The sequence below is a fragment of the Amblyomma americanum genome, chromosome 3 (assembly GCF_052857255.1).
Source record: "Amblyomma americanum isolate KBUSLIRL-KWMA chromosome 3, ASM5285725v1, whole genome shotgun sequence".
Lineage (NCBI taxonomy): Eukaryota > Metazoa > Arthropoda > Arachnida > Ixodida > Ixodidae > Amblyomma > Amblyomma americanum.
The window spans coordinates 206,083,149-206,227,327 of NC_135499.1; the positions used below are offsets into that span (position 1 = coordinate 206,083,149).

The 144,179-nt window shown below is 45.0% G+C and overlaps 3 protein-coding genes across 4 annotated transcripts in view; 2 read left to right on the plus strand and 1 right to left on the minus strand.

Annotated features, from left to right (window-relative positions):
- Nucleotides 1-12,932: 12,932 nt before the first annotated feature.
- LOC144125923 (proton-coupled zinc antiporter SLC30A5-like) lies at nt 12,933-33,326 on the minus strand. The gene is made up of 16 exons (XM_077659739.1): nt 33,188-33,326; nt 32,755-32,855; nt 32,541-32,663; nt 32,075-32,141; nt 30,797-30,967; nt 29,496-29,583; nt 28,720-28,796; nt 28,420-28,593; nt 26,517-26,796; nt 25,403-25,614; nt 22,384-22,541; nt 20,001-20,130; nt 18,211-18,373; nt 16,881-17,110; nt 14,803-14,931; nt 12,933-13,271 (listed from the first exon to the last, which is right to left on the minus strand). Exons 2-16 carry the CDS (start codon nt 32,823-32,825, stop codon nt 13,086-13,088), a joined length of 2,259 nt encoding a protein of 752 aa, XP_077515865.1. The 5' UTR covers nt 32,826-32,855; nt 33,188-33,326; the 3' UTR covers nt 12,933-13,085.
- Nucleotides 33,327-33,364: 38 nt separating this feature from the next.
- Impbeta11 (importin beta11) lies at nt 33,365-92,240 on the plus strand. 2 transcript variants are annotated; one of them, XM_077659738.1, is made up of 26 exons: nt 33,365-33,604; nt 36,541-36,641; nt 39,434-39,506; nt 40,163-40,366; nt 44,826-44,955; nt 46,040-46,147; nt 49,159-49,232; nt 49,324-49,423; nt 49,914-50,006; nt 53,974-54,129; nt 55,498-55,538; nt 56,013-56,151; nt 57,506-57,611; nt 57,687-57,850; nt 59,864-59,904; nt 63,387-63,452; nt 63,838-63,993; nt 69,845-70,046; nt 72,041-72,120; nt 72,657-72,737; nt 75,355-75,450; nt 82,615-82,725; nt 82,874-82,995; nt 87,011-87,103; nt 89,147-89,222; nt 90,293-92,240. In XM_077659738.1, the coding sequence occupies exons 1-26, from the start codon at nt 33,470-33,472 to the stop codon at nt 90,545-90,547; spliced, it is 3,003 nt and encodes a 1,000-aa protein (XP_077515864.1). In that variant the 5' UTR covers nt 33,365-33,469; the 3' UTR covers nt 90,548-92,240. The 2 variants fall into 2 exon arrangements, with proteins under 2 accessions (XP_077515864.1, XP_077515863.1); XM_077659737.1 differs by having other exon boundaries at nt 33,367-33,604; nt 82,612-82,725.
- A 25,616-nt stretch (nt 92,241-117,856) lies between these two features.
- The window catches only part of LOC144123601 (uncharacterized), a 142,180-nt gene continuing 115,857 nt past the window's right edge, over nt 117,857-144,179 (plus strand). The window contains exon 1 of the mRNA XM_077656407.1: nt 117,857-118,307. Coding sequence (XP_077512533.1) covers nt 118,250-118,307 — 58 coding nt within the window. The 5' untranslated portion in view covers nt 117,857-118,249. The remainder of the gene's footprint in view (nt 118,308-144,179) is intronic.

Genomic DNA, 144,179 nt, shown 5'->3' on the forward strand with positions numbered 1-144,179 from the left:
TTTTCAACATCGCCGACAGATCGCACCGTGGAGCTTTACCACGAGACTTTTATCGTTCGTTGAAGGCCTCGATTATCCGAATCCAAATTCCTCCCTACAACTATTTTCCGCGGAGGTATTCTGTATGGCCGCAATGCCCACTCTGACGGGCCTGAGTTTCTGCTTAACACAGTGGATCCGAGCCGCCCTGAAGGAAGTCCATGACGTGCCCACCACTGGCCGTCTTGGCCTGTCGAGCATTTACGACCGGGTGAGCAACCGTTTTTTTCGGGGGGATCAGTTTGTTCCTCACCGTAATCATATAGGTTGACTCCTGTAATCTGCGTCACCGTCTGAAAAAAATCTACGTATGCCTGTTCATTCCCATTAGAGTACTGAAATTCCCCTGAAGCTTTTCATCGTCCTGGTCTCGATCTCCTTTCATTCACTGATCATGCTTTGAAAATAATTCCCTGAGTCACTTAGCAAGGCAACGCCATCAGCGAATCGCTGATTACTAATTTACTCTCCATTAACATTTATCCCCAACTGTTCCCAGTCCAGGCCTGAATACCTTATGTAAACAGGTGATGAATAGCATTGGCGAGATCGTGTCTCCCTTCCTGACACCCTTTACCTTGTTGAAATTTTATTGTTGGCTTTATGGAGGTATGGGGGCTGTGCAACCGTTACAGATATAACCCGGTATTTTTACACAGGCTCTTCTACACCCTGATGCTTCAGTGCCTGCATGACTGCTAAGATTTTGACAGAGTAAACTGCTTTCCTGTAATCTATGAAGGCTGTACAATTAAGCAGATGCAGACAAATTAAAGGACCCTGAAATAATTTTAATGGGCATATTCTTGTGAAACAGATCTAAAGAGGTGGTCTTTGTGGGTATTCGAGTCAAATTTGAAAGCTCAGCGTGGACCCTATAATTAAGATTCTTTTTTAAATCGCTCCTCGTGGAGCTTGCAACTGATTAGGGCGATACATTAATATCACTGCGCGTCCGCTACCCCGATGATGTCAGTGGACATACGGGGTGATCTTGCCCACTGACGTCGTCGGGGTAGGGGACGCACGGCGAGGTGTGTCGCTTTAATCGGTAGTGAGCTACTGCAAGGAGAGTTTTGTAAAAGTTAATTCTAAATTATAGGGTCCACACAGAGCTTTCAAATTTGACGCTAACACCCACAAAAACCTCCTCTACAGAACGTGTTGCATTAGAATGTACCCACTGAAATTATTTCAGGGTCCCTTTAAGCATTAAACATTACGACATACATGGTTAACCATGTGGTATTCGCCCTAGGGACTCTAAATTTAAATTTATAATGAACTTTTTTATGATGCTGTTTCAGTTTTATCAACCGAACAAAATGGCTGTGATGCATTCCGGGTATTCTTAGGCCACTCGAGGCACGAGAGAACTGCAGAACCGTCGATACGATGTATGTTATCGTTCCAGCCCTTGAAGCAGGCTGGTATAAGTGTTGTAATGAATTAAAACTACGTATTAGGAGTTATATTGGAGTTATCGTGCGTCATCGCCGTGTGTTCGGTTCATACAACCTTTGTCCCTAAAGTTTCGAGACTCATTTATTTTCTTCTCTAGATATTCCCCAAAACAAATTTTGGTCCGTATGTGTACCGCAATCTTTCCGAGCTAACCTGGGCTATGTATGTTAATTACTGTGGCAGCCGCTAGATGGCATTACATGTAGAAAAATACGTTGTCACTAGTCTGCGCATTCTACTGTGAGTGAATGTGCTGCAGAGATGGACGTCCACCTCGAACAGCGTGCAAACACCTCGAACAGCGTGTAAACATAAAATTCTGTGTGAAGTTTGGCAAGACTGCCACGCAGACGTATGAGCTCCCTCGTGACGCTTACGGCAACGACACATTATCGCGGGCGCGAGTTTTTGAGTGGCACAAGAGGTTCGTTTCGGGGAGAACGTCGGTGGAAGACGACACAGGGCAGAGGCGCCCTTCAACCTCACGGATTGAAAACAACGTGGCTTGGGTCAGGAAAGTCGTACAGCAAGACCGCACCATTACGGTCCGCACGCTACCAGATGCTTTCGACATTAGTAAGACAACATGCCACCAAATTTTGCGTGAGAACTTGGGGAAACGAAAGCTGAATGCCAGACTTATGCCGCACTCCCTCACACAGGACCAGAAGGATGCTGCGTTCGTTGACAGCCTCATTGCTGAAGACGAAACAGGGTGTTTTCAAACAAAGAGGCAGAGCGCCGAATGGCGGTCCACAAGCTCTCGGGCGTCGAGAAAGGTGTGGCGGCAGAAGACCAAAACAAAGACAATGATGATAGTTTTTTTCGATGCCAGAGGTGTCGTACACCACGAGTTTATCCTGCAAGGGCAGACGCTGAATAAGGAGTTTTATATCCGCGTGCTCCAACACAAGCGTGAAGCACTGCAACGCCATCGCCCTGACTTATGGGCATCTGGACAATGGAGTCTTCTCCACGATAATGCAAGGCCGCACGCTGCTCTCAGCTTGACAAAATTTCTCGCCAAGCACAGCATTACTGTACTTCCCCATCCACCATACTCGCCTCACCTCTCCCCATGTGATTTTTTCCTGTTTCCTCGTTTGAAGAGAGCCCTAAAAGCTGGCTGGATGGGGAGCGTGGAGGCCATTCGAGATGCCACGACAAAGGAGCTGTTAGAGACGAGGGGTCCTTGAGTGAGCTGACTCTTTCAGCGCCGCAGGTCCCTTCTCCGAATGACGTTGTCGGACTTGGTTATGAAGGAAACTGTACAGGGGGTTTATTTTACATTATTTACTAGATTTTGGAACAAATTGGAGGGTGATGGGGGAAGGTCGGAGGATCTGAGAAGATCTGAGGATGATCGAGGATTCTCTTCTCACGGCACTCGTCGTCCGGTTTAAAAAGGGTCCGGTCCCTAGGATTCCCCAGGTGCGAGGAGGTCTTCGCCAGGTTGGGCGTGGCCTAACTTGCGTTGTCGTACACACACACCACTTCACATAGGGACACGCCCCCGTCACATGCCTCGCCGGAGAAAGAGGGTGCCGCTGGACAATCGCCCCCACCAGAGAGAGCGTTGTCTTCGCGTCCGAACGACAGTTCTCACGCTCCAGCCGGACACGTCTTCCGGGAAGTCCGAATGGGCGAGGCGCCGGCGAGCAGGCACAGTTGAAGGGGTGAGTCACCCCTGCTCGGTTCTGGCGGTCGCTAACTGCCTCCGTGCCGCACGGTCGATCTTCCGGGAACAATGTTGTTTTCAAACGGCAGTGGAATCCTCCGTCTCGAATCCAATAAACCACGCGAGGACCGGCCGTGGGAACCAAGATGCCTATCGCCGTGCAGGGACCCCGGCGGCAGGTGTCCTGGCCGAATACGCAGCAGAATCAGACCACCGGCTGTCGCCAGAAACCTTACAGCTCCTCCGCGGCCCGAAAAATCTCGAATGTCCAGCGTTGACGACCGCTGGGCAGGAAGAGATGAGATGGCGTCCGTGTTGGTCCCCTGGATTGCAATATCATCGCCCCCAAGGCAGAACCCAAAGCACCACCAACAAAGGAAAGCGCAGGTGGGACGTTCCAAACAGCAAAGCACTGCCCCACCCGCAAGCGCTCGGACTTCGCCAAAGAATCACCAGGCTTCCTCCATTGACAACAATACACTTTTAAAAAAAATTGTGTTCAAATTTGGGTTAATGTTGTGCCGACTGAGCGCGAAACATCTCCTTTTGAAACTGCCACAGCCGGATTGCTCGGAACAAAGTAAAAAAAAAAAAAACACTCACACAGGAGGAGATTCCTCTTAGTTCTCCCGCTTACATCAGTCTGCTCAAGCCATCAGCATTTCCGTGCAGTTTCCCCTTCTTATAACGCATCGAGAAATTGTACTGTTGGAGAGCCAGACTCCATCTGAGCAAGCGACCATTTTTGGGGGACATCTGTCGCAGCCACGTTAAAGGACAATGGTCAGTCTCAAATACAAACTTTGCTCCGTACAGGTAACACGACAACTTCTGCGCTGCCCAAACTAAACACGCGCATTCTTTTTCGGAAGCGCTGTACGCTTCCTCTCTACTGGTCAGTTTGCGGCTGATGTACAGAACTCGGTGTTCTTCATGGTCGTAGCCAACTTGGCTTAAGACAGCACCCAGCCCTCTATCACTGGCATCACACTGGACTATGAACTCTTTCCCATAGTCAGGGGTCCTGAGCAAGGGTCGGGACACGAGTGCTTCCTTCAGGCTTTTGAAGGCGTTTTCTTTTTGGTTATCCACACTTACTTTAGTAGGTGCTCCCTTTCGCAAGGCGTCAGTTAAGTGACTAGCCCGCTGTGAGTAATTAGGAATATATCGCTGGTAGTACCCAACTAATCCCAAAAATGAGCGAATGGCCGTTTTCGTCCGTGGTTGCGGAAATGTTGCGATCGTGGCAATCTTTAACTCGGATGGGCTCCTAGTTCCCTGGCCTACAACGTGGCCCAAGTACGTCACCTGTGCGCAACCAAATCTACACTTTTCTGCCTTCAGTGTCAGTCCAGCCTGTCGTAAACTGGAAAATACCGTCTTTAGGTGTTCTAGATGCTCTTGCCAGGTTTCCGAAAAAATTGCCACATCGTCTAAATAAGGGAGTGCAAAGCACTGCATGTCCTTCAGTACGATGTCCATGAGTTTCGAGAAGCTGTAGGGGGCATTCTTCAACCCAAAACTAAGCATTAAGGGTCGAAAGGTGCCCGCTGGGGAGATGAAAGCGGCATACCTGCTCGCGCTTTCTGAGAGGGGAACTTGCCAATATCCCCGTACGAGATCGAGGGTGGAAATGAATTTCGCGCCGCTCACCCTTTCTATCCTTTCCTCTATGTTGGGAATCGGGTATAGCTGATCCCTGGTAATTGCATTAAGCTTTCTATAATCCACGCAGGGACGAGGATCTTTCCCTGGGGCCTCAACAAGAATTAGCGGTGAGGTATAGTCACTTTCCGCTGGCTCTACAACCCCTAACTCCAACATGCGCTGAATTTCCGCGTCCATTATTTCTTTTTGCCGCGGTGATACCCTGTAGGGTTTCGACAATACCGGCTCATCAGAGGTGAGCTCGATTTCGTGTGTCAGGAGGTGTGTCTTTCCCGGGCGACTGCTAAATAGGTCAGCGAATTCGCTCAACAACTGCTTTAGCGTGTCGACCTGTGTCCCGCTTAGGAAATCTGCATTCACGGAGTGAGCCAGAATGTTTTCCACGTTGTCACTAGCGTCCGCACCTCCCTTCCAACCCTGACTCTCGCTGTCCAGCTCTTCTGGTTCATTTAGAGTCAGATTGACGATCCCGCTGCGTTCCACGAACGGCTTCATCAGATTGCAATGATAGATTCTCACCTGTTTTCCCCTGCCTGGAACCCTTAGCGCGTAATTCGTCTCCGAAAGTTTTTGCAACACTTCTACTGGACCATCCCAGTGAACTTCCAGCTTGTTTTTTCTCGATGGCCGGAAGATCATCACGCGATCGCCCGCGGTGAAACCTCGAAGGCGAGCGTTTCTGTCATAATAGACCTTGGCGGCCTCCTGGGCAGCTTTCATATTTCGATTTACTAATTCCCTCGTGTTGTTAAGGCGGTCCAGTAGCTTAAGCACGTACTCAACCACTGTCTGGTTCTCTCCTGTCCCTTCCCACATTTCTCTCAGCATTCGGAGGGGAGAGCGGAGGGCTCTTCCGTACACGAGTTCTGCTGGCGTAAACCCCGTAGCTTCGTGGGGGACTGTTCGTAAAGCGAAAAGTGTGGCCGGCAGACAATCCTCCCAGTCTGCTTTATGCTCATAACAAAGAGCGCGTAGCACCCGCTTCAGCACCGAATGCCATTTCTCTACACTGTTGGACTGCGGATGATACACCGAGCTGTGCAACAGTTTTATTCCGCATCTTTCTAGGAATGTGGTCGTCAAGGCGCTTGTAAAGACCGTCGCCTGATCGGCTTAGATTTCGGCCGAAAATCATATTCTCGCGAACACTAACAAAAGGGCATCAACTATTTCTGTGGAGCTCAAGTCCTTCAATGGAATTGCTTCGGGAAATTTTGTGGCGGGACATAGCATAGTAAGCAAGTACTTATAGCCTGATTTCGTGTTAGGCAAAGGGCCTACTGTGTCTATTACAAGCCGGCGGAAAGGTTCCGAGATCAATGGAACAATTTTCAGTGGAGCCTTCCATGTCTCTCCCGGCTTGCCCACGCGCTGGCACGCATCGCATGATTTTACGTAGCGTTCTGCATCTTTGAAACAACCCGGCCAATAATATTCCATTAATAGGCGCTCCTTTGTTTTATTGATTCCCAGATGTCCTGCCCAGCCATTTCCGTGGCAGAGACTCAGAATGTCCGCTCTGTATTTTCGGGCACGACCAGTTGATCAAATGTTTTGCCTTTTCTGTCCTGGTAGTGTCGGTATAGTAAGCCTCCCTTCTCATGCATCGTTATGTTGCGTCTCGCGATGCCCTCTTTAGCTGTAAGGTGCGGTCTTTCCAAAGTGGGATCCTGCTTCTGTTCTTTTGTTAGGGACTCCCTGTTCATCTGCAGAAGGCGATCAAAACTACGCGATGTTGGAGATAAAACGGATCCTTCAGCGTTTTCTGATTCCTCTACCGACTTAGTGGTTGAAGTCCCTCGTCGCTCATTTGCTCGGTCAGCTGTCTGGCTTTCATTCCTCGTTGGTTCACTTCCCTCCTCATTTGATTGCAACGATATGCTGGCTGGTGCGTCTCTGGCTACCTGAGGTTCGGGAATCTGACTTAGTTAAGATGCGAGCTGACGAGTTTTCGATCTTGTCAAAGCTTGTATCACCCCGCTTCCGAGTTTCTGGCCTCTCTCGCGTAGCAATTGGTCTGATCGATTCGAGAAGAGGTAAGGATATTGAAGTGGCACGGCCTTCGAAACTGCGGCCTCAGTGATTAGCTCTCCAAACGGTCCACAAATTATCACTCTAGCTATGGGAAGTCATACACTGTGTTCTTCTACTGCCTGTTTTATCCACGACACTTCTCCCGTAAAATCGTCCACTGACACGTAAGACGGGTGGACAACGTCCATCGTCGCGGCGCTATCACGAAGCACCCTGCACGGTTTCCCGTTAACGTGCAGCTCGTGTAGGTATGGCTTAAGGAGCTCTAGATTCTCGGCGTTATCCTCGACGCGCGAGAACACCAAACGTTGCTTTGTACACTTGGCTGCAAAGTGCCCGACACCATTGCAGTTGTAGCAACGAAATGGCCTACTAGCCTCAAACTCTTTTTTCGCGGCTTTGTCTGCTCCCTGTCTCTTCGCCTGTTCTTCACGCTTTTCTGGCGCTACCTTCGTTGCCTCTGATTGCTCCGAACTTCTAGCACTTCGCGTCTTTCTGCTAGGCCCTTTATCTCGCATCGCGTTTCGAGCGTGTGACGCACCCTCTTCAGTGCTCAACCTTCTGCGCGAAACGTACTCCTCTGCTAGCTCAGCGGCCCTTTCAACTGTGTCGACTTTTTCCCTGTCTTGAACCCACAGTTTCACCACTTGGGGAATGCTTCGGTAAAATTGCTCAAGGCAAAAACACTCAATGATTTTGTCTCGGCTTTCATAAACCTCGGCTCCTTTTAGCCACTCTAGCAGATTCGTCTTTAGTCCATACGCGAAATCCGGATAGCCCTCGCTATAGTTTTTCATTGCGTTCCTGAAGCGCTGTCGGAAAGCTTCGGCTGACAGCCGGTACCTTTTTAGCAGGCTGGCTTTGACTTTTTCGTAGTCAGCTGCGTCTTGTGTGCTAAGTCTCGCTATGACTTCAGCTACTTCACATGGCAAGAGTGTCAGAAGCCGTTGCGGCCATGTACTGCGAGCAAAGTTCTCCCTTTCACAAGTTCTCTCAGTTTCCCAGGTACAATCCTATGTCCCTTCCACTTTCATAGGGCTGCATGAATCTGTTCATTCTATATGATTGTACATCGCTTGTTGCTCTTTCAGGAGACCCGGCTCTCGAACTGTCGCCTTTTTTTCGATTTTCGCTTTCAAGCTGCAATCGCTTTAGATTTCTTTCTTCTTTTTCAGCTTCCCACTTTTGCCGTTCTTTCTATTTTTCCCATTCCGCTTCCCTTTTTCTTTTTTCTTCCTGTACCAAATTCCACGTATCTACCAGCTGATCGTCATCTACGTGCTTTTCAATTGTCTTGCATATTCCAAGTTTTGTAATTTTTCCCTGCACTTCTATTGACAGTTCCTCGCATAACAACAGCAAGTCCGACTTTGACAATTTCATAAGGTCCATGACAATGCCTTCTCCGCTTTGGCAATGCTATCTTCAAAATGTCGTGAGATTACCCTTTCTCAATTGACATACGTACACTTCCCAGTGATTCTAGATTATTCTCTAAAAATCTGAAGCCTGGCGAATCCTATAGCAAAATGCCGAAACGCTTACCAGTTGAGAAATCACGATGTCGCACGGTCCATCCCAGCTGCTGCCAACCAGTTGTTGGGGACGAGGGGTCCTTGAGTGAGCTGACTCTTTCAGCGCCGCAGGTCCCTTCTCCGAATGACGTTGTCGGACTTGGTTATGAAGGAAACTGTACAGGGGGTTTATTTCACATTATTTACAAGATTTTGGAACCCATTGGAGGGTGATGGGGGAAGGTCGGAGGATCTGAGATGATCTGAGGATGATCGAGGATTCTCTTCTCACGGCACTCGTCGTCCGGTTTAAAAAGGGTCCGGTCCCTAGGATTCCCCAGGTGCGAGGAGGCCTTCGCCAGGTTGGGCGTGGCCTAACTTGCGTTGTCGTACACACACCACTTCACATAGGGACACGCCCCCGTCACATGCCTCGCCGGAGAAAGAGGGTGCCGCTGGACAATCGCCCCCACCAGAGAGAGCGTTGTCTTCGCGTCCGAACGACAGTTCTCACGCTCCAGCCGGACACGTCTTCCGGGAAGTCCGAATGGGCGAGGCGCCGGCGAGCAGGCACAGTTGAAGGGGTGAGTCACCCCTGCTCGGTTCTGGCGGTCGCTAACTGCCTCCGTGCCGCACGGTCGATCTTCCGGGAACAATGTTGTTTTCAAACGGCAGTGGAATCCTCCGTCTCGAATCCAATAAACCACGCGAGGACCGGCCGTGAGAACCAAGATGCCTATCGCCATGCAGGGACCCCGGCTGCAGGTGTCCTGGCAGAATACGCAGCAGAATCAGACCACCGGCTGTCGCCAGAAACCTTACAGAGCTGACAGCCCTGCCAAAAGAAACGTTTTCTAACTGTTTCCAAGACCTCAAGAAGTGTTGGAAGCTGTCCATTGACTGCACTGATCTCCACAAGGGGGCCACCTAGTGGAGATCAGTGATTGACTGTAATGGAGACTACTTCAAAGGGGTGCTGCACAAATGATTTCAATGTAAAACGCATTTTTTTAATTGACTCAGTCTCGGAACTTTGAGGACAAAGGTTGCAGATAAACCTGAAACCGATAGAGCATATCACGAAAAAATTCAATTATAAATATATTTATTATAGTGGTCGTAGGCGAATACTACGTGATGAACCATGTATTCTAATGTCTAATGCATCTTTTGAAAAAGAAAACGTAGAGCTAAAAAGTCTATGGTCCTTTAATATGCCCTGCATGTATTTTGTTCTCCAAATAACATTTTTATGTTCTTTTTGGCAGTAGGTTCTTGCTGTTCGGGTTGTCGTAGATGGTACGTGCATACATTAATATATGTCACGTCATGCAGCCTACTTACTACTTGCTGCCTATATCAGGCTATAATGAATGAAAGCCTGGGGAACGAGTTTGTGTTGAAAGAGGGCTCAATTCTCGGTCCTCGTCGAGACGTTCCCAATTGTTGCACTTTCCTGGTTGCTACGTCCCAGTGCTTAAAAAGGAGTTAGACACCTAAATTTTTGGGTGCGTGTTTTCTTCTTTGTAATGATGCGCAAGGCATTATTATACATGGATTACCATATAGTATTCTCTACGACCGCTAAATAATTTATAATCGGGTTTCTTTCTCACGCTGTTTTTGTTTCAACAGCCGAACAATGACTGTGACATCAAAGTGTGGTTATAGGTCACGTGTGTCATGAAAAAGTTGCTATATAATCGGTGCTTCTACATTCGTTGTCATTTCGGCTCTTGAGAAAGGCTGGCTTCAGCACTGTATTGAATTAAAATGATGAAGCAGCGATTTTAGCGCAGTTGTTCCATGCCTCATGTGACATATAACCACACTTTGACTTCATAGCAATCATTCGGCTATTGAAACCAAAACAGCATGAAAGAAAAATTCGATAAATTATTTAGCAGTCGTAGATGAATATCATATGGCAATTCATGCATTGCAGTGTCTTCCGCATCATTGTAGAGAAGAAAAAATGCCACCAAAATAGGCTGTCTATACTCTATTAATTTTGGCGTTTTTTCTACTTTCTCTGATGTTACTAAAATTTTCATGCTACGCTCTCCGCTGTTTTCTGGTTCTTTGTGGAAAATTTCGCAGCAAGGTGGTATTTTGTTGCTGTGCAAAATTTCCCTTTTTGTGGAGTCAGGGAGATTTCTACGGGCAACCTTGGGTGCGTGATGTCAGAGGACTCACTGCCGTCGGTATATAGTGTACTAAGTCGGTATTCGCTCTCCGTTTGCCGAAGGACAAAATTTCGAGCTGGATTTTGTTCATTTCAGAGAAATAATGACCAAGCTCTCAGTTACAGTCGCCAGTCTGGCCAATCGGCGTGCGCATGAAAGGTCTTGCGACAGTAACCGTGATGTCATAAGACGGTCCGTCACGACATCATCGTTTGGTCGAAACCCAGTTTCGGTTTCCTGGTTTTTACCCTTTTTAAATAGTTCTACGAGGTATTTTGAAAAATGGTTTTGTACCAGACTGAGGGGAATCTGTAGAAATGTGATATGATTATCAACTCAAAATGTTCAAAAATCCTTAGAGCCGTGCCCCGTCATCCTGATGTGAATCCCATAAACACACGTCTAATGGCTTTCCATTCGCATTTCTTGCATCTAAGGTTGCATTTTGGCCGTGGCAAACTACATAGACCATTTACAGAGAGCAGTTCGCTGTCTGTAACAGGTGGCACCACTAGGACGGCCACCATTCTCAGCCTTCGTTAGTGCGCAATGCGAACCTCTTCTGTGCAGCTTTGATATGAATGCCAATTGATTTGGCTGTGGTATGGATATCGTGCGTATTGTTGAATTATTATGTACAGCTAATAACCCTGGGGTCAAGGGGGTGAAAAACAGCTGTGTTTATTACATAAGGGGCACTTCACGGCACAAGCCGCCAGTTTTCAAGGAGATGTCTTGCAAGTTCATGCTGCTTTTTCAGAGAACAAAACGCCAATGTGCAGGCATGTCACTTGGCACACACAATTTTTACTTAGAGAACTTTCAATGCAAATTTCACTGACATCTATGAGCATCGAAAAATTGCCCAAGTAGCCCTTTAAAGGAACAGTGAGGAACGCTCAAATTGTTGCTCTCAGCAATCTTTTCTATGGCTCTTCCTGCTGCAGAACACTGATGCCTATTCTGCAGCGAGACTAAGAAAACTGATTTTAAAAATTCTCCTGCCACTTGATAACTTGTGGTGGTGGTGGTGAAAAACTTTATTTTGATAACTTGTTGACACTGAAAAGGATTGCATGATCATCACTTGAAGTGAATGGCGGCATTAGAGCAGCGCAGACCTGAGATGAGAAAAAAAAAAATGTTGATGCACTGCGGTTTATTTTAGAAATCTGCAAGAGATAGCAACACCTGCTTTTCATTTTCTGGGCTTTTTTAGGTTACAAAAACTCCATTTAAAGTAAAAGCAACATCTCTTTCATTAGACAGCAGTAGTCTATTGTGTACGGGTCAACTTCAATTTGTACTCAGTAAACCTAAAAAAAGGTGACAGGAGGACAAAGTTTTCTACCCCCGTGCCAATGGAATGGCCTCCAACAATGTTTTAGGATTCGCAGTACACACTTCATTGATAGCAAGTTGTCGAAAGATGCGACGTTACTGTAATATGCCCCCAACAACCATCCAACAAAGAAATTGGGCCTGCAAACGCTTGAGGATGAAAGGCGCCCGCCTTACCAAAAACCTACGCATTTAATGCTAAGTATGCAGCGACCGTTAAGAATTCATGGTATGTATCTTTGCAATGCAACATTTCTCCACAGGGCAAAAAGTGAGCAGCCACCGCGGTGGCTGAGTGGTTATGGCGCTCGGCTGCTGGCCCGAAAGACGGGGGTTCGATCCTGGCCGCGGCGGTCGAATTGCGATGAAGACGAAATTCTAGAGGCCCGTGTACTCTGCGATGTCAGTGCACGTTAAATAACCCCAGGTGGTCGAAATTTCCGGAGCCCTTCACTACGGCGTCTCTCATAGCCTGAGTCGCTTCGGGATGTTAAACCCATATAAACCAAACCTAAAAAAGCAAAAAGTGAGGAAGGTTTAACCATGCTCTTATATGTTTCCAGAGTACAATAGCACATTTTAGTTCTCTGCTTAGCCGTGATGCAGCAACCTTATCCTCCAACTATAAAGAAGTCTGTTTCCTGAACTATTTTTCTTTCTAAAAAGAAAAAGTAATAAGTAACATGATAAACACCTGGTACTTTCCTTACAGCAACCATCTCTGTTATCTGAATCGTTCATTACTTCACTTTGGGACCTGTTTGTTTCATCACATCCCCTAAAATTTGCCACTATTGAAGCATACCAATGAATTTCAATTGGACATACCTTAAAATCTTTTAATCTTTGAAGAAATAAAGAAACTGCACTAGAAGTGATACCGGCATATTTGGAAGGTATTATTTAGATATTTTCAGGTCTTGGACCCAGTGGAATGCTGAGAAATATGAATGTTTAAAACTCGTAACTGTGTTTCTGATAATGCTGTTCACTCAAGCAGCATACAACTTCAACTGGCACTTGGGAATTGGCCATTTTATTACAACCTAACTTTATTTGGGTACACTATGCACAAATCGCGCTGTACAAAACAGTAGAGTCCATCAGGCGCACACATACACATACATACAGTAGAGTTGCTGCGAAGGTCCTTCGCTGGAATCATACTGATTTCACAATACACAGAGACAAGGCACCATTAGAGGCCTGATGCGACGCTGACCTCAGCAACGCATTGTTATAATAGTTTGTACTAGCACGAAGGCCCGACATATGTTGGAAGAACTCTTCCTTTTCCACTTGAACTGTGAAGTGCTGCATGCCCAGTTCCTTGAACAGGGATGAAACCTGCAGAAAATGTGTTACATATATGAGCTTTTGTAATTGAAAGGCTGTGAGCCTTGAACTGGCTGCAAGAGCTGCGACAGAAAATGCAAGTCTTACCCAGCACATATTTTCCCAGAAGATTACAAGCACGCAATAAGCAGAGGTATGCAAAAATCAATTCTTAGCTGCAGAGTTAATAAGAATAATGTTAATTGGTTGTGAATTGAACTGAATAGTTTTAAATAGTTTGGAAAACAACAGACATACTAGTTGAAATTAAAAAAAAAGGTTTCTTCACAAAACAAAGTGATGAAAGGAAAAGAGATATAGTGGACAAATTTTATCTCGCTCACTATCATCACAATTTATTACACCTAAAAGGCCTACCAGGCATGAAATAAGGGCGGAGGAGAGGGAATCATGCATTGGTAATATGTAGTAACACGCTTTATTTTGCTGACTATTAACTTGGATACAATTCACTTAACATAACTGTGTTCAGTGAAAAAAGTTTAATATAAAAGTCTGACTTAATGCTTACATGACAAATAAGCTTATTGAATACTTTCATGAAGTAATGTAAGGAGGCCAGTTATCTCTTTACTGGTGTAGTAGCATCGAAGGTTGCTAACTGAGGGGCGTGGCTCATTAAATGGATGCGGATGAACTGTGGCAGCCTGAGCTACAGCGTAATCAGGACCAACCTTTCCAAGCTCTCTCGTGACGCAGTTTGAACACACCCTGATGCTGCAGAATGCTGCAGCAAATGTAGCATTATCAACGAGATGTAGCCTGGTTAGCCCTTGTGTATCGGTTTCGCAGCAATGCAAGCACTAAGAAATTTTAAATGTGGTAGTTCGGAAATCACGTTATCCGGGAACATATTAACCGGGAAAAAAATAGTGTAACTCCAAGGGACATCTTTAACACCCACGATTTTGAGCACATGTGCTGAAAACATATCAATGAGGTTTTACTGTACTATTTGCAAACTATTTCAAATATTTGCACAGCCCGAATCCAATAGGCTGTAGGCTGTCTGTGAAAAACCTCAAGCCACTGATATTTAACAAGCAGTCTCTATGTTGTATTGCGCACTTGTTGGTTTAACTGTGCACCTTAATACTGAGGAGCTGAGTTCTGATGCAGTTCATTAGCCATGTGGATATGCTTGTGAAATTTCCCACAGTGGCTGCAACAATCTCCACAATAGCCAAGTTTCCTGAGTCTGAAAGTGTGCTAGGTGACAAATGTAATAAATTAATCACCGGTGCTAGGTTCCATCACCACAGTGCTAGAGACTGGATTTGGCTTTTTTAAAAAAACATGATGGAGGTTTGTAGGAGCATTTTACAGGATGCCGCCTGCCTAATGCGACATCAAAAGCAAGTGCAAGTACCGGTCTAGAGCAGTTACTCGGCTAGACTGTACATGTCATTTGTACAGCACTGCGCTTCAACAAAACAGTGGTCTTGGATGAACTCTGCTACACTACTGCAGTGAAAGCTACAAGATAAAAGTAATACTAGTATTTAGGCAGATTATTTACTACCTGACTAAGCACTTTCTGGGAGTTGGCTTCCTTGGCGATCTGGACGTGGAGGGACCCAGCCAGCACATCACTAGTGTGGTACCAGAAATGCTCATTTCGATATGACAGCACGCCTTCTATTTTCAAGACCTGGGGAATAAAAAATGCACACAAACTCTCAGAGTTTGTCAACTACCTTCAGAAGGGCACCACAGGTGCAAAGAGCAGAATTAAGTTACAGAGTCGACATCGAGTGTCAACTTATTCCACCCTTCCTGTTCAGCACAGCAAGCAAGGACCAATGTGCTCCGAACCAGTTTTGAACTACCTTTATAAGACACAAGCCTGTAATGGTTAATTACGATGATCATCAAATGTGAGCAAGCAACATAGAGAGCACCACAGTAAAGGTATATAAAACAGGACAATTAGCAGGACAAGGTAAAAATAATAGAAATCAGAGGAAAACATAAAAATTACTGAAAAAAATAAAAGCATTACAGCTAAACATTGCTAGCAGGCTAAAGGTAACAGTAAACATTGGTTGAAGGCAGATGCTGAAAAGGCAAAAATAAGGCTCCAACTCTACTGATTTTGCTCACAACATACTTTCACTATGAGCACACAATTTTCCCCAAACCTGCACGCATTGGGAATTGCACATTATACAGGATTGAAATGGTGAAAATGACATTAAAATCAGGCTAGAACAGACATTACATATGGTCCAACTCACCACTGAAGCAATTAAACAAAAACATGTTTGCTCTCCAAACAAAATGCACGTAAGCTCCTGTCACAGCAGATTATTTTAAATCAGAATAAAGGTAAATACCTTATTTACTCGCGTAATGAACGCCCCCCACTTTTGTCGGTCAGAATTTATTATTTTTTTTTCAGCCTTTAGCTTTTTGTAGCTGGCTACTCAGTTTTCGCACCGTCCGCAGCGCACAGACCTTGGCAGCACGCCAAGATGCTGCTAGCCGCGATAACATCACTTGTTTGTTTATCTTTTGAGGAGAGCTCCTGCCAGAAGAGGGGGGATCGCACCACAGCGCACTCCTTGACAGCGCGCCCCAAGATGCTGCCCGCCACCAATAACACCACCACTTGTTTATCTTTTGAGGAGAGCTCCTGCAGAGGGGTGAAGGGAAGGGGGTACAGGTGAGCGCGAGAGCTTTGGTGGGGCGCCTGACCTTCAGGGCTGGTGTTCAGCCGCATGCTCATGTTATCCTGACGCGAATGCGGTAGCCTGGCGCTTCTGGCTACCGCAAAATTGCCCATTTTGCCTGGGCTACCGCAAAATTGCCCGATCGCATCAGAGTGAACGATGCTAAGCACCAGCAGCCCGAACGCATCTGATCACGCACGTTTAATGATGACGGAAGGACGGACGGAGGTATGATATGAAATATTGACACTTCAAAAAAAATCTGTTGAAAATTTTTTTTTCTGCATAATGAACCCTTCCCGCAAACTGATGTCAACTTTTCTGGAAAAAAAGTGGGTTCATTACGCGAGTAAATACGGTATATACGCGCATAAAGTTCAAAATAGTGCTCCGCATGCAAAGCTAGCCAGCAAGAGACATCAAGAAAATTTCTACAACGGCTTTGTAACAACAGCTACCAGTGCGTGTCAGCTCTTGTCAGGCCTGTTTGCCTACTTCCTTTGCTAACTCAAGGCACCAATCACAGTCAGGAGTAATACGTGGCAGATGGTCCCAAATAACCAATTGCTACAGCTACAGCGTGAAGCAAGCTAGGCCTAGCAAGCCCAGTGAATGGCATGCTGCAACATGTGAGCATCTGCAGCATTCCCTCTGCTAAATGAAAGTGTAGCTTTGGTGACCCTCTGTGGGCTCATGTGGCCACAATCCTCTATCTAAAACCTATCCAGTGTGTGAAGGCCAAGGCAGCCCAAGCGGCCAGTTTAACCAGAGTGCTTTAAACATTTTCCAAGCACAACGATCAGAGGTCCAGCAAGAGACGGATTTTGAGTTTAAATTGGAGGCTGGCATCTATTTCAATGAGTTTGACTATCAGGACTCATGCTCAATGTGTAGCATGACATCAAAACACACGCTGCTTCTTCCCTACCTTGCCAAGAACCGATGACAGCCTCTTGCCTTCAATTTGACAGGGCGTCCTGAGCACCAAGATCATGGAGGAATGCTTGAGTAGAGGAAGCACGCTCACAAAGATCAGCACAGCAATAAACACAGAGCACAGGGGGTCTGCCACAAGCAGTCCAAATTGGTCAATCAGTAAGGATGACACAATCACACCAACACTGCCTAATGTGTCTGCCAGGATGTGGAGGAACACACCTGAAGAGAGAGAGAGAAACAATGTGTGGATATCAGGCACACGGCTCTTGTACTCTTGGCTTTTGCATGCAAGCTGATCTGCTCTGCATTATAAGTGTGCGCACGTTTAACGCAGAGCACAGCAAGTGTGTTAGATCTAGCAAAGACCTTCAAAAAAAAAAAAGCTTCCAGATCCTCACCCTTCTCCCAAACGTTATAAAAGCATTAAAAAATTAATGCTATGGAAGAAAAGTTCAGATTGAAAAAAGAAAAATTCTGGCACATACTTTACATTATTTGCAATTTCAGCAAACATCAAACGGAGATCTTGCTTTGTTGCTCAGCTCAAAGCATGAGCAGAGCATGTGCTTGAAACTGGGACAATACAGCCAATGTGAGAGAATTGCAAATGGGGTTTAATGTTCTGAAACGACATGTCGGCTATGAGGGATGCCATAGTGAAGGGCTGCAGATTAATTTAGACTGCTTGGGGTCCTTTAGCAAGTTCAATGCGTTATGAGTCCCTGATGGGTAACATTGTGTATTTCTGCTGTGCAGCACTAATACTGAGTGGCGTTATGAAGCTGTGGGACAGCTCACACTTTTCAAAGGTCCTGTAAAAAACAGACATGCCAGGTTGGTATTGCCATCTGCTGTCAGTTCAAATAGTTGACTTGCTTAACATTCATTGGAGGATCACACCGCACCGAAGAAAATCTAAGGGTCGCCCACCGGAGGGCCACAACGTACAGGGATTAGGGCCCCGAAAATTACTGCCACACTGAACGTGTTAGTGTGCGTTAGCATCGCACAGCAGGAGTGTGTCTCTATTTCACGCCCATCAAAATATGGCCGCCGCAGCCGGGATCGAATCTGCGACCTTGCGGTCGACAGCTAAATGCCAAAGCAACTGAGCCATTGTGGAAAGTTCAATGTAGGAGAATGCTACTATGTATTAGTATATAAATACCTTCCATGGTTCCTCCCAAGTGCCATTATGAAGTTCATAAGGCATGGCATGCAATGACAGCCAATGCTTTATGCATTGCAAACGGTTGCCTGAACTCAAGCTAATTTGTAGACATGAAAATTTCAAACTTCCATGACCCAACACTGCTCACCTTGCAGATTTGCATTGGCAGCTGTGTGACTGTGTCCATGATTGTGCGCATGACTGTGGCTGTGATGGCTGTGGCCGTGGCCGGCCCCATGGCTGTGCGAATGAGTATGACGAAAAGCGAAGATTCCTACAAGGTTCACAAGGAGGCCGATGACGGAGACAGTCTGGAAAACAAAATTCCCGATGCAGTTTCTTCCTTTTGACTAACAAAAAATGCATATTAGCCATTGTCACAGAAATGCCGGACATCCCTTCTGCATATACATGGGCGCCAAAATTCGTTGAGTGACTATGATAGTCACTATGGTCCCTGATTGTAAGCAGGCCATATTCACTATGTGGCTGCAGGACTTTTAAGAAACAATTGCTCTGACAGCAAGGCTATGTGCAAGCAACATGCATATAAACAATGGTCATGTATTTAATGTTTCATATTACATAGAATAACATTTTATTAAAAACATTCATGGCCGTTTACATTGAGATAAGCTCTTAACAAGAAAGCTTCAACACTGTAGATGCAGCAGATTCTCGGCGACATGACTATGGTTGACCCGACTTTCACGGTGATATGAATTTTAAAAATGTCTCGGCCATAGTGCATCGTATACATTACATTACGGTTCGGGATGAAGTGAACAGTTTCTCATGCCGTGGCAGATGATATGAACTTGTGAACCGCTGGGCACAAGGCAGCGGGCGCCTGACGATGATGATGCCATTCAAAAAGAGACTACTTGGCAATATATTGAGAGAAGAAAAAGGTCTAATGGAGCACTGTACACTTTTTTGGCCGAAAACAACCATGCCAAAAAAAAAAAAAAATATACCATAAGTGAACCCCCTAGTGCCAAGCAGTGCCCGGTCAGATGGTAGGCAGCAGGCTTTGCCGTACTGCACAGGTGGTTGCACAGCTGAAGTGCATTTTGTACAATGTGCAGAAATTGGAATGTCTCAAACATTCTCTTGTGCCACTACGGATGATACAAACGCGGGAGCCATAATCAAGCCAGCAAGCACTAAGCGGTACCCCCGCTAGTCATGCAGTGTGCACCGTGAGCACTGACATGTGGTGTGCACATTGCCGACGCTGCGATCGCCAGTGATGCAATATGCATTGTGAGCACTGAGCAGTGGTCTGTGGCCCCCACAAGTCGACGCTGCGATTGCCAGTTAGGCAGTATGCACAATGAGCACTGAGTGATGGCATGCAGCTGTTAATAAATTGTATGTAATTGTTGTGTGCTGTTGGGAACAGATTTGTTCCATTTCTCTCTTCAAAAAGCAGATTTTGCTCTTTTTTTTTTACAACACGGATACATTTTGTAACCCTTTGAGATTTGTATCATTGAGATTTTAATGTAAAATGCAAAAGGCCTTTGTCCAGCAGTGGGCATAGCTGCGCTGATGATGAGAATGAATATCATCATCATGAAGAAAATGTTTTCTGTTGTACTACTTACTGTTCCAGCTGTACCTGGTTATCACTTTTTTTGCATCACTGCATTTGGCTTTACCGACTTTTTATATTTTAAGTTATTGCATTCAAATGTTATTATTACTGTCTTTTACTTCTTTCTTGGATCAACTTCATGCTCCTTTCGTATAAATGCCTTGTACCACGTCTGTTGTACCTTTAGTAAGATTTCTAATTTTTATGCACTCCTTTTCTGTTATGCCAACCTCACCCAATACTCTTCGGGGCCTGTGCGGCACAAATAAACAAACAAATAAATAAACAAACGAATATGTGCCAGAAAGTAATTAAAGGTAGCGGACTAGGTAGCATACCAGCAGACGCTCTGTCTTGACTTGTGGAGGGTCAAACAGCCTAGTGACAGCTTCACTGAAGACCATGAAGGCAATGACAACAAGAAAGAGGCCATTCATGAAACCTGACAGAACCTCCACGCGGCCATATCTGAAAGTGTAAATTGAAAACATATTAAAACACCACTTGGACCCAAATGTTTGCAAGAAACATTAGTGCTAAAATTGGCAACATAAGGCACATCAGGTCAGCCTCAATACAAGTGCTTTACAGGCAAGAGTCATGAAAATGAAGCCAATTAGTGACACAAGACAACAGTCTTCTTTTCTTTCTCCAGCAAAGCTGAGAAGACTGCATTTACTGTGACTCCGGGTTGCCACTGGCAGCACATAGCACTGTGTGTGTTGAAGCTATTCTATTTGCTCATTTTAAGCAAGCTCTGATGCCCGCAGGCATGGAAGCGACTCAATTATAGAGACTGCCTGTAAAAAAGATGGGCGAGGGCGGCAAAAAGTGGGTGATCCACGGTGCAAGCTTTCACGCCCGTGCAACATTGCAGATCCTAAGGCTGTGTTTGGCAGGGATGAAGCTTAAAAGTGAGGCTCAGTTTGACTCAGGGCACCATGAGCTTAAAGGCCTGTGTAGTTTACTTGCGATCGTGTAATCGTAAACACATACCTGTCCGGCAAATTCTGAGCTTGAATGAGGTGAGAAGAATAAATGCTTTGTGGAGTGGTACTGTATGGCATGACATGGACAAGGCCCATTTCAAGCATGCAGCTAGCACCATCTACAGTTGGTCCCGGATATATCGAACTCGAATATTTCGAATTATATTGGATATACCGAACACATAAATTATCGCCTTGAAAATCCTGCGTAAAAGTCACGCAGTATATCGAGCTACCATTCGCAGGTCAATCACTATATTGCGCACCACACTCCTGCATGTGGTGCTTCGCCTAATGGTGCTCTTTGATCACTTTCTGAGTAGAGACGTGTCAGCTGTGTGGCCTTGGGCACCTGCTACAAAGCTAGCATTATGAAACAGTGTGAGGAGACAAACGTGGGGTGCGCTTGCGGGTAGTCTTTGGTCACTTGTACTCAATTTTGGTGCCATATTCTATCATGCGGTGAAGCCAATCTAACTAACTAAAGACTAACCATAGCCCTCGCATAGCATGCTTCACTCGCTTCACTGCCGAAGACATTGCAGCAACTAGCTGAAGTTTAATTTTAATAAGCAATTATTCTATTTATAGTGCACTGGTATCTTATGATAGGGAGTGGCTAGTTCCAAAACACATCCACTGTGACATAGATGCAAAGGGGGTTAGGCCCGGCAACACCAAATGCTCTGCCGACACACTGATGGGCAGCATGTCGCTGCAACAAGTGTTTCACTAGGGTGAGTGCAATCTGTTCTTGCTAGGTTATAAATAAGCTTATCTACTGCCATTTTGTACATATAAAATTATTGATACATATTGAGTTATGAACATAACAGCACTAAGGCTCCCTCCTGTTCAGCAGAAAATCCAGTGCCGTGGGTGGTGGCGGTGTTAATGAGTGGAAAAGGTGGCCCACCTGCCATCTCAGTCACATGACCTTTTGACTTTATCACAATCTGCCCACAGCGGCAAGTGGCAACCTGCTCATCAGATTATGAGCAAACTGCCCACCATAGCAGGTGGCAGTTAAATTAATGATTCATTGCGAGAGGTTGCTCGGGAAGAGTGACCTGGGTCTCACAAGTCCCACTGGCGGTTGTGTTTGAAACAGCCGCCTGCCGGGGAAGTGGCACATCGCTTAAATGCTGCAACACTGTGCCAGGAATGGTATGAGGACTGCACGCAATCTATGGATGTAAAGTAGAGAATGGCCAATTCCGCGTACATGGGCACGCAAGATGAACCTAGGTGACAGAGAAGGAGCATTAAGTAGGTGGGATCTCTCTATCTCATTGTACTTTTAGGGGCAGGTTAAGCGTTATGTGATGAAGAAAGAGAAAACAGCATCCGTAATTGCGAAGCGGTGCACAAAGAACACCAGCAGGCCACTGAAGCAACCTATTAACAACTGTCAAACCCCTAAAGCAGAGCTTAAGTGCCTCTTCAAGTTTTTCTTTGCAATCTCCTTCGAGTTCGATATACTTTGGTTTGACTGTACAACCCATCCCAGAGACTGCCATGCAAGCACTGAAAATCATTTCATGCTTACATCTCCTCTACCTGACGAGAAAGACTGCGATTTCTACATCCCATTTGGATGGAAAAGCATTTTATGAGCATCGATCCTTCCACAACAGTAAGAGGGTGTTCACATTTAGAGCTTAACACGAGGCCGAAAGGTGTGGGGAGGAAAGCAGACAAAACCACTGAGTGAGTGCCAAGAAATCCTCACCCAAAAGGGAAAGTCCGCGTAGCACTGCGCCTTGCCAGCAGGGCAGCAGCGAGACCCATAACTAGAGCAGAGCAGTCAAAAAGCATGTGGAATCCATCTGAGATGAGACCTAGAGAGTTTGTCCACATGCCATAGAGCAGCTCAACACCTGTGAACATCTAGAATGAGATGGAAACATAAGAAAAAAAAAAGAAAAAAAATGCAGTTAATAAAACGCAATGGCAAAAGATAGGGGCACACAGATAAATGACATGCACCAGCCCCGCACACTTGAGATGACTTTGCACAACAGTCACCTTAAATTATCAGGAGACGAAAGATGACATACAGCGTATGTATGTATACTCCGTTTCATATATTCAAGCGTACCACCGCCAAAGCTAGCACTCTTGTTTGTGCTGCCTACATCCGCTATCAAAAAGTAGCACATTCTTTTTGATGAGTGAAAAATAGTAAATGTTTTGTATGCAGGCTTGTTACATGGTACGTTTGTCGCGAACTTGATTAAATATGCTCTTACTGCTGATGACACGTTACCGCTTTCTCATGCCTACACCACCCGACCACAAACCAAGCCATGGAGTAACATGCCTCCCTTTATTCTTTCTTGCGGACTACTTCCGTACCTTTCACAGCATTGCATCTGACGTATGATATGGAGTATAGACGAGAACAGTGCATTGCAATAATCACTACATGCTCTGTGTCTGCTTACTCCAAGTGTAAAGCAACTATCTTTTGACTGGAGTTCGATTAGCGGAGGTATAAAATGTAGCCTCACATATAAAAATTGAGCTAGCACCTTGCTGTAGCCTCAGCATGAATGGCAAGACTTAAAAAAGCTAATGTTCTGCTATATACTACCATTTGCAGCTATCTTTTAGTTTTTTTTTACAAAGAGAGATTTCTTTCACATTGATTTCCACTCTAGGGCATATTGTGTTGCTGAGAGAGAGGTTCCATGTGCACAGGGCATTCTAATAACACTATGGAAGTTCATGCAAAGAAATGTGGAGTGTACTAGGTTACAGCTGCAGTATTAAATGAAAGTAAATTAGTATGCAAAAAACAAATATCTGTGAACATAGGGATGCAAAGCAAAAGAACTATAAAAGTTCTATAAAAATGCAGAGGATGCCAAGTTATGCCAGACAGCATGAGCAACCAGCGGACAATATTATGTTGCTGCGTATTCATTTCTTTATGCCTCTAAGTTTCTGAGCTTCTAAGTTGTGTTTTCATTCACTCTAACTTTAGTTCTACTACATCTAAAGATGTGGGCCCCATTGCTAGAGCATTTAGTAAGTGCACCGAAGTACCAATTAATTATTTTAATTGACCAATCCAGTAATTAATTCATCAATCTGACTGGCTTACAGATGTGTGAATTAATGCACTAATTGAATTAATTCAATAGGTCCATTGATTAAGCAGTTTGGCAACAAAATTGAATGTATTTGAAATCATTGCTTATATAAGTATTTCCTTAAAGGGGCCCCGAAACACATTTTCAGTGCATTGTTTTGCCTGTTGGTTTCATAGAATGAGTTATAGTGATGCTATTAGCATCAGTCGTACCGCGTATACTAAGGTTTTTAATATTTTAATTAGCTCGCAAAAACAAATCCGTGATGCTGACGGTGTCACCATAAAGTGGCGGTTTTTAGCAGTGGATATGACATCACTTGGTGCAAGCTTGATGATTGGACAAAGAGTAAATATATTGCAAATTGTGTTAATAACTAGAAATACGTTTTGTCAAGTTCGTGTGTTTTATATCACATTAACAAAACCAACTTGTTTGCCCTAGATAAAAGCACTGTAAATAAAGTAATACAAAAATACACCAACAGAGGCTCTGGCTACTTTTTGCATCGAAGGACTTTGCGCCTCTCTGTAAACACCCTACGATCTAGCACTCATCACTTATGGCTACTCTCTATTCTCTATGTATCCGAGAGTGGCTTTGCGAAATCGATCCGATCGAGCCATTGCACTCTATAAGCGTTCGTTTCGGTTCCAAGGAAGGAAGCGTTCGTTTCACATTTAGCAGGCAGTGCGCATAGTCAGCTTGTGGAGGATCACCGGGCGGCGGCGCCAGATGGCGCCACGTTCCCGTCAACAGCGCGCGGTCCTTGCTCGTCGTGACCAACCAGCGTGCTAGGAGCGAAAAGAGATGGTTGGTGCTAAGCAGTAGCGGTACGCGCTATGCTAAATGTGTCTGATATTTTGCGCAGGCTGTCACACCGTCGCAATATCTTGCGCTCGAGTTCGGATCCATAAGTAAGGGAACGTCACAGATCAGTGTTCTCTTCTGCGCCGTCAACGTGACGGTGAAGCACCAATGGGTCAGCTGGGCGTTCACATGGTTGCTGTAACCATGCAAACGACGCTGCCAGCCTTGGCATGAACGAGTTACGGAGAACAGGCAACCATGGAGTACAAACTTCCGCCACGTGCTCAGATAGGCTGTTTTGATTGGTCTCTCCGAGTGTCGTCACAGGGAGAGTGAAATGGGAATGGGAAGCTGCACGAAAATCGAGTTGAGGGCAGCATTTTGTTCACTTGTATTTTGAAACTTCTTCATTGAATAACTCCCATTCCTATGCATCCATTCTCGTAATTCTTTTTGAGTCAGCATCTGTTTGACATAAAGAATCCGTCTGAAGTGTAATCGGCATCCGTTCAAGCGGCGTTTCGCAGCCCCTTTAATGAACTAATTCAACAATTCAATTAAATTACCAATCAATTTGGAACTAATGGACCAATTCAAGTAATTAACTATACATACAATTCACCCAATTAATTAATGACCCATTCAATTATTCATTCTGGCAAATTAATCATTCATTCATTCATGCTAATCATATAAATATTTAACCAACTAGTCTATTAATTACCCCTATAAACGATGATTTGTACGAACACGCTCTGATGACAGGTCCTGTCCATACCACTCACGAGACAAGAAGTGCTTTCGCATTAGTAAGGTTAGCAAGAAGCAAAAACTGAAGCCCACCAGATTGATGCAGAGGAAGTAGAATATCCGCCTTGAATCAGACTCCTTCATTATCTGCGTCAGGCCCGACCTGAGCACGGACAGCACAGAGTAGCCTGATCCCAGGTGAAACGCATCTCCATTGAAGTGGTAGAGAGGGTCACCGCCACTGGAGTAGCCCACCAGGGTACCCTTGGTGCCTTTCATATCAGGTGCACTCAAAATCAAAGTGGCTGTTGAGAAACCAAAGCATGGAATTGGTTTCCTGACGATATGTGGGTAGTTACAGAGTACACAACATACAAGCATGAAGACTGCATAACGAATAGGTGAATACCTGCTACTATGATTTTATAAGATTAAATATTATTCAAACTGAACAATAGGATAGGTGCTTTTTCATGATGGCTAACATATTTAATGCACAGTGCCTTACAGGTAAGCTTTGATCTGGTCACTCCATCTATAACAGACACCGCAGCAGAGGAATGGGTTTCTTTAGCAGCCAGTGAACTAATTTGGAGGAAGTTTGCTGTATTCAAAAGGTCTCTTAACTGACAAAAGCATAATATTGAGTTAGGTCTTCAATTTTTGATAACAAATCACTTAAAACTGCAGAAGCTGAAAATATTGAAATTTCCATTTCTACAAGCTCTGCAGCACCATAATAGAATCAAATTTACCAGAATGCTAAAAACGTCACCAGCTAAGCCATTCAATGCAGCAAAAACTGTTCAGGAATAAGATGGCTTGAGATAAAATACTAAGTTTACTTATTTAATTGCACACAGTATGTGCTTTCACAGTATTTTGTCAGCCAACATCGAGACCATAAATGGTTTTACAATTAGATATAGCTAATGCGCCACAAGTTTGTCAGCTACTGATTGAAGGTCACCCTTTTTGTTCCGTAATATATCAGAGTAAAAAATCTCAGAGTATCAGGAAGCAGAGTTACAAAGCGATAGTTCCTAAACCCAGTACACCAATCATGAAACACGAGGCAACTAGTACTCACTGCTAAGTATCTCATGCATTCTTTTTCTCGTGAAGATTCAACCGATTGGCCCCCCCGTAGTTCTTTACTTGCCACCAATTTTAAGAAATGCCCTGTGGTCATCTGTGAAGCACTCACCAAATATAAACATGACCCATGCGAAGATGAGGCCACCCGAGAGAGAATGCTGCCCCGAGGCCAAACTTGTCCATGAGCTGCCTGCTTGTATGCTCATGCCCCAAGAGCAGGCCAGAAACAGGGAAGCCACGAACACTGTTAGTGAACCCAGTCTGGCTGTGATGCAGGAGTCGAGACGAAGGGTGCACACAGATTCGACGTAATAGTCCAGCACAAAGATGGCCAGACCGGAAAAGAACAGGGGCAACAGAAAAAAGGGCATCTGCGAAAATTCTTCCTTCTGCAACAGACCAGGGGAAATGCACAGAAAGGCATCAAACTCAGGTGACGACTAGTAAAGTATCTTCAGTAATACGTCTTCACCACAAAAATGAACAATGCTTCTCTAACCTACTGTTTTTTCTACCTCATAAATGCACAGAAAGGTCACAGTACTGCTATGAAACCAGAACTTTATGCAATGCAAGAAAGCATAGCACTTAACCTTAAGAAATCTGGTGAGGTGCATCGTTGGGCTAGCTTGTACACATGCAGTCGCCGACCGATTTTTTCAGACTCGAAGGGACCCGAAAAATGGCCCGAATAATCGAACAGTCCGAAAAATCCGTGAAGTACAAAAAAATCACTTTATTGAGATGAAATCGGCTTAAAAATGTCACTGATTTTACCTTGCGACACATTTCGCTTGCTGGCGACGATTTGCGCCTGTATTTGTGCCAAAGTTGTGCTTTCACTGTACACGCTAGACAACAAGGTCACCGCGTTTAGTTGGAATGCTTCTCACGCTTCTTTGACGGACCCGGCGGGCAATGTTGTCCACAACCCGAGTACGCACAACACCGCTCGTCAAACACACGCAAAGATAAGTCACTTTTCGTTCAAAGCGGCGGAACAACTTTTCGTTCAAAGCGGCGGAACCGCCGGACGCAATCACAAAACGGCGAACGGATGTAACTTCGTGAAGACCGAGCGCCACTCGGTCAACGCGGTCGGAGAAACCCAAGTGACGAAATGGCGAATGGCGAACGTATGACACCCGCCGCGGTGGCTCGGTGGTTAGGGCGCTCGGCTACTGATCCGGTGTACCCGGGTTGGAACCCGACCGCGGTGGTCACATTTCGATGGACGCAAAGGCGCCCGTGTGCTGTGCGATGTCAGTGCACGTTAAGGATCCCCGGGTGGTCGAAATTATTCCGGAGCCCTCCATTACGGCACCTCTTTCTTCTTTTCTTCCCTTAGTCCCTCCTTTATCCCTTCCCGCCGAGATTTCCTTCCCCCAACAACCAATTTTAAATGTATAGGACAAGCGATAACTGCCCGCGACAGCGACAAAAGCAAGTTGACGGCGATGACAATCCGGCTGCCACCTCGAAGTGTCAGAGATTGCAGGGACCTCTACTGGCAACAATTAGGTATCGAAAGTATGTCAAGCCGATCTAACTGCAGCGTAAATCCACCTCAATACAAGATGCCGCCTTTTGCGCCGGCGTAAAGCCGATAAGATGGCCGATTTTAGCCCGCAGGCGACTGAAATTAGTCTGAAAAATCGAACTTTCGGACTTTTGAAGTCCAAAATATCCGTCGCGAATATGTATGCGCATCAATTGGGTGACTGACAGTGCCTCATCGAGGTCTGAAATATCCTACAAGTTCGAATTATTGGAGTCCAAATTAACCGTCGGATACTGTATAAGCTCATATCAACCAAAGAAGAGTCAGGGAGACAAGAACCATAGCAACATCCGTGTCATTTCTGTGCACTGTGTCTGCACTGTTTGATAAGCTAAATATCTGCCAATGTGAAGCTAATGCAGTGTGGTAAAGGGTTTTGCATTAACGTTACCGACGCTGGCGATGTGCAGTGTAAGGACTGAAGCACTATGCCAAAAATGGATGCACTCACCATGGGAGTTGGTACCTTCACAAAGAGCAGCAGTGGGGTTAGAAGTGCAACGGACATAATGCTCGACAGGGCGTTGAGACGCTTGGCTCCACCAATGTCGACAGCTAATGTGCGAGAGAGGGTTCTAAATCCCGCCTGAAGGCACAACGTCAACACAAGCAGCAGCACACCACCCTGAAAGGCAAAATATGTTGCTGTCACCATCTAATTAGTCTAGAGTATTACTCAAGATAATAGTTTCTCTCCAACCTGCAGGGAAAGATAACATTACAACTAAACGACAAGAGGAGGTCATCCCACCTTGTGATCTGGAAGTCCAAGGAATGAAACCAAGTAGTAGAAGATGTGGCTCAACCCATGATGCTGGTATCCTTCAGCTGAGTGTCGGTTAAGAAACGACAAAGTCTTTGCTGTTGGCATAAGCCACATGTTCAGAGTCGGTACAGGCTTCATCAAACAATGAAATGATGACATGCTTGACACAAGTTTAGCAAGATTAAAAAATGTACACATTAAAGCAGTCACACAGGATCCATGATCAGGCTTCTGCACTGAATTAACAAGATACAATGAGTGCCTTACAACAAGCCGGAAAAATAAAACATACTAAGTATTGCAATGATAGACAAAGTACAACAACAACTTGAATATAATATGGACCTTGATGATTAAGCGAGCCATGAATTCAAAAGAACTTTGAGGCACCTTTTGTTGATTCCTTGTTTTCTCAAGGAAAAAGAAGACTAACACTTCAAGCTGCCATGAAAAAAAAATATATAGTTTTCAAAGGGGAAGTTAACTTTACGATTACATCAAGAGCCTTTTATGCTGTGCAAGCTAGCAACAGCCCCAGTAGTTTTAATGTAGAGTACCTTCTGGAACCATCTGGTTATAATGCTCAGAAAATGTTTAAAGGTCCTTAAAGAGGTCACTAAGTTCCATTCTCAGTTGTCTTCCTTCAACCACAGGTGTCAAGCCCTACACTAAATCTCTACCCGATGAAAAAGTTCAACTGCGTTTGCATTTGAAGTTGCACTTGATTATGGAGTGAAATTATGAATGCAACATGAGGATACGGTGTTCTGTTGGCAAGGCTTCTTTGTCGTCAAAGTCGAGAAACAGCAGTGACAGCACGGCCAGTATAAAACAAACTGCTCCTCTGAACTGCAATGAACAAGAGAAAGGCATAATGAGCAGTCAGTGTAAAAACAGGGTTAATCTCTCACAACTATAACATCAGTGAAGTGATTCAGCACAATAGAAAAAAAAGCGTTGTGACGTTTAGTCACAACTAAATGCTTATGGATAAGGCAACTAAGAGGACACTAAAGGCAACATCACCTATCTGCCTCCAGAAACTAAAGGTCAGGGTTTCTAGACTATGCTTATTTGCTTTTATGTGTGTTTGAGTGCATTTCAATCCCGAAAAAAAAATTTTGTGCCTCAAAAGCAGTGATATCTGCCCCCCAAGCTCAAACTCCACAAAGGCCATGATTATAAAAGCTACAAAAGGGGAGCTTTAGGTGGCATTCAAGACGATGGAAGCATCCTGCATTGATGATCCTGATGGCTTAATTAATAGGATGGGCTGCTGGTTGAGCATGGCTAGGTATTCCTGTTCTCAAGTCTGGAAAACACAGAAGACAGGAACAAAAATTTGAGCAAACTGCAAGCGACATGCTCATAACGAACTGCAAGCCAAATCCTTAGGTTGGCATGAAGACTGCCAGGCATTTGAAGCCCCACTCTCAACCACACCAGCAACTGACAGCAACTGCACTAATGTTCCAACCTCATTGTAACTTAGCACAACACTAAGAGCACCAAATTGGAATGATGTGGAACCTGTCATTTGCTTTTCCAGGCATACATTTGCACATTCAGTGTGATGCCATGGAATACGAGATACTGACATAATATTCCCTCAAAAACAAAAGTTAAATAATTTTACAAGAAAAGTTTGTTCCAGCAGTGCCCTCCATCTATACATCTGCTTCTCAGGTCAGTCACATTCAGGGTATCAGGGTGTCAGGGGTGCCTTAATACCAGCAGTCAAGACATGAATCCTTTACGAAGCAATGACGGCACATCCATCTGACACGACAACCTTGCTGCTTAAGAACAGAAGTAAGCACTACCTCTATCTACTTGCTCTTCGTATGACAGCTAAAGCACGTGCTTCTAAATTTTTTGAAGACACAACAGAAATGAACTGCTTTTGCAGTTTCATTTTTTTTAGTTTAACTGCAACTATAAATTTCAGATCTTACGTTGGCATCTAGCAGTTTTACAGATATTTCAGCGTGACATGAAGTAAAATTGGCTGCATGGCACTTCATGTGTAAAAGACCTTAGTAACAAGCATGACTCCACTTACTTTGGAGTGTCCGCCAGCGCTCGTAAAGAGCGCCTTTATGCCAACTACGACCACAAGGTCCTTGTGTTGGGTGAGCAGGACTGTTCGCAGTGGCCCGCATAGGGTGAGGCCAAAGAGCTCCAAAAGAGTGAGGCAACAACTGATCACAGAATGGCGAAGGACCCGCAACCACTGCAAAACAAGCCAACATAAAGAAAAATGTAAAAAAAAAAGGGGGACGGAGTCAGAATTCTGTACACTATATTATAACATGAGAAGTTATGGAAACAAATGAAAACATAAGCTCTCAGTTATTAAAAACATAGAGCTAGAGAAAACAAGGCAGTTAATTAATTGATACCTGCTTGTGTAGGCATATGCAATAAAGCTTTCACTGCCACTACTTTGCCTCAGGGAAGAGCAGGAAGTCTCGGAGTTCTCTTTTTCGCCAAATAAATCACGGGGACAGGGCAAATGCAGTGAAAAGTTTTTCACATCTGCCTTTATTAGGCAGTTTTGAATGTACGATCAGCTTCAAATGGAAAGTGAACAAGTTAACTAAATATAACAGCTATTGGAAAGAAAATAAAAGCTGGGTCTGTTAACACTTCCACACATGGGTCTTCGCACGAAGGAAGCGAATATCAAGTGAGCTAGCAAGTTGGCTGTTCTTGTTTCAAATGTCCTGTTTACGTCGTTTTGGCTAGGAAAGAGGCCGAACCTCTTTCCTATCTTCTCAGTCTTTCTGTGTATGTCGTTTTGGCTCGTTCATTTTCTTGATGCTTACAGTACATCTCTGTGAACTATGTTTTTAGCTAGACTCACTACAGTGGCTTAGTGGATGTTGTGTTGGCTGCTGAGCACCTGTTTGTGAGCTTGATCCTGCTCTCAGCAGTTGTGTTTCGATGGAGACAATATGCAATAATGTCTGTGCACTGTGGCTTTAGTGCACGCTAAAAAAGTGCAGGTTGTTGAACTTTATCAAAACTATTTCCCTTTAGTGCGCCATAGCACAGAGTTGCTTCACCATATAAAAACCGCAATAATCAATTTTTCGCTGAATAAAGAGTCATCAATTGCTGTTAAAAAAAATGTTGTAAAAGGCAAAATAACCACCCGAATGACCCTTGATGACTGCATTCGAAAGATTTAAAATTCAATAAGAGTACTGTGCCAGTAAGGCATCTGGCCAGGCATAAAATGTTGCTGGGTACACGATGGCTGTTGATCTGGCACATAAACTGAAGTTGCTCATGCTACAATAAGACAGTAAAAAATGAACAGTAAATAAGAACTTACTTGTGAACGGCTGAGTTTTGATCCGCTTGAGAAGGGCTTTTGTATAATTACAAGAGCAGCTGAAGCCCTGTAGCAGAGAAAGCAACTGTTTAGATGCTGAGCACTGAATGCAAATATAACTGCAGCATGACGACCCATAAAACATGCTTTCAGACAACCCCACGTGCTTGCGCAACTGTGGATTGACAAGTCCCTGTGAACAAAGTTTCAGTCTTGGCTGTGAAAGTTTGTATTCGTTTATTTGTGCACGCTCATGTTCTCACAATTACATGCCATTTATAAATGCATTCCGCATTGGAATGAACTTTCCCTTTAGCCAACCTCACTCCTGAGCCTCTGCAGAAGCGCAGATTTGCTGATCTGCACCAAAGTATTCCCAAAACTCACAATGCGATTTTTTTTATCTCCACCCTTTCAGATCACTCACTGCACTCCAATATGAATCTGTTAAACAAACTGTACTTACACAAGGCGCGCGATGAAGAGGAACTGTACAACGTGGAGATAATTTAAGATATTGTAGGAGAGGAAGTATGCGTAGGCCAGAATACATTTACAGAGAACAAGGCTCGCCACGTATCCTTTGAACCTGCGCAAAAACAGTTATCGTGATCAAAGGAAAAGAAAAGTGCCGCTGCAGAGTGCCAAAGCAGGCGCTGGGCAAAGTGACATCGGCTTACCTCGGTGAGTGATATATAACTTGGGATCGCGGCTGCCCTTGGCGGCCGTAGTGGGTTGGTAACCTGTCCATGGTTAATCTATACAGCCCGGCGCATGGCACCTGCACACGAAGATGTGTCATTGCTCCCAGTGCTTCCTACGTTGTACAAAGTGATCAGCGAAGTATCTCTACGTGTGTTAAGCTATACGATGATAGAGTCATGGCATGTTCACAACGTTGGAAAAGAACCGATCGCCTGTGCAAGGAAACAAGATAAACTAAATAAATACCAGAAATCAAAGTATGCTGGGACAGCACCTTGATATGTTTAAAACAGCTGCTTTACGCTGACGAGAGCCGGCTAATCGTAAAGCACTCGACAGATGGATATCGTTTCCGTGACACCCTCGTCAACGGTAGACAATGCACTGCTCTCGTGAATAAGCACTTGCCTGAGTCTGCTTCTTGGGCTCATTCGGCAACAACTTCACTCGCGGCGAGCAGCAAACGCGCAAACCTCACGCGCATGCTTGAGGCGTTTACGAACTCAAAAATCGGATGCCGTGGCCGTCGCCATTACCATGGGACGGAACCGGAAATACCGGAAACGCTATTTTGCTCCTATTTCCGCATCTCGTTTTGATGGGTTGTAGTTGTAATGGCGGCCTACACGAGTGTCGTGAATACGGACTTCTTGTAAATAGTGAACGAAATTGCCAAGTGAAAGTGACAGCATGAACCAGGAGAACTGTGCCGTTGTTTTAGAGACGCTTCGCAAGGCGACCAGTCAAAACGCCGAGCAGCTAAAGCCTGCCGAACAGCAGCTAAAATGTTGGGAAACTGAAAAATGGTTTTACTCGGCTTTGTTGGTGAGATGCCGGTGTTTTCTAACTTGCCTGTCTGTTATGCGGCCGAAATTTTCCTTCGGAGGCTTGATTTATATGCTGACAAATGATCTTAAAGTGTTCACGACCACGGAGCGCCGCACTGACTTCTAGATGTGCGCGAGTGCATGCTGGAGGCGAGTGGCGATCGGTGCGCAATGCGGCGTGGTTCTGCATTTCTTACAGTCAGATAAAAGTGTCAGTACGGACTAGTACACAAAGGCCTAACGGCGTGGGCGTTTGCGGCATTATCTGCGAAGTTACATGGAAATGTGCTTTTAGTTTTGTCTTGTGCGTGATCAGATTTGAGCGCGCCCGTTCTTTTGTGCTTTCACCCCATTTACGTGACTTGCTTGCAGAAAAATTCTGTGACGTTGCCCAGAAACTTATTTTTAAAAACGCAGAAATACAGCGCGAACGTGATTTATGAACTTGTGTACTGCTTCACGTCTTTTTGGACGTACCAGCTCTTAACATGGGCAAAACTGCTGTGGTGGAATATAGCAGTGTATATATGCATCTTTTTTGACCAAATTTGAACATCACTGAATGTGTCAAAATGTTTCTTTTGCGAATCAGGAAACGGGGCTTTCGTGCACTCTCAAGTAGCATTACCGGCCGCAAAATACCGTTTTCACCCGATAACTGACAACTGAAAGGATGTGATATCATGACGTGGTGTTTGCCTACAGATTGACAGAACAGTATCTAAAAGCACTCATATGCACTGGCTTGTCTAGTGCCATTTCCTGCTGTAAGAGTCCGCTGTACTGCTTAATCTAAGTCAGTTGGGATGTTTTTCAACAATACAACTGATCAGGTGCTTACAATGCAAGGTCATGAAATACCTTGAGTGGCTGAATACAAATATCTCGGAGTGCGGGTACACGAAGAGCAGATATACACGGAAAGCGTGAGCACTCAATTCTGGCAAAAGGGCGAAAAGTTGCTGGTATAATGAAGCATAAAGCATTATGGGGGTTCAACAAATATGAGGTACTGAAAGGTATTTGAAAAGGAATAATAGTGTCAGGGCTTACTTCCGGGAATCGGGGTTAAGTGCTTAAGGGCAGAAGTTCAGTTGAGATTAGTAGTAAATCAGAGCTGTTGGAAGATAGCACTAGGTGCCCACGGCAAAACCACAAATGAGGCAGAACGGGGGTTATGGGCCGGGCATCTTTCGAAGCACGGGAAGCTCAGACTTTACTTTAAATACTTTAAACACAGAAAGAGCGTTGACTCATAGTGGCAGAAAAGAACTAGGAAACTAACCAGTAAGTATGCCGGACACGAGTGTATCGGTAGCTAAATCATAGTCCCGGAAGCCACGGGAAATGCGCACACAGTCGGAGAAAGAAAGAGCATTAAGCGACAGGTTAAAAACGCAGAAGGTAAAAATTAGATTAATTCAATGGAAAAGAAACATAGAGTAGAACTGTACAGATACTGGAAAAAGCAGATCAGGAAGGAAGCGTTCTGTGGTAACTCAAGAGGCAGCGCCCTGCTCTTTGAAGCTAGGTCAGGGTGTCTTAGGATGTGCAGCTACAAAAAGAAATTTAGCGAAGAAGATGACACATGTGCTGTGTGTGGTAAAACGGTAGAAACAATTGAACACCTCATACTCAAATGTGATGGTATCCATCCGGATGTTGATGCAGGCACAGTCACTCTTCCTGATGCCCTACAGTTTAGGGATAACAATGGTCATGTAAATAAATCTGCTGGTGAAGTTAGCAAAAAGCGATTGGAAGATTGGTGGCTGAAAAGTAGACATCTGATATTCATTCATTCATTTCTTTATTCCAGTTTTTCGCACAGTTTAAAGAACTGGGGACCGCGAGAAAAAAACAGTTCCACCACTTCTTCTTTATAAAGGTTAGAGGAGTAGGAAAACGTATTCAAGGAAAATGCGGAATCTTAATAACAATTTACAACATAGCTGAACAAAAATAAAGAAGAAAAAAACATCGAGCATGGTGGCGACTGCCACCACCCCGTATCAGAGGGGATGCTCCTACCTTCCATCCATCCATTCTGTACAGTGTTTGGAATGGTACATCTCGTTGTACCGGAGGCGTACCTTACATAATACAGCTGTATGCATACAAATATCTTGGCAGTTATTTGAAATAACCTTTAATGCAGACCAGTAAATTAATGGCCTAAGTGAACTTTGGTTCACCGTGCTAACTTTACAATATCACAATAACAGCAGTTTACAAATGGTAGCGAAGTGCTGGAAGTGGTAAGGGAATACGTCTACCTAGGGCGGGTAGGGACTGCAGGTCTGAATCACGAGAGCGAAATAACTGGAGGAATAAGAATGGGGTGGAGCACATTTGGCAGGTGCTCTCAGATCACGAATGGCAGTTTACCAATATCCGTCAAGAGAAGATTATATGACAGCTGTATCCTTCTGGTACTTACCTATAGGGCAAAAACGTCGAGGATAACAAAAAGTTTTCAACTTAAGTTAAGGACAATGCAGCGAGCTATGGAAGTGAAAACCATAGGTGTAACATTAAGAGACCAGAAGAATTCAGAGTGGGCCAGGGAACAAACGTGGGTTAACGACATCATAGTTGAAATCTAGAGGAAGAAGTGGTCTTGGGCAGGACATGTAATGCGAAGGCTAGACAACTGATGGTCGTTAAAGGTAACGGACTGGATTCCAAGAGAAGGCGAGCATAGCAGGGAGCGGCAGAAAGTTAGTTGTGCGGATGTGATTAAGAAGTTTGCGGGGATAGGGTGGCCGCAGCTGGCACAGGACAGGGTTAAGTGAAAAGATATGGGAGAGGCCTTTGCCCTGCAGTGGGTGTAGTCAGGCTGATGATGATGAATAATGGGTGGTTGTTGCCTATGTGAGGCACTGGGGCTACTGTCGAGCTGCCTTTGAATTTGTTTTTTTTTTTCTTCTTCAGTCCATCTTTTCAGATCACACTGTAGAAGTTAATGTGCGGTGGTTAGCAGTGCTGTACATAAAGAATGGAATTGAAAGGTACTGGAGGAAAACAGCAACTAAGTGAGTACATAATACTTAAATTCTATTGGTGTTTATTGTAGAAATGCGTGAAGTGTGAACACTGCTCACAGCGGATATTATTGGAGAAGTGAGTGCTTATCACATGTCGGTAAATATAAGTGCCTATCTTGAAAGCATGGCATGCTAAACCTTATGATTAAAATAAAATTAAAACTGCCTATGCTGTTGGATCAGGTCACAGAGTTTGTTTGCAGCCTGTATATAAGTGCTTACCACTGCAATATGCAAGAACAAGAACATCAAAAAGAAAGGGTGACCAGTGATCTCAATTTAGCCAACTCAGTCTAGTTGATCACTGAATTTGTTTTGTTTTTACCCACTACTAGTGTAGTTGTAAATGAGAATTTGAATAGGAGAGTCTGTTCCTTACATAGAAAAAAGGAGCAAAAAATGTTGTAGTAGTTTGTGCTTCATATGTGAAAAAAAATTTGTGTACAGGGAATGGTATATGTTTGGGCTGTGTGAGAGAGAAAGAGTCAGTGGAGGGTTACTAGAGCAAGTACTGAGTCACAGATGTTGCTTCTAATTACACAAAGGCCGATGACATCTATACCTGCTTCAGCATGTTGTGACCATCACTAAACTCTGGAGCCATATTCTTCAGTGACCACATGCTTATTTCTATCCCCCCGCGAATACTGGTGCTTAAATGCATTCTCCATTTGGTGAAGCATTGGAAGTGGTTGTGTCAGTTTTGCTGTGATGAAAAAGGCACTCAAACTATCTTACGCCCGTTTCCATTTGTTGAAGGGAGCCTAGAGTACGTAGCAGTTGCGTAACTTACTTTTTTTTAACTGAAAGCATGACTGACTCAAAAACCAAAGGATGTGTCCTGATAAAATGCATCTGGAAATATCTCACTTTTTATGAGCTTTTTAAAAGCGACAACTTCATGACCACTGCTGCTTTGCTGTGTTCAAAAAAATAAGTGATTGTTTAAAAAAAACGTTCATTTCAAACACTGCTAGTCATTATGGGCCGTTCTGCTGTCTTGAAGACTGCAGAGCAAGCAATACAATTGACAAGTTGAATATGTCTCAGTAGTGGCGCAGACACTGTCCCCATGACAGCTGGCATAGTGATTGCAGCTTAAGAGGCCACTGAGGGAAAATTTAAGGCAACATAAGGGACTGCTCCGTGTCATTATTGTTCTGAATAAAATTAATTCTCTGGCTCTTTCTGGTTATTCTAACATTTGTACAGCAGCAAAAGATGCCCTTATCGGCATGAAAATCGGATTTATAAATCTTCCTGCCAGTCGATTCAAACTCGTGACGTCCTTACTGAAAAGGACGGATTGCCGCCGTTTTGAAGTGAATAGCTGTTTAGTGTAGCCTCTGGGGTCTGCGCCCAAAAATTGGTGCGAAAGTGGTAGGTGATAGCGACACACGTATTTTGTTTATTGGCCTTTTCTAACATATAAAAGCTCTGTTTTTAGTGAGAGTGGTCTTTTTGTGATTAGAACACTATACCCTATCAATACAGACCAACTTCCGTTTGCCCTCAATGTACTTTAAGTTCCAGAAGAACCTTTAATACCCCCTGTCACACGGTCACCACAAAGGCATTTGAGAATCAGATCCTTATATCCAAAGGTGTAATGAGTGCAGCCACGTGGCACAAATGCTGTGCCTTTGCCGCTAACGACCTTGCAGGCATAGCCTCCTATCTGAGACCTTTAAAGCACAAAGGCGCGGCCTTCGAGAATCTGCAATTGCAGTGCCATCCAACGTCAAAAAGTAAAAGTAATGAAAAAAAATAGATGCAGCCAAAACTGTTTGAAAACATCGTTCAAAAATACGAAAGGTGCGTCTGGGTTTGCTTTTTGTACGGGTGTTTATATTTTATGCCCAGATTTCAATACAGTACAATTGTTGCAGCAACACCGAGTGCCCTTGATGGCCAAGGCAATACACAAAACCTGCTGCTGCTGATGAGAGTAGCTGTTGCAGTTTGAGGAAGCAGTTAGAATTAAAAAAATGTCTGCGCTCATCGAATCAACAGGATACCCCAATTTAATTTTAAAACACTCAATTCAGTCCTGCACAGCAGCGGGTACTAAGCCTCAACGACTGTTTCACCTTTGGGCTGCACCATGTATCCGCGTCGCTGCTCGTTTGAGCTTTCGCTCCTTTGGTGAAAAGAGGTACCTTTGCTGGAAAGGCCTTTGAGGAATGCCATGTGACTGGGCCAATTTCCAATGACAAAGAGGCTGCTTTCGCTGAAAACCGAGATTTTATAAGGTATAAAACGTTATAAAATAAAATACAGACGTCGCCATCACCAGCCATTTCCACAAGCAAATTGTGGTGACTTAAGGACAGTTTTTGGAGTGTGGATCCCTGAAGATAGGCTATGCTACAAGTTACTTCCAAGCTGGGATCATGGTGTACTTCTTGGCCTTGACATCAGGAGTTTGGATGGAGTGGTGGAAAAAAGTCCAGTTTTGTCACAACAAATGCCACTTTTGCCGGCGGACAAGGCCCAACATGACCAGAAGGAACTGTACGTTTGTGTTTTATGAAGAACAGAATTTGTAGTTGTCCTCACTGTCCCTTATGCCGGTATTTGCTTTGCTGCTACAGCTAATCGGCGCCCACTGCTGGATGTCACTCCTTGCAGTGGGTCAATCCTTGCAGTGGGTCACTCCTATCAGGGATTAAAGTCAAAATATGGACCCAGATTCATAATCTCATCTTAAATTTCATGAGTGGTTTTGCTGCATTTTACGGAAAACCCTTAATTTTGTGCCTCCTCTCTCTCTTTTACAGTGCAATATGTGAAGATGAGAAGAAAGTTCTCAGGCAAAAGATGATATCAAATTTTTATGAGCCAGTCAACCAGGCAAGTTCTACTGGACTTATGATTAGCTGCAGTCATCTGTAGATACTGTTCATCTGTTGACGCTGTTCATCTGTTTTTTTCTTTACCTTCTGTGTTACCCATATCTTTACTGCTTCATTAAAGGGGCCCTGAAATGATTTCAGTGGGCATATTCTAGTGAAACAGACCTGTACAGGTTGTCTTTGTGGGCATTTGGGTAAAATTTGAAAGCTCTGCATGCACGCTATAATTTAGAAATAATTTTTAAAAATTGCTGCTTGCAATAGCTCGCAGCTCTGGAAATTTCACCCGCCTGGGGTTCTTTAACGTGCACTGACATTGCGCAGTACACGGGCTCTATCATTTCGCCTCCATCAAAATGCGACCGCTGCGGCTGTGACCGAATCTGCATCTTTCGGGTCAGCAGCCGAGTGCCATAACCACTGAGCCACTTCAGCGGCCGGTCTCTTCAATGAGGGAATCTCTCAACATTTGCATTATCAGCTTCTATTTGTCATTGTTATGGTAGACTTTCCTCTCATTGTTAATTTTCTTCAGCTTGAGCATTCTCAGTTTACTTCTCTGATTTTCTTCCATTGAAGTGCCACCATTTTTCATATTTGTTTACTTTGATATTTTGCTTAGCAAGATTGAAATACAATTTTTGTTTTGTGCAGCTTGCCTTACAACTTGCTGTGCTGGTGTCGAAAGTTGCTCGTTTCGACTGCCCAGCTGAGTGGCCTGAATTGGTGCCAACGTTGCTACAAGTTGTCCGAAATCCGGAAGACCTTCCACAGCAGAGAAGTCTACTTGTGCTTCATCATGTCACGAAATCACTGGCATCCAAAAGGCTTGCTGGGGACCGTAGAGTCTTTCAAGAGGTGAGTTCCTTATTCCGTTCCTTATTGTATGTCATCTATAAAACAATAAGTAAACTGTTATCAGAACAAATACAGTCGAGCCCACTTACCGTATAAATGTGTGCAAGGGCTGCACTTTCTTTTTCGAGATCTGAGGGCCTACTTTCGGGGTGCGGCCCATACACGTGATGTGTATGGGCCAATCACACCAATCTCACCAATCACACCAAAAACACACCAATCAGAATGAGCGGCATTTATTCTACGTTCAATCATCACTTGCGGAGTATTCCGACTCTGAGCTGGTGCTGTGCTCTGGTGCATGCTCATCCCACAAGAAGTTGCGCTGCATGTCTGCCGTCAACGCGTAGCTGTTGTTCTGCGCTTCCATCACTTAACAGAGCAGCTCTTCTTCCAGTTCGGGAAACTTGCATGGCTTGCCTCGGAATGTGCGCTTTTTGGAGCTTGTTTTCTTCAATGCAACCTTTTGGTTGCACTATTGTCGGACACACTTCTCGGCCACATCGAATTTCCTGCCCGCTGCACCCTTGCTGTGTTCAAGAGCAAACTCCCGGCCGTGTAGCTATTAAGGTGCTTGCCCATCGTGCTAAAATTACAACGCTTGGCAGCAGCACACGTAACCGAAACTACGGTGAACTAACACGCTACCACAACTTCCATGCCTTTGACACCATAAAAAGCTAAAGCTGGTGATACTGATGCTGATGTGGATAGCGGGAGCTCGCGGCGGAGAAAAAGCTGACGATGATGGTGATGAGCCATGGTCTCATGCACCGTCTGTGGACGGCAGCTGGAAGGTCATGTGCGCAAGCGCGTGCGTGGCCTCTGCGATCAAGTGCACCGTTGCTTGCAGCCAGAGCTGATTGCAGTGGCCACGGGGCATGCATTTCGAAGGCTATTCCCGCGTGGGTCATGCAAAGTTTGGGTGTGGCCCTTACAGGGATCTTTCTTTTTTTAAATATTTCCTTTGGGAAAACAGGGTGCTGCCCATACACGGGTCCGGCCCTTACGTGCGTTTATATGGTATAACGGCCGCATTTATAATGAACGCTCGCTTATTACAAACGAGGGTGGTGTTACCGTCAAAACATGTATTATGGCTGTGGCATTGCGTCTCAGATAAAATAAACAACCGTAACCGCACCACTCGGTCATAACAAATGGGGAGGTACGGTAAACTTGCCCCCAAAGTCGAAAAACGTGTGCTTTCCCCACCTCGCAGACCGTAGAGCGTCTTCCAGTCCTAGTGATCTCCCCCAAAGAAAATGTCGGCCCTGAAAAATGCATTAAAAAGGTGACATTGAAATTGCGGTTAATTGCCGGCCAGGCACGCCCAGACAGGCTAAAGGTCAATCAATGCGTGTGACTGTCAGCTGGGTGAAGTGTTTAAGGTGAAAGCAGAAGCGTGGTAAGAGCTTTACAGGGCCAGCAGCATTGAGAGCAAAACTATTGCACATGGCTGGTGATCAACTAATGGCAGCAGTATGAGAAGTTGGAATACCTATCACAAGTTATGCCTGCTAGCTCATCCAGTTATGTGGCGTGCGTCGCCTGCCCAATTGGATCTCCACCTTCTGCGCCGCTGCCGCGTGCAGGCAGCATGCAGGTGGCAACCAGTCTGTGTCACCCTTGTGTAGAGTGGTCAAACAGTAAGCAGCAATCAGTGAAATTGAAATCAGACAGTGTCTGATGGTTTTCTGGTGAAGTGCTGGTTCGCATGTTGTTTTTGTAGGTCTGTGCAGCTATACCGTATTTACTCGCGTAATGATCATACTTTTTAAAAAAAAAATTGACGCAAATTTAGAGGTGCGATCATTACGTGGAGTAAATTTTCCACAAAAAATTTTTGAGCATTGAAAATGCAAACAAGTTGCAGGTCAGACTTCTTACAATAGCTATCACAATCCTAACCAAAAATAGAAGTTGAGTCAGGCTTACCTTTGTAATAAACGCACACATTGCACAGGCATCACATGAACTACACATTGCCCTTTTATTTTTTGTTATTCAAAAATTTATTCCGAGTCTGAATCCTCACTGTCGTTGCTGCACGATTCATTGTCGGAAACACCAGTGTCATTGCTGGGGGCACCTTCGTCGTCCCAAAGAAAGTCGTCTTCCGTTCTATCCAGACCGTTCGATATGCCAGTTTTCTTAAACTCTTGGCCACTACCTGGCTGGGGATACCGCTTCATGCTTCGACAATCCACGAGCAAAGCACCTCCACGGACGGTCTTCTGATTTTGCCGCTCGGCGTCAAATCATGTTTACCCGCCGCCATCCACTCTGCGTAAAGCCTTTGAACATTGTCCTTGAACAGTTTATTCAGTAACACGTCGAGAGGCTGCAGCAAAGCCGTTAGACCTCCCGGGATCACTGCAATGTCCGTGCGTAGCTCCTTAAGCTTAGCACTTACGCTATCCACAAGATGTCCTCTGAAACTGTCCAAAACAAGACGCGAGGGAAGCAGAAGCGCCCTAGTCTTCGTCCCCAAACAGTCTTTATCCAGTCAACCATCAGTTCGGCCGTCATCCAGCCTTTAGTTTGAGCACGGACATGGATGCCACGGGGAAAGTTTCTCTTCGGAACAGTCTTCCGTTTAAATATAACATATGGTGGCAGCTTCCGCCCGTCGGCCGTCACAGCAAACATGACAGTGCATCGCTGCTTTTCTGCGCCCGATGGCTTCACGAGGACACTTCGAGCGCCCTTCTCGTTGATCGTCATGTGTCGGGGCATGTCGAAGGTTAGCGGAGTTTGGTCGGCGCTCCCTATTTGCGACAAAAGGTAGCCGCTCTCTTCGCGGATCCTGGTGACAAAACAGTGAAAGTTTATTACCTTGCTTTCATACGCGGAAGGGAGCCGCTGGCACAACGACATCCGCCGCTTCAGGGAAAGTTCATTTCGTCGTATGAAGCAGGTAATCCAACCGGAGCTAGCGCAGAAGTCCTTTGCGGCAATTCCCAGCTTTCTGGCAGCTGTGCATGCCTGTGTTTGAATCATTTCTAACGATACTGCACAACCATCTTTGCGCAGGTCCCTCACGTATTGAAAGACCGCCTCTTCAACATGAGGAAACTTGCCCGTTTTAGGTCCTTGGAAAGCCCGGCGAGTTTTGTTCATAGCCATCAGCTTCTCACGCTGCTTTTTCCAATACCGTATTCGAATTTCATTGACGCCGAAATGTCTGGCGGCAGCACAATTGGAATGCTCCAGCGCATAATCAATAGCCTTGAGCTTGAACGCGGCCATGAAACTTGCGTACCCCCCATGGTGAAATGGCACTGACACACACACATACGATCACAAAGCACTCCGCAGACTTTCAAAACGGCGAACACGAGTTTTCATAGAGGATGGAAGAAGGAAAGAAACTCCATTTCCATGTGAGTTTTTATATTATTTTTGTCAAGAATTATGGGAATGCGTTTGCTGCGGGATGACTATAGGTCAACCAACAGGCAACTGCTGCTGTAGCAGTGCGGGACCTGAAAACAAAAATGGCAGCTGATGGAGCAAGCCGAACGTAGCGCAGCAAGTTCGGGGTGCGATCATTACGCAGGGAGTAAAAAGAAAAGAATTTTGAGGACAAAATTCAGGGGTGCGATATTACGCGAGTGCGATCATTGTGCGAGTAAATACGGTACCTCTGCGCAAAGGTTGCTTCAAGAACTTAGTAACTGTGGTGAAGCGTCACTTTATTCGGCATTCAGTGTGCTGCTCAAGTACTTTACACAATGGTGGCACATACTGTACAAGGAAAGCGCTCTGCTGCACACATGCATTGCGTTCGCTTCATCACTGTAACCTTACAACTTTGTCAAGGATTGAAGACAAGGATGCCAGCCTACTACCAGTTGCTGTAAACACCTCAATCGCTGTCAGCATTATTGCGTCCCTAAGGCGACTTGTCCACAACAACAACGGTCTCGGCCAGGAGCACGACTAGGATGAGCTTAGAAAGCAGCTAGATAGGGCCTGCTTTGAAGCAGCAGACGTGCACAACAGAATTATTAAAAGAAATAAACCCCACTTTTGTCTGAATATGTTTTGGCTGCAATAGCGTGTTGACCTATTGTGAACTTTGAATGCAACGAATGCAGTCCGCATGACTATAAGGCTTGTTATAAGTGGGCATAACTGTGCTGAAATCAAGCGATAATGAACTGGATCACTGCAGTGCATCGAACGAAGTCCATGGCTATGTTGTCCGATACGTCATTCATGTTTCTAGCCTTTTCAACACTGTGACCTAACCCTTTACTACGCTGTAATTATCTGGTGCTTGCCCAGTTACAAGGTGTGTGTTACCACTTGCTTATGAAAGGGTAACTGGTGGCTACATTGAAGCCATTTACGCTTTGTGTGTTCGAACTTCACCAAGCAGTGCAATGAATTATTTGCCAGTGTTAGAGAGCATCTCAGTTGCAAAAATGATATGCATGGTTTTCCCTTCTAGCTTGCTAGCAACATCTTTGGATTTATCTTGCAACTGTGGACAAACCAGACAGAAGCCTTTCTCAGCCAAATGGCTAATAACCAGAACAACGTGGGTATTACACTTGAGAAGTCATATCTCTGCCTTAAAGGTAAGGACTATTAATGCCTTGGTTCTATTTTCCTTTACTTCGTTCCTTCATTCTGCGCTCTCCTTAATTCCATGTGAAATTTTCAAAGGGAAATACATGGGATAGAACAGATGGATTGGCACAAGTGGTTTACTAATAACTATGTACTTAATACTAGCGTTGGCCAAGCCTGGCATCAGTATGTGCCCTAACTGCATACAGTCGCTCACTAGTGCACACTTGAGTGGAGAAAACTTTTACATTTACCGTAGTATCCTGATGTACATGCACGCATGCTGGTTACATTTGATCAACATTTGTTAGTGATAGGCCATGAATACATTTCCTTTTGTAATCATGACCCGCAGACGAAGACAACTCCACTTGTCGAAACGTTGACAAGCACCCTGAGGTTTTCCCTCCCTTGTTCACTTTGTGATGTCCTTCTGTTTGAGATTACACACTAATGCAGGCTAGGCTGTTTAAAGGTACTGTGCTCTTGACTCGAACAACAGTCGATTCTTCTGAACTGTGCTATTGAACAGGGGTCTCAAGCAAACAGCCCGCAAGGAATTATTGTGCGACCCTTTGGCCGTTACGAATTGATCTTTTGTTCTGGAAAGCCCCCCACTCCATTCTTTGTTTCTTACAATCTCATAAACTATAGCAGAAAATAGCCATTCGTCAATGTCCAGTCATCCTGCATGGGTCGGTAGTTAGCTTTTCATTAGCCTAGAAACATTTAATGTGGCAGGTTCATGTGGGAAAGCTAACCCTTGGACATTGTTGAGGGAAAGCCAGCTTCTTGAGTTGGCTGCTGTTGCTTGAAGTTCGATCTATCGGATGTGATGGTTAATTTTTGTACGATGTAGTGGTACATTTTCTTATACATTTACATTGTAGCTTTATGGTGCACAGAAATTATTCCATATAACGGATAATTCAATCTAACAGAGTTCTATATAATCGGGTTTGACTGCACTGACCCGTCAGAGATAAAAACTTGTCAGTGCAGCCCACATGGCAAGATGAGTTTGAGACTCCTGTTATAGAAGATGCTTGACCTTCATGTGTTGCTTGTGTGTCTTGTGCCAACCCTTGATAGTGCTCCGGAAGTTGGTGGTCCACGGCTTCAAGGAGCCAGCACGGGTTCCTGAGGCAACAATGTTCCTCTCCCTTGTATTCCAATGGATGAAGCCCATGCTGCAGTGCCGTAAGTCCCTTCACTTTTGCATTTCTTTGCTGTACCGCAAGCATGACGTCGCTTGCAGGAGAGAACTGATGCACCAACCCTTTCCAGGCGTGTGTTGTGCAAGGCACAACAGTAGAAACATTCCGTTCCTTCCACCTGCTGGGCATCAGCAAAAAAATGTGACTTTTTGTCTGTGTAGTGCCTTTTTTGTTAAACCTAGCGCAGTGATGTTTTTCCCACAGTAATAAGGCTCGCCTTAAAGAGGCTTTCTTCCGGTTATTGGTTGTGCTATACTAATATGTGAACTGAACGCCAGCGGAAATGCAGCGTTTTTGATGTGGTTCTAGAGCAGGAAAATACATTTAGAGTTCCACCTGTCTTATTTCACAGAAAGTTGTCATGGGACCCTAATAAGAATTATAGCAATTTCAGCAGAGAAGAGAGCTTTCTCCTGCCATTTCCTTTATATTTGTGCTCTCATCATATCATAAGTTGGAAGACGGAAGTAGAGCATCGATTGCTTGCAGTGACTGGAAGAGATATTGGCGTGAAAGGCATCATTTAGGTTTATTTTTTCCATTGTTGCTGAACATATTCCAGTAGCCCTAGTCTCAGCTCTCGAGCTGTTTGAAAGTGTTTCATATTGCTCAAAAATTGTTTGACTAAAGAAACCATGCATATAGATACTTGAAGGGGCCATGGACCACCCCTTACTGATCACGAGAAATGACTTGGAGTCTGCAGGGAAGCTTTCCAGAGTTATCACCATAAAACTGAAATGATGTGTCCTGGAGCAGCTAGGACATGGCTGGCCTGGTGGCTATAGCAGCATAAGAGTCACCAACCGAACCTTTGGATACAGCGGGACCCGGCAAATGTTCCAAACAATAGAGCAGTCTGACAAATTCTTGAATTTAGATAATTTTGCTGTGAAAAACGGGCTGGAAAAAATGTGAATTTTCGTATTTCCCTGGTACCACTAGCAAGCAATATAATTAGCTTGTATTTTAGCCAGGTTCATGCTTTCATTGTGTCTGTCCTGCACTTCTCTGCTGGGGAAAGTGTCTGTTTTCCCAAGCAACCAAGGTCATGCCCATAGGAAGTAGCAAGAACACCCTCCTCTCAACACCCTCCTCCATCCTGCCTGCACCATGGGTTGGGTAAAGTGAATCAGAATTCTAGTTCATTTTTTGTGTTGGAAAGAAAAAGCGCTAACACAGACTAACACAAGAGACATGGACAAACACTTTTCATGTGTTCTTTCTTGTGTTCGTCTGTGTTGTTCCTTCTTCTTTCCGTTACAAAAAGTGCACCAACTGGCCCAGCAAGTAATTCTTGACTACAATTCTAGTTCACTTTGCCACGGGTACCGCGTCATCCGATCTGCTGTTGACACTGCGGCACGCATTTGTTAGGTTGAAAAATTAACTTTCGCAGTCTTTCTGACCCAAAAATATTTAACTTTAGCACTCCACTGAGTTTGAAATACTGGTTGCAGATATGTACACATTCATACGAGATGTGCGATGGTTCCTCAGAAAAGCCCGAAATATCAGTCGGCTACTGTAGCTGCCACTTCATTCTAGAGCAGCAGCACTGCTGGCAACACAAGGTAGTGCAAGCGCTTTTTTATGGAAATCCACTTTCGCTTCATCTTCAGGCTGAGGTTGACAATTATTGTGCACCCTATTTATGCGTCCTGTATGTTTTCTAAGGGCACTTGCTTAAATTGCATAAAATTTATTACCAACTTGGGTCACAGCAGTGCTATTCAGGCCGTGAAGTAGGAGCGGGACTAGCTTCGTCATTGTCCTTGTTACTGTGCTCTACTTTGTGATACTGAAGCCCAAAATTGTACTTGCACGGCAGAATTTCACCATTTAATTTTGCTTTGCAGACAGTAATGCATAAAAAAAATTAAAAGAGTAAATGGAAAGAGTGCTGCATTAGCTTGCATATTGGTTGCTATGTAGTGTGGGCTTACCATCAGACATTCAGAACCAGAAAAAAAAATTGGCATATTTTTGGGCAAATTTGGAAGTTTGTAAAGAGTTATTTTTAATATCAATTTGGTTGATATGCGCATAAATATGGTATTAAGACAGGTAGCATTTGATGGTAGTATCCAGTGTTTTTCGAGATAATTAAATTTTCATGTGCACTTTATCTTGGTATTAAACCCTCCAGAATGGTGTTTTTGAAGGTTGTGGTATAAACGTAACATGTGGGCTATGGGCAGAGCAAGCTGAAGGCACAGCCAGCATTTGCTGTGCATCCGTGCTCTCACTCCGAAAGAAGGAAGAAGCAGTTTATTAGAGCACAACTGTTTATTAGATAGTAAGCTGCATTTCAAACACCGCACTAATCCAAAGCCCTGCCACAGCTCTGGAAGTGGGCCAGTGGAGCTGTGCTCGCAGAGCTCAAACTACACACACGTGAAGGCAGAACTAAGGGCACTCATGAAGGGTTAAACCACGACACAACACTGAGGAGGAAGGGGAATGCACGGAGAACACCTAGATGACACTGGTCGCATGTCAGTGGCTCTCCATTGCTGGTGGCGACATTCAAGCTGTTACTCGAGCAAACTTACATGGGGTGCACGTTCACCACCTGCACACCCATGTTCCTCTGGCAAAGGCCAGGGCACTGGGAGGAAAACACTGTGCATCTTGTTGCTACTTGGATCAGTGGCGGTCTTCCGCGCTCATTTCCTGCTCTTGACTTTGAGCCGAAGTACGTCACTTTGAGCCGAAGAGTGAGAAGAACGTAAGAGAAGGCGATTTACAGCAGTTCACTGTAAAGCCTCTCTTTGGAGGAGGCAAGCAGTGCAACCGTCCTGCTTTGCTCACAGAGACCCCACAAGGAGCCCCAGTGAGGTGACTGGAAGCAGTGGTCGCCCACTCGGGCAGCTCAGCAAGCACAATCCTCACGATATATGGCTTACTGGAAATTTATGTTATTTGTGGTGTCATTATGAGTGGATTGCACTGTATGAATTGCATATGCCATTCCTCTCTCTTGTATTGCAGGGAAAACCCTGAAGTGTGTGAACCCCAACCTTCGGCAAATTTCAGAGAAGTATGTTGTGCTGTTCACAAAAGTGGTAAGTTATCCCAGTGCCGTTAGAGTATGGATTGCGTACTTTATGCTTGATCATGGGTTTTGATTTTTTCCTTTTATTTTTTTTTCCACAGCTGCATGATGTTTTGGAGCTTCATCCCTTCTCGTATATCCCCTTCATTAAGCCGTCCTTGGAGACTGCAATCTCCCTCTGCTTCACAGAGGCTGGAGAAGGTATGTGTGCTTACACTATTTTAAATGGTGCATCAGAAAGGAGCCACTGGCAGCACAGTTTTCCATTGTGTAGGGCATGGTTAATATGTTTCTGCTGTGCATCATTGATGTCTGTGCATACTTTGTGCACCACATTTATGCTACCACGTGTAGATTATTTTTCTTTCGCACAGAGGTTGCACTTTGTGGTCTCTGTAATGGCTTAGCGTTGTCAGACTTTGTAGGGATGTGTGTTGCAATCACGTCTATGTGAGCACGGTGGTGGTCCAGAGGAAGAATGGGGATATATAGACTAGCCTTCACTATAGGTGTTTGTTACCACCTGTAGCAAACCTTTTAGTGAAGTCCACCATGCCCAACTGGTGATCCTAACAGTGTTTCTTACTGTTCAAATTTGTTATTTAAGGTTTGATGATGTCTTATGTGGTTGGGTAATAAATTAATATGGAAAGTTGCAGTTTCAAGATATTATGTTTCTGTTCTGTTACAGGGCTTCTTTTTGAGAGGTTTATTGTTCAGTCCCTCAACTTGATCAAGGCCATTGTTTCATGTGCTGAATACTCCCCTTCAAAGCTCCCAGATGGTAAGTAGCCAAGATTTTTTTTCTTCTTGATTTATGACTGCCAGCACATAATGTATTGTCACTAGCCAAAAGAAAAATCTTCCTGACCTTTTGCCTGTCCTGGGAGCAAAATATCTGAGATAACCATATTACACCCCACCCTTCCAAGAGTTTGCTTTTCCAAGCCTGTGGACCACAATCCTGGATGGCATGGTTGCTGATGGCACATTCTAATTGGCCATCTACTTTACACAGCATGCTTCATTCTTGTTGGTCAGTCATCCAGTCCTGGTGTGGTGGTGCTGTTGCATTTTCTGTTATGACAGACTCCTGGCACCACTAGCACTGCTAGTTCTGCTAACATCTACTATACTGCTGTGCACTATACATGGTGCGTCCAAATAGTGTCCGGAATACAGTCATAAAAAAGATTTCTGAGATTACAAAAAATGACTTGGAAATGCTTAAAATATAATCCTTCTGTTTCAACACACTGCTTCCAGCACTTTTGTCGCGCATGGTATGCCCCTGGAAGTCCGCAGCTGCAATCTCCTTCAGGCAGTGCATTGAAGCTGCTTGTGCTCTTTCCACTATTCTTTTGAGGCTTTGTTCCACCCAACAATAGTGAAAGAAGTGTAGCGTGGCCAGATTTTGATTGTAGGGAGTTTGAGGCAGTGTTGAAGGTTCGCCAGAAACTCCCTTACAGGCTAGCTTAGTAGGGTAGTGGCATGTGGCTGGGTGCATTTTTATAGTGGAGAGTATAGGGTCTGGTTGAATGAAGCAAATAAGACGGTCTAGTTCCCATTCTAGGCTTATTCACTGTGTAGGCCCTGCCTTGCTTTTGAGGAAGGGAAAGGTACCTTTGTTGGTGGACACCTCAGCAGCTCTGTGAGGTGGTGGTGGTGGTATCCACCTACAAAGTGATCCAGTTATGTGCCTTTCCTTTCCTCAAAACCATCTGAGTGTTCAGACTGGGATTATGACAGGACTGGTAACTAGACTGTGTAATCTAATGTGCTCCATGCAAGTGAACCCAGGTGATAGCAGTCTTCCCTTTGGACGTGATGTGCCCTTAACCTTAACCGCCCCAGCACTTCCTCATAAACATGAGGGGTAACTGTTTGTCCGCAATTATTTCCACACTTGTACGTCGATCCATCTTCACTTTTTCTATATTTTCATCTTCAGTTGTTGACAGATGTCTTGTGCGTTGCTTGCCTTCGACATCCTCCGTTCCTTCTTTAAATTGCTTGTGCCAATCAAAAGAATTGTTTTGGATATGGCATCCTCCTTGTAAGCTTGTTGAAGCATGGCAAGAGTCTCAGCGCCGTGTTTAAGTTTCACATAAAACTTCATCGTATACACTGTATACCATTCAATAGTGCTCTGCGTCGTGATTCCTGACTCCACAACAAAATAACTGCTCACTCCAGGCATGATCCAGACCCTGAAAAGGCTCACAGGCAGCTGAGCCATGTTGCTACTTATGCTTAGAATCCCCAGTCAACTTCCTTGCCTAAGAAGGCCACCCTGCACCCAGTCCGCATCACGAGTGAAATTCAGTCCGGATACTTTTAAGACCGACCCTGTAATACATACTTGTGTGAACTACTGGTACTTAGTATATTATACTACTGCTGCTGCCAACTAGTTCTTCTACTACTGCTACTACAGCAACATCTTGTAGACTGAAAAAGTTTCCTGATACAGCTATTACTCCAATGTATGCTTGCCCGAGTACCTGATGTGTCGCAGCTTATGACTTGAGAATATTTAAGGGGGGATGCGGGGATAAGATCGCGAAAATTGCGGAAAAAATCGATTTTTGGAAACCACGCGTTTCGGTATCTGCAACGCCTAATCTACGTTGTATCAAAATGGCTTCCCTGAAAACGCACTAAAAGTGCCCAAAAAAATTGAATTTGTCAGTGCGCAGGGCAAGAAAACAGTTAAAAATCGCACAAAATCACCGCAGTTCGCGGAGCCATATCTCGTCTTTCCCGCCACCGAGCGCCGCCATATTGGTATCGTTTGAAAGCTCAAAGTTCCACCGTTTTGTTTCTGAATTCTGCCGCCATCTTGTAACAGTCGCACAAACACAAAAGAAGCGCGGGTATGCCAGGGGTGGTCACATGGACCCTGCGATAAAAGTGGGCCTTTGATTGGCTACCGGTCTGAAAGGTGCCCCCCATTGGTTGCTGCTGCGGCAGCGGGCGAGCTGGCAACCACAGCGGACCGCTGTTTGCTGCTTCGCAAACCACGCCGTAGTCTTCATTTGACGTGCAGAATTCGGATTTCTGAAAGCCTCCAAGTTAGTAATGGATCGTCGCTCATTTGAAAAGGAATTTTCGATGAAGCCTGCCTTCGGAAAACGGAAGCGCAAGCCTCCTACGGCGAGAAAAAGACGGCGGCCAGTGGGAGAAGCGGAGCACCCGACTGAACATACGGAAACGTGCTGCGCTATCTTGCACCGCGTTACTCCAGCAGCGAAGCCGACAGTTGCCCTGTGCCATCGATGCCGATAACCCTGTCGACGAAAGACGCTCCAACAGAGTCTCTTGCACCTTTGCGTATGGCCACGCGAATCGGTAGCCGAGATCGCAGCGTTGGAGGCAACGCCGGCAGAGACGGTGTGCTGTTTCTGGCGCATCATGCGACACGGACACTCAGCCTGCGAGTGAGCCCCAACCATCGACGAGCTACAGTGTGATAGCTGAAGATTCACCGCACGAATCATCGCCCGAACATAGCACCATTCAGGCGCGCCTCGAGCCGCGTTTCGTGTCGTCGGCAGTGACGGCAGAAGCGCAGACATGCAGCGCTCGCAACCCGCCACCCCCTTCGCGCAGCGTCCGCAAATGAACAGAAGTTTGGTCAGCACAGTCAAAGGACGAGGATGCCTCGCTTTTTGCGATAGAGATGGCAGTAAATGAGGCAGTCGTGAAATACAATTCAGGGACCAAGGAGCCTACTCGGCAATGTGTGCCACCTTGGGTGTGCATCATGGTGTCCTTGCCATCCAGATATCTCAAGATAAGAACCAAGAACACCTGAAGAATTTGTCCAAAGCCCACCAAACAAAGAGGCAAAGGTGCAAGAAGATGCCTGACTGCAATGATGCAAAACATTATAGCTCTGGCGGTGCTTTCTAATAAATCTGCAGTGCTTGCAAATCTTTAGAGAGCCAGTTTTCTCAGAAGTGAGTTTTGAGCCGACTGTCCTGCTTGCGGAAAGCATAGAACGACTATGCCTTGTGGGTCCTGCATGGAGTTTGTTGCACTCTGTTTCTTAGTAAATTCTCTTTGCATTGACATTCCTATATTTTTGAATAACTATCTCATTTTTTTACTGTTTAGCTAAATTGGCACGTTGATAACGACCTCATTTTTCAAACATGGATATGATGCCCTGTGTCAAAAAAAATAAGGGTTATAAAATTATTTGGAGAATGTCACTGCATGGACTATTCATTTGGCTAAAATATAAAAGCAACTATTGGCTTCTACCACGTTTTTTTGTCACGCCAGGCTTTCTGCAAGTTGGGTGCAAATAAATATTTGTAATGTCAAAACTACTCAAGCTATATCAATGAAACTGTATTTAGTCATTCAGCACACTTCCCTATAACCGTGCCAAATTTCATTGCTCTACAAAAAATAAGGAATTTCACTCCGATCCTCACCTCCCCCCTTAAAGTGCAGAGCTTAGTTTCGCTGCAAGTGTTTGCACTAGAATATTGATTATAAGGCTGTGTTGGCTTTTTTTTTTTAAATTTTTGTGTCATGAAGTACATCTTTGGAGGTGCTTTAGCCTTTTTTGCTGATGTCGAGCAGTTGCGTGTTAAACTCGCAGTTTTCTTCACTGAACAGCAGATGTGCCATTGCATACTCCTCAATGTGTATAAGTCCTGAGGGATTTGTTTGCTGGTGAGCGGAGTGCCGCCTATTGTAATATTCCTGTTGTTTCATGCTTTTGTGCCTTTTAACAGATGTGCAAGACCCAGCCACATTGGAGGCGGCTCAGGTGAAAATGACTTTCTTCACATATTCTACGGTGACAGAGATGTGCCGGCGCCTAGTGCTGCATTATTTCCTGCTCACTGAGGAAGAACTGGCCACATGGGACACTGATCCTGAAGGATTTGGTAAGTGTGCATGGGGCCGCCCTTGCGTTTCCTAGGAACACCGCTTCTTTCTTGGGAACACAAGGGTGGCTTGAAAATGCTAGAGCATTGAGATGTGTCATGTGGAAAAGGAGGAGGGAGTACTTGCCGTAAGTGACATTCTCAGTATTTTTTTTATAGCTTTATGGCATCTGTAACTCTGCATTTGTTTACGAGCTGCTTAGAGCGTGCATAATGATTTAGTGGATATTCGTGTCATAACTTGTTACAGCAGAACCTCGTTAATTCGAAACCTGTCGGACCATGCAAGATATTCAAATTAAGCAGGTTTTTGAATGATCTGAATTCGAAGGAAAATGAAAAATGCAGCGCGAAACATAGTTCTACCACTTGCAGCACTTTAGAATTGCTACCATTTTGCTCAACAAAGCAGTGGTTGACGTAACTCCTACAGTGGATGCACATTGCTCTTTATCTAACTCAGTCATTGGCAAAGCTCTTGTTCGTTTGCCAGTGATTTTGTCCTCCTATATTTGAGGTTCGCGCCAGGGTGGCAGCCAAGAATGGTTACATAAGGTTAGTGGTACAGCACTGCTCTAAGGCCCATGCTTAGAGGGGTAGCAATCAACTGGAAAGGAGTGATGGGAACAGTGCGTGCACGGTTCATCCGGCCAGTCCGGACATATGGCCTGATGTACTCTTTAGCGACGAGTTCAGTTCGGTGTGCACAAAATAGAAACTATGCTCTGCGTCGGTGCCGGCAGTCTGAGTGCGCCTAACGTTTTGGTTGAAGTGATGTCACCATGCCCTGCTTCAAGTCGAAGTGCCACTGCTGTCTGCGTGATTATGCACAAAGCATCGAAGAGTCAGATTAAGCGACTCGCGTGCCTATTGTAAGTGGCGCGATGCTGCTTTATTGGTAGAACTGTGGTGTTCCGGAGTGTGTAGCGAAATCTGGAAGAGTGCGGTGAGGGGCTAGTTGGCTAGATAGGGCTAGATATTATAAAAACAAGAACAATCCTATGTGCTGCTTTTCTCTTGTCCTGTCCATTTTGGGCAGTTCTTGTTTTTATAATTTGTAGCACACTCATGCATACCTGCTTGGCACCCCAGGTCTTTGAATTAACTGAGCCGGTGCAAGCTGTTGGCCTGAATTATCTGATAAAATTAACATTACAAATTGTGGGACTGCAGGAATGCTACAAATGATCAGGAATTTTGAATTAACCAAATGTAGAATTAACGAGGTTTTTTTGTACTTGCCTGCTCGCATTTTACTGACTCACTCATGTTCCTATCATGTCATCACCTTTAAGTCTGCAAGGCTACTTCTTGCCCTGTGTACTTATTTCAAAACTCATCTGTTTGTTTTTCGAATTTTAATTCCAGCATCGGACGGAGGTGGAGAAGCATGGAAATTTTGCCTGAGGGTAGGAATACAAATTTTTTTGCAAAATATGCTGCTGAAATTTGTCTCGAATTTGGGGCATTGTGCATGTTTGGGCATGAGGTGAACAGTGAACGTTTTGGCTCAGCCCAGAATGGGTACCCTTGATTATGACAGTTGTCATCCTTCCTACAAAGTTTGTGGTTGCTTTAAAAGGAGCCATTATTAGTGGTCTCGACCCTGGCTGGAAGGGCAGTTCACCTCATTTCTGTTATAAGCTGAGTCTGCCAAAAGTCTGCCCCTGAGTTTGAACTGCAGAGTGGTACAGTTATGCGTGTCTAGTGGAACTGTGTAGTAATATAGTGTGTGACAATTTTTTCTTCTTACCATCGACCCTGTGCAGACATAGTGCATTGAATGTCGCCTTGCAATTGAGCTAATTGACGCAGCCTATTTGCGAACAGTTCAAGTACAGAGGGCATGCTCTTGTGCTTATTGTAAAATGTTTGCCTTGCAGCAATGCAGTGAAGTTTTGTTCTTGACCGTCTTCCATGAATTTCGGGAAACGTTGGCTCCCTTGTTGCTTGAGATGGTGCAAGGGATCCAGCCAGCTGATGGCACCATCAGCTTCCAGGCAATGCTCAACAGGGACGCAGGTGAGTGTGCGCATGCAATTGGGCGGGGGCATGCAATTGGGCTGAACTCGCCCCCACTGTAAAGAAAGATAGGCTAGCATTAAAGGGCAGCTGTGGGTGTTTTTCAGTGTTACATTTTCGAATGAAGCGTAGGCTGTAGGTTTTTCTCGTGTCCCTGATTACTTCTTTGAAGTTTGCCAACCATGCAACATTTCATAGCTATGCAATTAGATTTTAATGTTTGCCATTTCCGTGGCCGCAGTTCAGATGATTTCTATGGGCAACACTGCATTTTTGATGCCACAAACATTCCCCATACCTTAATACCTACTTCCCGTTTGACTAACGAAATTTTGAGGCTTGTATTATCGTATGTACTTGTGTAAGGGTCGCACTTTTTTTTTGTAGTCTCGACAGGGTTGCGGCTCTTACATGGAACTGTCATTTTAATTGGTTAAATTTTTGCGGCTGCAGCAGAGCCCCAATTACACATCCCCCTTTTATGCATTGACACTCATTTTTATGACTAATCAGTAGGGGTGTGCGACTATTAAAAATTTTGAGTACGAATCGAACGTGTTCGATATTCAGGTTGCCACTTCAGTCATTCAACTTGCAGACGAGTGTTTTTCATGTAATGTTTGTGACGTCATCAGTGCACCATGGGAAGCATTGACCCTGGCCACAGTTTCGTCTTTGGTTTGCTGTCCTCGCTATTTCAAAATGGTTCCACTAAGTATATTTTAAAAAACAGTTTGTTGTGGTGGAGGGAGGGCAAGCTGTGTGACCATCAACTTTCAGAAGTTTTTAAAAAAAAAACAAACCCTGGAGTTGTCCTTAAAACCATGGTTGTTACATGCATTGTCTGCACTCGGATTTTTTTTTTTTGTCGCCTACTGTATATGCAAATAAAACCGAAGAATATTCATGGTTTCCTCTTTCTTGTCGTAGCTTTCATGACACTTTTTGCTTGCAATCTTGCAGGCTATAACTAGTATGTATGTTCAAAGCATTTTATTGTTTCCACAGTTGCGGCCTCATAAGGATTGAGAAGGGAAGCATTCTGCATGCTGACTTTTCGTTGTTTAGCTTCTCTCTACTATATATATATATAGTATCCTTTTTCTTATCACCAGTGCTGCCGGTTGTGTATAGTCCATTACATCACATAAATGAGTAATACTTTAGTAAGCTGTCAAAAGTAGCTTTTCAGGGCGGCTGTTAAATAATGAAATGGTTTGCAAATTATGGTAGTATACTGCTGCTTTCAGTGCAAAGTGTGATATGTCACACATTATCACATGCAAGTCATTGGCTTTGGACATGGTGTATGGTTTGTTTAAACTTCCTTCCCACTACTTTTTCTGTATTACAGTCTACACAGCTGTGGGTCTTGCTGCCTTTGACTTGCATGACGAGTTGGACTTTGACAACTGGTTCCTTCATGTTCTTATTCCTGAGTTGAAAGTTTCCGAGCCAAGGTAGGATTTGTCAGGGCTTGTTGTTTTGTGAAGAATTTGCTTTGCTGGGCACTTAAATGATGCACTTACTTGCAGGTACCGTATTGTGCGTCGTCGTGTGGCGTGGCTAATTGGACAGTGGGTTGGTGTAAAATTGTCGCCAGAGCTGAGGCCTGTCTTGTACAAGACTCTGATTGAGTCTCTTGATCCTTGTGAAGACCTTGTTGTCCGTCTCACAGCAGCTGGAGCTGTCAAGGCTGATATCCTTTGCATTTATGTTCACCATAGCACTTACTAAAATTACGGTTTAAAAGTTCAAATATTGGAAGTGTGATTAAGGCCCACAAAAACGAAGTTCATTGAACAGTGCTTGAAGTGTGTACAAAGACTGTATGCAGTAGGGGGCCGTAGTCAGAGTGAAACTGTGTCCCATACTGTTGCAACTGAAACGTTGACAGAACTGTTGCAGATGAAACTGCTAAGCAGTTCGGGATCAAACTACTCCTTAGCTTCTGATGTTCACTTCTTTTTGGAAGCCAGCAAAGAAATGTGATGTGGTGTACATGCTTTTCTTTGCTGTTGTTCTGCTGCCTGGCTTTGTGTTCACAAATTTACATATCACTTTATTCTTTGAATGTGTATGCAGTTGGTTTTTTCCTAGGTCATTCGTGTACCACATCTGATGCTGAATGGTTCGCATCTGAATACACATCATGTGGCCTTTGCAGGCTGTACCTTAGCATTTCACAGGGCAGCCAGTTTGAAGTATGTATAGCTGTACTTCAAGCACAACATTTTTTTTTTTTTTTGTGTCAATGAACCTGTGTGGCTTTTATTACCTTTGTTTAGTCACATCCTAACAAAGTTTCACTGTGCATATCACAGTACACTCTTGGCAATTCAAACTCGGGTAATCTGTACTTTCCGTCAACTCAAACAAATTTCAAAATTGTGGTTGGCTGGTTAAATCTTCAATGAAATTTAAAGCCACTTAATTCGTACCGTGATTTCTCTTAAATTGAATTAATTAAAACTTTTTTGTCTTGCTCTGACACTCCCGGCGCAAAAGAGCGGCGACAGAGGTCGGATGAGTCAGGTTTGCAATGCTGTGTGAACTGAAAATCCAGCCCCTCCAACTTGTTAACTCCTTGCTGCCCAAAGGGGGGGGCCATGTCGATCAGAGTTGCTCCGTCACGGCATAGTTTCGCTTTCTGAGCTTCGCTTCCAGTGCGTGACTGTTGCGGTTGCCCACGCACAACTGTGAACTAAGCCCAACTGCGCACCAGATCAGACGCTAATTGGCTCGTCTCTGGTTCCTTTTTTCTTTCAGAAGGCATCTCGCCATTCTGATGCAAATATGCGTTCCCCTCGTGTCCATCCATGTGGTCCTGTGCATCGATAATGTGCGCTCATTATGAGCTGCTTGTTGTGTGGTGAAGCCTCCTTGCATAAGCACCGCTGCATGTGAGGAGGCCGCATTGCTACTCTGTCGCACCTGTGAAGTAGGCCGCAGAAAGCCTTACTGTTTTGGAGCAGTTCTGCTTTGATATTCTCGACACTGGGCATGCAATACTAAATGATGGAATTGTGAAAAGCTGTAATCGTCGTGAAGTTTTTCAGTTAAATGCAAACAACCACTGCCTATTCTTTCATCAGTTAAATTTGCTGCAGCACAAAACCGTTTCAGGAAGTTTTTTTTGTACCCTTGACTTTTCTACCTTCGGATGACTCGGACCTTTTTTGTTTGTTGAGTTTTTTACTCTGTTGCAAAACCAGCGCATTATTGATAACTTTTTCATCACATTTGAATAAACAAATTTATCACTGCCTTTCACCTATATTTTATGTTATGATAAAGCATTTAGCTGCATTTGCAGAGAGAAATAAATTCAAAATACTATTTGTATACATAGATACCGATACAGAAAATTGCACTCTGTATCGGATCATATTAAGGTGTTCTTCTGATAATTCAAACTTACTGGTTATTCTGATTATTCAGACAAAAGTCTCTGGTCCCTTAAAGTTTTAATTAACGAGAGTCTAATGTATCAGGTGCTGTTACACTGTGATATTTAAATTTTATGAACACCACAGTGTCTTTAGACTACATGATGAGTGTTCATTTTGTTTCTTGAATTTCCTGGTATGCAACTTTTCATTGCAGTCCATTTTCTCATTATGAGAACCATGGGCAGGCAGCTGATAGAAGCCTAATTGCTTATGGTTTTTATTATGTCATGGGGTGACTTTGCCTTGACTCGAATATCCACCTGTTGATGACTTCGAGTTCAACACGGAGCAGTTTCTTCCTGTAAGTGTACAACTCTTGATTGACATCCAGTTATTTACCATTCTCTTCACTACCTGCAGCAGTAACTCATTGACTCTAGTGTTCAGCTGCTTAGAAAAAGTGCATAGTTTCAATGTCGGACAGGGCGGCCTCATTTCGATGAAGGTTAAATGCAGAAACATGGCGACAGATTTTTCGGACTCTGCATGACCCAGAAAATGGTCTGATTAATCTAATAGTCAGAAAAATCCATGCACATCAAAAAAATCACTTTGCTGTTAAAAACCAGCTTGGAAAATTGTCAATTCCGCTATTTCCCCTGTATCGCTTGTAAGTGATAATATTAGCTTGTATTGAGCTGGAGTCTTGCTTTCCTCATGTCCATTTGCACTTGTTCGCACCACACCTTGTGTAACCCACACAAAAAATATGAAGCTTCTGTCAACCATGACGCAAGCCATTTCCGTGCTAGCATGTCACAGTGCAAGCCCTTCACAACCCAACATGCAGCATGTGAGGCGAGGAAGGAAACGCGCAAAAACGCAAGCTGCTCCGACCGCCCTCTGCCCAACACCTTCCTCCATCCCACCCACTTCACTGGTAGTGGCATCATCTGATATGCGGCAGATGCTAATGCTGCCCCATTATCATCGTGCTCATGTGCCCTTCTGTGCGGGCGTACCATTAACTGAAGTGGCAACTTTAAGAACTGTCAGGCCTAGCCAAGTCAGTCCAGCCGTTTGAACCCATTCGAATTCAAGATGGCACCTTTTGTGGTTGCAAAGGGTCAGCTAGTGTGCTAGCAATCCAACAAAGGAGTAAGCCGAGCCAGTTGGTACATTCTTTGCATGGAAACAGCAGCGCCCGTGTGTGTGTCTTCTTTTCTTGGTCCCGTCTACTGCGCTGTTTCCATGCAAAGAGTGCTAGCAATGCGCACTTGTGTCTATGTTAGGTTGAAAAAATGGAACTTCTGTACTTCATAACTTCATAGAGCCTTGCTAGTGCCCATATTAGTCTGAACAATTCAAACTTTTGGGCTCTGTTAAGTCTGAAATATTGATCGCGAATATGTACACATTCCAATGAGGCACGTGACCGTGCCTCAGTAAAGTTTGAAATTTTGTGCTGCTGGTCCAAATTATTTGAGCCCGAAAAGTCGGTCGACTACTGTATTTATGCATGTTGAAGAATGTCAGGCGGTCAAAATCAATGTGGAGCCTTTCACTGCAGGATGTCTCATAGCCCGCGGTACTGCCTGTTCTTGTTGCTCTGGTCAGCTATTGTACCTAAGGTTCTGCATGTTGCAGCTGCTACTTCCAGTGATTGAAACAATACATGAAACTGTAGCCAGCATGGCTGAATAGCATAAAAGAATTAATAGAAATCAAGGCATAAAGAAATCTAGAAGAGGTCTGGTGCATGCTGGTTGGTGCTATCGGGGACAAAAGTTAGTGGGACGCGAGTTTTTGTGAAAGCATTTATCGTAGCTCCACCTCGCTAGCCAGTCACCTGATATTGCATGAAGGTATTAAAGGCCTAAATGCTCCTCCCTCCGGTAACAATATCAGGCGACTGGGTTACAAGATGGAGCTGTAATAAACGTTTTTCCAAGAACTCACGACCTGCAAAGCGCTGGTGTGTTGTGTCTCCTTTTCTACCTTGTCCCGTCTGTAGCGCTTTGAATTCTTTCTGTTATGTCCCTGATAGTACATGTCGAGAGGATGTGGCGGCACTTAGACGTGCACTTGCACCGACTAGCAACCAAACAATTCATTGCAACATGTGAGGAAGTATATAAAGGAAACATGGGGAGCAAAAAATAACAAGAAAAACCGCACAACCACACAACCAGAGGAGGAATTAGTCAGCGTCACATATTCAGTGCAAGTGCATGTCTCATTCTCTCTGTCCTGTCTCAAGCGTTGTTGCATTCTCTCCATCAGCATCAAGAAATAAGTATTTCAAGAGTTAAAAAAATAAGGCTTAGAGATGCTGCAAATACTGTGCATGCTTTTGACCACTGCTGGTTTTATAGCCCTAGGGAATTAACGCCAATCGACATTTCATGTAGATTTGTTGCTTAGAAGTTCTCTGATGATGGTGTAGTCTTGTGGAGTGGCACCATATTCAGCCAGGGCAAGGTAGGGGTGTTTTTAAGGCTGTAGATACCTGGACAATAAATCTCACCTTTCTTCTTTCACCAAGTGCCAGGGAAACGTGGAGGCAAATGCTAGATTACCCACATAGCTTGAGTCAAGTTTTAGAAATGCAGACTTGAAAACAGTACGTTATAACTGAAAGCCTAATGTTTGTTATTATGAACTCTGTAGAACAGGACAGGTTATTTATGTTCTCTATTTAGTAACGGATTGAGCTTAGCCAAGTTACGAAACTGAATTGAGGGTGAAACTTCAAATTAGAAAGCTGCAGAAAATTCTAAAAGATATAAGATTCTTTCATTTTTTCCCTACTGTGTGTTATGTATTAGTTATTTTTGCTTTGGAAAGAGAGCCTGCTAAATGAGAAGAAAACGCATGTGACTAGTATGTGCTTGTGTGCCTCGATAGCTGTGTCATCGAGTGTGTTCCTCGTGAATAAATTTTGTTGGCAGCCTAAACTGATGCTGCCTTTTTTTGAGACTGCTTCAGAGTTCATCAGACTGCTTATTGCTGTTGGGGACTGCCATGCCGGTTGGTGTAAAATGGCTCTTTAGAATCTGTTCGCTTCTGTGAACTTTAGTGCGAGTGCCTATGTCACAGTTAGGCCATTTTCAGCAGCATCTGTTGAAAGCTTGTACTAAAGTAATTTCTTCATGAACTGCACACTTGAAAGCGCAAATTTTGGCTATTTCGATGCTTTACATGCACTAGAGAGGTTGCTTTGCCTGCAAGCTTTTCGAAAGTGCATGTATTTTGGTGCGATGTAGCCAAAATTTGTTGGGTTGCTGCACCGAGGGTAACAGCATTCTCGAAATTATAAAAACTGGTATGGATATTACACACTTTGGGCTATACACCTTTCTGTAATGAAGGAGCCTAACAATAATAGTTAAATATTAAATATTAGTTAACCAGCCTACTAGTTAGCACATCTTACCTGTATTCTGATGTACTGCACCGCTGACAATGCTATGTCAAAAAAAGTGCTCTTCTGACTCGGAAAGCCTATTTTTAAAAATTGTGCAAAATCTTAGGTTAAACATCTTGTATAATGAAGTGGCTAGCAACAAATGGGATTTTTTTTAGCATCAATTTATGGGGTGCTCATGTTTATATAAAGTAATCTTGTCAGGTTAATTGGGACATGCAGTAGAATAAATCCATAAAACTATCAGTAGAAAGGTTGTGTAGAAACCAGAACAACTGATTCAACATGTGGGCACAGAGGCAAGTAGTTTTTGGCAACATTTAGCAATCGTGGAGGAAACAAGGAGCTTTGAATTTCTTTTCTCTTGGTTGATTTGAAGAGGTATGACTGGACCATTTTTTTTTCTCATCTTTCAGTACCTGGAGTCCTATGTGTCACTCTTATACAAGCTGCTGCAGCAAGTGACAGAGTGTGACACAAAGGTAAGACTTGTCTTGCACTGCATCACATTTCTTGCTTCTTATTACACAGTTATCATAGTTGTAAATAACCTTAAATCTCTCATGACTTGAAAAGGTGTGTACCTTGATAAACTTAATGCTTACCTTGTTGTGCGTATTTTTTTATGTACAGTTTTCTTATCATCAAGCTGTTCATTTGTTGTGTAATGTAACAGTAGTGCAGTGTGAGTGCAATAGTTTCCCATTATTTAAAATACTCAGAGCCCAAGAACAAGAATAAGCATCTGCATGATTTTGCACCCAATGCATAACTGTTACCTGAAAACATGATTATAAAGCAACAGTTCGGTGCATTGCATAATATGTTTTGCTCACTGTAGACACTCTTTCACCATCTCTTGCGCAGATCAGCATCCTGCACGTGACGTCGTTCATCATCGAGCGGGTTGGCAGTCAGATAATGCCGTATGCTGGTGATCTGGTGCAGTACCTTCCCCTCCTCTGGGAGACATGTGGCGAACACCACATGTTGCGTTGTGCCATTGTCACCACCCTTGTCCAGGTTTGCATAGTCATTCTCTTGGCATGCTGCCTGGAAAGTGTCAGCTTGCATTCATTGAGTAACTTCGCTGCATTGAACTATCCAATACAACAATCTCTTCTCGCGCAAATATTATTTCCTAATACAGATTTCGGATATATCGTACTAATGCTTATATCTAAGAATCAGAAGATCCTTTTCAGATTCCCATGCAAAAGATAGCACTATTGTTCGCGTTTATCGAACTCCCATTCACCAGAACACCTGATATATCAAACGATGTGCTGTGCCCCTGGAAGTGATGCTTCTCCTAAGGGTGCAATTGCAACCACTTTCTGCATGCGGAGATGGGTTGGCTGCTTGGCCTTGCACACCAGTTAGTGAGGTGAACGAGTGTGTGCACTTGAACGTAGCCTTTGGTCTCATACTCATTTTGCATGCATCATCACTCTGTGCAGTAAAGCTAACCTGACTGATCAAAAGCCTAGCAGCAGTCCTCACTTGGCGTGCTTCACTCACTTCACTGCCGAAAGGGTTGTGGAAGCCAACTCTACCCTAATTTTAATTATTTGTGGCGTATAGCAGGATCAGACCTCTCTTGCGGCGCCACCAACAGGGTTCTGGGTACACCCCTTGTGGATCACGTTCTCGTTATGATGGGTACCATTGAGTGATAAAAACCTAACTACTGAGCTCAGTTTAAAAAAAATTTTATGCACTTAACGAAATATGCACGATCCGCAAATGTGCGAAATATGTTCGCGTTTTGTTAATTAGACAGGAAGCAGTTGAGCCTCTAATACGGGTAATTTTTGTCATTTTTGTTGTTTTTTTTCAGGGCGCCGGTCCTAAATAACTATCTACTGGAGCCAAAATCCGCTCCCTATTTACCGAGATTAACATTTCATTTAAATGCTGCAGAAGCAGCCTTCTTTTTGGTACAGTAGTTTTTCCAAAAAACGTCATGCAAGCAGGCAAGTCGAACGATATTTTTTTATACACTTTGCTATTAAGAATGCATACCATTAACAAGTTAATACATTTCTCTTTCCAGTGAGTTACGTTTTTATACCTTAAGCAGGAGGGCTCCAGCAATCATGCAAACATTGCGGAAAGTGACTTATATCTGCGCAAGTGTGGGACGCTAGCCTTAAACCACATGCATATAGTGGCCACTAACGGAGCTGTGACTCATTGTTCATTGTGAATGTCTCTGGTAGCTCATACCTGTCACATACGAGGCTGAACAGATATCCTGCAAAGCAGCCATTAACTATGCCACGCATTGTAAACTGGTACTTCTAGTGAGTAGATTGCAGCTTTATGTTTATACTGAAATGGCATAGTATGCGATGAGCATGCTTGCGGCTGCTGACACGCCCAAAGAGAGTGCTACATGCAGAACACTCTCTCTCTCTTTTCTTTACTTTGGTGCCAGTGCACACGCGCTACCTTTGTGGTTCGCGGGTGCTGGTGTCCGATTAGCAGTCTGTGTCGTGTGGACATGCCTATCCATTATAATTTTCACGTAATTTGGCTTCATGGTAGTCTGTTTAGCGATTCTACAGCAAACTTTCATTTTGGTTTGCACACTACGACCATCACTTCCATGTTGCCAGTGCTGCTGGGTGACTGTCATCACTGTAGAGCCACCGTCTGGCTCCGCATTGTTGTTACGCTTTGCATTAGTCGACGATCGATTTTTTGACTCTCTAGGAACCGCGAAAACATCCAAAAATCGGGTAGTTCGAAAAACCGAATTTCACTGAATGAATCACTCTAACCTGTAACAACCAATATGCCGGAGGAAGAGGTTAGTAGTTATGTGCTCATTCTGAACCTCCTCATGACTAAATCTCGCTACTCATCATATACACAGATGACAGATGGCAACTGCTTTTACAAGCTTGGCGTACGATGGGTGCACTGACTTTGGCATGTCGCCTACGAATGCACGGGTTGTGACAAAGTCTAGACGCGAAAGCGAACCATTCGCTGCGGGAAATGCGCTTTGCCCGCAGTACAAACGGCCCAGGACGACAAGGCAAAGATGGCGAAACGATAAGAACCTATAAATGGTCCCAGCAAGCTCACTGTCGATATTGGCCTTCGTAATTAGGCCTTGTGACTAGAGCCAAAATCAGCACTCTGCAGTGGCTTATGTTTAGTTACAGGCGGCTTGCCTGTCATCACACCGCGATTTGTTGACAGTTTCACAATAGAGAAGTCAGGCATGCAGCGCGTTTTGCAGCGGGTATGCTGACCTCTCTTTGAGATGCACCATCATTTTCTTCCGTGCTTGCCGTCTCTGTGAAGCCGTTCGCCTCCCACGTGTTTCACTGCTGCCTCTTCTCGTATGCTAGACAGAAGTCTCAGGATAGATGAGTTCCGTGAACTGTGACTACTGTTCCAAGTTTGTGCAGCAGACGACGTCCAAGAACGGTACGAATTCGAAACAATGCAGGCACAATGTGCCGACTCTTGAAAATAACAGCCTCGCCATTTAAAAAGCTCTTTTTGGGCTTGAATTTAGTTTTGTTTTATCGTTTTCTAACTCCCTTGTAGTTTGAATGATCGGGGTTCCACTGTACACATTATAAAGTGGCCTGGTTAATGGCAGTGATTGCGAACGAGGTCGGAAAATCGAGCAGTCAGTCTCGGTGCATTTGAAATTTCAGGTGCTCTTATACATTTGTTAATGATGTTGTGAAAAAGTCCGAATAATCAAGCATGTCCAAAAAATCATGGGTCTGAATTTTCGGTCATCGACTGTATTAGTATTGTGACTAACCATGCATTTCTACATTCCAAATGCAAAATGACAGCACTTTCCGCGTCTAGTGCTTTACAAGTCGCAGCACTCCCCAGCACTTCTCACATCGGGGTGCAGTTGTGAGTGTTGACCGTGGTGCTTACATTACAGTAAAACCTCGTTAATTCGACCCCTGTTAATTCGGACTGCCTCCGAACGCGGATGTTTGTCTATGGCGTCAGAAGCTCGTTAATTCTGACACCCTGGGACTAGCTAGCATCGATTAATTCGGACGGGCTTCCGAAGTGGCGCCGTTTCTAAATATGATCTGCTCGACAAGCAGTCATCCAAATATTCGTCCTTAAGACTAAACTGCATGCATATAACATTGTTTCTCGTGCCTCTCGGACATGTGCGTAACAGCAGTCGTGTTGACGATCGCCAGAACCCTCTCCATCGACAAGCCAACAGAGTTTGGCGACGTTGTTCCGTTTTCGGAGCTTCGCCGCCATCCTGCGATGATTACAGCTATCGGCCGCTCATTTCGACCAGCCAGCTGAGCCCGCCATTTAGAATGATGTCTGCCGTGTAGTTTTTTTTTTCTTTTTTTTTTTAGTGTGGAAGGACTATTTCGATGGATAAACGCTGAGCAAGATCTTGCTATGTTCGTGCCATCAATACCGAATACGGTGCTGCCATCCCACAATGCCATTTACACTCCCGAGCATCCCCACTAGGCCGATAGTCCTGTCCACACCGCTTTGCCAGGGTGCTTCGCCGTCCCCGCTCCTGACGCGCAAGAGCCATGGGCGTTGCAAGCAACTGCGCGGCAGCAATGGACGGCACTGCTCGTGCCGTGTCCTTTCATGCGGTTATCTTTCAGGCGGTGTTGCCTCGTTTGCTTTCGCTCATCCTACTTAGTTTAAGTACGTTAAAACCCTACCATTTATGACATAAAACTGCATGATAAGCCAACAGTAAAGTAACAAGACAAGCCAACATTCATGCAGTTCTGCTTTTGCACATTTATAGAATTTAGGCAAAAATTCTCTGTCGTTTTTCGTTTTGTTTTTCAAAAGCACCTTGCTGCCCAGGCAACAATGCACGCAGCTGTCCAAAACTGTGCTTGCGAGGTGCTGTTCGCTGTTTGTGCTGCGAAGCCTCCTCATGCGTGACACCACATGCGAAAAAGCACACTGGCGCGTAGCACACTGAAAGAAGCCGCGGATACCCTTGCCATTATGAAGCAGTCCTGGTTCTGTCACTTCCGATTGCATTCGCAAATTAAAGTATTTGACGGAACGGCCAAAAATCGCCGTGGTCGCACAGTTTTTGAGGTGCCCATTACCCAGGTTTTTACAAAATAAATTTTACTTTCACAAACGTTTTATGAAATTTTGGGGGGGGGGGGGGACATTCGATAATTGGACATTCGGATAATACGGACGTTTTTTTCCAATTCCCTTGAAGTCCGAATTAACAAGGTTTACTGTACCATGTTTACTTGTACTACAACAAACGCACCCTCGTAGTGAGTTTACCGACTACACTAATCATTAAAATTTAGGAAAATTGTAATTGACGGCAATAAATATTTTACACCACGTAAGAAATGCACCTCCCAAATTTGCACAAAGTTTTTGTAAAAAAAATGCATTTGTTATGCGAGTAAACACGATGTGCGTAATGTCAAGCGCGGAAATAACGAATCTGTGGTGTCATATGATGAGCTTCCACGAACAACAGCATGTGGCATTTAGAATGAAAGCACCATTCATCTGTTATAATACTCATGGCAGGAGATGGACCAGGCAACAGTGAAAAAGTGTTTCGTACATGAGCAATTCTTTCTGTGCTCCGGTATTACCTTCGAAGTCATCGTCACCACTGACGATAATGCCTGTGAAGGGCTCCTTGCACAAGTTTTGGAGTGGGAAGGCTGTGTAGAAATTTTCACCTTTTGGCAACGTTCAGACATCTCCAGCATGTTGCAGTATTCTACACTAGGTGCGTTGCGCCCATGCACCCGAAAACGAGGCCTAATAGGGGAGTTGGGATCCGGATTAAGTGCCTTTAAGGCTGCTTGGAGGGTTGCGAGGCTGTCTTGACAGCAAACTGTATTAAAGGGGCACTGAGGAGAACTCCACCGTGTTATTGTTCTCAGTAAAAGTTGATTCTCTGGCTCTTTCTGGGTATGTTGACATTCGCCCTAGAGCATAAGATATATTTATCGCTAAGAAATTTGGGACACTGCTCTCCATTACAAACAGCAAATGAATCTTCACTGTGGCAACATTAGGGAACCTCTTTGTACCCTTCCTTTTCCTTACAAATCTCTCACTCTCTTGACTACACATTCCTCGGCGCATCCACTCTAATGCACTCCTCATCCCAGCCCGCTTTTCCTCTGCCATCTCTGTCCCTTCCCTGCATGCCCCGATTGCCTAGAACCCAATGCTGATCTTGAAAAATTCCCATTTTCCTTCCCCAGTACCACTTAGTCCCTTCATTACCGATATCCCTTTCAGCAACTTGGTAAGCCTGGCTAGCTCTGAGCAGCTGACGGACCAGTTGGGTTCGGTGACCCTGGCACAGGGTATCCTCAACGCTTAATGCTCTGTTGCAATAAAGTTGTTTCTCTCTTTTTTGACTTCCATCTACAGTGAAGAGGGCTGGCTGCCACCTTTGAAGAGTGAACGTCAGTGTAGTGTTGCTTCTGGTATCTGTGCCCAAAAAATGGTGTTGACAAAAGCATTTTGCTTATGAAATTGGCCAGTCATAGTGGTAACTTTAGTTCGTTGTTTGTTCTTTTCTTGCTTATGAAAGGTCTGTTTTTGGTGAAAGTGGTCTCTTTGTGATTAGTGTGCGGAACTCTGTCGGTAAAAGCCAACTTAAATTTGTCCTTAGCATCCGTTTAAGTTCTCAAGCAATGCGGCTGCAGAGTTATAGCAGTGCTGCCATGTACAGCATTGCTTGTGTTGTGGAGACGACAACAAGTGACCACTTATTCCGTGGTGCGCTATCGTATTGAGCCACCCATTATAAACATCGCTTGCTTGAAGCTGCTGTCAGACAAAGGAGACTGGCATTTTTTTCATAGTTAGACATCACTTGTTGCAGGTGGTAAATGGCTTGGGCGCGCAATCCGAGAGGCTGCATCCATTCCTGCTGCCGGTGGTAGCGTTTGGGGTGGATGTGCACCAGTCCCCACATGTGTACCTGCTTGAGGACTGCCTTGACTTGTGGTGGGCACTCCTGGCAAACACTCACTCCACTTCCGTGGAGCTGCTGCAGCTGGCGCAGTACCTCTTTCCTCTTTTTGGTGAGTGCATCCTCTCTGTTCTTTTTTCATGGCTACAGCTGTTAGTGGGCTTCCCAACAGGACCTGTGGTGGTGTCACGCAAATCTGCAGTTTGCCTGGCTGATTGAGTTCAGGGAACTCCATGGACTAGAATTTTCATATGCCAGGAAGAGATGAAGCTAGTAGTTGGAGTAGAAGCAGTGCAGTGTCGGTCTCAAGGATGTGTGGTATTTTAAAATTTTCACGTTGTCTACTTGTTTTTGACTGAAGTTATACAAGATGCTTTTTGTTTGATTTATTGTACAGTGCTGCGAGCAATGGAATGATGGATCTGTGCTGTTGCTTCTCAAGTTATTAGCCTCAGCAATGCGGCAGGACTGGTCCATGTAGTTTCCTGGGCTCACGCTTGGAGTGAGTCTTGTGAGTGGTAGGAGTGCTGCTTCCTGTGGGATCCACGGTGGTGTCGTACAGAGCACCAGATCATTGCCTGCACCATACCCAGCAGGGATGCCACAGGCACATGACTGCTATAATTGAGCGTTTGAGAATGTATGAGATCATATATTTGGGAATGCTTGTTTGTCACTCTACTTTGCGGCTCTACCACTTGGTTAGACATGTAAAGATAACCTGTGTGGTCACTTGCAGTGGTTGGATCGCTACAGGAGGGCTAGGGATAGACTTCGTATAGTTCATAGTCCATGTGAGGAAATTGAACATGAGGGCAGTGTTTATTGGATTGTCCATTTCGTGAAGAAAGTCATTGGGGATTTGCAGGAACCACAACATGTACATGGCAGCAGAAAATCAGCATGGGAGCAAAACGCAACAAAATCACATACATTGCGACTTCTACAAATTCCTGATTTTTTTACTTCACTACTGGTTTGCAAGGTTTACAAGTATCACTTTAGTGACACTTGCCTCAGAATGCGTTTGGCAGACTTACTTTGCTTGGCTTAATACAGTTCACACTGTCTGTGTTTGTAGGCCTGGGGGAGGCAATTTTTTTTTGCCCATGTGTATACCCTCCTCGTCATTGCTTCAGTAACTAATGCAATAATTGTGCTTAAAAATGAGGGTGCTGATGCGGTATAAAATGTATGAATAATTCTTGCCGCTAGAAAGCACTTTCTGTATTCACAACAAGTGTGCTAAACACTACCAATATACAGTATAATCCCAATGACATACTGTAATTACCCGTATAATGAAATCACTTTTTTTCCAGAAAAGTTATCAATTTGGGAGGAGGGTTCATTACGCGGGAAAAAAAAGTTTCACCAGATTTTTTTGGGTGTGTCGAAATTTCATATCATGCGTCTGCTGGTGCATTCATCATCAACAAAAGCACATGGTCAGACACATTCGTGTTGCCAGTGGAAATTTAGTGGCGTTCACTTCGGATGATGTTTGCTGTATCACGGTGCGATCCGGTGGTTTTGGGATTTTCGACGGTGGCAGCCAATTGCAGCGAGATAAAGAGAATATGATAAACACCGATCCTAAAGGTCAGATGCGGGTTTATGCACGAGGTTAAGAAAAAAAACTTGCAGGACTGTTACGGGTGTGTAATGCAAATGCTTATGCAAATCTTTCAAAGTGTTACAAGTCACCGATGCTGAAAACTGAAAAGTAAAACAAGTGGAAAACAAAGAAAGCTGTGCAGCACGTACTTGTAGTCATCTCAAATGAAAAGCCTATCCTTTAAAATTTCTCTGTAGGCATCAAGTGTCATCAAGGTGTAGCTTGCTACAAACAGCCTACCCTCATGCTAAATAACAGCACTACTATCTGACATGCACCCCGCTTGAAAGGAGCAAGGGTTTCTTTGGCATGATATGGGAAATCTGCAAGGGAAAAGGCGCATTTAAACTACAAGTCATAGCAGATGCACGTGCATGCAACCCAAGGTTTGTGTGTGTGTGTGTGTGTGTAAGCTTTAGAAAGTGAAGGAAGGTCTTGGTTCTCGTGCCTTGTGGTGGCAGTCTCAAAGTCCTGCTTCTTGTTCCCAGAGCTTGGTTCTGAAAACATGAAGATGTGCTTGCAAGTGGTCCAGGCCTACATCCTGCTATTTCCTAAAGAGTTCCTACAGGTGAGGTATTGGTTGGTCGCTTCATTGCTTGAGTTTTGACTGATTATGCATTACAAAATTTATGAAACTAAATTTTAAGCTTATTAGAGAGAGGTAAGGAAAGGCATGAACTTATGAACTTGTACTCATAAACTTTTATTGAAAGGCAAACTTCCACATTTTTCTCTGATGTGTAATACATTTTATATTTCGGTGTTCTACGTCATACTCCTATTGTCTTTCCTTAATGCAATTGACTCAAGATAATTCGAACTCGAAGGGGGCTGAAAATTTGTTCGATTCATGTGGCATTTGAATGAGAGCCTTTTCAGTACACTGGATGTTCATAGGAACAAAGCTCATCAAATCAGAATGTACAGGGTCTAGGACCTAGTCAGCTGTAAGCTTCGCCTTTTTTTTTCAGCCCCCTTTGTTTTCTGCATTGCAAGCTGTATAGAAAACATGAGTTATTGGGTCTTCATTTTCTTGAATGAGTGCAGTGAAATGAGCCCCTGTGCATTTTTATAATTTCTTTTTGGGCTTCCTGCTTTTGCTAGACCTACGGCGACAGGCTGCTGAAAGCAACCACAGACCTTGTCAATGATCTGAACCGTGAAGGCATGCTCTTTGTCATGAGGGTAAGCCTGTCACTTTGTTTTTGTTGCGCAGCAATTACGGAGCGTTTGTTGATTTTGTAAAGTACTTTTGCCCTTGTTGTCGATGGACTGGGTGTGTTATTCCACGTGCTGAACGACACATGGGCAGGTAGAATTTTGTGAGCACTTGAAGGAACTTCGTCGGCCTTGCACCAACAAATGTTAGTCAACATTTTTAGGAAGTGAAGGTGTTCATAAGTACCTTCTAACTCGGTCCTCATTTCTCAATCGCACTTTTCAACACTTGAGTGATTTGGATGATACGTTTTTCCTGTTAATACACTTGTTTCCCTCATTTTTCCAAGAACTTGTCAACAAGGTTCTACTGTAGTTGATTGCACCAAATCCCTCGTATGTGCGGCCAACTATGTTTTACAGTGCAATAGGTTTATAAAACAACATATCTGATGTTGTTTTCAAGCTGTCATTTTAGATAGGCCTGAACCATGTCTTGAGCATGGTGAGTTAACATACTCAGTGGGCAAAATATGTTGCTATGTCAAGTTAACATAGTCCGGCTTGTGGGTGATGCTCATCAGCTGAGCATGATAGTAAGGTTTCCGCTCCTTCTCATGGCTGCTGTGTTGCCACCATTTGCTATCCTTGGGCGGCCATGAGAGGGGGCTCAGTGCCTGCACTCGCGCTACCACCAGTGCTGCAGTTCCAGATATGTGGCAGAGGATATGCTGCCGTAAGGAGTGGGGTCCGGGCGCTGCCTCTATATGTGGGATGAAACTCCTGGAGGTCCAAACCGAGAGAAAATTAAGGAGATACTTTTATGCTGAGGGAAGTTGCAAAGGCTAAATATTCTACCTTTAATTTCTGTGCTGCTGTCTCACATTTGAGAAATTCTTTTGAAGTGGATTTGAAGTGAAGAGAAATTCTATTGAATTGTAGGGTTGAAATTAAGGGTAAATACGTTTTCCCTGATTATCCTTTGCTGGCAATTCAAACCGTTGACTCCACTCCGTGATTGTGTGTGCTACCGAGTGCACGCCAACCACGGCGCTCCGAGCTCTGAGGGAACAGAGGAACAACATGAAATGGGCTGAAACAAAATGGCCTTTATTGCTACAGCAACAATAACGCCAGCCAGCAAAAAAATACGCTAAGGAATCAGGGTCGTACTGCTCACCAGCAAGGTCACTGTAGGGTAAGGGAGAAGCTCTGAGGCTGGACAGGATGAGCTCGCGGAAAAGTTTCCTTTAGGCTTCGCCCTGCTGGCGGAGAACGGCGCCCGCACTGGAACGTTAGCGCCATGGCTCACACTTTATCTTGCTTTTGCCAACGGCGCAACATAAGATACAGTGGCGAGAACAGCTGGTAGCCAGGCGGGCAGCATCCGTTTGTGGCTCCTGCACCCGTAGATAGCGCATCGCAGCCAGCGAGATGGTCGATTGTTGCAGCTTTCCAGCAACCACCCTTTGCTCATGTCGACTGTCATGAAGCAAAGGCGGAGACAATGCCGATAGCTATCATCCTGGCTTCCGATTTTTTATGGAACACAGCTGTAATGTAAGGAAACCACTCTAGCTTGCGTTTGACCTGCCACCACCGCGTGCTTCAGTGCTTTGCAGGGGAATCAACCTAGCTGACGCTTGCCGCTTGTTTTCTTTTTGCGGCCTCTGCAATCGCCGCAATCTGCTTCGAAATGGTGCTAACACTACAGGAAAGGTCTCTTCCATTTGTTATTCTTTCGCTGATTAAGTTTTGCTTCTCTGGCCTGAGTTTTTGGAGGGATTTTATAAAATGAATTTTGGCTATATTGAACCATTTTACAGTTCTTTTTGCCAATTTGCTATAACGAGGTTTCAGTGTAATACCTTTTATCATTTTCATGTGAGTAGATCATCACAAATGTTATGGCGGATGTACTTTTTGTGTTTCTGCAATTTTTTTTGCTTCTTTAAAAACATTTTTGGCACACAGTAACAATGTCAAAAAGTAAATTTCTCAAGCTATATTTTGGTGCACTATATATTACTTTCAAAAAGTTTTGCTCAGTGAGAAAAATTAATATCAAGGACAATTTGACAACGGCCTTTCTTCATGTAGTGTCAGAAATAAATTCCAAGCTCGAAAAGTTTTTGAGTCAGTAATCAAGACATCTGGAGGCTAGTTTATAAACAAATTGGAAACATTTTGTACATTCCAGAGTCTTTTTAATATTTTTCCAAGAGGTATTGTCTTGTCAATACAATTTTTTTTTTCTTAATTTTCTACTTTTTTGTGTCTGCTGATTTTTTGCAATATTTACACCAAGTATTTGTGTTAAAATAAACTTCAGGAAGCATATCCTATTGCCATCATTTTCATGTACATTTTGCTTTTTTGCGCCTCACATTTTTTGCACAAAAAAAATTTTGTTTCAGACTTATCAAAAATAGTCATTTTTCTCATGGTAATGAAAGAGTTAAGTAACTGTTTTCCAGATGGACTAGGCATCATACACGCACGCAGTCAAAAGCAGATGGCATGAACCATCTGCTTTTGCCCGCGTGCCTGTCTCATGACTGGGAGCTGAATTGCAGTATTGCACACATACAACGCGACAAGTACTGCAAAGTCACAGGAGCCATACTTCCACTTTGTTTTCCAGATGGTGGAACTTGTCATCAGGGTCTTCCCAGAACAAGGCCCTCAGCTCTTCTACCCTCTTCTCATTCATGCTTTAGATGAATGCCTAGAAGGGGAGGTGAGTTTATCCCTGGGCTTACTTTGATCTGGGTGGCCTGGAAGGATAGTTGAATTCTGTCTCAAGATATGTTTGTTTGGTTATGGTAATGCATGAACAGTCATGGACAAAAGTTTGCAGGTTGCTAGATTGCTGAAAAACATTAAGTAATTTCTGTTTTGCCTTGCTACACAGCTAGCTTATATTCGTTCCAGTATGTGGGGCTGCGTGTCCCCTCATGGTTCCACGATTTTCATTTACGTAATTGGCTCTCCCTACCTTGCAGTAATAATTTGTTTTCTGAAATTTCGTATACTGTAAACTTCTGTTCTAAACTGTGCATTTGATGAAATGCTTTTGTATGTGTTATGTGCTCCTGAACAAATGAACAGAGCTATATTTTGGACTTTGGGGAGCAGTTTCGTAGTGGTATTACCATACTTGCTATAGTTGTTAGATATCAAGAACTAAAAGGTATTATTCTGTGTGTCTCAGGTCAGTGCCTTGGCAACAAAGGTTGATGCAGTTGACAGATGTAGCATGAGACTTAGTTTTAGCCTCTTTTGTATCGGTTCACTGTTTGAGCTAGAGTTGTAGCATTATTATAATGCTATGTGCCTTTAACTGCTTTCATGCAGACCTAAAAAAGAGCATAGAATGGCACTTTTCCAGGACTGGCAGCTTTTGCTTTCATAACAACATGTGGAAAGCAGTTTTTTTTAGCAACACTATTTTGATTATTTTGTAAGTTTCTTGTTTCCGATCCTTCATGCATTTTAGTGTGTTAGCACTTTTAGTGGGCATTCCCCGCATTTAACCTTCGTGTGTTTTTCTGTCTGAAGCCTGCTATGGCAGGCTGCTCACCTGCCCACTGGGTTGTGTGGCATTGCCCTTATTGTTTTTTAAGTCAGTACAGTTGATCCTACATATAAAGAACAATACCTTCATGCAGCATTCGTTCATTATATCCAGAAGTTTGTAGTAAGTACAGTAAACCCTCGTTATAACGAAGTCAGCGGGACGGCGAAAAAATTCGTTATAAGCGATAATTCGATATAGGCGACAAGCTCGAGAAAGCTAACACAGTCGAGATTTAAGGGGGGGACGTGGATCTTTGGGACCAAAAAATCGCGCAAAAATCGACTTGGAAAATCATAGTTGGGTGTGTGTCATCATTTTCCATCATAATCTCAAGTTTCATGGCTGGATGCCCCGTAGTTTACGAGAAATCGACACGCAAAGATGCAATTTTTACACGAAAGCTCGCGAAGATCGGTTAGAAAATGCCCGTTTTGAGTCGCGTGTCGCGTCAAAAGTAACCAGCGCAGCGAGGCGACTTTTGTCTTGTTTGAAAGAGCGACGCCTCAGCTTTCTTTCCCGCCAGAAAGAAAGGCCTACTGCGATTGGTCGCCGAAAAAAAGAAAGAAAACAAAATATAAAAAGCTGCAATGCTATTGGACGCTACGCTGCGAAATTCAAGCGCCTCATTGGCCGGCGCCATTTTTTTGAGGCTCCGCGCTCGTCCTGCGACGCCATTTTGAAAAAGACCACTGTGGCGTGAAATCGTATCGGAAGTTCGCAGCGCGCCTAAGTTTGGGAAAAAACGTAAAAAAGGCCGCAGCAAGCAAGCGGAAGACGCAAGTACGTCGGCAGGGATGTAAACCAGCAGCAGCGGAGTGCCTGAGCGTGGGCCGGCGGATGACGCGACCTTGGCAGCCGTTGCGGCGTTCGTTCCAAGCGCGGTGCACATCGCGGCTGCAGCGGATGACGGAGAGCCGGATGGTTTTACTTCACAAGCAGGGATCAGAAGAGGGAATAACGAGGCGCAGGAGTGCAATTTGGCGGTCGTGATAAGCGCTTCTTACCAGCTTCGGCGTCCGCCTTCGACACGGAGCAAATCGCGGGCTCGGGCGAGATTGGCAGCAGCGGGTCAGAGTAGGCACATTTCTTCCCAGCGCATTGATCACGAGGAATTGCGAAGCACGCCGTAGATAAAATCGCCACTTTGGCAGCAATTTCTGCAACCTAGCGCAAGATGTGGACGCTAGCGAACAAGCATGTAGACGCCAACCCGTCATTGTCTGCGGAGCTACCGACTTCAAAGCATTGTAACTTTAATTGCAGAAGGGCTAGAACAATGAAAGTATCCTTATTGCAAGCACTAATAATAATAGAATCCACTGGCATAAAATTTATTTGAATCTGAGCAGCCAATTTTTCAAAAAGTTGTCGAAATAATTTTACTGAAATTCTTGAATTCATAAGAAACGGCGCAATATGCACGAAAATGGTCACCATATTTGAAATCACCACACAAAAATTCATAACTGAAATTTTGATTTTGCTAAGTTCAATATTAAAAATTTTTTCTCCAAGACCCTCTTCTCCTCTTAATTGCGCCGCAACGGCGACGAAGTCAAAATACAATGTATTCAGCTAAGCAAAACTTTAATAAGGTGAAAAGAAGGCAGTGAGTTTTACCTGTTTCAAGTTCATACCGGGCGCGAGCAAAGCCTGCTCTAATTTGCCCAAGCATTGCAGGAGGCCGTGGTCGCTGCCCGTGCATTCAACCTTGTTTCGCAGGAGGCGTAGGCACTCGCGCGTCTGCACCATAGTCGGCACTTCACGTGGCTCTTCATCCGCCGGCTCTTCGTCCTCGTCAGGACCACGAACAGTGTCAATTATATCCGCATCCGTCGCTGGGGCAACCACGGGAGCAGCAGCGTCAGCCAACGCGAATGTCTCGAAGTCTCCTTCTACCTCTTGGCCAGCAATTTTATAAGCAGCCTCGTAGAGATCGCTGCAAGTCCGGTCATCGTCAGGCTGGTCATCGTCAGGGCCGCTGACGACGGCGCGGGAAAAGCCGGCGTGCGTAAAACAGTTGGCGACCTTCGAAGGTGCTAGTTCCTTCCAAGAAAAGTTTAGCATATGGATCGCACCAAGCAAATCAATGCTATACCTCTTGCTCGCGTCATATGCCGTAAGCATCCGCTGCAAAAGAGCCTTGCGGTACAGCTTCCGGGTAGTCTCAATGATGCCCTGATCCATCGGCTGCAGTACCGCGGTTGTTTTCGCAGGCAAAAATTCCACAGTGATTGCCGTCAGGTTGTCGATCTTCCCGTGGCTTGGGCAATTGTCAATCACAAAAAGCACTTGCCGATTCTTTGCGCGGAACCGTCTATCCATAAGGCGCACGTAGTCCTCGAAAATAGCTGCAGTCATCCACGCTCACTTGTTGCGTCTGTAGATGCATTCCTTGGGAATTGCTGCATTTCGGAAGCACCGCGGCTTCTCTGCCTTCCCCAGTATCAATAAGGGAAGCTTGTCCTTGCCTGTTGCATTGGCACCAAACAGCACCGTGACACGCTCCTTGCTCTGTTTTCCGCCAGATGAGGATGCGCCAGGAGTAGTGAACGTGCGATTCGGTAGCATCTTATAGAAAAATGCTGCCTCATCTAGGTTGTAGACGTCTCTGTCTGCATACTTTTCGAGTAGAGCTTGGAGCCGATGTTGGCGCCATACATCTACGGTGTCACGGTTCACGGCTGCTCTTTCGCCGACGATCGACTTCGAGGTCACGCCATGTCGTTTCTTAAACCGTTCCAGCCAGCCATTGCTGCACTTGAAATCATTATGGCCCATTTGGAGGGCGAGAGCTTCGGCTTTTGCCGTAAGGGCAGGTCCATGTATGGGGAGATTTGCACTCCTGGCGTTCTTCAGCCACTCTAGAAGTGCACCTTCCACTTCCGGATATATAGAATCACGATTCCGCTTTCTCTTCGCCGAGAAGCTCTTTTCAAAGCCATCCAGCACAGCTTCCTTGTTCTTCAATACAGTTGATAAAGTAGACGGTGGTATGCCGAATTCCTTCGCAATGTCAGTTTTCTTCCGGCCGCCTTTTTCCACTTCTTTTATCAGCAAAACTTTCTGCTCCAAAGTCAGACACTTTCGCCTGGAGACTGACGAAGCCATTTGTCACTGCAGGCCACAGAGGCACACGCGAGGCACGCCTAACGAAGCACTCCAAATAACACGCTATCACTCCCGCATGGTCAGCAGCCGAGCGGCGTTTCTTTTTTTTTTTTTGCCGCCCCGTTGCTTGATGCGCGCGCCCCCATCCATACTGAAATCAGACGGGTGCGAGGAAGGGAAGTCGCTGGCTCTTGCGTGCAAAATGCTCGCGAGCACGCACCCTCCACGCGAGCGCCTCTCTCTCGACCGGCGTGGATCCGCTCAGAATCACGTGACACCCGCTCCGGCTCTCATTGGCCCTATGTAGCTACCCTCTGCCGGCGTCGGTGTTTTTTTTTTTTTTGTTCCTCCAGAACTCGCCGATTTGACGAAAACGTCCTCTCCGGCGGCAAAAAAAAGCTCGGCTGCCGTCGACGCCACTTCGCTCTAAGCGGGTCAAGCTCTTCGTGCGCTTCGAGTAATGCGGCTTAAAATGCATGCGTTTGGGTCAAGACCGGTAGAAATTTCGAATCATGCGATATTTCGAGTAATGCGATTTCGTTATAACGAGAGTTTACTGTACATAAAGGTCTTGTGTGATGCCAACCTCTGGTGGGACATTTACCGTATTTACATGATTGTAATTCGACCTGTTTCTTTAAATTTGAAAATCCGAAGTCGGGGAATGTAAAAGAAAGACAAACGAGATATCAGGCATGCTACACCGTGGTTGCATTTTTGCTGTGTGGCTCCGTCGCATCGCTCTTGGTGCTGGCCTTGAGCAGCTGCTATATCAATGCCCAAAACTGGCATCCCCTCCCCGCGCGCATGGGCGGCGGCCGATGGCGGCTATCGATAAACAGCAAACTGGCACCCCACACTCGCCACATGTGGCTGCTGACTGCGGTTGCTGATAAGCAGCGGCGGCCCGATAACGCAATCATGTTCTAAGGGAAGCTCAAACGTCCAACAATTTTTCTTTTTACTTTCAAATGCGCGCTCGGCGCTCAAGGGAGCATTGATAGTTGATGGAAGGGCAGCTGTTCCGCACTATAAGTAAAGGCGAGACAAATGAGATATCGGCCATGCTACAGCATGATTGCATTTTTGCTGCGCGGCTCCTGTCGCATCGCTCTTGGTGCTGGCCTTGAGCGGCTGCTATGTCAATGCCCAAAACTGGCATCCCCTCCCCGTGCGCGCGGGCGGCGGCCGATGGTGGCTATCGATAAACAGCAAACTGGCACCCCACACTCCCCACACGGGGCTGCAGACTGCGGCTGCTGATAAACGGCGGCGGCCCAATTACGCAGTCGCGTTCTGCGGGAAGCTCAAGTGTCCAACAAGTTTTCTCTTTTACTTTCAAATGCGCGCTCGGCGCTCAAGGAAGCGCTGATAGTTGATGGCAGGGCCGCTGTTCCAATCAAGGTGGCACCCCCACTCGGAACGGCAGCGGTGCCGGGGGTGTCGATAGCCGACGGAAGAGCCGACGCCATTCACACGTAGTTTCTCTTTGGCTCTGACGCACTTGACTACTGCCGGCCGCGTTTCACAAGTTTTTAATGTAGTGCTTTGTCAGTCATCATTTGTGCTCCAGGTCTGGCAAGCGACCGGCACTCGTTCACAGCTACATTCAAGATGGCTGCCATTTTTTACGCCGAAGAAACGAACAGCCGCGCACCGGGCCGCAAGTTCGACGTTCGCAACGGGTGATACAGGTGTGGCAGCTGCAGCGAGGAAAATTTTCAGCTGTTCCACGCAATGTTGTGATGTGGCTGTTTACGAAGTGTGGGATTTCGCTGGACGACGACGTTAGAACAATGTGCTATGGGACCGCAGCAGCGATCACGACGGCAGCGCTAGTGAGGACGATGGCGCAAGTGTGGACGACTAGTCCAGTGACTAATACGTTTTCGTTTTGGAATGTGCTCACGGGCATGTCCGCGTGCGGCAGCCGATGGTGGCTGGCGATAAGCGGCGGCCGCTGGATAATGCTATCGCGTTCAACTATTCAAGGCCAAGCTCAGACAACCTCGGAAGCTTTTTTTTTATTTTTCAAAAATGTGATTTGGAGGGGTCGACTTACATTCGAGTCGACTTACAATCGTGTAAATACGGTATGATAAGCATGAAGTTCTTGCACTGGTTGGCATGTTTTTTCACTCCTCCTCCGTTTACTGGCTTGGATAGATGGCAACACAAGCAGTGCACACATTAAGGTCAACAGGTCGATCAGCATCGTGGGGTGTGCATATAATGTCTTGAATCTGTCATTTGGAGGCACTCAGCCAGTCGCCTTAGGCCAAACAATAGTTAGGCGATCTGAGGTCACTTTTAATCACAGTGCAGTTGTCAGCTAGGTGTAAGATTTTAACGTGTGTAACATGTAGCTAGGTGTAAGATTTTAAATTTATAGAGCTCATATTGATGCTACTCGCAGGTGTAGCCGCGTACAATTGGTGTGAGTTACTGACCAAATAAAATGCTGAGGTACTCCGCGAGTTTCACACAGATGTTCTACAAAAGAAAGTTCCAGTGGTTGCAGCAGCAAACAGCGGAAATGGCTGCTTGGTGCAATCACCCATCTGCGCTGGACCAGATGCATGGCAGTGGCATGGCATGGCATGTAGTTGCACGTAGGTTATAAGGGGCACTACAATGGTGGGCTGCGAATTAATTTCCACCCGCCTAGGGTTCTTTTAGCGAGCACTGAAGTTGCTCGCACAGGGATGTTTTTGCTTTTCACCTCCATTGAAATGTGGCTGCTGTGTTTGAAATTTCAATCCCGCTACCCTGTGCTCAACAGCCAAATGCCATAGCCTTTGAGACATTGCAGTGTGTTAGAAGCCATGCATTTGCACAGACTTGACGAAATGAGCTTGCAAACTTTCTTTCCTGAGTAAGGCCTTGTCTGACATTGAAGGAATTGGAGAGTGGTGGCACGGTGAGAAATAACGCGTGACCGACGAACACGCTCAAGTGCCGGACGGGATGCGTAGCTTCGTGTGGTTCATTGGAAGAACAAAATATACGATCTCTTGTTATGACCCACCATAAAGAGAAAGCACGGACGGGAAGCACATGAAAAGTTGGTATTGATCGGCAAACGGGGCAAAGGCAGCATAGTGTTTGAACCTGTGCAGAATTGACTTTTGTGTCATTATTCTTGCTTTTCTGCTGACTTTTTTGAGTTGCCTCCTCTGTCATGCTGCAAGGTGCTTGGTTTTTTTCCAGAAGGCTTCTATGCTGACGTCAGTCTGCCTGTCCATCATTTCTCGTGTCATCCTACACTGCAAGTCTTGCTTTACCAAGCTTCTTCAAGAGGAGGCACAGGGCAAGGGTTGTGATGTGAGTTGTTGCTACATTCTGTAACCCTCTTCCACCCTTTCCTTACTGCTTTTTTATATATATATATATTTATATATATATATCTTTTTTTTTTCACATTGCTTGTGTCTGCATACTGGACTTCTAAATGTCTACGTCACATGTGCAGGCAGAGGAAGTCTTTGGGAACCTGCTGGACAAGTGGATTGAAAAGATGCCTCTTGTAAATCCCATCGAGAGGGAGAAACTTCTGGCCCTTACACTTACCTCCATACTGACATCTAATTCAAAGTAAGTGCTGGTGGTGTCTTTTGAGTGCAGCCTGCCTTTCTTCACTGGTATATCTATGTTACATGTTGTCCTCACATATTGCATCTCTGCTAAAAGACTACCACTAATGAAATATTTGATACAAAATTTATGTGCGTTCTGTTAACACTCAATATTGTGCTGTAATTTCTAATACAGAATCTCAATGTGAATTTCATGGGTTAATGACAAATATTCGTATCATCCAAAACAAACGAAATCCTTATGCGGAAGCACGTGAAATGCATTCACATAGTTCTGTCTGTGGCTTACAGGAGGGTGTTCGGGAAACCCGAAATTCTGCATGTTGTACGCAATACACTTTGGCCAGGGAGTTTTATGAATTTGTACCATACCAACATTTGTATTAACTGTGTTCGTATCATTCAGATCATTCAGTTTGTCACCAAACTATGCATGTGACTTGTTCTATCACAATCTGCCTTGTTTGGCTGTTAGAAAGCTCAGGATAGCAGTATTGTGATATTTTCAGTAACCTGAACAAACACCAAAGTGTACCGTAAACTAGAATTTTGTGCATAATCTTTAAAGAATAGAGTATTTTAGTTTCAAACATCTGCGGTCGGTACAGAGTGGCATCTTATTGTAGCAGCCACTTTAACCTAGGAGTGTTTTTATTCTTATCTTGAAATCAGCAGCAGATAATTACTGCAAGATATGTTTAGTGCAGGGCGCATCCTTTGTCTGTAGGTGGAGCAAAAGTAAAACTCGCAGGATGCTTAAGAGTGTGTAACGCTAATGTTCTAGCGTTCGCTACGGTTTGAGAGTAACGAATTTTGATAGTATTGTGACCTATCCCGATGCTTAAGTGCATGTACGGCAACGTGCGTCGCTTTGTGCACCATGACCCTTCCACACCGTCTCGTCAGTCTTGCCAGCTTTCTCATCCTACGTAGACTGCCCCAGCCGGCCACAGGGATGTTGAAAAGTGATGTTTTTTAACGGAGACATGTCTTTTCTTCCAGGACGAGCTGTTCCATAGGCATTGGTTTTCCGCTGGAGACGAATATCAACTATTTCTGGGGAATTGTAGTACAGTCGCCGACCGATTTTTCGACCCGAAAAATGGTCCGAAAAATCCATGAAGTACAAAAAAATCAGTTTATTGAGACTAAATCGGCTTAAAAATGTCACTGATTTTACCTTGTGGAAAATTTCTCTTTCTGGTGACGATTTGCACCTGTATTTGCTCCAAAGTAGTGCTTTTACTGTACACGCTAGATAGCAATGTCACCGCATTTAGTTGGAACACTTCCCAAGCTTCTTTGAAAAACCCAGCGGAGTTATATTGTCCACAACCCGAGTGCGCACCACACAGCTCGTGAAACACACGCAAAGATAAGGCACTTTTCGTTCAAAGCGGCAAAACCGCTGGACGCAGTCACAAAACGGCGAACGGATGTAACTTCGTGAAGACCGAGCGCCACTCGGTCAACGCGGTCAGAGAAACCCAAGTGACGAAACGGCAAATGGCGAACATATGAGACCAAACGCAGTGGCTCAGTGGTTAAGGCGCTCGTCTACTGATCCGGAGTACCCGGGTTGGAACCCGACCGTGGTGACCACATTTCAATGGAGGCAAAACGCAAAGGTGCCCGTGTGCTGTGTGATGTCAGTGCACGGTAAAGAACACAAGGTGGTCGAATTTATTTCGGAGCCCTCCATTACGGCACCTCTTTCTTCTCTTAGTCCCTTTTTGATCCCTTCCAGCCAAGATGTGAGATAGCTCCTGCACAATTTCCTTCCTCCTACAACCAATATTCAACGTATGGGACAAGCGATAACTGCCCGCGACAACATCGGCGACAAAAGCAAGTTGACGGCGATGACAATCCGGCTGCCACCTCGAAGTGTCAGAGATTGCAGGGACCTCTACTGGCAACAATGAGGTACCGAAAGTATGTCAAGCCAATCCAACTGCAGCTTAAATCCACCTCAATCCAAGATGGCGCCTTTTGCGCCGGCGAAAAGACGATAAGATGGCCGATTTTGGCCCACAGGTGACTGAAATTAGTCCGAAAAATCGAACTTTCGGACTTTTGAAGCCCGAAATATCCGTCGCGAATATGTATGCGCTTCTGTGGGGTGACTGACGGTGCCTCATCGAGGTCCGAAATATCCTACAAGCCCGAATTATTGGAGTCCGAATTACCCGTTGGCTACTGTGGTTGTCAACCGTCAATATGTACCCTTGTCAAGAAAGGGCTTCATAAGGTCCATCACCACCTTGGTACCCATCGTTTCCTTGCCGGCCATGTCTACTGTCCCTTTGCCAGTGTAGACTATCAAACTGCAGATGTAACCGCTTGAAGATTTTCACAATAGAAAGAATTTTAGGCTAAATCTTGCACGTTTGAGCGGAAGATATTGCTTCCATGCTAACCTTCCCTTGAAAAGCAAGAGGCTCTCATCAACAGACACATCCTGTTCTGGCACATAGGCAGCAAGGAAGGCCTTGTTCAGCCTTGTGATAACGGGCCACAGCTTCCGTAGCCTGGGGTGTGGATAAGTAGCTTCATCCACGGTTTTCAAGGTGGTGAAGTGCAGGCAGGGCATCAACGGGCTGAAACGGTTCCTGCCCATGGTCTTCCTGAACACTGGTGTCTCCAAAACTTCCTTTCTTGACCAGTACATCTCAACTTAAGGTTTTCCAACAATACCCTGCAATATTATTAGTAGTGCAAAGAAGACTATCATCCCATCATGGTCTACTGGTTTTCGTGTAGAACCCCGAGCAGTACAATGTGCTACCGCGTAATGGTTCATCTCCGTCATGATTATAGATAGATAGATAGATAGATCTTTATTTCAGACAACAAGGTCTCGGATACAGGGGCAAAAGGCAGATGCACTCTGCCTGACGGGTCCCAAGCACCCGATACAACGCTCAGGACAAGCGGCGAAAGAAAAAAAAAACATAATTATAGGTGAATGATGCCCCAGTCAAAAAATACATGGAACCAGCCAAGAATATCAATCTCGTAGGGGGGCTGCTGCAAGATTCTGGGCAGTGAAGGAAAGGGAAAGTGCGGAGTTGCAGAGGGTGGGTTATTGGTGTTCGCATGCTGCCACACACGTGCACTACTCAGCGCATCACCGTTGTGGTCGCCATCATTGTCGTCGTCGCTCTCGTCGTCGTCTGAAGCAATATCCAGCTCAAACACAAAGTCTCAGTCACTGTCAGACACAAATTCCATGCCGTCAGCAACACCGCTTTCTGTACTACTCCAAGAAGCACCTCTTTTCCTCCGAGCATCACCGCCACCAGCATTCTTCATGTGAATCACCATTTTAAAAAAAAGTTGCCATGCAAAACATGCGTGAAAGGCACAAAATATGGTTTTTCATGGACAGCTGTCGCCCTCTAAGAATGACAATTACAACCAAAGCAACAGACTACCACAACTCGTCTTCGACGGTGGAAAGAGCGGAAAATTGGGCCGGACGAGTGTGACTCGTTGGCGATATTGGTACAAACTCCCATGACGAGTACAGCTCGGGGTTGGCGGTTAAAGGGTTACGAAAACACTCGTACGCACAGTAAATGGTTGAAGTAGTCACTGAAAACGATGAATGCTTTCATAAAATGCCTCAGATCAGATACAAGCGTTAAAGCTGTGTTTGTGAAGCGAGGAGCGAGTATTAGCTTGTAGGGAATGTTTGTCATCTCAAAAAGTCAGTACTATTGCCTTCAGAAATCATCTAGAATGAAGCCACAAAAATGAATAAATTTTCGATCAATTTGCACCAGTATGATATGTCACGTGACTGCTAAACTTCGTGGGAGTAGTCATGAACGAGTGAAAAAACTACAGTACAAGTTTCATTAAGCTTCGTAACCTTGAAAAATTCCCGATGGTGCTAAGAGGAACTGCGCCTTTTGCATAAAAATATTTGTGTGTATTTGTATGCCTGCAACTTAGTCTTTAACAGTTTTGTCTTTATGGCATGTGCTTTTTGTTTTGTTTCCACCTAGTGCCGTGTATGAGCGAATCTGCGGAATTCTCCTGTCCATTGTGGAAGTCTTGAATGATGTCACAAAGTGTGATAACCTAGGAGCCCAAGTGGAGTGAGTATGCATATATTTGATCACACTGCCCTGGAAAAGTTATAAGTTGGTTAGAAGTTTGATGGGACTAAAGTAGAGACCATTGACCTTTTTGACCTGTGACTAAGCTAGACACCTATAGGATTTCGTGAAGAAGGAAATGGGCTGCAGTCACACCACTGTCACACGGTTGCTTCAAAGGCCTTTTAACTGATAGCCTATTGACTCAAAGGCCAAATGAAAGCTGCTACACAGGCGACTCTAATGGCTATCGGGTCTTCATCTATCGAGTCGAGTGCAGAACTCGATCGACATCTTGATGGCCTTCGAGCAGCGACTGCGCGCTCCCTTGGACGCAGAGTGCTTGCAGCTACATGCTGGGGGGTGAAACCAGAACAGTATCATCTTTGACGAATATGCAACTTTAAAATATATTACTTATTTTGTATAAAAAAGGCAAGCCAGACTACAAAACACTGCAGCATCCACTACAGCAAGCATAATACCATTCCAGCGTTACCAAAACAACCAACAGTGGCTTCCTCTAAAGTGCATGAATGCTGTAAAGCTTGTCCAAAATAATCTAATTAATTTCAAGATTTATTATTATTGCTGTAACAAATAAACATTTTGTTTTTAACGTTTTCAAGTTGTACTTACCAGCTGATTGCTTGCATGCCTGCAAATTATTCGCAGCAATGGTGGCACCACAGCACCTTGGTGTGAAATGGTGGTATCTCTCGACAACCAATGAGTTTGCCATGCAGCATTGCCACAGATCCTTTGGGTTTGATAGCGATTGAAAATCTCGAAGGCTCTCAACCCAGTAGCATTTTAAAGCGCCCGTGTGACGGGGGCATAAGATTTGTAGAAGTGCAGTATTTGCTTGAATATAACGTGGCTACGAATATAACCCTAGGAGGAAGTTTGGGTCCATGTGAGATTGAAAGCTTTGTATGATCACAGTGCATCCTCAGATTCATGTCTTTTTAAGGCACCTTGGAAGTGAAATATACTGAGGTTATGAAAAGCACACGAGTGATTGGTATGCCATCGCTCATCACTGCACCGCAGCTAGCTTCAGTAAAGGGGCTATGAAAGGGGCTCTCTATAAAGGTGGGCTATTCCTGGGATATTAAAGGGTTCCATTTCACGAATATCCTTCAGCTAGAATTTTTTTAATGCGTTTTGGAGAACCTGAGTTATCTGTAGTCAGAATTTGAATTTCAGTGTCTTCGTGCCTTTTCCCCTCTCGTCACTTTTTGCACGCACAAAGGTCAGAGCTCCTGCACCAGCTCCACTGCAAGAATTCTCAGTGGGGGGGTGGGGGGAAGCTTCCTGACCCGCTGGAGTGATGCTGCTGACTGACCGTGGCCATGGTAGCTGCGTGAAGCTTGAAAGAATCTAATCAGTAGCCATCTCTGAACAGAATTACGCAGCACTGTGGAATGGAGGAGGGCGCAAACATGAAAAAGTTGCTGGAAAGGACTCTCCAACTTTCGTGCGCAGTTGTGCGTTTTCTGCTGTGTGTAGAAGTGTATGATTTGGCTCAGGTGTTCATGATGAGAGAATGTAGTGATTCATCCAGTTTATGTACTCTCCTCGCAAGGTGTTTCAGATCCCCTTTAACACCGAAGATAACGTAGATTAAAAATTGTGCTCATCCTCTCCCTCCTCAACTCGTACGTGCGGATGCGCCAGATGAAGAAATCAAGAAAACAGGTCGGGACAGTACCCCGCTGCACCCTGTCCCATTCACGTCACTTGTGCACTCTTCCCACATCACAGTTTCTTCACTAAAGACATCTTTACAATTAATGGAAAAAAAAAATATATGCCTTCATCTATGAAAGGCATTTTGGTTGTCATGTTTATGTTTCATTTGATGCTGATTGTGTTGTTTGCAGCTATTCAGCAGAATCATCAAGCCCAAGCTGCCTGTTTTGTTACATCTCTCTCTCTGCCAGAGCCATTCATTCATCCATGTCATGCATTTTTTATCTTAACTTGCTAACTCCTTTCACATCATATCAGCTCATATTTTCTTGTTTTTCCGGCTTCCAGTTCACTTGTTATGTTGGACAGTGAACCTATTCCTCCAAGTGAAGAAGAAAGTGAGCATGATCGCCGCAAGATAGAGGTAACCTTCTTCAAAACCCTCAGAGTGGGCTATAATTTGTTCAGAAGTGAAATAAGTTTGTTAGAAATCTTCAGAAATGCTTTGCTCAATATGTCATGAATTTTTATGTGCAAGTCACATTTCTGACAAGTTTTTTTTTTCTTTTCGAATGTTTGTGATTAATCAAGCCTTTGAAAGATAACTTTTTCTGCAGTTACCTAAACTACCTAGTATACAACCTGCTGTTTGCTGGAAGCAGAATTGTTGCGGGCCGATTATCACTAGAATAATAACATGCCCTAGTTTAAAGGGGGTATGAGGGTCTTAAAATTTTTTTCTTATTTGTAACATATCTTGCTGAAACTTAGCATGCAGGTATATCATAGGATGCTGATTTTAAATATGTATTAATATTTCAAATATCTCACCAGAAAGGAAATATATGGCAAATTAACATATCCTAATTAGGTCATCTCTTACGGGTCTTTATAGCAATTTATCAGTAAAAGAAAGCTTTTCTAAGAATAAGCAGACATTTGCAAAGGCCCACAGCACATCCTAAAACTAAGAAAATGGCTATAAATTTGTTTTGTTGATCATAAATGAATAACAAAGTTTGAAAGAAAAAGCAATGTGGCAGTGATTATCCCACACTTTGCCTAATTGCTAATCTATCATGTTCAAAGGAAAAAAGAAAGCTTTAGGATGTGCGGTGGACCTTTGGAAATGTCTACATATTCTTAAAAAAGCTTCTTTTAACTGAGAAATTATCATAAAAGCCCGTAAAAAATGACCTAATTGGGATGTTATTTTGCTATAAATTTCTTTTCAGGTGAGATATTTTAAATCTAAATGCGTATTTGAAATCAGCATTCTCTGATACATCTGCGTGCCAAGTTTCAACAGGTTACATTGACAAAACAGAATCAAGTTTATAAGACCCTCATCCCTCGTTAAGTTGTATTCGTGTGGTCTTGCACTTGCCGATTTTTGTCGGGATTTACATTGCCATTGAAGTATTGTGCCTTGTGTGCCCAGTCCGCTGCATTTTGAGATGCTGGTCTTCCAGTGTTGTGGTACATTCTGTGCAGCTGTCCAGGCAGGACCCCGTGCATACGGTGGCCCTGCGAGACTACCTGTGCTCACAGATGCGAAGTCTGCGGGAGTCACTGGGCGAGCAGAATTTTGAAGAGCTCATGGGGCAGGTTGATGTGGAGACGACGCAGCAGCTGAAGAGCTACCTAGAAGGGGGTGCACAACCCAACGGGGGCTCAACCGCGGGTACTGCAGCGACGGGGAACCAGGCCAGTACAGCTCCCCACACTGCAAACGCCCACCCCACCTGATTCACAGCTCACCACCTCAAGCTTCACCACTGTCACTCTCCACCTTATTTTTTCTATGACAAAAGGGAAACAAAGAAAACGGTTGTGTAACGAAGTAGTGCGTGAGGATGATGCATTGCAGAGGTTGAAAAAAACTGGTACAGCCAGCTTCTGGAAGCTGTGGCATGCTCTTGGTTTTGTAGGGTGTACTCTGAGAGAGCTGCATCTGTAGATTTCTTTTTATTTTGTCTTTTTTGTGGTATGTAGTGCAACATTAACAAGCAGCAACACGTCTCAATTGCTGTGCTTACTTAGTTAAAGCAACATGCTAGTATCGTTTGCTGGAACTTGTCCTTGAGCGCTTAACAGTGTATTTTTCTTTTTATCGTTTCTTATCTGATCATTTGGGTGAGTCTAAGGAGGTCGCCGATTTTTTAGTTGACTTGCGAATGGCATGGTCAGCTCTCTCGGAAACTGACGAGAACGTTTGCATAACCAATGCCCTTGGTGCTGCCGCAGAGTTGCTCCAAGTGTGGTGACTGTGGTCGCTTTATACAAAACTATGTCTTGCACTTTCTGGCACATCATTGAGTCGTGCGGCTTAAAATGAAATTTTTGTTTCACATTTGAATGCCATTGATCTGCTTCCTGATGATAGGATTCTGAAATGGGCTTTTCTTTCCTTGTGGTCTTGGTTTTTCTCTTTTTTGCCTTGCAATCAGCATATCTTGGAGAAAGGGAATGACTTCCTAGCACACTAGAAATGAAAGTGCACTGTTTAAATGCTGAAATTATTATTCGCAGAGGAACTTTTCTCTAAAAACGGAAAAACACGCCATGCACATGGATGAACTTGTTTTACCCTGCAGAGTTTCTCGTGTATCAATTTTCTGTGCTAGTGCAACATCACTGGTCTTCATGATTGATAGTTGTTTTTGTTATTTTGGGTGCAGATTTATGTCTACTGGTTTAACTAACTTGTTTTACAAACACTTTGGCATGCTGTAGAGTGCTGTGTGCAGAAATTTTGAATGCATGTTTAACGCTACATGCTTTACCAGGCATATGAACATGTAGTGTGGTATGTGTGGTGAACGCATGGCTCAAGGCCAGTTGAAAGCTTTTCCTTTGAGTTTTTTTTTTTTGTTTCAGATGCACATAAATGTATTACACATGTACTTTACGAAATTTTGTTGTAGCACTATAATGTGACCAATGTATTCAGTGCCAGCATGTAACTCAAATTTGAGCTTTTTTAAACGTGGCTCCAGTGCGAATGCAAATGAACTGACTTAAAAATGTTTCATCCAGTCGAAGTGACATCTCATTATGTAGGGACAAGAGAGGTAAAAAATAAAGCAGGAATCATAGTGTGCAGTGTGTGAAGTGCGAATTGAAAACTTAGAAATCCTGGTTTACATGGTATCTTGCAGCCAATTTATGCTGGTATGCGATGTCTCATGCTTTACTCTCTCCTTGCTTGCTTGTTTTATTTGCAAAACAACTAGCCGTGATTGATGCATTTTGCATCCTGTAAGGAATGAACATGCTACGGTTGGTGCATCTGTGTCTTGATTTACAACACATTTTCCTCTCAGTATGACAGAGTGAGAGCAGTGCCCTCTTTTTATTTGCACTCTTGTTTATATTTCCAGAGATGCTTGTTTTTGTTACATAAAAGCAGAGGCTGTTAATAAATGTTTCCCATGCCAACATTACCTGTCTCTCATGCCAGCATTGGCTTTGGACCCAACATCCGTGTCCCTCAGCAGCAATCAGTCTGTTGTGAAAACACTGCCGAAGCTACAGCATGGCTTAGAAGCATGCTATAGTGGAAGGAACCAGAGTATTTTCGGCCACCAGAGTATTGTTTGCAATAGCTGCTAATGGCACTTTCTAGTGGCAGTGTCAGTGAGTTGTGCTTTTGACCCCCTTGCGCTATCACTGGCATCGGTGCGGTGCCCGTATTTACGGCGAGGGGTATTGGTTTTCTTAGCGGCTTGGCGTCTGCAGCCACATTGTGGCCATAATAAGGTCTTCAAAAGAAAGCAAGTTCTCTGGTTCCTGCATGAAAACAGCTTACATGATTTCCTTTAATTAGTGTGCAGCAAACCCAAATTATGCCTGTATGGCAAGTGTGGGAAGTAAAAAAAAGTGTAAACGAGTGCCTATGCTGGTCAGCCTTGAAACACTGGGAGAGCAGCACCATTACTGACACCACAGCTGTTGCGGTCATACACCTTAGCGAAAGCGTAAGCGCCCCATAGTTTCTCCTGTTTCTCCGCCATCAATATGCGGTGACTGTGGTGGGTGAAAACCCGTGACCACATGCTTGATAGCAGAAAGCCATAACTGCCCAGTGCCAGTTAAGTGGCTGCTTCAGTGGCTTCCTTATGTGGCTCAGTGTTTTGGTGATGTCAGCAGAGTTCAGACAGTTCTTTCCTGTAGCGCCGGCCAAAGAAGGCAGCAGCAACCGCGCACCTTCTCTCCAAAGGTCTGTGCGGGGCAGGGGAAAGGGAAGAGCCGGTGGGCTGTAGGTGGTGCACGGTTTCTGGGGCGTTGTGCTGCCTCCGTCGCAGCAACGCTGCGCGCACACGCATGCCCTCTGATCCTTCTCCTCTTCCGCGCGAAATGAAATTTGCAGTCATTTGCAGGAATATCGCAATCTCCCGCCCGCAACGCCGAGTGCACCCGAGCGGGTAAGTACACAGACGAACACCACCACTCGAGACGGAGTGCCGATAGCCCTCGTTCGCCGGTTCTTTTTCTTTGCGCCGCTCCTCCTCGCCTTGCGGACGGAACGAGCGGTGCGGCGGGCGGGTCAAAGTAAGAGGGTTATTCCGATGATTGTATTTTTGCCGCCGCTGCTACCGCTTTTGTTCGCAGCGCGGCGGGCCCTCGCGTCCGAAGTGGTCGAGGCCGGGCGTATTATGATCCGCCGCCGCCGCCGGTCTGCTGCTGTGTGCTGCCTCCGCAATTGCCGCTCCCGGCCACGAACACACACACACGCGCACACACAGGCTGGATGGAAAACTGAGTCAAGGAAACTTAGTCTGTATTCAACGCCTCCGCCCGCTGCTGCTGGGGGTGAGTGAAGGAGGAGGAGGCGGGCAAGAGGAGGCCGCTGTCGAGAGCTTGCCTTATTTCCCAAGTGACCCGGCTCCGCTGTGGCAGGCGCAGCGGCCCGGCGCGCCGCAGACGGCTGCTGCGCTGGCGCTTTCCTTTCCAAGCCGCGTTGTGTCTGTTGGCGTTTGAACGAGTGAGCGCGATCTGGTCGTAGCTCGGCATTCGGGAGTCCGTTCATCCGCGAGAACGCGCGGTGCCGCCCGCAGCAATATGGAGAGCCGCTCACATTCATCTCGCACGGCGTGCTGGCAGGCTGAAGAAGACCTGACCGAACGGCTTGCTGCGGCCTCGGGCAAATCACCAACCACGGGGCGGCGGTGTTTCTAACACAGTCTGGTTACGCTAGCCGGTCAGGCCGGTTCCGGTTGACGTCTTGTTTCGCGCAGCGTGCGATCCTGGCGGCTTCGCTTCGGTTACACCAGGATCTTGTCACGTCCCTAAACTTAGCGAACAGCCGGAGTCTTTTTTTAATACCTGCTTGCTAGGCCGAAGCGCCTAAGATCGTTCCTTTCGTGCCTGGACAGTTAATATGACGTCATACAATTCTTGTGCCAGCGCCTGAGTGGCGTTGCCGCCTCGTGGTAGTCCGCGGTCATGAAAATCGAAGGGCACAATGTGTGCTGTGCTGCGAGCGGGCTTGCCGGAATATGTCTGCAAACAGTCCGTACTAAAATTAATAGCGCCATCTGTGGTGCGCGTGAAAACTAGAAGCACTGTTTAACAAGGGCTAGGCGGAAAAATATATTTTAGCGTTTTTCCTCCATAAAAACCGCGGCGGCTGCGTTTTTATGGAGGAAAAACGCTAAGGCGCTCGTGTGCTGTGCGATGTCAGTGCACGTCAAAGATCCCCAGGTGGTCGAAATTATTCCGGAGCACTCCACTACGGCACCTCTCTTCCTTTATTCTTTCACTCCCTCCTTTACCCTTCCCTTACGGCGCGGTTCAGGTGTCCACCGAGATATGTGAGACAGATACTGCGCCATTTCCTTTCCCCCCAAAACCAATTATTATTATTATTATTATTATTAGGTGCAGTGTGCTTGCAGTCGCGCTCAGTATAACCTGGAACGCTGCAACTAGGCTGTAATGCGATTCATGCCAACTGGCACCGAACATATTAGAATAATATGTTATCAAGTTTTGTTAGTTGCATTAACATTGCACGTTACAGTGGAGCGTTGTGCTAATGTTCAAAATCAACAAATAACGTTATATGTTGTAAACAGTAGTTTAATATTCACAGTAAATTCTGTGCTAATGTTATGTTCTAGATGTTACTATAATGTGAGAAAATCACTGCAAATATATTTCAAGCAGAACTCAGTCCCGCAACTTTCTTTTATTGAGTTACCAACTGGCCTACAACTATACCCTCCTAAGTTACTTTTCGCACTTTTCCTACAGTAACGATGTTCTTCAATTATCAGTACTTAGCAATGAAATATCTCAGATTGTGCCTGCCATGCATTTCATGCGCAGCCCCATTATTTTGTTAGAAAAATACTTATTAAACAATGACGTTCCATGTCAAAGCCAAAAATTCGCTCAGTTACACCTAAAATTACCTCTTTCAGGCCCTATAACACTCCAGCGGCTTGAAAGCTCCGCCGGCTTGGAAAAAGTGAGACCATTTCTGTTCTTAAAATTCCTTGCAACGCAATAAAAATTCCTTTTTCGCTTAATTTTACTTCTCAGATTCCCTGTAAAACGGGAAATTCCCAGAATGGATAATAACCGTTATACCTAATCACCAAAAAAGTAATATTGTTGCAAAGTTTCTGTGCTAACTGCGATAGAAATTCAATACGCCATGATACAAGCCCCTACTGCTTCTTGAATGAAGCTTCGCCCACATATCTTGAGTATTGCGAGTCACGCTGAGGGCGACTTCACGCATAGTTCGCTACTGTCGAACCAGAAGTGACACACTGGCCTGATCACGTGATGCCAGTCTACTGCACATAAAACATCCTCGCAAGCCAACGTTATATACATATCCGTGTGTGAAAGAGATTTACCAGAGCGATTAATCGTCAATAATATTTATGTGGAAACTGAACACGGAAAAGCAATGCTTATTAATACTGTTGCGAGCCAACGTGAACGTCGCTTCAGATGAGTGTAGTGGACGGACAACAGCCTCTGTGACGTAGTGCCCGCTCTATACAACCAAATGGCCCGTACTATGCTGACAAAATCGCGCACTATAGCGTCGTTTCAATGCTCACTTATAACACGCCTCGTAACGCGTTCTGGCAAATGCGGCAACCTGTGAGCTTTCGTCGACGCTCCGAGGTACGTCTTTGTCTAAATCGCAAAGCACGCACATGCCGACTCGAGAAATCGAACAATTTGTGCGTCCTCGGCGCTATCAGACATGTTTTCAGGCGCAGGCTGAAAAACGTGTTAACAATTCACGCCTCTTCCAATAAACTTACGATTACCATATCTCGCATCCATAATACGAGGCACGGGTCGCCGCTTTAATGGCGGTGTAAACAACTTCGATAATGCCCTGGTTATTTCTTTAGGCCCGTGCCGCCGCTTCAGATATGCGGCTTAAGTGGGAAGATGCTGCGCAGCCGCTTCAGAGCTCGCATTCAGTGTGTCTGAAAACTTGCTGTTTCTCTAAATCCAATTTCGAGCTTTTTCCTGCCTTTGTGATTTTCTGTGCAAGCACAGTTCTGCCCGCAACCCATTTTCTCTTTCGTTTTATTTAAGTTCCTCGATGCAAATCACGCGCGATGCTTCAACATTAGGCCGGTTTACCGCTAACTCAATTTTTAAAAAAGTGGGGTCCTGGCCTTCGTCGTTTCTTTCGTTGCGGTTAACAAGCCGGTTAATATTCATTAACATTAATCAACAGTGATCCGAAGGTTTGCTTATGCATGTTTCTTTATCAGTTTTATTAGAAAATGTTTCTATCGCACCGCTTTGAATGCGTGTGTGTTTTCGCTATCTTGTACGAGATAAGAGGGCAAAGGGTGACGACGAAGGGCAGCTGAGCGCAGCTTTGTGTCATGGGGTTTTTTGAAAAATAGATTTCTTTTTTAAGATCGGCAGAAAACGGCGTGCAGCATTTGCCTTTTACTTATTTTCGTGATTTTTCTTTTTCCCTCTGACCTCTTCGTGAGTGTGCGCCTGCATATAGGCGCCTGTTCATGACGGCCGTATACACAGTAGAAGCTCGTTACAGCGAACAGGTAAAAAATCGGTAAATACTTCGATATAGCCGAAATTCGTGATTAAAATTTCGTCAAAAGCTCACGCAAGAGCAAAGCAGTTTAATCAGCGACGGGACTGCAACACAGGCGATCCTTACCAGTGAAACCACGAGAATATTTCGAAGTTTTTGAGCCGTTTCGATTGCGCTCGCGGCATTTGCGGTGGGCGCGAAAAAAACCGAGCGCTTATGTTGGTTTCACTGCACGACACCGCCAGCACGCAACGGTGGCTTTTGTCCCTTGGAGGCTTTTGCCCCCGACAGCGTATATATTTTTCGTTACGTCATCTCAATATGCCCGCTAACGTTGCAGCTTAAAGCGTTTCGTCTCAGTTTCGCTTTCGTCACTGCGGAGAATGAGCCATGGTTTACCATCACCTGATCGCAGGTAATGCTCTGTGTAAACGTTTCTTTTCACAGCTGCAGACACAGCTGAGAAATTTTGAATTTTCAACGTCAGAGGTATATTTGTCAAGCGAAGGATTGTGCCGACCGTCATAAACAAAACATAAGACAATCACGATGCGATGGACCGGCTTAAATAAGCGCCTTGTTTGGACTGGCACCGAGAGGGATTAGTGACACGATGTAGTGGCATTAACGGGACAATTTGTGCCTAATTGCTCCCCGTGTGCATTCAGCGCTGTCTCATGCGTTGATATTGATCGGGCTCCTAGACCTATAATGACCAGTAATAAGTCCGCAGTCCATTGGTTACTGGTTACAGCTGCTGAGCTCGACTCTTAAATATACACGCGCTGCAGCAAGTTTCACGTTTGAGAAAAGCTGAGATATGTTAGTTGTTTTCATTCCCTTCCACCTCCCCCCCCCCCCCACCAAAAAAAAAAAAATTGGAGTACGCTTAAGCTTCGTCTTTAAGAGTGGGACTTGACAGCGAGTCGCAGCGTTGCCGAGGAGTACATGGAACGCCATCGCCCGTTCGGCGCGATGCCTGGCCCGTTGGACAATTTTAGGAAAGGACACCTGTCTCACATATCTCGGCGGACACCCAAACCGGGCCGTAAGGGAAGGAAAATGAAATGAACAATTGCTTTTAAAAAAGGAAATGACGCCTGTCTCACATTTCTCGCTGGACACCCGGATCGCGCCGTAAGGGAAGGAAAAATCGATCGATCAATCAGTCAGTCGATCGATTGATCAATCAATTCATCAATCAATCAATCAATCAATCAATCAATCAATCAATCAATCAATCAATCAATCAATCAATCCTTAAATCTGTCCGTTAAAATTCCTTCTCTTACGGCGTGGTTCAGGTGTCCACAGAGATACGCCATTTTTCGCTCACGGCTAAAGACGCCGACGCTGACGACACCGGCTTTTCTGTGACACGAGCTCCTTACGCTGTCGCGAAATGCTCTCCTGTAAAGCGTGCTCTGCTGCTTGCTGCATTGTCAAAGATGAAGCTACAGTTCCAGGAAACCTTTTAGAGGGAGGAGAAGGTTGCTAATAGTTATTACATCGACAGTTTACATTAGTGACCGATTTCACTGAATTTTATTTGACATTTAAGGACAAAAATTGGGTCACGTGATCGCTTCAAATTGTACCCTGCCAATTGCTCAAACAATCCGAACACTGGCAAACGATATGGTTATAACGGCGAAAAAAAAAATGCCTGTAAATGCAAACGCCAGTGTCTCATGAGGAAACGCATAGGAACTGTTTCACTTCTCGTTGGACACTTGAACTACACCGAGAGGGAAGAGATGAAGGAGGGAGTAAAAAGGAGCGACAGTAAGAGGCGCCGTAATGAAGGGCTGCGTATTGATTTCGACCGCTTGCGGTTTTGCAACGTGCGCTGCCATGGCGCAGTGCACGGGAAAATTTGCATAAATCTGGACGCCATTGGTGACAAATGACAGACATCAGTGACTTTAAAGAACACAACTCTTAATTATCAAGCGTTGATTTAGCGCTTCTTTCAAAGAAAACCATGAACAGTGTAATGTGCGCGACCCAGTGTCAGTGTGCGCGGTTGCAGTGCCCTTCAGCGAGCCTGTCGGGTGCCACTATCGGAAGCAGGTCCACGCCGCTTAAGCAGCAAAGGATTGCGCAGAGTTGTTCCTTTTCCACAACATCGCCGCCACCGGTAGGGAAAGGGAGAGATAGACAGAGCTCTTGGTGAGAGCGCATGCGTGTGGAGTCGGAATAATAAAAAGCGCACTCAGCGTAAACGTGGGCCCGCTTATAGCTGACTTCCACAACGGCGTAAATGTATCAACGTTTTTTATCTACTACCCTAATCGTGGCTAGTGGAAACGCGAGAACACGTGGCCTCGCATACTATCGGCGCATTCTAACACAGCCGCTAGGAACTAGCATGTATGCACAGTGCGTGATATATACGCTAGTTCCTTGTGGTCCCGTCAATATGCACTGTTAGTATGCGATACCATGCGCTCTGGAGTTCCCGCTAGTGATAATTAACGCTGCACCGACGATATACTTACACCGTGCGGTTTGACAGGGCCTACGTCTGTTTCAGCACATTCGGGAAAAAGCAAACGGTAAATATAGCGCAAGGGCTGACATCTAGAGACGTGAGCCTTCACATGCGATTCCCTGTAGCTTTCTCCTCATCGTATCATCGCCTTGGCTTAATCTTTGGTCATTTCACACCCAGTAACCCAGGCATTGCTCTCGACCGTATTCAATTTTTGGAGAAAAAAAAATCACTGTACATGGTGTTACTGTGCTTTTCGGCCAAAAAAAGTATTTTTGTGCCATAGCCTCCGTCTTGTGTTCGCAAATGATAGCAAAACCTAGTCTAACAAAAAATATGCAAAAGGTAAAAATTTTCAAGCATCGAAATGAATTTTTTTGAGCATGTATAAAATGCATAGCGCTTTCATATCAAAAGACGTTCATGAAGTTCTTTAATTTTTCCCCAAGTTTAAAACACTAAAAATGTACAAAACTATGGAATTTTGAATGTTCTTATTAAATTTTATTTTCTCGCAAAGGCATTCCAACTATTTACTCTCAGTCTGCAGAACTAAAAAAAGTCGAAAATAATGCGTCAGAGCGCAAGGATAGTAAAGCACTTCAGGAAAAAATTCTAAACATGGAATAAATAACAATTGGTTTTTGGGGAAAGGAAATGGCGCAGTATCTGTCTCATATTCGGCGTACACCTGAACCGCGCCGTAAGGGAAGGGTTAAAGGAGGGTGTGAAAGAAGAAAGGAAGAAAGAGGTGCCGTAGTGGAGAGCTCCGGAAAAATTTTGACCGCCTGGGGACTTTTAACGTGCACTGACATCGCACAGCACATGAGCGCCTTAGCGTTTTGCCTCCATGAAAACGCAGCCACTGCGGTCGGGTTCGAATCCGGGAACTCCGGATCAGTAGCTGAGCGCCCTAACCACTGAGCCACCTGGGCGGGTGCTCTAAACATGGAAAAAAAATTGCTTTTTACGGCACCTTTAGCCATCATTCACAAAGTCATGTCGTACAATAAAAAATCTAAAAGATAGTATCTTGCATAGCACTATTCAATTGAATTTATTTCAGGAAATCTAATTCGAATTTTTTTGTTTTGTTTTCAGCGAGAAAATAATTTTGTAAGATGAGCACACGCGCCCTACTCGGCGATGCACAGTACTCGTTCTTCACTGCTGTGCGCGCAGCCGCTGGATCTAGGGAGACCCAGAACCAGCGTTGTATTGCCCAAATGTGATGTGCGGTGGGCTTGGACGATCTGCTAGAGGCAACGCTTGCGAAAAATAAAAGATTGGCGGTGGTTTAGCTCTGGCTAAACCTGGAGAGACGCGATAGCTACAGCTGGCCGAGTGGAACTTGCTCAGTTGAATTGCGAAGTCAGTCTTTCGGCGCTCTGTTTCGCTGGGCGTTCCTTCTTCATAGTCGTCCTATTTGACACGGCGCATGCGCACAGCTGTTGCAGCTCGGTTTCGTCGGCGCTCCGCGCCGCCGGCAGCAGCAGCTGCTCCGTACCATGTGGCTGGTCACGTGACGAACCACGTGATCAGCCACGGCGCCGCGCCGCCGGCAGCTGCTGCGCACCACGTGACAGCGTGGCGGTGCCGCCACGCTGAAGGCTCGAAATGCTACCGTAATGTAGCTATCGCTACAAAAAGACGAAGCCGTGTAGCAGGAGCATGATGAACACTCCGCGTGGTTAGTGGAGAGGCCGACCAAAGGTAGCTGAAGTCTCTCTTCATCCCTCTCCTACCGTAAGCGCTATCAAGTTCAGGTGCCGCTTTCAATCCGAGCACCGTGTTCGCACTCGTAACAGTATAAGAGTCCGTGACGTCAACGTTCGAAAATACCTTTCTGACAAAAAGCGCAAATCTAGAGTAAGCGTACTTTGCGGTCAGATAAACAACCACAGGGAAAACTGTTCCGGGGAATCTGCCCGTATGCTGTAAGTAAAACTGAGTCTGCTCTTTTGTTAGTTTGGCAGTGTACACGGAAAAAACACCTAAAGTCGAGCCAGCTGGTCATTCTACGTCTCCGTCTGTGTACAAAGGCAAAGATTCAGGAAGGTTTTATTCAGTTACAACAAGGAGAATGGTTTATGCGGGTTTAACGTCCCAAAGCGACTCGGGCGATGAGGGACGTCGTAGTGAATGGCTCCGGAAATTTCAACTACTTTGTGTTCTTTAACGTGCACTGACATCGCACAGTACACGGGCCTCTAGAATTTCGCCTCCATCGAAATTCGACCGCCGTGGCCGGGATCGAACCCGTGCCTTTCGGGTCAGCAGCCGAGCATCATAACCACTGAGCCACAGCGGCGAAGAACAACAAGAAAATGTTTACGCAGATAGTTCGACCGATAGCTACTATAGCTAGTCAACTGTCTAATATAAACATAAAAAGATAGCACATAGGTAAGCCGCTACAAATAAAATGAGTATCGAATGAAAGCTGCAACCGTGCTTGTATATCAAGAAAGTGTCGCTTGCGGGCAAGTTTAAAATTCTTAGCTTGTTTTATTTCAATCGGCAACGAGTTACAGATTTTTGCTTTCATTAGTCTTTCATTAGTCTTTATCCGTACCCACTGCGATAGATAAGAAGATTACAATTACCATTGCTGGCTTGCCTCGTGTTGCGAACGGGCATTCGGAGCTTGTGAAGAGGTAGGAGATAGTTCGTAATTAATGATATTGTTAGACACCCAACAATTCTGCACAAAAGCATTCTCGAACGCGAAAAAGTTAATGAGTGTAATTTATTTCATATACTGTAAGCTTTCACTGTAAAAATCAATGTATCCGCAGATCTCCCGTCAGAAGACGTGCATTTTTTTGCTAATAATGTTTTTCATATCGTGAAAAGCGTTCCCCATTGGTTTTTAATGGCTGTTTTTGACTGTTCGTGGCGAGTGATGAAAACACTATTAGAGAAAGATTTTGCTACATATCGGATGAATGGGCCATTAATTTCAATTTTTCTGTACCAGTATCTTATAATTTTTCAATTTTCAAAAGTTTTATCCACGAATGTTGGACATGACAACACGAGATATTATGTGATCGCGTAAGGTGTTCAACGTATTTTCTTGATGAGCTTCAAAACTGCTATTTCTAGAACTTCCAGGGGGAGTAAGACGTTTGGTTAGCAAACCACTCTTTTGGAGTCTCAGCAATGGTAATAAATATGTCTTGTATGTTACTTCCCATGATTCACTGCAGTAACTTAGATGACTGTGACTTAAAGTAAACACAAGACACTACGAATATTGGTATGTACCTTGTCCACGCACAAATTACGGTTTTCAAACACTCAGGTATGTGTTGCCATCTTTCCTTAATAGAAATGCTTTCACTAATCAATCCATTCTTTCTGTTTCATATAACGCTGTCAGAAATATGTTCTTACAAAACAATGAATCATATCCAACGGTAAAATAAACTAAGTATCCATGTGCTGTGATTAAACTATCATTTGCGTGTGTATAACAGTACCGAGACTATTCTGGTGATCTGTTATGAAGATATTGTACATATTTGTTATTTCATGCATTCTCTTGTTATTGTTTTACTGCTGCCTGTCATCGCCGTGCCAAGCCGCTACGGGAGATGGGAGCTTTGTCAAGCCGCGTGCGCGGCTTTTTTTCCTTTCTCCTCAGCCATTGCACATGACTGAAATAAATGCAAAATGAAAATGAATGAAATTCCCCCTTCTCGGCTATTTACATGAGCGGAAAAAAGTATCAAGGTTTTTGTAGCCGTCGAGATGCCTCAAAGAACTTATTTTTTCAAGAAAATGAAGGTGAACTCACCGGGTGGTTTAAAAGAGCGGTACTTTTGAAAGGAATGTGGGAGTTCCGTCACTTCAAGCCTTCATCACTCTCAACTGTGCACGCTGGAATTGTGTAGTTCTCGGCGACCCAAGTGTTTTAAACATGAATGAGCACGCCAGCGGACCTTTCAACAACCGAACAACTGGAGCATCCACACGAAGCACCGTGGAGCTATGTGTGACCTTAGCCCGGTCTGCTGCGTGCGCTGCAGTGAAGAGCGAGCACGAAGTAGGCCTCTGATGCTCAACTTACGAAATTGTTTTGTCGCCTAAAACTAATAGTGTTTTGATTAACCTTCCTGGAATAAACTGCCATTGAATGGCACTGTGCAACGTATTAAACTCAGTACTTTTACTTGGGCTACCTCACTATGACGGCATAATATGCCGTTATAAGTTGCGATTTTTTTTTGTCCATGGTTACAATCCTTGCGCTCCGAAGTATTTTTTATCGGATTCTTTGAGCCCTGAAGAATGTGCGAAAATAGTTGGAATGTTTTCGGTGAGCACTTCAAAATTGAAAAAAAAATCAAAGTACCATACTTGTGCACTTTTTCGCTGTTTTCTATTTGGAGGTGAATGAAATAAATTAATTGCAAGTCATTATACATGAAAACATAGTACCATTTTTTTCACGCGAAACAAATTCATAGACGCATGCAAAGATTTTAGTTTTAGACAATTGTTTTTTTTAAGGTTTTCCTGTCATTTGCGAGCTTAAGATGACAGCTACTGCACGAACATTTTTTTTTCTCCGGAAGCCAGCTGGGAGAGTGTTTACTACACTAACACCGGGTAGCGCGATTTAAAAAAAAAAATGTCGATAGTCGAGCGCGGAGTCTGGGTCATTAGACGTCGATGACCCTTTTACACGCGGCTATTTTTGTGCATGCTTTTGTGTGGTGATGATCGTAGTTCAGAAGATATTTGCACTGTTACCTGCTCAATTTCATGCAAGTTCAGACCATGTATAAGGCATTCAATTTGTCTTGGAACGGTTCTGCATCGCATGGATTCCCCACGCTGCAGACACACCATGCCGGCAATTCTATTCAGAACAAAGGTCATGCGCCGAAACTGACGAAATAACCGCTTACACAATCTTTTATCATAGTGTTGGGAAACTAAACTATAAGCCACCCGCATTGTTTTCAGGTCTATTTCACAACTTTCAGCACGTTGAGTGGCGCTTTGTAATCCGTGCATGATGATGTTTTCATTTCTATCGAACCCACGCGATCTAATTTGTATTTTCGCATTTTCGCCAAGGGTGATGAAAGTCGGGCTGCTCAGTATGCATGAATGTTGTTTGAAGCTTGGTTACCAGCTTGAATAACGCGAAAGCTCTGTATAATATGGACAGTTTGTATATTAGGGAGCTATGACTTTTATTATTTTCATAAAGGAAACCGAACAAGATAATTAAAAATTTTTAATGGAGCACACAAGAACAGTCTAGATAAAATTGCGCGCGGTATATTTACCATATCATCACATAATTCAGAAGAGTAATCTGAAATAGCAGTTGTGACCCGTTATTTTTTTTCCCTCTTTTGTCTTTTGCTGTTGCTATTATTTTTCACTGTCGTCATCGTATTTTTCTCATTGCAATAATTTTTGAGATATGAAATTAGTGAAACAAAAAGGGAAAAGATTGAGAATAAAGTAACATGTTGCATACTTAACTGCCTATTTTCACCTAAATAAGTCCATAAATGCCACAAAGTAGGTGCCAAAGGAACTTAAGGGAACAAACAAAGGAAAAGAATGCTAAAAATGACTGGACCCGCCGCGGTGGCTCAGCGGTTATGGCGCTCGACTGCTGACCCGAAAGACGCTGGTTCGATCCCGGCCATGGCGGCTGAATTTCGATGGAGGCGAAATTCTAGAGGCCCGTGTACTGTGCGATGTCAGTGCACGTTAAAGAACCCCAGGTGGTCGAAATTTCCGGAGCCCTTCACTACAGCGTCCCTCATAGCCTGAGTCGCTTTGGGACGTTAAGTCCCCATAACCCATAAAAATGACTTTAACGGCACAAACAAGACAAACTTTACACGCGACCATGTCCACATGGTGTGACTGTACTGGCCAGCACTGAAGATCCAGATCCCTTTCTTCCTAGGATGTCCCGAGGCGTATATGAGTGTTCTCTTTATTCTTATAGTCTCGAATACACATCATTCCGGGTCCCCATCGAACGTCATGTGCAGGCCAAGAAATGGTAGGCGTTCATCTCCGAGGGAGTTCAACAAATTAATGCTCAAATCTATTATGTTGTCCGAACGACGCGATTTATTCCTCTTAATTCGTGCCATCCCGATCAGTAAATAACCAGATGACAACCTGCGCAAGCACGCGTGTTTATTAGCAGATATTTTGGGCAGTCAACCAGACAGAGACCGTAATTCACAGCCAGAAAGGGTATTTATGATTTTGACCTTCTGTTCTTATCAGGACAGATCTGATTCACGTTGCCTCGCGCCGCCCGCACGGCCCACGTGTTTTATGCACGAGTGCCTGCCCCACTCGCATCTCAAAGAAAGCGGCCGACGGCTGCTGTCGTTTCGCGCTGCGTAGGATAACGCGACTGGGCATCTCGGCGGGGGGGGGGGGGGGGGGGGGGGGGGGAAGAGGAAGACACGTATACTCCTCTCTTTCTTCGACGAGTTTCGCGCCTTTGTAGTCTGAGAGCTGCGGTTGCATTGTGATCTTTACCACTCAGGCGTCATAGATTGCGGATTTAATATTTATGGTTACGAGCGAGGGGGCCTTCTCCGCTCTTTTTTTTCTTCATTTCGGGGGAGAGGCACTTCTTTTTTTTTTTCTCTTCGAGAGATCCTTCTCATTTCTGGCTTCTTCCAATTGTCGAGATGTCTACACCGTCCCCGCTGTTGCCAACCGGTCTTGTTTCGTGTTATTTTGTTTCATATTTTTGCACGTTCCTTTCACATTCCTGTTCATTCATATCTCTCGACAGACGCGCGTGAAAATTGGACTGGACAGTGCACTCGAGGATGCTCGGGCGTTATGTATGTGAGGCTCCTCATGCTCGACACCTCGTCTGCTGGCTTAGTGTAAAACCTGATGTCGCGAAATGCACCCTTACGAACAGAGTAGCTCAGACGAGTAATGTGAGTTTTTTTGTTTTGTTTTTAGGGCAGCATGCAAACTGGTCTGTTATACTTTCTTCTAATATTTCATTTACCTTTCTTTATATCAATCATTTCGCTTCTTTAAAAGAAAAAAAAAGCGGGGGGGGGGGGGGCGATCTCAGCGCTTATCTTTTAATTTTTCCGCCAACTGTGCGGCTCCATTTTGAAGCAACTATGAAGCGCGCAGCTACTAGTCTTACATGTGTTCGTGTAAAAGTACTACGCGAAGTGTAAGCGTGAGCTCAGTAAAAACGTATATATCGTTGATAACGACGTTTCTTATCAATGGAAGAACTTTATTTCAGTCAATTAATTCTTATTTTCGTGCTTCGGCGGCAAACCAACTATGAGACATATAACGTCCCGTAAAGGTCAGCAGAGGCTGAAATCTTTACTATACGAACGCTATGTTCGTTTTTTTTTTCAGATGCGTTTTTGAGGTAGATTGAAACCGATAGATGAACATTAGATACTGACGGCATTAACTCTAATGAATGAGACCAATGAAATCTTCGAGGCAACGCAAACAGCGTAAGGAGCGGTACATGTGCATGCTAGCATCATGACACAAAGAGCAATAAGCTCAAATGTGGTGCATTTCGCTGAAATCAGCGCAATTTTTGCCCGCATTGTATTTTGCAGCTTACGTTCAACTTCTTTTACTTTAAGTTCCGGGTCTAATATACCTTATCAGAAAGTTTCTTGTAAGAACTATGTGCGTTTACTTCGGACACAAGTGGAAGCGCAGTGGCCCTACACGGCAGCACTGCTTGCCGACACAGCGTAGCAAGTTCGTGGCCCCAGTCGAAGCACACCCATCCCGTCCATTCCCCGAACGCGAAAGCGGCGCTCAACTGCGCCGGCTGCTGAGTATGCGGTGCCTTGCGGAAGAGCGTAGTCATTGTCTCCCGCAGAGGGGAGCCAAGTCACTTAGCGCCGGCAGCCCTTCCCGTGGTCGTTACCGCGTCGCATTTCCCGGGAGCTTCGGCAGAGGTCGTCTCGGTGCGACCCCGTCGGAGCCCAGCTTCCATTGGTCGCCGCTATGTCTGCAAGAAGGCGAGCGCCGCTGGAATCGGGATGAGGGAAAGGGGGGTAACGGCTGCGTTGGCAATTGATTATTTATTAATCACTTTGCGGGTTCTGCTGCCCCCTCATGTCGCCTTCTGTGTTCTCGCTGCATTATTAAGCTTGGTGTCGCAGGAGCCGAGAAGGATTGGAGCCGCTGCGGTAGAGGCCTGACTGGTAGCATTTCGGAGGAAGAGAGAGAGGGGCGGGCCCAGCGAAGTCGCGCTGGCTCCAAGTGTCCAAGCACGGGCGCCTTGTGCGACGCCTGTGTGTGACGTCATGCTGACATTCCCTCGCGTCAACTTTCGCACGGTTCGACTTCGCTCTAAAGAACCTTCTGTGTACTAACGCGATTTTTTTCAACGTCACCGTGCTGAAGGTCATCGATACGCTATTCTCAGGCAACAAAGAACATGTGTCTGTTTGAATATGGCGCTGACACGCACGTCATACTCTCTGAGTCAGGCTGGAAATTTTGCAGCTACGCTTTGTACCTCTTTCTTGTCTATGGCCCGCGTGGGCAAAAGTATGTTGCTACAAGTACACACATTGGTATTGTACCGATGGTTGACACGAACAGGAAGCTTTGTATATTAAACGCAAGAAGCACACAAGGTAAGATAAAATATGGGGAAAATAAAACCCCATATCGATCCCTAAACTTTCATCAACATTAATTCATGAATATGATCTATGTTCATGAAACGTTCATGAACATGATCCAATCCAAATTTCGCAAATCCATTCATTGCAAGTATGTGTACTATGAATGTGTGCCGCAGCACATGCATAGACAAAGAGCTTGAACGGCACAGACTAGCGGCGTTCATCTTTTACCGTTAGTGCTTTGAACCACGCAGACAAGATGAGCATAGACTAAGTAACCCGAACCAGGCTTTTTATCAATTGCATATGTGGTCATAGTATAGTATTCAAATTAAGAATATTTCTTTTGTACGTGTTCCTGTATATTGCAGTAAGGATGTCAAGTTGCGTTATGTTTTGTTACCAGAATACATTATTCAGATTGGATTGAGTCTACTGAGCTGCTGCTAAGTTTTCATTTGTAACAAAGACATACTATCGCGCGCAATACGATTTTCAACGCGTCCGCAGTGAACCGACGCAGGTTTCTGCATTATAGGAAATCAATGCGCAATCACGCCGACTGCCTGAGTTTGACAAACACTCAAATCACTTAGTTCTGCGCATGCGCGACTAAATGCATACATTTCGAGTACTGCTGAGCTGGCACTACTACGAGAAGTGTGCTCTTACCACGTGCTCTCGTTGCAGTTCATATTGAGCGCGCTATTACATTTTCATGTGCGATACTCCAGTGATGAAGATCAGGCCTTGAATATAAAATGAGCTCAGTTTACTCTTGTGTGCGTTACTTTTGCAGTCAGCTGACGTGAGTGTTATTACGTAACCGAAGCCGTGGCAGATAAAACCACTACAACGCTAACACCAGCGTTTGCAAGGAAAAAGAAAAGGTGATATATGTGGGCGTTTGCCTTCCCAGTAGAGTGCATAGGGCTTCTCAATATTGCCTAGAGAGAAAGCTGGCTCCACTGTCTATGCGAGTTTCGTAAAGAGCACTTCTACCACCGCGGGAATACCGGGAAGGTGAGGTTTCGTATTTGGCTTGGCCTGTGTTGGGCCGGAAACGTGGATTCTGCCTCTACGCGAAGGTGAAATTATTTTAATATTGCCGCAAGAAGAGTACTTTTGTTGTAGCTGAATCCGCGTATAAGGCCCAACAATAGCCAAGCCAAATGCGAAACTTCATCTTCCCGGCATTCCTGCGCTTCTCCGTGGTGGATCAAGTGCAACGCCGTCTGCTTTCTTTGTAGGTAATACTGATAAGCCCTATGGTCGAGCGTATCTGCTACCTCTCACCTCAAGTTGGAATTCAGTCACTTCGCATCAAACTACGCTGGCAACACTCGGGGTCAGTTCAAGACTACTCACTGCAGCAGCCTTGTACCGTGCCTTAAATACATCAGGCGTGGCTGCGAGCTGGATTTGGTTTTTGGGCGCGGAACCGAAGCTTCCACAAATTTCGACTCTGCTTGGCGGCAGTGGCAGTGGCGGGGTACATTTGCTCAGCGAGGGACCGCGGCGGCCAACTAACTGTTCTATGCGAACAGCGCATTACAATGACGAACAGGGCGAGAGGGAAAACGGTAACCGCCGCCAGATAGTGGATCGGCCGGTGACTTGGGACGCGGTTCGGCTTCGGAAGCGCAGTCACTGCCACGGCGCATACTAATCGAGCTTTTATGTCGTCGGCTCGTCGCTACATATTAGGAATTCAACCCGCGGCTGATTTTTGCGCCAGCTTTTCTTTTACTTTCGGCCCCTCCCCGCCCTCTTATCCCTTCTCCTTTCCGGCGGCCGGCCTGTTCTCGGGCACGTCACACAGTCCGCCGTAACTCCGGTAGGGGTTGCTCACCGCTGGGCGCCCGGCGGCTGTCTGTGCGGGCCGCTTTTCTATTCAGCGAGCAGCGGCGCCCCGACTGCTTGCAGCAACGCCCTTGCGCCTCGAAGCCCACCCGCACGACGGAATGCCTAATGAAAGCTAATGACTGCTCGCGCGCACTGGCCGCGACAAGATGGCGATCGCCCCGCTATCGACGGAAGAAGCGCCCACGCGCCTTCACGTCGGAAATTCGACGGCCGTGCGGCTAAGTCGACGTGCGGGAGGGTGAGAGCGGACCAAGGCTTCGGGCGACGAAGTTCACGAAAAAAAAAAAGTGCATGCTTTCTACTCTGCTCTCAAATGAGTTCAACACGTAGTGGTCCAGCAGTGTGTGTTTTCGGGTTAGGTGGTAATCCTTATCAATGTTTACAGTGTGAACGATATTAACTGCCCTAGGAGCAGTAAAAACGTGCCCTTTCGATTGTATGAACCAACTTCTACAGCCTCAGCACGTAGAACCTACGCTGACGCAGCTCGCAACGGGCCTTGAGGGGCCGTTTACTATACCATTAAACGGTGGCAGCTGCGAGATGTGCGCTCGATTTCTTCCATGCATCTCGCAAAGCAGAGGGCAGCCGTTCACGTATGGCATCGCGAGGGAAAGATGGAAGCGTCGCGCGCACTTTTTATTCTTGCCAAATCAAGGTGAATGTCGTCCAGAAACTGCGGCGAACATGATGCCGAATCCGATGCCAGACTTATCCGAAAACTTCCGAACTATTCCGTCCGAATGGTATCCAGAAGAAATAAAACATCTACCTGCACCTGCAGTGGTTAACTCGAACCACTGCCGGCGCAGATAAAGATTCTTCGTTTCCCGATGCTCTTGACCTCTCGGTCATCGCCGCAGCTCTGCTATTTTCATTACATGAAAGAATAACAACCTCACCAACCTCTCACGCCTTACTTAACCGGGTCACATTTGGAGATCCTGTCATCCATGTTCACACCATCAACACGCTATCCCTCCGCACGCACATCAGAAGTCCGAGCGACACACACATGCGTCAAGAAAGGGAAGCCAGTCATGATGTTTATCTTGCGCAGCATGGGCTTCCCGCACAAAAGCGATTGTTTTCTGAACTGACTTTGTTGAAAAGCGCGGTTCAGGATGTCGATCCATCGTGCGGCTTTCCCACAAGATTAGCACTCCCATGAGCACAAAAACTGTGATGTTCAATTTGGAGAACTTTCTTTTTTTCAGGGAATCTCGGGAGTAAAATTTGGCGAAAAGGGGATTGTAGGGTTTGGCGCGCTGTCGCATCTTTTTGTACATGTGTTGCGAATATTCCGCGAGAAGGCAGTGACCTAGGCTGCGCGTCCGGTTTTGTTTTGTATTGTTTTGCTTTGGTGCACGCCGTTAGAAGGGGACTCATGCCTTTTGGTTAGTCTCCCCATTCGTCCTTGCGGTTTCCTTCGCCGCTCCGGACGGCGGGGCTATCGGCCGGCCTCGACCTTGGACCCCTGTCCCCTTGGCGGATTGCGAGACCACCTAGGGAGCAACTCGTGGGTAAGGGAAAACGCTGACATCAGTTCTGAGCTTTCCTATTCGTCAAAACTGATGAGCCGCAGTTAGCAGTTTATTTTTACGTGTGGAAAGGGGCGCGGGCATCTTCGGGAGGTACCCGTGAAGGGAGCCGCGCCCGTGTGCTTTCGTCTCTAGCGACTCCTAGCTGGCAGGCGCTCGGTCTGGCCGAGTGCGGAGGGAGTGACCGTTGAGAGCTGGTGCGAGGTGCACCGGTTTGACTGTTGGGACGCGGTGTCCCCCGCCTCTGTGCAGGCGGTCGGCTAGGCCGGCCGCGGATAGTTGTGGCCGTATACTGACTTTTGTTTGTACCCATCTGTAAATAGGCTGTATAAAAGTTCGTTTCTCACTAAATCGCTTCGCCTGCGAATCATATCGTCGAGAAGCCTTCAAGCGGTGCATCCAGTTTCTGGAAATCACCGGACCAACACCACCGGCAAACCTTTACTGGGATCGAGTATTTTCATTGCCTTACAAGTTTCTACGCTGTAGTTTGACGCAGGCAGGATACATAGCTCTCAGTGATACAGGTATACACAGCAGGATACATACAAGGATAAAGCCGCCGTGGTGGCTAAGTGGTTATGGCGCTCGGCTGATGACCCGAAAGACGCGGGTTCGATCCCGGCCGTGGCGGTCGAATTTCGATGGTGGCGAAATTGTAGAGGCTCGTGTACTCTGCGATGTCAGTGCACGTTAAATAACCCCCGGTGGTCGAAATTTCCGGAGCCCTTCACTACGGGATCCCTCACAGTCTGAGACATTTTGGAACGTTAAACCCTCATAAAACCATAAAACCAAAAACAGAAAGATAAATACATTTATTACAGAAATTTTGGTTAGCTGTTGTTCATCACTTGGAAGCGCTGTTGAAGTGAATTTCATTCTATCATTGCGCACGAATGCATAAGTCTCATATACGCCGTAAAACCTAACACAATTCCTATTCTTGTCCACCTGCAAATTTATTGCCCCCGGTCTGCCTTCTCATGTCATGGGTACTCATCCAAGATCAACGCAATACCTGCTTAGGTACTTCCTGTACCTCAATACCGGTTTGTAAGAATCCTTTCCTTCACCAGACTCTCGAAAGGTTCTTTAGTTTCACACTAATTAACATGCTCGCAAAGTTCCTTCTCTGAGACTTTTCAGCTGTGTGGTAGTTCTCCGTTATATCAACAACGGCCGTGTTTTAACCAGAACTTTCATGCTCACTTATTGCGAAAAGGCTATATTTAGTGAAAAAGGCCAGATTTAACAATTTTTTCCAATATTTATTGGAAACTAGGCAGTGGCAAATGGTGGATTATTCATTAAGGCAACGAATAAAAATGCATTGGTCGAATTTCGCCGCTATTACGTTAAATTTTCCTTTTCACGGCGGTTCAAAACTGCTTTCTTGCGTTAGAAAAACGGAAAACAAACAATGTGACAACTAGTGTTCTGACAATATCAAGGAGCGCTGAAATATTTTAGAACGTACTAACCATGGTCTTGGTGTGGTTCTTTCTGTCAATTTCTTTTTCATTAATTTGTACATATTTGATACATCAGGTTCCTGCTTAACTGGCATCTTTGACGATACCGCTTATTTTAGCGAACCGCATTGTTGGCCCTACGGCACAAAGACACGCTGACAGCGGATTCGTACGAGTATGTGTTGCCAGCGCATTTTCAACTAATCGAATTATGAGGAATTTCTATATCACCAATGCTACAACGAAAAGTTCATCGTTATTGCTCCTACGTACACGTTTCTGCCTGTAAACGCTTATGATTAGAAAATACTTCCGTGTGGATCACGACACAACGTGGTGCCTCGGGGACTGGAGCTGAGAACTCCTAAGGGGTTTTTTTTTTCCATTGTCTGGAGCCGAGGAAACCCTAGCTGGATTGAGCTTGATGTTTGAATAAAAAATTTGATCTCCTGTCTGGGTCAGGCTTTGTTTTCGCCCCTCCCCCCTCTCTTCACCTGGCGCGTGTTGACGCGTTTAAATATAAAAATAAAATAACAGAAAGCTTTTGCTATCTTTTGTATGCTGTTCAGACGCAGATGCTGTTCAGACGCACCGTTAGTACGGCACGCGACGCCCGCGCCAGCAGACGCGCGAAAAGCAGCAGGCCACATTTATTTTCATATTCCAAGTCTTCGCCCTACCTGGTCGCGAGGAGGAAACCGCATCGGCCAGCAGGGATTCCAAACATAACTTGCGAGTAAATATAAAGAACGGAGCACCACAAACAAAGCTACCGGCGGAGCTGCGGGCTTCAGAGTCTCTGCCGTCTGCGTTATCGGTTATTTTCCTGCCGTATACTCCTGCGTGCAACGCGCCGAAGCTCTCCCCGGCGGCTGTTTGCGTAGTACGTGTCCATTGAGCTATGGCGTTACGTGCGCAGTCAAAACGCCGTCGTGCCACACAACACGCCCGATCGCGTTCTCTACCGCGTTTCCCCGTTCTTCCTACTCTCCTCTCTCCCCTCCTTTTCACCTTCTTCCCTGCGCCCTGCGTACTTCTCTCATTCTCTCTCTCTCTTTCTTATGTTGTTTTATTTCTGTCGTTTTTCGAAAAAAAATCCAAATAAGAAATAAACGTCGGGTATATCCCTTCTCGCAGGCTTTCCTCTGCCTGAGTTTAGCTTCGCGCAGCGGCTGCCATAGGGCGCGAGTTCTGTTATTTATCGCCCGACGTGATTTCGAATGGCTCTGAGGAGTTGGCATGCGGAACATGACCTCGAATTCGGCCCGTAGATGTTGCTCCGCGCCGGGGCCGGCGGATTCGACGCGTGTGCTCCTTGGTTCCACGACGCGGATTTAGAGTCCTGGCTCCGCGCCTAAGGATGTTTCCGAGGTGCACCAAGGACTTCGCTTCTTTATGTGACTTTATTTTGCTTTAGTCCTCGTTTATGCCCGGACAGACTGAAGATACAAATCTGCGTTTTGCCGTTGCCGTCTCTATTCTTTTCTTGTGGAGCCTTATTAGGCTGTAGCGCAAACATTTGTTCAATGATTGACGGTGTTTATTTATTTGATAATGTACGGTCATGGAAAAAAGTTTATGAGATGCGGATCTATGGCAAAAAATTATTCCTGTTTTGCCTGACTAGGCAATCAGTTGGTATACTTTCCAGCGGATGGAGCATGTATGTCCTTTCTTGCTTGTATGGTTTTCATAGACCTCATTTACCTGCATCCTCATACAGTAATTTTTTCTTTATAACTGTACATAAGAATAGTAACGAGACTGAGCTGAAATCGTTGCCATTAAATTACTACAAAAACTCAGCTGTCAGCTCTGACGCGAGTGTACCCACAGGAGGAGGAGGGGCAGGAGGAAGACTGCACCCTGAACGTATGAAAAAAAGTTATTCGCACGATGAGGTATTAATTATTTGTGATCCTGCCATAACGTTGTTGAATCGAGCCTCTCTGGCGAGAGTAGAATGTTTCTTCAAAATTTCAAGTGCGTATTCTGCCGAAATATTGTTTGCAACAACTGTTCTATAATCCATGGCCAGTGAGCGCTCAACACAGTAGCGGTCTAATTTTTACGTAAAAAATCAAAACACTCGTCGTTAAACGAAACAGGCAAACATAGCTTATTGTGTGATGCGCCTTTATCGTAATTGGTAAGGCATGCTTTTTATTTGTGCAAGATATATGGGCACACGGTCACGTATTTCCACTTCTCCGTATTCACCGGTAAATAAAATGCTTTAACACAATAATGACAAGCCAGATGTCACGAAATATCTGTTTTAAATACGAATCTAAATTTCGCTCTTCTAGGGGAAAATACAAAGACTTACTTTCATTCAAAAGCGTACTCACAACGCCGCCCATACAGTATCTTTTTTCGCTGATTAAATGCAGTGTTGCTTTTAAGGTTACAAAAAGATTAGAAGCGACGCTACGAAAATGCGTCGGAAAATAGCAAGCTTTGGGTTATGTGACTTGAGCTGTATGATAGGAGTCAGTTACAGTTTCCAGGTAAAAGCTACGTCTTGACATTAATTACAAGAATTTTACACGTCTTTGTAGTGTCAGTGGTCTGTGAGCAATGATCCACGCGTAACGACTGTTCTAGCACGCAAAGCGCAAGATACGACAAAAACAACAACAACAACAAAGACACACAAGCGCCGACAGCGCCTGTGTATCTCTGTTTATCTTGTCCCTTGAAACCAACCAGCCCGAAATCGTATATCCTAGTGTATCCACGCATAAACACTCTGCATATGTGAAGCTGGGAATTTCCTCCAAGTAGCTGTATTAGAAAAAAAATCGCAAATAATTGTATCATGATTTTAGATCGTGGTTATCTTGAAGAGGCATGTAAACTATTCAAAGCAATAGTCACCGTTGCCGATGTTTAAAAAAAAAAACAATTTTTCGTATGCAGAATTTTTTGTAGCGTCCTCTTTGCTGTGTTCTATAGCGAACTAAACATAAGAATGAAAATGCAGTCTCACGTAGTTAGCCGTGTAACAACACCTGGCACACTGAGGCGCTGAAAGTAATGACGTTCGAGGGGGGAAAAAGCAGTGAAAGAGGTCCATTACTTTCTTGTCAAGAATAAATTGGACCACAAGCTATTCTTTCTTGCTGCTCAAAATGGCAGTCTTATGCCAACAGGAAAGAAAATTTAGTTCACCGACTAATAGTTGCTGAAAGTTTCTAGTTCGTTTCTTTGTCAACACATTGTGCGGTATCGTGCGTTATGCTTTCATAATATGCAAAGTCGGAAGGAGACGGGATAGACGGGGATAAGGAGGGCAAACCTGTTGCCATCTCTTATTGGAGCCGGTTGGAATCGAAACGTTTTAGAGCTCTGTTCTACAGTAACAGCTGTAAACGCAAGTAGAGTAATCCAGCTGAGCCTGGGCCAATGAATGCGGCCAATGTGCGCCAGTGACGCCGCTCTCCGCAAACGTTCCCATCAAAGGTGATCTGCTTCGAGAAATCCTCAGATGAAAATCAGAGGAAATGCCGGACCATTACTTGACGGTGTAAAATCAGCATTTTTCCGAGGTACCACTCCTGGCAATTCTTTTACCTATCTGAAAAGATTTGTGTTCATGGAAGGATTACACCTGCTTCATGAACTGGGGAAAGTACCTGGGTCCAAATAACTCTCTCAATAGTGATCATTGTCCTTTCGTCAGTGTCCTTGTCGGATTTCGCCCCTTCCGCTGCAAGGAGAGCAGCAGTGTGGCCTGAAAAACTTTCCAAACTTTTAACTTTACAAATTCCGAACGGCAGTTGTAACAAATGTACTGGCGACGTAATCGTGCATAAGTTTGGGGGGTTGAAATGCCATCTCACGCACGAAATTATTTCATATTTGAAGGACGGGATCACCTGTCCGTCATTCGCGGTCCACGCTAGAAGCAAGCAGTTTTTTTTTTCTTCCCTGCTCTTCTTCAATGCAGCTGCGTTCGGTGTTGGTTCTGTTTGTTTAAGAGTGTCAAGGCGACCATGGAAGCTGGGCGGCAAGTGTGGCACCTGTTCGCATGTGTGTCACATATGATTGATTTGAAACAGCATGGCCTGGTTCTTTAACTCCCTCGAAGTTTCACGAGTAGCTTGCCTTGTTCTACTTAACGAGAAATTTGAAGGTCAGTGCTGCCGAATGCGTGTCATGCATTGTAAAGTGCGTAAACTAGCTTGAAATGTGGCCCAGATGAGAAAAACAATGGTGCTGAGAGGCTTGTTAAAACCACAAAAACAATTCTGAGAAATCAGAGGCATTCTGAAGACGCGCAATCTGCCGCTTTTATTATTGCGCAACTTATGCAGCAAGGCTGAAAGCAAGCTTCCGGTCTGAAGCGTAAAACGACGAAGCCCATTTGTCAGCTCATGAAACTTGTATTTAGCATTGCTAAGTACCACGCTTATCTACGGAAGAACAAAGGTAATACGAGCACCCTGTGAGGCCGCTACAAAAATTTTGAGGTTGACATGAACAGCTTCATCTTCGCGTCGACACGGAGGCTCCATTTTCTTGCTGTGCTCTGCGCCCTGTAGAGCGTGCTCTGCCACTCCATTACTCTATGCGCGGCGAAGCAGAACCCACGGCGCAAGCTCTGCGCGCTGCGGACAGCGTCGAGGGAAACCCTAAAGCAAACAAACGTCGACAGAGCCAGCCGGCGAGCGCACAGAGTAATCGGGCGATGAGAGAAGAAAAAAGAAATAGCCACGGAGGAAACGCGCGCTGGCAGCTGCGGTAGCGGCGCGGCGACGTGAAGAGCGCTCGGCGGCGCACCGCAAAAGTGAAACCGAAACCTGGCGGCGCCGCGGGATTGGAGTAGGCCGCGCAGGCGCCTTGCGCCGCGCGAGGCGATGCCACGCCTGCCGCTCTTGTGTAAGCGCCGGCCCGGGGCTTAAAACAAACCGCGCGAAGGGGGAGGGCCTAGCGGAGGCAGGGGCGAGAGGGCGAAGCCGGGCAGTGGCACCGTCCCAGTCAAGGTTTACCTCAAAAAAAGAGTCACTCACGCACGCCTGTGCCGGTCGCACGGTTGTCGTCGACAGCGGCACTACACGCTGCCCGCTTTTTTTAGGTTATTTTCTTGTTCAGTCATGGGACCGCTCCTTGTTGCACGTGATTCGAGCGTTGCGGCGAAAAGAGCGCCAGCGTCGTACGGCGAGGCGTACGTCGGGCGTTGATGAACGCTGTACGCTCAACCACCGTCATCTCGGTCGGTGCTTCGTCCTAAACGAACTTTGCTGCTTCTGCTGTCGGCAGATTTGTTTCTTTCTACTTTTTCTGAGGACGCTCGCTGTCTTCCAATTTCCTCCTTTCACTCATCACCACCGAGCCAACGTTCCGAGTGTGTTCGGCCTCCGTGAAAGTACCCGTGATGCATCGCCTAGTCTGCTGGTGGTCCAGGGTCTGTTGCCTGCTTCCTTTCTTCACTGGTAAGTCTGAGCTTGACATTCGCATGCACAGCGAGAACACGCAGTCATGCTACAGATATTTGTCTCTCATATTTCCTAACGTTTGTTCACTCCGGTTTCGCAAGTTTTCAGCTTGCAACATTCAAGAACTCCGTGGTCTACTCATGCTTCCGTTGTGCCAAAAGACACAACTTTCGGTATAATTTGATTCGGACAGGCTACTTAGATACACGAATATTTGGGCGAATTTAGATTAGAACTAATGTATGCATGTAAGCGCACAAGCTTCTCACGTTTGGAACTCACTGGTTGAAGTCGCGGTATAGGTCGCCAGTTAATGTGGGGGGCTCAGGTGTTTTTGCATGGTATATTTCTTAATCTGTTCCATTCTGCTATATTTCCAGAGTTAGAAATATTTGCACTACTGCAAATAGTTTTGCAAAACTTATTAGACCAACTTACTAGATTCCTACATTCAAGGCATACAAAAAACGTCAAATGTTTCTGGTAAGGTTTTGCGTAAAATGTGCTAACCTCAGTAGAATTCATAGCTACTATTTTTGGCTACCACCTGTGACGTCATCAGAGATGGTTACAAAGAATGCCCGCTTCGGTATTCAAGCACAAATTAGACCAATGGCAAATGGGCAAAAAAATAATTTGTAAAGAAATTGTTACAAAATATGGCTGTGATATAAAAGACAGCAGAAAAACATGGTTAATTCCCAGCACATGTAATTAAATATCTATTTCAAGAGCGGAACTAATATTCGCGCAGATGGTGCGACTGTCAAAATTTAAGAGCGCCTTTGTAACAGAAGGCATTCGAAATAATGTGTAAAAACTTTAAGCTTCCAGTTCAGTTATGACAGAAATGCTACGGCGCATTCGGTCGGGGAGTGTGTTCACCTTGAGCAAAAAGCTGTGTAATTGCTCACATATATGGTTTATGTGCGTGGTTCTAGTTCGTATGAATTGCTATTTTTCCCTAGAAGAAAAAAATTTGTGCTTAGAGTGACAACGAAACTTTTTTTTTAGTATGGAGTAATTTTTACTGATGTTGTACAGACGCTCGAGAAGCCTTATTTCAGCATGACACTCTGTAACTCGCTCGTCACTTCTTTTTTAGAAAGTTAGCACCTGCAAATCCTGACAGTGGCGTAACATATAAATTGAGTCTAGTTTTGTAGATCGCAGTGTTAGTCTTTTCGAAGCGAAAGTAACGTAGATTACGTCGGTTTTCTCCTATAGCGCTTATATGAAGAGTATCGTTTTCTATCAAGTGCGTATATTCGGCAGCAAAAACCTGACTCATTTGTAGAGAAAGTGAGGTAAAAAACCTGGAGAAACTTTGAAACAATGCAATATCAGGGCACTAATGAACATCATCTGAGCTCAATAATCTGCTATATTTTTATATGTACTAATTTCTTCTTGCGTTCTTTTTGAACATTTTGAAGAATACTCCAGTAACTCGATCGGATGAAACCTTTATTATCTATGACGTCCTTGTTAACTTCGTACAGTGATGTCAAAAAAACAATATATGCTGCCAATTTTTTCAGCAACATAGTTTTTGTGTATGTAAATACGAGTATGTATACTTTATTTTCAATCCTAAATTTATACTAGCACGCTTGCTGCTTGTACTACAGGGCGATTTCGTCTACTCTTGTACATTCTTAAAAATCCGTAGATAGAAATGGTATGTTCGTACTAATCATGCAGTTTACCTAAAACACTTTCTTTATGAATGGGTTGCTTCCTAAATAGTCACGTCCAACAATTTCGGATCAAAATTTTGAAAATTGAAAAACTGTATGATTATTTTAGGAAATATTGAACGCAGTGGTTCATTCTTCTGTTATGTAGCAAAACCTTTATTTTAAAGTGTTTCCATCGATCGCATCGAAACCCCCATAGAAAACCAATGGGGAGCACTTTTGACGACATCGAAAACGTTAATAGAAAAAAAGATTCAATACTGCCGTCGGGTGATTTGCGGATATATTGGTAGTTTGAGTGAAATCTTACATGATATGAAAAAAAATCGTTCATAAAAGGTTTCCCACTCAAAAATGCTTTTGTCCAGAATTGCTGGGTGTGAAAATCATGCCTTACAGAATGAATCGCATCATCTGCCGGTGAAGTTCAAGCAATGTGTGCAGAGCTATCTTGTTGTTTCAGCTAACGGTGATTATAGCGAAAGGAAAGCGATACAGGACTATTAAATCACCTAACTCACAGCGGCCTCTTTTACAGTGCAAAAGAGTGAACGATTTCTCTTGCTTATGGCATTTGGCAAAAATGATGGTGCCTATAAATTATTTCATTTATATATATTTTTTTATTTATCTCTCCTCGAATGCTTTCAGGGGCTCTAAGGGCAGGTTTTTTTTTTTGTCTGAATGCAGGCATTTATGCAGGAAGTTTAACGGACTGCGTATTGTAATGTGTTTACTGACTTGCACAAATATTTGTGACCTGAAAACCTGAGTATATCAAACGAGTATATCCTATGAAATAATACGTGTCCGGTTGTCGATCGATGCTCAGACCTTTTGAGCGCGTCGTCTTATCTTCGTTATCGTGCCGATCATTTGTGAGAAGCAAATAGTTGCCAGGACATCGAGTTGACAATGAGAAGTCGAGGAATAAACCCACGATTTCAATTTGTCTTTCCAGGCAATGGCAGTGACATTTGTATCGTTTTATTTCGGTTACGGGAAAATTGAACCATCGAGGACATAGTGTCGGCGATTAATTGCGTGACTTATGAGGCAGTGACGTACGGTGCTACATGCGAAAGCCATAACATGCGCTGCATCTGATCACGCAAACGCCCCAACACTCGCACATCACAATGAGCGGGCTAAAACCGTCTCCAGCCAGCAGCTCGAAGTTTACGCTGGGAATCCGCTGAGAAGACTGAAACGAGCACGACGGATAGAGATAGAGGTCCTGCTTCGGATGAGCGATACCATGCAAGACGCTGAAAGACTTGAGCGTGTCATCCACCTATCTCTATTGGAAGCGTCAAGACATGACACGAGGCAGGCTTCTCGGAGTGGTTCGGTGCGCCGCCCGAGCTTACTACGCGATGGTCCCGGTGCGCGAGATTATGGCGTGATAAGGAGCCACTTCCCTCCGCCAGGAGTGGCTTGGGCAGACATAGGGTCCACGTCGGCTTCACTCCAGTCTGAGACTGCGCAGGGTTGAGCGATTAGGTAAATTAGAGAACATGTGTCATTCTCAATGCCCGAGCAGGCCGAGCGGAGCTGCAGTGCAGCGAGATATCCTTCTCTTTCCTCCCACCCGTAACCTTCTTTCCGGCCACGTCCTTCCGATGCGCTTCGTAGAAGGACGGGGGTGTCTGGCAAGCCAGAGATCGCGTCTCCTGATGCGCCCCACGCATGGGTGAATACTTCTTTTCTCTCGTTTTTTTATTTTCTTTTGCAGAAAAAGGTAGACGCTATTGTACAGATAGACAGCCAAGTGAGACAGGGAAGCATACGTTTTGTTATCCATGCTGCTTTTGTAATTTTTTGAGCTCATGTTCCCGAGGCATCCTTTTGTTTTGCCGTGTCTTGTCTGGTCGCTTGTTTAACAACAAGTGGTGTCACGTTTCTGTTTTTTAGGCGGCTGTGGTAGGACTAGAGACATGACACTTTTTTTTACGAACCTTAAAAACCAGGAAACTAAATCTATTCGCTATTGGCGCCTATGTTTTTTTTCTCAGGTTTTGTATAAGCACTGCAAAATTCTACAGCGTAATACCATGCATGCCCTGGACAGCAATGATAACTGCTCAAGATTTGATCACTATTTTAAATAAAGGGGGCCAGCTCAAGGTCACCATTCTTATAATGTCTATATTATTCTATTTTTCTTCTCTTTTCTTGAAACTTGGAACGCACCTTTTGTTACTCTGTATGCCCAAATAAACAAACTTTAGAAAGCTCGCACAAACACAACGACGAGAAACCAATAAAATCTCGCCAGAAATTGTTATACTCGCAAAACGCGGGCACCCCTGCAGATGCTGGTAACATCCTTGATCAACTGCGAGCTGTCTCAACGGCTATGAAACTCTGTTTTCGAGCAAAGAGGCACGCGTTCGAGTACTGGCCGCAACGTTTCGATCTAGGTGAAATGCAAAAGCTCCCACGCGCTGTGTGATGTCAGCGGACTGTAAACAAACCCAAGTAGTTCCGAAGGCCTGGAAGATTCACCAGTGGAGCGTTCCGGATTTTTCTTCGGAGCCCTCCACTGCGGAGCACTCCGCTCCGCTCTGGTATAAAAAAAGCCATAATTCTAACGATATTTTTGCTGATCTCGGGTTGATGGTAATTCGTAATTATTCGATTGTTTTAAATGCACACCTTAAACAATTTCCCTAAACGCATGGGAATAAAACCATTCCTACTTCGAGTTATTGATCCTTTAGTCCTCACTTCGCCATCTACTAGTCATCTTGATTAGGATAGTTGGTATAACGACTGCCTCGGACAACCGATGGTCCCGTGTTTTATCCCCGGACCAGGAAGAATTTTTCCTGCATTACGAAGTTTCTGTGGAAACTGTATTCAATTAGTTTGTAGCCGTATGAATGCGCTTTAAGCCCAAAGCTCGATAATAATTCTAATTAACTGCGTGTGATTTGCGAAAGCGTGTAGTCGAACCAGCGAAGTGATTACATGTTTTTTTTATTTATTTACGTTCATGCAAGCAACTATCTAGGGGATGGCTATACTGAGGGTTAACTTTGCGGAACTTCGCGAAAGGCATTTGAAAACCACTCTAAATATGAGAGTAATGATTCACTTCAAGAGTTGAATGCGGGCAAAATCATACACAAATGCGTCATAGCAAGGGTAAACCAGAAGATCGTTGAGTGCTATCAGAGAATTGCGCAAAGCCTTTACTCGCGTAACGGCTTCAAAAACGACGAGCATGAAACCAAACCGGCAGCGTCGTGTTTCTTTCAGACAAAAGAACTTTGATGTGGTGTCCATTTTTATGCATTTGCATTCTTGCCTTAAAGACTCTCGACCTTAAAAGAAAGCGACATTTTTCTCTTCGTAGTTCTTCGCAAAGATGGGTAAGCTTTAAGCTTTCCGAGCAAGCTGAAATGCGGACATTTCGTAAACGTATTGCATAGAAGAGCAATTATGCTTTGCGAAATAGGCTCACCTGACCTCGTTTAGAATATGCGTCAGTAGAATGCTGACTTTAAAATCACGCTGTTTGCCCTGCCATAGTTTTCTCCAAAGAAAATAGAATATTTATGCAATAAGGGCGTAATTGCTCATTGGCATCTACCCATTGGCACTTACTCCACCTTAAGGGATTCCCCTAAAACATTTGACCAACACTGATCCCACTTAAAGTTATTGAACGATTCGCTCTCGCACTACCATAAGCTTGCCGTCCCGGCTAGCTCAGTTGGTAGAGCGACTGCTCTGGTGAAGCGCTAGTCCCGGGTTCGAACCCCGGACCAGGACGAATTTTTCTTTAACTGCGAAGTTTCTGAGAAAGCTTTATAGCTTTCATTTGTAGCCGTATGGCTGCGCTTGGGCGGATGCCAATGAGTAATTACGCCCTTGTTACATATCTACTCCACCTTCGGGTATTCCCCAAAAACATTTGACCAGAAGATTTATGCGCTTTTTTCCCTATCGGCATCAGTGTTGACCGTCAGTGAATAACATGTACTTACGGCCCACGTTTGGGGAACCAGCTGAATAGCGTGCTGAGTAATAAGGTTACCCGTAACGTTAAATCTAGTCTAATTTCAGTTCCAAGCCTGCAACCCGTGCTTGTTGAGTTTTATAATAATAAGTTGCTCACTGCTGTGCATGCCCAACAGTTCTGGACAAAGCATTTTTCAACAGGAAAGAGCTTATAAACGCAATTTTTTCAGATGTTGTAACATTTCGCTATAACAATCAATATATCCGCACATCTTCCGTCGGCAAGCTTGCATTTTTTTTGCTATTAACGTATTTGCTATCGTCATAAACGCTCCTCATTGGTTTTCTATGGCAGTCATAACTGCTCAGTGCAAGCGATGGAAAAAAACTTTAAAAGAAATATTTTGCTACGCATCAAACGAATGAGCCATTACCTTCAATATTTCCATAACAATGCCGTACAATATTGCAATATTCAAAATTTTTGTCCGAGAATGTTGGACATGGGCATTCTACATAAAATGTACCCTACACAATTCAGGGACACATGCTCGTGGTGCGGGGCAACCCCCACGCTATACCACATTACATGGGAGTGCAAACGCAATTATGCATTCCACAAACTCAAAACCCCGAGTGCGGAGCAATGGGAGGGTCTGCTCACCAGCAGCGAGCTCACAGCTCAAAGGGCCCTTGTGCAGCACGCATGCGAAGCAGCAAGACTCAGCGGAGCCCCGGAATAGGGGTCCGACCTTGCGAAGAGGCCAGACCTCAACGATGAAGACGACGGCCCACCGCTAATCTCATTGAGATTTCAATAAATGTTTTCTCTCTCTCTGGACATGGGGCGCTACCGCTGTTGTGCGTTTGGTTGGATTTTGACGAAATTTTGCTTAAGATTTTATATATTAACTCGCTTAACAAGTTGCGCTGTGCACCAGGAAAGAAGCATGGAACAATAGGCAACGCTGTTCTTCCCAGCTAACCTAAACCGGTGACGTCACTTGTCCGAAAAAGGGCAAAATACGCCCTCTAGTGCCGACTAAAAACCTGGCGCACCTTCTGCAAAGCCACAGGCCAGCAGTCATTATTATGAGGAAAGTAAAAAAAAAAGCACGTTTTCTTCTTAAAAGATGTGATCTGTAGTAAGAATTTTGGCGACACTTAATTATGTTACCTGTGCACAATGCGACAGCATTAAAGCCTGTAATTCACTGAGCCTGCTTATTCTACTCCGTCATTGCTGCTCGTTACAGGCTTTGAGCTTGTGCAGCCACCGATGCATACTTCATACATACTTCCGTGGTCACCCTCTCAGCTTGCGTGGATTTTCCACTCCGGTAGATGCACGCGGCGTTGACCATCATCGTCATCATCATCATCATCATCATCATCATCATTTCTTTATCCTTAAAGGCCCTTATGTTAGAGCATTACATCAGGGGGGAGCAGCCGAGACATAACACTTTGGTCAATAATAACAAAGAGAAATACAAGGTTCCGGGTTCATGCCATAACTATTCTACAAACATAAACCATTAACGTAAAAGGTCAACATAGAGGGATCGTTCCAAGTACGCGCAGCTTTCTAGACATATCTGCACACAGCCAAAGTAGCTGCCGACTCATGCCGAGCCCGCCACTGCGCTCGTCCATGTCACGTGACCAGGGCACCTGCCAACTTCCAGCGCACCTGAAAACGCCATGACCTCATTTCGTCACACATCCCGGCAACCAATCATCGCTCGTTAATGCCACGTGGCCCCGTGATGTCTCTCCTGTATCGGCCAATCTGATTTTTATGACTAACCCCTGCGTATTTTTTTCTGTGATGAGGCTTCTAATGTCATCGCAATAATAAACGTTGGAGAAGTTCAAAAGATGGGAATGAGGAAATGCGCAGCATGGAGCAGGCTCGAAACTCATGACAGCAATGGTTGGTAGCACTGTTTACACATTTATTTTCTTGAATGGACAGGAATGGTTTTTAAATGGCGCACTTGTGCGCTGTGAAAGCTTAGTATAAATAATGAAAATTACAGCGTAACAGGAGACGCGACCACAATTAAGACAACGTTTGTTAAAAGAGTGGTCCGCTATAGTGAACCCGGCTAGTTTTTTTTTCTCATCCTGTTCAGTTGTCTGAACAGCTTTTCTTTATCAGAGTTATTAAGTTCACATAATAGTTCCCCGAGCGCTCGTTAAATCCCTCTTGTTGCTGCTTGTCACGGTGTACCGCGAATGTTCTCGCCATTATCTTTTTCCCACCACCAGTGGAAAAATAAACTGCGCCGCAGAGCGAGTGACCGGTATAAAACACCACTCCCCGTCGTCAGTTTGCGAGAACCTGAGCGCTTTTTCTCGGTCAAACTTGCCTCTCTGGAAGTAAGGAAGCGAAGCGGATGACGAAGTCGACCTCGGGAGCCAACCCGACTGCTCTCACCCTCTCTCACTCGTCTTCTTATCTCTTCTGTATATGTTTTTTCGTCGTCCCTTTTATTCTTCTTTTTCCTACATTCCGCGTTATCTGAAACTGGTACCACCGGGCCGCCGCGCCACCAACATATCGTCGGCGCGCTTCGGACCCACGAGAAGGAATTATGAATCTCCCGGGTGCCGTTTCGGCGACGATTCGCTTCCACTGTTGGCGCCCCGTGGCTTTGCGGAGGCTTCTTCTGTGCCGAGTCCAGTGTAAGCCTTACTCACGGAGCTTCCCTTTGTTCTTTTGCTCTTTGACCCCCCCCCCCCCCCCTTTTTTACCCGACTTCCCGCGTCCGATCACCACTGCCTTCGACTGCGCGTACTTTGCGGCTGCTGCTTGTGTTTCCAGCTGCCCATGTATGTGTACCTCGCGCTCGCGCTGTTGTTGGCGCCTCCGACCACGGCTCCCAGAGCTCCGTTTATCGGCGCTGAGAGTCCGTGTTCAGCCCAGCTCATGCGTTGCGGAAAGCGCGCATTATGTTACTTCTGGGGCACGGTTTGTCAGCCCCGGAGGTCAAGTTCGTTCCTTGTCTTTCGTTCTCATCCTGTTCTGCCCGGTGTCGTACTCGCGTGCTGATGCTGTTGTTGGTGCTGTTTGTGCTGCTGATGCTGTTGGTTGCTGTTGCTGTTGTTGCTGCTGTTTGTGCTCCTGGTGCTGATGGTTGCTGTTGGTGATGTAGGTTGCGGTTGCTGCTGTTTTCTGTTCGAGTTGTGTGAATTATGTACAATTTTATGCGCCTAGAAGTACTCGTATATTCGTATAATCTGAATATGCGTAGCCAAACTTCAAGCAAAAGCGAGCTTTGTCATGTTGCCAACATTCAAGCACGCTAATAACGGGAACCAGTTGTTGAAAAACTGCCATTTTGGTTGTAGCAAAGCTGCGAGCAATTATTTGGTATTTGGCAGTTCCCTCTTTCTCAAGAATATCACCATTTTTTTTTCGAGAAAGATAGAACATTTTCCGCAAAGAGAAGCACTTCTTTTACGACATGCGGCCAGTTTAGAAACCACAGAGTATTCACTAATAACATGAATGATGAAAAAAATTTTTTTGGTTGCAAAGCTTACCTCTTCACTTAAAGTTCGATGTAAACACATCAGAAGGCCTTTGTCCTAGATTTTTTTTATTAACAAAAAAGACATTATTGTCATCATTTTTAACCGGACATTTTGAATATATTTTCTTTGATCACAGTTTTCGCTAGCACAAGGTAGTTTTTTAGGAAGATACCCATGGCTCGTACGCTTCGATAGAAAGAAAAATGCGAATACAAAAACGCGCAAGTTCTGATAACCTGCTGTCATAAGAACAAATACAAAAAAAATCGGGAAATCTAAATTTCTACTAAATCAGTCGTGAGCCCCACACTACGGCGTTTGTCAAAGCCCAAGTGTTGTTTTAGGCTTAAAAACGTCACGGTGTCATTCACGAATATCGGCGTTTCTGTTCTGCGATGTTGGCTTGAAAATGCGCTAGCGTCCACGGCGCTCCAGTCGCCATCCACATAAAAGATACCAAATTTCCATTCTGTAAATATTTTTTTCGTATGTGCGACAGCAATAGGCGCTTGCTAACAGCGAATAAGATGTGAACATCACGTTCCGTATACTACGTGAAACCTACTAGAAATGTCTTCCAGACGTCTAGAACGCCTCTTCGCTTTGCAAGCGATAACCCGGTTCGCGATCTGTGTGGGAAAGACAGGATTACCTTGTTTCGTAAAACCACTTAACGGATGCTGGATGTCGACGTATATTTCTCGAATGTGCGTGTGCGAGCTTTGTTTCGTAACATAGGGCTACTTGTCTGCTGTACGTGAATTTTTTAAGTACCCTCCCCCTCCCCTTTCCGCCTTTGCCAATTTATTTCTTCTTTGAAGAACTGTCGTAGCACATGTACAACTGTGGAAAATGACTGCCAACACAAATGTAATTTTTTTCCTCCGCGCACAAAATGAAAACGTATTTTGCAGTGTTGTATGCGACGCCCATACTTGCTTCAAATACGGCTTTCTTCGGTGAGGCGTACACTGGCTTCCTGAAAACAAGAATCACTCCCATAGAAAGAGTCGGCATGGCTTATATACATACAAGACAGCAGGTGCGCATGAGCAGTGACGTGAGTAGAGAGTTCACGATAGCAATGAGTACCGGTGGCTATCGCGGGAACGTGATATGAACGACAGAAACTTTCATGCTTCTCGCCACCCCATTTGCTTGATAGTGCGGCTTAGGAGCTACCCTACTATACACTAACGCTGTATGTTACTTTCGCACTAACTCTTTTTCGTTTTGACCAGTTCAAATTGAACAGAGACTAAGCTGCAATCATGACAGCTGCGACAGACATGCATATGTTTGTGGAAGGGTACAATCTGAAATTTGGAAAACTTCGATAACTTTTTTGTTCCTCGTCTCAGCGCTGTTGTTCCCAGCAGTTCGGAAAACGCATAATAAACCCAAACGTTTGAAGAGAACACTTGCTTTGGGTGTTCATTGCATTTTCTAACGTTAGAATAAGAAGATAATAAGGAGATAGCGCAGGGACAAGACAACAGCTGAAGACAGACAAACACCGCAGACACAGGCAGCGCATTGTCTCTCTTCAGCTCTCAATCTTCCCCCACGCTAATCCTTATTCTAATGCTAGAAACCTGAAAACGGTGAGCTAAAGCCGCTGCCACCGATATCGCCAGGAGCGAAATAATTTTACAGGGTCAGCTGTTATAGCCAAACCATTGGTCACTTATCATTTTAACTGTCATATGATTTATTATTTGTCACGTGGAATTGTTAGCTTGAGTAGATGAAGCGCACAAAAACACAGCACACAGGAAAGGAAGACACGAGACAGGCGCTTCTCTTGTCTCGTGTCTTCCTTTTCCTGTGTGCTGTGTTTTTGTGCGCTTCATCTACTCAAGCTATGAACCAACTTGCCCAAGAACGTGTTCTACTGGAATTATTAGGTAACTTAATAACCGTGCCCTAGAACATATTACCTTGTGAGTGTCACTTTTTCCAGTCACCTTTATACGTGCAGCTCACGCGGCAGCTAATGTCACACTGATTGAGTGCCCCTTTTGTTTTAACGCGAGAGCGTTAAGGAGCTCGTGAGGCGGAAAAGCCGGCGTCGTCGTCGTCGCCAGAGTCTAAGGCTGCCGCGTCGTTAGTGCTTCAAAAATCTCAGGAGCACCAGCAGCGGAAGCCCTGCGCAGCTTGAGAAAACGGAAGCATTCCACTTCTCGCGGAGGCCACCAGGAGCGCTGTGAATGAGAGCGACGTCATCGTTCGTCTGTGAGGGAATGGAGTCGAAAGTTTCCACTGCAAATGCGGGCTTCTAGGAGCAGTGCGGAGTGATGCCGTCATGTGGATGGTATATGGAGAGGGCGCTATCGTGTTTCACTCTTAAGGCTGGGCTTAAGTGTCCCCCAAGTTTTTTACTGCATTAGCAGTGTGAGCGACTTTACCCCAAAACGGTGGCGTGTGAAGTCTCAGCGAGTGAAGCTTGTATTCACCAGAAGCACCACCCGCCAGCAACCCACCAACATCCACCCTGCAGAAGCCAACCCAGCAGTGGAACGAAGAATAGATGGATAAATCATAAACAAAGACACAATAGGAAAGCGATCAATGTAGAACCACTACTGATAGCGCAGATTTGTTGCGTCACATTGTATGACCGCTCGCCTGTTTTTTCTTTACATTAATGCTTGATACGGCAGGGTGTGGGCAGTTCTCTTATTTCTCTTTCTTGATTTGGTCGTCAAAACCTCCGAAAAGATGAAAACTACAATGATAAAGAAAGAAAACGTCGGTACGAAAAGTAGCACCAACATTTATTTTCTTCTTTAGAATAATGGGTACCTTGCCCAGTGTGATGAGAATACTGAGAATGTAAAAGAGACAGAAAAAAAGAAAATAATGGAGTTTGCGCAGTCCTCCGGTATGTTGATAGGAACACGGGAGCTCAGAACCAGCGATACTTGTTATCGGCGACGTTGGGCGCACATGGGCAGTGCGAATTGCACAGCGGTCAATCCAACTTTTCAGGGACTAGGTGCGCAAACTATCTCCGTCAGTCTTGTCGCCAAATTCATGAAGAATTACATCTTAAAATGTACGACGTCATTTGCTGTTGTTGAATTTTCGTACAACATATGGCCCATTAACTATGTTGATGTATTTTTGCTGTTACGTTGAGTCCGTTTTCTTTTCGATTTTTATTGTTCACCCCTCCTCTTCACAATGTAATTTACGTTGGGAGCACGATAAAAGAATAGCCAGCAAAGGAACGAACAAAGAGAAAGTGTTCTGTCAGTGTCGATTGTACGTGAGTATGGTGGGTCTCGCGATGTGCAGTGCTTCGTTCTCAGCACCGCGAATGCTTGCACGGCACCAGCGCTGTTCTTTCTTTCATGAACATTCGTGCAGAAGCCGTGAATGGAAGACAGCAGATGGAAGGGAAGGTGACACAACACATGGGCTGGCTCGTGACAACTTTACTGAGGAAAAAAATATTACATCTTTGCACCTATAAGCAGATGCTCAAGAAAATTAGCTTTCTGTCGTGCAATGAAATATATACTTAACTAATAAATTTTATTTATGCTCAGCAACGTTTAACGGTTCTGATAGCTCTTTTGTAAACTTACCTGTATGGAGAAACAAAACACGTGTTCCTCCAAAGAACACTTATCACTGTGCTAAGTGTTGTCGCGCCTTCCGTCTTCCTTTCGCTGCTTACACGACAGTATTCACCAAGCACGAACTCGCCTAACTTGCTATTCCAACTCAGCAGTTTCTGTCGTGTCTCGTACATCACCGATAGCCCGAAAATGTGCCCGTGTGAAGGACGCTTTCTATCCTATATTTCAAACATCCTCTCTGAAAACAAAGGCAGGCTGGCTTCTCGCCACCGCTGTCCAGCTCTTTGTGTGCATGCTCATGATCTAAACGGTAAAGTAGACGACTACCACTAGATGGCGCTGCAGGCGGTGCTGTCCATACGCTATCGTGTCGTTATCAACCGTGCGTTGGTCTGAACGAATAATAATAATAATTGGTTTTGGGGGGAAAGGAAATGGTGCAGTATCTGTCTCATATATCGTTGGACACCTGAACCGCGACGTAAGGGAGGGGATAAAAGAGAGAGTGAAAGAAGAAAGGAAGAGATAGGTGCCGTAGTGGAGGGCTCCGGAATACTTTCGACCACCTGGGGATCTTTAACGTGCACTGACATCGCACAGCACACGGGCGCCTTAGCGTTTTTCCTCCATAAAAACGCAGCCGCCGCGGTCGGGTTCGAACCCGGGAACTCCGGATCAGTAGTCGGGCGCCCTAACCACTGAGACACCGCGGCGGGTGTCTGAACGTTCGAAACCAACTTTTCGGCAGCAAGCCTCCCAGTTCCTGTTTCTTTTCATCCCAACCAAACATAAGTGAAACTGGTTGCGGCACTGCGTAAGATACTGTTCCGCTATCCTTGCCGGAACGATCCACTTGAGAGAGGCCGGAACCACGGGCAGGTCGCGTGTGGCGTAGGAAAGCGCAGATACTGGAAACCGAGGAAGGAACCTACCAAGAAAGGAAGAACAGAGCACTATGAACCTGCTAAAAGCCGAAGTGAAAAAAAAAGGTATAAATTAAAACTGCATAACACGGCTGTTGTTTCCTTTCCTTGTCTTCCAAGGAAAGAGAAACTGCAATGGCGCGAATAATGGCGCGAGCAGAAACAGTGTCTTGCAGCGCGAGATGGTTTTATTTTAAGCACCCTGGTCTCGCGCGCGCAGGTTGCCTTCCCTAGAAAGTGCCTCCAAGGAAATTGATAAAGGCACAAAAAGATGCCCAAAAGTGACTCAAAAATTAAAAAAAAAAGCAAGAACAGCGCCAAGAGGCAAGCACGGCCGCTTTCAACAGCGGAAAGGCAACGGAGGAGGGGAAGAGAAGAACCAGCCCCACTCACATCATTGACCCGGAGTAAAAAATAATGTGGAAGAGGCCAGAGAAGAAGGGGTGGGGGGAGCATGGTGAGAGGATAGGGGAGGCGGTTGGGAAACAGGGACGGGGGTCGGGAAACATGGGGAGAGAGAGGGGGGGGGGGGGTGACTCGCACCAGACTCTTTTGTACCGCGGGGCACTTTGTTGTTATTACGCGGGCAGGCTATTGTTTCGCGAGCCGTGACGCTGAATATTGAGTACGCTGTGGGAGGACGGAAGAGAACTCTGCCGGTCTCCGCGTGTGTGGCGCAGTTGTACTTTGCAAGCCGACCGATGTTAACGTTCTCCGTTTTTATCGCCGGTTGTGTGCGGGCGACTTTCTTTCTTGGCTGCGCGGGTTTCATTCGCTCTTGGCGCGTGCGCTTCTTTCTGTGTGCTTTCGGCATCCGCCCTTTCCCTCGCGTCGAAAGCCGAGCCGAGAGGAACTGCTCGGATATGACCGAACCTCGCGAGCGAACAGCGCGTTAGCCTCTTCGTTTAGACACCCTGCGAATATTGTTTGGCTTAGCGCTAATGTGGGCCCGTTTTACGGCTTTAAAACTTCTTTTTTTGTTTTTTATTGACTCTTTTTGCGGGCTTTAGCGCCTTTAAAACGGGGCAGCAATGTTCAGCGCGCGCCCATCGCCAAGGGCCATGGATGTCTGGAGCCATTTTCATCGCTCCCCGTCATGAATAGAAATGCGAAATGCCGGACGACTTTCCGTTCTCTGTGTTTGTATTAAGAGATGGTGTACATCTTGCGAATGTTTGATATAGAGCCGGAAAGTTTAGAAAGTTCCTTGGGTGTTGCGTTGGTGTGCTCGTTTGACGTGACCAGAATGACAAGGAAAACAAGGTGAACAGAATACTGTCTCAACATTTTTTAGCGCGTTTTTCGATGCCTGTTACAACAAAAATAGAATAAATGGAAATATGATTTCAAATACTTGGCCGTAAACAGTTTTATTTTATCGCATGAAGTGGAGAAATCGTTTGGTGCCATCGTTTAAAATTACTTGTGAGCGAAACTTCGGTTAGAAAAACATTACACGACAAAATATCTCTGATGCAGTGCGGTTTATGGATCGATCTATAGCTTTTGTCTGCATGCTTTTGCTTGGAAATAAAAAAAGAATTATCGTTCCTGGTTGACAAGCGGCGCCTTACAAAAAGTGTCAAATTTTCACGGGTAATTTTCACGTGTAACCGATAATTCATTTGGTTAAATGTCTCACATTCCTCCTAACGCAAACAGAACATCGAAGATACGAAACTATATATTTTTTTCGTGTGCAACACATATATAGGCATTCGTATCGTGATGACATAATTGACTTGTTTGTTCTGTTTGTGAAATTTACATTTCTCGGCTGAACAGTTGCGGATGCGCACACGCAAAAATTGACACGCTAAAAGTAATTTGCCTCTTGCAAATGGAACCAAGTTCCACATATATGGCAGCGTTAGACGTAAATGAAATCAATATTCTATTAAAGGAGGCTTGCAGTTTGCTCACCCTTCACAGAAGCAGACGCTGGGCATAAGCTCAGGATGCAAGACAAGGTAACCGTTTATTTGATTGCTCTCCGCAAACCTACAAAATAAAACAAAAACATGGGGACGGTCAGATATATTCCGTGTCCTCAGCCCAGATCACAATGGAGTCCAGAGAATCCGGACAGCAGGCCACCTATTGCGACACTGACTTTGTTCGCTGGACGGCTTATCCTCTGATCGCTGCCCGGGCTGCACTTAACGTGTCTCGGTGTCAGGCCATTTTGAAATGAGTCTTTCGAATCCTCTTCTTTTCTTTAGTCTTCTTTCTCTCCACTCTCGCTTAAGAAATAATCGCTTCAACAAGCTGCGTCTCGTATTTGCTCTATTCTGCTAGCCTCGTGGTGTCCGCTTTATGTAACCGCAACGTAAGGCCATCCCGCGCTTAGTACGATGAAACGCGAGGCGGGGCGCCCTAAAGATGGCAACGATACGCGGCAACGTGAGCGCTGGGCGTTCTTTACGAGCGCATATACCTCTCGCGGTCACTCGAAATGCTTCTCGTGTTTTTGTGAGCGATGCCATTCGTTACAGGCTTGCTCTTCGACTTTCTGCCGTTCGTTCTATTTGCGGCCGGTTACAAACGCAACCCGGAGGTCGATAAGAAGAGCGGAAAAAGCGTGTGGATTAATAAAAATAAACGAAAGAAAATACGAGACGCAGCGATGTCGTCGCGGGGCCTGCCATAAAAGCCGGGCGAGAGAGTTGATTCAGGCAAAGCACTCAGCATTTAGGCAGCTGTTGCGCAGTCTCTGCGTGCACTTGAGAGCCAGTGACATGGTGCAAGGACCTGCTTCCCGTGTCTACAACAGCCGTGGGCAAGCTACGAGATTAACGGGCGTGTCCGGCCAAGTGCGGCGCCTTGTTCATTGCGCTATATTTAAATACGCGCTATTCATTTTTCCGTAACCGTTCTTTCTTTCTTTTTTGTTTGCTTTCATCCATTTGACTCTAAACGGCTTTATTTCTCGCGCTGAAGGTATTTTTAAAATGTAACATCCTAAATAAATAAACAATACGATTTTAAGTTTTCTTCAAAAAATTACGACGACGACCATTTTTTTTTTTATGCGAGCAAAAGGCGCTGTCTTTTTTTTTGTTGGCATGTACTTAATACATGGCTTAGTTTCTTCCATGTTAGACTAAGATGAAATAAAGGTAAAGAAAAATAGATAGTGGCTTGAATTCTAAGTAATACTAAGGTTAGCTTTATCACTTTTCCGTTATCTCCAGATATATTTCTACAAAAAAAAGAAAGACAGGAAGAGTCTGACCTAGCCTAAGCGGCATAAAAACAGACGAGAAGTCATTAGAGAATGTATTTCATTGTTAAATACGTCCCCTTTTCCTATTTACACTTTCTGGCCGCTCTTGCATCACCTCAACTGCCTTGATAGACGAATAGCTGTCTTTGAACTAACAACCTATGGTCACCTGTCGGGCGTTGCTGGAATGTGTTCGCTCAGTATTACTTAGTACCTCTTTAGAAGAGGGACAGACATATACAGCAATGTCCAGCAGAACGTGCGGCCGTGATAGCCACTCGTCTGGATGACTGAAGTAACAAACCAAATGCCCCCATTTTCTTTGCATCGCATACAGTTCGTGTTCAGCCGTGTTACCATGCCTGAAACCAAGTCCTTATTATCTGTACCTGGCCAAACGAGACTTGTTTAATGTTTGCCCGGGGATTTTAGTCTACCATATGCAGTAAAAAAAAACAGGGCCGCTACGCTTTTCAGTCCTGTTAATTTACTACTACTTTCTTCATAAGGCAGTCACTGTTCCTCGTTGACTATAGGTCAAGTCGAACATTCTACCCAGTGCAGAGCTACCAATTGCCGACTGGTTATATTTAACGACCTCTGCGGGGAATGTTTGGCACGTTTTGTCTAAAGTGAAATTTTTATTCCTTGGTATCAATTCTCTCTCTCTCCCAAAACCCACGATTCATCCCGGCGTCTAGCACAGCGCCTCACACAAGGGGCATTAAAACGGTAGGCGGCTGCTGTGGGCCGCGCTGTCGGCTACAAGCCGCAGCGCCGCTTTTCTTCCCCTAGCAGCTGCCAGTAACGTGCTTTGACAGGGGAGGGAGCTTCTCCGTTAAATATTTGTCAAATGTAGAACTTATGCGCCGCGCGAGCGGCACGTGGTGCGGGGACGTCCCCTGGGGCCGCTAATGACCAATGGCGCGGGTTGTTCGCATGCGACCGCAATCTCCGCTAGACTTGGCCGGCCAACGCCCCGGACATGAAACGTTGGAGGACCTTGTAAAGGGCGATGCGGTGAAAAGGGAGCGGCCACGGTAGAGCGATCCCGGAACGTTGGCTGACTCAAATGACTGATATTTAATCTTGAAAGTGAAGCTGCGCTTTGCATCTTTCCTTCCCTGACGGGAAGGCGGTTCGTGGGGCTCGTGCTTCTTTATGTAAGCGCGACGCGCGCTTTTAAAGCACAGCCAAAGGTCGAAAGGCACGCTCAAAATTCCCCACGAAGCCTCTTTCCTCGTGCCATCCGCTAGTCGAGATTTTTATGACTGGTTATAGGCATCTCATAATTTAAGTAATTAGTTCTTCCTTACCGTACTCTGTTTCACGTTGTAGCTTTTATTCCCTTTGTGTAACACATGGCGTTTTATTTTTAAGTAGTAGCGTGCAACATAAGACTATTTTAGCCAAGCGAACCCAGCGATAGCGGTTACAATGCCAACAGTTTGACAAGAAGCTTTAGTTGTTTTTGTAGTGATAGCTACATTACGGTAGCATTTCGAGCCTTCAGCGTGGCGGCGCCGCCACCCGGTGGCTGCGCCGCCACGCTGTGACGTGGTTGGTCACGTGGTGCGGAGCAGCTGCCGGCGGCGCGGTGCCATGGCCCATGGCTGATCACGTGGTTGGTCACGTGACCAAGTTCCACTCGGCCAGCTGTAGCCATCGCGTCACTCCAGGTTTAACCAGAGCTAAACCACCGCCAATTTTTTTTAATGTCTTAGTGGAATCAGAAATTCAGGCTGACATGGCTGTTTGGCTCAGTGCTTGTGTTTCATGCTTTTCATGTTTGGACAGTGTGAATGGAACTATGCCATGAACTATTTACGCTTAAAAGCTTGACTTCCAGTCCTTGTACTTGATTATATTTATAAAGAGATGGTGAGCGGCAGAACCGACATAATAGAAACATTTTATGCTCACTGCATTCTGTTGTATACTTAAAACTGTTGGCTCAGTGCTACATAATGATCATCGTATAAGCTGCAGTAATTGCTCTACTGTTTTTAACTGTCAGAGCCGGTGTTGATTGTTTTGCATGACAAGAATGTTGTTAGCAATTATCGTCGCTGTCTCTCAGCATCATCCCATTCTCTCAACTATAGAGTCATCCAACTTCCGGCCTTACTGCGCCACATGACCGCTAATGAAAAAATTTTTTTATAAAAACGCATAAGAGGAAAACTAAGAGCGCTCATTCCCACTGGTCCTTTTGCGCAATTAATTTGCACTGCGATTCAAACTCGGGAGACAGCAGTTCGAACAGTCTTGATTAAGAGAGCGTTTATCGATTCTCTATCACTAACAATTGACATCACTAAAATCATTTGCTGACCCCCCCCCCCCCTCAGGTTTTATGGTATCTTTTTAGTTTCATTTTGGGATGCTTTCGAGCGAAATCCACTGTTCGAGAAAATGTCAGTTGAGCCAGAAGACGAAACTAGAAGTATAGCTACTGTACCGTTGAAAGAACAGATTTATGCTGCCTGCCGTACACACAGAGCGACCGTTTTATGCACCCCTTGCGGGATCACAACTTTTTTATGGTGATGTGAGCACTCTTGTTAGTGTTGGGTGGGCGCTATTCTGAAAAAGAAGAGCCTCAAATCTCCCAGCTGACTGCATTGATATGTGTTTATTTTTCTTTGTCACAATGATAGTTGTGAATACGTTTTGCTTTGTTATCTCCTGGGTGAGCAGCCTCATATAGTTTGTGTAGCGCAGCGTGACTGAAATGTCCCGCCTTCACCTGCTCACTGTAGAGAATGTCCAAAAATAGACCAGGAGTAGCCACTCTTGAGAATGTGTCCAATGTGGGCGTTAAAGTAGATGCTTTCAAAGGCGGTGGGGGTAGGCATAACCATTGTTCACTTCACTGTTTTCATGTAGGTGGAATGTAGTGGGGGACCAGAGCTTCCACTCGATAGTTTTCGTAACTGGAGGGTGGCGGCAGAACTATCGCCTTCACTTAAACGTTTTCACAGTGGTATGGTTCCCTTAGCGACCCGTGCTTTTATGTGTTCGTTTTCATAAGTGTAGGGTGGCGGAACAACCATCTTTTCAACTTCATTGTTTTCACAAGGGTAGGGGGACCGGCATAACCATTGCTTCCATGCTTCCATAACCATGGCGGCACGATCAAAGCTATCACTGGATAGTTGTATAGGGGGACGGTGGCAGCGGAACCATCGGTTTCAATTCCTCCTTTCATAAAGGTAGGGTGAGCGGCTCTGCCATCGCTTTCACTCGGTCGTCTTCATAGGGTGATAGATGCCGAAACGACCAAGGATTTCACTTCATCGTTTTCAAAGGGGGGGGGGGGGGGGCGGCACAAGAATTGGTTTCACTTGAATGTTTACATTGGGACAGGGTGGCCTCAGACACCAGCACTTTCACTCGATCGTTTTCATAGCGGGAAAGCGGTGGCACACCCCCAACCAAAATGATGAAGTGAAAGCGATGGTTGTACCACCACTCTGCCCTATGAAAACAATCAAGAGAAAGCGCTGGTCGTACCGCCATCCTTCTCCCTATGAAGACGACCAAATGAATGCGATGGTTGTGCCGTCAACCCTACTCTTTATGTTTTTTTCCATCAGCAATACCCCACCCTCTATCATGTCACATGAGCATGCACTTGCCATCTTCCCCTCTACCTACCTCTGACCCTCAACATAGGCTGCAGGGAGTGGGCGCTGAGCCCTAGTGAATGCTACGATCTGCTCTGGCTGACTGGGTGCATCCGACAAGCGGCAGCCACGGTAGGGGCCCTAGATTTACCTCCCAGTCATGCAAGCTCCAAGAACTGTACTACTCATACCTGTTGTGCTTAAGAAAGTAATTTTGTAGTTTATTGAGCCCAGCTTTTAGAAGGCACAAGACCTTGACTGACGGGAAAAATGAAGAACCCGTTAAAAAAAAATAACGACAGGGTTGTACTCAAAATGAGATAAATTGTTTTGTCGTTTTTGTCGTAACGAGATATTTTTCCGTTGTATTGTTGTATTTTCGGTAGTATTATTTGTAGTTCTGTCATTACCAGTAAGAACACAATATTACGGAGAACTCTCTTGTTACTACAACAATTTCTGTTGTTACTATACGTTATCGGCCAAAATTACTGCATAAAATTTGTTGTAACGAGAGAAAACCTCTTGTGTGTTTCGCCTTCGAAATGGCTTGCGCACATATTCCGAACATTTTACAGCACAGAATCTTTAATCTGTATTATCCCCCCATCACTCAACATATTACAGCCGACAAATTTCGACTCAGAATACGAAACTAAACACTACCAATTTGTTATGCCGACATAAACTACCAGAAATTTTTGCGAACTTTGCCATGTAACGAAATATTCTTGTCCTGTACACACAAAAAATATGTCTCTTCTAATTAATTGCACATTGCTTGCGTTTTGTTATGTACAAGGTTGTGCATGAGGTGCGCATTGCACAGTATAGCCGCAGTCTGTGCAAGGATGTGCCCGCCGTATTGTAGAGGATTGTAGGTTTGTGCTTTTTAATACATTACCCACTTTTTATGTTGTACTGCACAAAGCTGTATACGCATAGTTTCTCAATTCATTTTGTTGATATCCTTCTCATTATTAATTGATTTGTACTATTGTTCATGCTTCTCGTACACGCTGTGTTGCTATTATATGAGGTGACAGGAAGCCTTTTCAAAGCTGTTTTTCACTACTTTCAGTCCCGGCTCCTCCTTTTCGAATGGCACTGGAATAAAAATGAAACAGGATGAGCATTCCAAGAATTCGAAAAATCCAAGCGCCAAATTCAAGATCCAAATCCAAAGCAGATTTCTAATTTAGTTTTTCTTATGCCTGCGAGAAGCACCGGTTTATATCGACGGCAGTTCGACAGCATGGTCCCTCAATTGGCTCGTTGAAGATCAGTTTATTCACGCTTCCAGAGAAACTTCGTTCCTTACGGAGCTGGAGGTGTCCGGAAGTGATTGCCTGTGCTTAAATTATAAAGGAGTTTCCAGTGTACTCAAATGCCCTGGGTTGCGTTGAAAGAAAGCAAATTGATGAAACTCTTGCAATGTGTTGGGCCTACGTCCACGCTTCTTTAAAAATGCCTGCTAAACCTGAACTTCTCGAACTTGCAGTCCTGCATTATTTTTTTTATATTCTACGCACTTCGAGCATGCAGGTATATGACGTGGGCAGCAACCACTTGGTGGTGACACCAGAGGAGATTTATTTTGAGTGCTAGACACTCCCCACCAAGGAGATGCTTCGCTTTTATGACGAGTGAACCAGAGCGTTGGTCGTTACAACGTAGCAGGTTATAAATACTCTCGCCTCAGGACTTAATTCTGCTCACGCGCCTCTCCACACGTCTCACGGGTGTGTGTGGTGCCTCTCTTTTAATTTTTACTCCGCGTGGGTTAGCAGGATTTATTTTTGTCAGATGTGCTGGAGGTAGCCCCTGTTTGTAATATTTTTGTTTCTTACTTGTGAATACTTAGATCACGAGCCTTCTGTTACTCGCTTTAAGTAGGAAGTGTCATTTACTACGCCGTTTCACGTCCCTCGTTAAAGTTTGCTTCCTTCATTACCTGGAGATGTTCTGGCTGGTTATATCTTTTAGTTTTCGCCATTGAAGTACGTTAGAAAAGTGTAAACATGTTCGGCTTTGTTATGCAGTATTTATGGCCTCCCTGTCTTCATATTCGCACGTAGAATAAAACGTTGTGTATTTAGGCGAGCGGTTCTAACGGTTAGATGAAAAGTGGCCAGCGCAGTAATGTAAAAGTGTTCCGCGGGCTTAAAATATAGCACTGAGCCAGACATGAAAACGAGGGACCCTTCTTTTGACGAAGGCGAAAGAAATTAAGCGCTTGTGCAAGTGCCGGTTTGTTTACCGCCGTAACAAAGGTAGAGAAAGAATACGAAAAATTTGCATGGAAGGTAGTAGGCAGTTAGAAAAAAAAGTAATAAAAAAGTGAAGCGTTTTAAATTGAGCTAATTGCTTGCAGCAACGCACAGTCAGCGACTTCAAACTTGAAAACTTCAGAAGGGTTAAAAAGAAAAATCTTGCAGTCAGCGTTCTCATGTGCCGCGGGCAAGCAGATGTGAAGAAAAAGACCTGTTTTAGTATTTCTACTAATGTCAGCTTGCCATCGTCTGCTTGGCTGGCAGGTCCTGTCGTTTGTTTCTTGTTCCGAGGTCATAGCTTTTCTTTCAACTAAGGTTTTTTTTTTGTTAAGATGACGTAATTTTGCGATCGTAATTCTTAATTCCCGCTCACATAAATAATACCAATTGGGGCTCGAGATGACGCTTACGATAATATGCGGCTTTTTGAGAGAGAGAAGGTCTTTATCAGGCAGCTGAAATTAATTGCTTTTGAATGCTGAATATTTGAGATAAAGGCACGGTTTTATGGACGAGGAACTGAGAACAGCGACGATGGACATACAAGCAAGCCATTGACTTGCATCATGTGTATAATGTTGACGGTGTGCTACGCTGCGCGGTAACCTTTTATAATGAAGAGAAGTAAACGAATGCAGCCTTAAAAAGTAGTTCCAGAGAGGCTTTAATCTTTAGTGCTTCTCCGGGTCTTTTTGTTTTGGTCTGTGTTTGTTTCGTGGTTGGCCCTGAAATAAGTCGTTCATCGACGCATTGTAGTTGTTGCAAACCGCTTTTCAACATTCAGGGCTTCCCTCTCTTGTTCCTAATGATTTTTAAATATGTCTCCTACCTGTGTACCAAGAAGGACTTTCTATCAAGCAGTAATTATTTATTTTGTTATTAGGCAATTGAATAATTAATAATAATGCATACGTCGCTGCACTCATTCCTTTGTTCTTTCGTTGTTTTCATCGCTCACTCGTTCTTTCATTAATTGAAGAAATTTCACACAGTTGAACGAGGGGGCTTTAGAATATGCGCTGATTGTATGCATGTACATGGCCACAAACCGCAAGCAACAGCAACGTCACAGTGTGTTTAAAATGTGAGGGATACGAAGGTAAACAAGTTCATTAGAGAGCGCCATTTTTCGCGGCAATGCGAATGCCGGGAAGGGTGGCTGCAGCTCGCTCCTCCTAAACCATAGTTTTTCTAAAACAAGAAATGCCCTACTTTGACGTGAGAGTTTGGATAGGCTCTTCTTCTAATTACATTGTCACGGTACCTGTCCTAACTTTTTTTTATGAAATGTTCTGCTACGTTTACCATGTCTTACCACTATGTTTGCTTTTCAGACACACCCGCCAGGGTGTTCATTGTTCCTTTTTTCTACGCTTATTTTTCTCAGCCACGATATGCAAAAGGAATACAAGAGAAGATCACAAGAGAGAAGAACGCAAGCGCATCTGTCACTTGGCTTGTGTCAAAACAAACCCTCGGGGAAAAGAACGCGTCTGAAAAAGCAGGCGATGAAAGCAAATCGGAGGTACAAGGGTGGCGATGCGGGTGAAAACAGAAAAAGAAGGCTGAGCCTACGCCAGCCAGAAGCCACATGACGAACGCTCCCTCCACTTTGGCCAATTTGTGGAAAGCCTTTCGTACAGACATCTCCCGAAAGGATATGTGTTGTAGCGCATTTAGCGCGATTTCCTGAAATGTTGCATTGTTTGGGCGTTTTCTGAGCCCGCCTCTCACGCAGAGATTCCCCTGCTATTGAATTCATCATCGTCACGAGACGAGCCGGTGTGGTCACGTACGCGCCATGTCAACGTATCTCCGCTCTTCCTTCATTTCAGTGGTCTAGGCGACGACCCGAAGCCTGCGCCTAATCTAGCATTTCTCTGAGAAAAAAAAAAACAACCTTCTAATTAGCTGAGTGTATTCCAAAAAATTTTTATTCCTTGAATATTATGCATTCATTTCATTTCAATGGCGTGCTACCGCATGCACACAATCGCAATTTAGGAGGCAAACGCCATCGAACGAAGTCGGTTTTTGAGGAAATGAAGGGCGCAGTGAATGTCTCACTTCTTAGTGGGCACCTCAACGACGCCGGGGGGGGGGGGGGGGGAAGAGAGGAAGGTTGGAAAGAAAGAAAGAAAGAAGGAAAGGAAGTAGGTAAGTAAGTGAGTGACTAGGGAAGAAAGTAAGGAAGGAAGGAAAGAAGGAAAGAAAGAAAAAAAAAACAATGAAAGAAGGAAAGAAAGAAAGAAGGAAAAAGAAAGGAAGAAAGGAAGAAAGAGAGAAACAAAGAAATAAAGAAATAAAGAAAGAAAGAAAGAAAGAGAGAAAGAAAGAAAGAAAGAAAGAAAGAAAGAAAGAAAGAAAGAAAGAAAGAAAGAAAGAAAGAAAGAAAGAAAGAAAGAAAGAAAGAAAGAAAGAAGTGCCGAAGTAGAGTGCTCCGGAATAATTTAGACCACCTGGGGATCCTTAACGTTCACTGACATCGCACAGCACACGGGCGCCTTTTAAATTTCGTTTCCATCGAAACGCAGCTGCTGTTTCCGGGTTTGTCAATTGTGCACAGCACCTTTGGCGCAGCTACTAAGGTGAATCAACTGTGTGCCGCACCTTAGTATCTGTATCAGACAGAATACACGTCAACAAGAGGAAAGGCGCAGTGGTCAGACGATGGCAACATGACCCTGGTCTGCTACTCCACACGTGAGAAAGAGAAAGGGAATAAAAGGAAGCAGTAGAGTGCAGATAGAATGTGGAAGGCCAGCGTTTTCTCTGTGCGTTTTACATTGGCTCTATTCGACCCCGCTTTCATGTCTAGCCCTCTTTGTGCGCCGACCTTTGCTGAACGCTCTTTCGGTGTTTGTTGGACGGTTCTGGAGTCATATGTCACATGTCATGTACTTCAGTGAAAGAGAGAAAGCGAGACAAAAGACTATCCAAAGCGCAGTTCTGAGGCACTGAGTGATAAGCCGGGAGCGAGACGACCAGTGTTCTTGATCTGCTTTGCTTGCTTTTTTGT

Bases quoted from the DNA above. Each gene is read 5' to 3' on its own strand.
- LOC144125923 (XM_077659739.1), bottom strand. From the start codon at position 32,825: ATGGACAGGTTACCAACCCACTACGGCCGCCAAGGGCAGCCGCGATCC. The intron at 32,142-32,540 runs GTAAGTACAGTT...TCTCTGCTACAG, and splicing joins CTCTTCATCGCGCGCCTTGT to GGCTTCAGCTGCTCTTGTAA. The intron at 25,615-26,516 runs GTGAGTGCTTCA...GTTTCTCAACAG, and splicing joins ATGGGTCATGTTTATATTTG to CCACTTTGATTTTGAGTGCA.
- Impbeta11 (XM_077659737.1), top strand. From the start codon at position 33,470: ATGAACCAGGAGAACTGTGCCGTTGTTTTAGAGACGCTTCGCAAGGCG. The intron at 63,994-69,844 runs GTTTGCATAGTC...CACTTGTTGCAG, and splicing joins TTGTCACCACCCTTGTCCAG to GTGGTAAATGGCTTGGGCGC. The intron at 75,451-82,611 runs GTGAGTTTATCC...GTTTTTTTCCAG, and splicing joins ATGAATGCCTAGAAGGGGAG to AAGGCTTCTATGCTGACGTC.